The sequence below is a fragment of the Tamandua tetradactyla genome, chromosome 3 (genome assembly GCF_023851605.1).
Source record: "Tamandua tetradactyla isolate mTamTet1 chromosome 3, mTamTet1.pri, whole genome shotgun sequence".
Classification (NCBI taxonomy): Eukaryota; Metazoa; Chordata; class Mammalia; order Pilosa; family Myrmecophagidae; genus Tamandua; species Tamandua tetradactyla.
The window spans coordinates 160201660-160305364 of record NC_135329.1 but is presented as its reverse complement, the minus strand read 5'-3'; the positions used below and the strand labels follow the sequence as shown (position 1 = coordinate 160305364).

Below are 103705 nucleotides of genomic sequence, written 5' to 3'. Positions count from 1 at the left end.
GAAGGAAAGAAAATTTGTAAACCTAGTGCCAAAAATCATCAGTGAGCATGAGGGAGTGTTCAGAAGGGATTCAGATGGAGGGTATAAAAAAAAGAGGCATAAGGAAATGGTATGACCCTGAGGCCAATGGTAAATCCCTCAGGGAAACTTAGAAAGCCCCAAGCTGTGATCTGAAAATGCCAGCAGAGAGTAAGGAGAAAACTGACCCTACCCCCAGTCCTCAGACAAGGACAGCATGAGAAAATAAAGTCTGACAGGGCTGCATGGAGGTGAGTCCGTAAGAGAGATGAAGCTTAATAAAAAGTGTAGGGAGATATGAAATATTTTATGTAAAGGTAAAGGATGTAGAAAGCTCATGGTAGTAGAATCAGAAGTCCAGAGAAAAATGTAGTGTTTAGGTTGAAAGAAGAGCATGGTAGGCAAGAGGAAAAGGAAATATGAAGCAGTATAGATAAGAATGGGAGAGGAAAGATAACTGGGATTTAGGAAGTGACCGTGAAATAAGAACTTGAGGCAGAGAGAACAGGCAATTTCAAACACTAAGATTTTTAGCCCCTGGTCAGTTGTGGCCAGGTCAAAAGACCCAACAAATTGATGTGAGACCTAGCATTTTTATCCTCCTCACCCTTGCGTTATCAGTGGCAAATTTGTGGGATCCCCATGTCTGTCTAGTGTCCCGGCGTGGAAATGTGTTTAATGAGGCTGCAGGAGCCTGGTTCACAGGAGGGTGGTGGCCAGTGGGGCTAAGTAATGGTGGGGAGAGTGAACGAGAGCCAAAGAGGAGGCATGGAGGGTGGACTGGAGGTCAGCAGATGGAAAAAACCCTTTTGCTTTTCTCTTAATTTTCCTCATCTCCTCATCAAAAGTTGCACAATCTAAGAGCCAAAGAAGTTTTGGAGATCATCCTATGGGTTTAGTGTCTCATCAAGATAACACAGCAATTGAGGAGCCAAAACTGAAAAGAAAACCCAAATATATTTCTTTCCAGTCTACCTAATGTTCTCTCCCCATCCTGCCCCCTCTTCATCTTCCTCTCCCTTCCTCCAGGGAGTATATTATCCCAAACTTCTTCTGGTGATTAGAGCTAGAGAATTTTCTCTGGAGTCCAAGAAGGCAAAACATTGTTCCTAACAATTGCGTGTATTTAATTTATAAAGCCAGCATTATTCTAGGCAAATTCCTTCATGAGTATTATCATGATTAATTACCATATATATAATGTATATTGCTTGCATATGTGGTATTAAATATTTTATTTAAAGAAGACATCATAATATTCAGAGGTGCATGTTTGCAGGAACATTTCTAAAAGCGATTAGAGGATTAAAACTATGGAATTGCTTTTTCAATAAGTAGTAACAACAGTGAAACAAGTTCTACATTGAATGGGTTCTTCGAAGAGGATGATCAATTGTATTAAAGTAAAAATGTTATTATTATTGGATGAGTGACAGATCTTTCTGGGGTGGAGGGAGCACTCCAAGCTAAGAATAAGGAGCAATGGTTCATGTAAAAAGAGATAATTCGGCATATCACAGAGGTTTTAAATCACTGGAGAGGCCTGAGTGTTTGAAAGTTTAGTTTGTTTGTAAATGAACTGTTTGGTGGCCATCTGTTTCATAACTGAAACACATTTCCCAGATGTATGCTTGTCGAACATTTGAAACCCTGAGAGTAAGAAGTAGAAAAATGTAAAATTGAAATTCAAATTGCGTCTCAGATATGCAACTTTAATTTGGTGGATATATGCTAGTATATTATTCTTATAGTGCAAAGGAAAAAGGTAGCAAGAAAATTTAAGCATTTTAAGTAGCTACTTTTATGTCAAATTGTCAAAAATAGACTAGAAGGATTATGCCACAGTGCCATTTCAATAATATATAAACAAGACCACCATGGTAAAATTATAAAAATTCTTCCATTGCAAAAAATACCATATGGGTTATGACTTTCAGAAAACATATGCAATCTAAAAGAATAAAATTAGTTCCTCTTACACTTTATAAACCAATAAAATAAAATAACTTCTCAATGTTTCATACAGTCAAGTCACTGATTCATCACAATAAAATAATTTTCTCCTTATGGATAATTAAATTAGTTATTATAAGCTAATATTCTAGATGTTCTCTTATAGAAGAATAAAATAGAATACGACTCTAATGGTCATGGTTGTAAAATGCAATGTTCATAAAATCAGCTGTTTTGAAGAAAAATGCAAATTTTTAAATACTTTCATCCTGATTATGTCAATGTATTTTTAGGACTAACTATGTAGTTACTTTAAAATAAAAAAATGAAACCATTATAAATGTGATATGGATTTTGAAGATAAATTATGGCACCAGCACTGATTTACAGTCTTCTATTTATAAAAAATATGAACAATGTAATACTTTCAAGCTGTCAGCTGATTATTTTGAAGACAGGGGAGGTTTTAAGATATATTATTTTATATTGTAACCAGTATAAGATTTGCTTAAATTTTCTCTGGATAAATAGCATTTTATCTGAGCTGAAAAGTGTTTAAAAATTAAATCTGAATGAAAATTACATGCTTACACGTATCTCTAGCTTTCCAATGCCTTCGATATTTTGCAGGATGATATAAAAATGAGTTCCTGTTTTACTAGGATCCAGAGAGTTCTAGACTTTAATGCAAGAGTATTTTATAATTTAATAGAAAAGAATGTTGTTTATAGCAAAAAAAAAAAAAGATCAAAGGATTATGGAAATACATCTTTAATTAACTGAATGCGATTTTTTTTTTTACATGGGCAGTCACCGGGAATCACACCTGGGTCTTTTATGCTGGGCATCAGAAGTACATGGTTAGTGGAGGCGGCATAAGATAGTAAACATCCTAAGCCAGAAGTTATTCTATGGAGAATTCTCCCAATTTTGAGACACGTATAAGTAGATGAATCTGTTCTAAACAATGCCTATCAAAAGGGAAGTTGTCTTCTGTCAAAAATATTTGCAAAAATACAGCACATATATTTATGAAGATACCACTTATCTTTTTTGGGAGGGTGAGATTGGCAGGGGGGTGGGAATCATGTTAAATAGAATCTATGAGAATGCCTGTGTTTATATGATATAAACTTGTAAAAGTACTACATGTGACAATGTCTATGTCTGAAGTCATGTTTTGTGAATCTTGATTACCTGTAATAAACAAGTTTTGTACAGCCATGCTAGAAGAAAAATTTATCACCCTATTCTCTCTATAAAACATTACAAATTCATCGTATGATGATGGAGCACAGAGTATGCAGCCAAATATTTCCCAATAGGAGGAAAAATATTGCATAGTGTATGGGATCAGGAATTTAATATTACTTTATTTGTGGTATGTGTTAAATTATAAAATTTGTGATAAATTGTGATTTCTCATCCTAGTATATATTTTCTTGCCTAAATTTGCAACATAGCATTGTTTCTTTAAAGAAAGCCCCCCAAACTGTATAAGGTAGTTCTCTGCAGGACAAAATCTGCATCTTCCCTTCCTCCCCATTCCCCAAATCCATTCTTCACTTTACTTGCTGAGCAATCTAAGAAGCACATTTCATCACACCACTTTTCTCTTAAAACCTTTCAGTGGTTTGCCCTTGGACAAAATCCATTATCGTTCATTTTAATCCATAACTCCATTACTCCATATTTATTGATATCAAGGTTGGGAATAAAAAGGATTATAAAGCATCTTCTGTCTATAAAAATCTTATGATCTGATGAGACAAACAAAAGCAAGTCAAGTAATAGTTCAATAAACAATTCAGTACTTGCCATAAGTACCTGTATAATTATCAAACAGACCTTTTCTCTTTAGAAGTTATTTGGGAAGTCCATTTGGGGGAAGATGGAATTTAAGAGTTGCTTTACTAAGTTTAATATTGATGGTACCAAATTTCACCTTCACTTCTAAAAGAAGCTGGAAGTAATAATGACTCAAATTAAATAGAACAGGTACTATTCTCTTGTAACTGATTCATTACAGCTAGTTCTTATGTCTGATCCTAGAAAAAGAAAATGATAAACTTGTAACAAGTATTAATTTTTGAAAACCAGGGTTTTAGGAAACAGATGTGTGGGTGTAAAATTGTTAGCATAACATGTAATTTGGCAGACTTTTTTTTTTGCCATTTTATTCACACACCAATAAAAAATAATTCCTGGTTGGAGAAATAATTATGTCTTTTTGTTTCTTCCATTGATGTTATTTATTTATTTGGCATGGGCAGGCTCTGGGAATCGAACTCGGTCTCTGGCATGATAGGCGAGAACTCTGCCCTTCTTCCTTTTATTTTTTAAATACAAATACCCTCTAGAAAAGATTGATAAACTCCTCTATTCTAAAGCCTTATCTACTTGCCATCAACATCCTCATAAATGATCCATATTCAAATTAATAATATTCTTTGTTAAATCATCCATGAAACGATGAAAAGTAACTCAAGCTAGAAAAAAAAATGAGTAATAAAAACGAAATGGAAAAAAATGAGTAACAATGAAAAAAGTAAAAGTGCATGTTAATAATTAAACTTCCCTATTTAATGAACACATCATTCAGAAGCTAAATTAGAAATCAGGGTTTCAGAATGGTACTTATTAGAGAATGCTGGCTCCTAGAAATACATGTAAGCTGAATAAATTTGATTAATTTTAAGGATTTTTAATGTAAAACAAAACATTTCCTGGAATGAATTATTAGGATACATAACATAAAAATTGGTTTGAGGTATCTGTTCTATGCTGCTTAAGAGCCTTTAAATTATGTTTTCCAGTATTGTACTTACAAAAGGTTTTTAACTAAACTGTTCAAGTGTAGGAAGAACAGAGGCTCCTGGGGATGTAATTATCTGGTCAGTTTTGAGTCAGACTGTCTGCAGTTAGTCTAGGGTTTTAATAAGGTCTACAAGGATTAGACGCAGTCAACATATGAATTACGAAACCCCTATCAACCCCAGGAAGAACAAAAGAAAAAAAAAAAAGACCAACTCAGCTGGGAAACTGGGGGTATCCCTAAAGGACCATCAAACACTATTCACCACAAAGCAGTGGCAATTTTGAAAGTCAGAAAATACAGAGTCCAACCAAGGAAGGTTTTGTCACCTAACAGAAAAAAAAATAACACGTACTTCTTAATATGTGAACTTTCTTGACAGAAATAGGAAGGCATTCATCTATGGTAGCTAACTAATAATGCAGAGAGAAATGTTTCAGCAATGTTTTGACAAACACCACAGGTAGTCAAAAATGTGATTTTTATGCCTAGCTATTTTAGAAATAAAATGGTTATGGTGTTGTTTTTTTTCCTATGAAAGTTTCCATATATATATTTGATGACTTTTTCTACCATTTGTAATTATTTTTTTGGTATTTAACATTATAAATTGTGATTGGTTTCTACACTGTTTTTACCTAGATAAACCCTGAGGATGTTTTTAAAATATATCTTAATTCAAAGGACTTAAGTCTATAGTCTCTATGTAAGCTGAGGATCAAAATAAAGGGAAAAGATAAGAAAGAAGACAAGTCAAGAAATGAATATTTATTCTTAGGGAGTCAACAAATGCAAATCTAGGACAACAGAGCAGTTTTCTCAGAAGAAATCAACCCTACAAATTGATTTTTACTTACTGATAGAAATAAGCTGTTTCACTATGTATCATGATGAAGGAATCCAACTGTGAAAGGAGATCAAAAGGTAGGTTTATGGAGTCTAGATAAAGGAATACTATGGTATAGTTTGTTGATTGATTTTTCCAGCATGTGATTCAAGGGGGAATTCTGGATTAGCTACCAGAATTATCAAATACTGATAAGTGAATCTTTTTTTTTTTTTTTTGTATGCTGTATGGCGGGGGTCACATTTCATTCTTTTTCCATGTGAGCATTCCATTATCGCAGCACCCTTTGTTGAATTTTTGTTTGTTTTCTTTCATTTGCTTGTTTGTTTTTGAAAAGTGCATGGGCCAGGAATCGAACCTGGGTCTCCCTCATGGCAGGGGAGAATCCCACTACTGAATTACCCTTGCACCCCGTAAGTGAATCACTTTTGGTAAACTGACTAAAGTATCTCAACCCCATCCAACTGTCTTCCCTACACTTCTTTTTGTTTTGTTTTAATGTTTCATTAACTTTTTGTTTGTTTTTTCCTCTCTACTTCTTAAATATCAGACTTCCTGTGAGTGATGACTGACTCATGAACACCATCTCTTTGGCAGCTCTGTTTCTCACTGTGCTTTAAGTTATTTTCTGTTAAATATCAGACACACATTAGTTTGAGTGCCATGACCCTTTTCGAGGAGGGACATTCCTGATAAAACTGCAGACTCTAGAAGGAGACCAAGCCCTGAAACAAAGGTGGCCACTGCTGGGCTCCACTTGGCAGGTCCCCAGGTGGAAGCATCTATGCCGTTGCCACAGCATTCATGAAAGTGGATTCAGACCCCAATTGTCCTTAGTGCTAACAAAAGTCATTTCAAGTGTTAGTTGCATAAGTTATATAGGAAATGTCTACAAATATGACAGCCTGGACGATTCTGAAAAGTTTTCTAAAGTCCCAAACTACAAATTGCCTGAACTTAGATATTGTTCAACTGGCTGACCAAAAGGGTTCTCAGAGGAGTTCTAACACTCTTAGAGTAACCAGTCTTCGTGTGGTTTAGTTTAGGTCTATATAAGTCTGTTATGGATTGAATTGTGTCCCCCAAAAGGATATGTTCAAGTCCTAACCCCCTGTGAACTTGACCTTATTTGGAAGTAGAGTCTTAGGAGATAGTATTCATTAAGGCCAAACTGGATTAGGGCATGACTGGTATACTTGTAAGGAAGAAAGTCTGGGCGAAGTGAGTAAAACAGAGAGAGACAGCCATCTGACAGAAGCAGAGACTGAACGGTGACAATCCAAAGACGACCACAGATCGCCCATGGGCCATCACCAGAACCCTACAGGCTTCAGAGGGAACATGGTGTAAGGGAAAGATACATTTGTAGAGTCTTGTTCTGTTCACCTGTTGATGTTGCCATTGCATGACCTTAGTAAGAAACAGTTGAACTGTGCAGGCTAGCTGGGAGGACTGGCTATCCTCCCGGAAGGAGGTGTACTTTGATAAAGATATCTAGGTCCCAGGAAACTCCTCTCGGTCCCTAGCCAGTTCCCAGAAGCCCAAACTGGGCTTGGTCATGTAAGCTAATTGGAATTCGGCCACTATTGTGTAACGATGTCATAAAAACTGCATACAAACAGAGAAAGAGACAGAATCTTATGAGAAAGAGGGAGCATCTCATCAGAATCTTATCTGGGAAAAGAACGCCTTGTTGTGGATTTTTACTAATGAGACTTGGAATGCTGCTTCTGAGACTCTCCAGTACTTCTCTTCAGGTGTTGGGGCCATCTTATCTGGTAATGTAACTATGCCTTATTTTTTAAAACTCTTTTAATTACTATCTTTTACTTATTTTCTTTGACTACTTTCCTAATAAAATCTGTTTTTATATCACTGAAGTCTGTGTTGTCTGCAAACCCGAACCTACAAATTAAGTGGCCACAAATATCACGTTGCCTTTTGTGAGACACACGGCCCTGCCAAAACCTTGATTCGGACTTCTAGTCTCCAGAACTGTGAACCAATAAATTTCTGAATTTCTGCTGTTTTCACCCACCAGTTTGTGGTTGTCATGGCAGCCCTAGAAAACTATGACAATGTCCAAAGACTAGAAAGGGTGGGGGATCTTGTATCATTTTCCTACTTAGGTGTTTTGGGAATTATAATTTATCATTCATTCTCTGAGTGTATTTGAACAAGTTAATCTTCTTATTGGATGGAAATAAATTTGTCTATATGAAGTTATTCAGTTTTAATAGTAAAAGGTGAATTTTGGAGAACTTGAAATATAAAGAGAAATAAAAGTCATTATATAAACAAAGAGTTATCAAAGACATAATACTAGTTTTACTATAGGGAGTATATTAAGGAAAAGTTACAGTAAGTGAATATTTACTAGATTAAAATGACAATTTAGGGAGGAATGTTTTGTAGTTTACCCAAAATTAAACAATGCATCAAGTACATTTTTAAGATTTATTTTTATTATCTTTAATGAACTATTTTTACCATTTTACAAATCTTCAGATTGTTACAGTTTTCAACAGTAAATATAGTAGTAACTATAATAAATACACTGAAAGGAGAGATTCCTCTGATGAAAGAGTACAAAAGATAGAAACACTTGGAAACAAGAGGGCAAATATCAACTATAGGTCTGGGGTGGAAATTAATACAAAGTCCTTTACAATGTTGGTATATGGGGAACAAAACTCATACCTTAAAAATTAGCATGTAATTTTGAGCTTCACCTTTCTGGGAAGATTTGCAGGACATTATTTGAACCACAAATCTCTAAAATCCTATAACACATATTGATACCAGAGGGCTCAAGCATACAGAGTGACCTAAAAATGATTGCCAAAGCAAAGAAGTGCTTTTATTCCTTGACAGTTGTGATTTTCATGGTATACTATATATTATAAAAGGGCTTAATCCCTATACAACTGCATAAATATCATAAAAATGGATTTTATAAAGTCTCAAGATCTTAATATGTATTCAAAAATACATATAGCTGTGCTTTAGTAAACAAATCCATCAGTTAATTGGGCAGTAATTTGCCTTAAAGATATACCCAAAGTATATACAAAGGATATTCAAATGTCAACAATTTGTGACCAAAATTATCTAGGTTTACATTTGCAAGAACTGCACTGGTTTTCAATTTAAAAATTTAAGAAAGTTGTGAACATTGTCGGTTTATTATCACCTAGGTTAAGAAAATGTGGATAGCTTCAGCTTTTTTATCAGGAAATTTGTGAACTACTCACAAATGAGAAGTTAAACACTTTAGATCATTAGAAAAGATAAATCGTCTATAATTCCCAATTGAGGACAGAATGTGCAGTATATAAAAAATAAGGTTTTATTCCAAAACCAAACAATTATTTCTAGAAAAGCACTTGGAATACATATGCTTATTTCTTTTATGTAAGCATGAATAAAAGAAGTGGCATACTTGAATGGTGTATCCTTATATCAATATGTATATTCCTTTACCAAACTGAGAGATGAAGCATTTTTATTTAAATGTGGGGGGGGGGAAACACTTAAAAATTGAAGAGATGCAAATTCTACTGTATAATTTCTAACTTCATGTTAACAGAAATAATTTATCAATATATATTGGATTCAAAAAAAGTATTAACACACAAAAGAAATCATTGTTACATGCAAAATTCATTGTTCCAACATGAAACACTACTTCTATATTTTTTAAATTAAAAACTGCACATCTGTTGAATTTGGCTAGTGAAGAAAATGCACACTTAAGAAAGATGTCTTTATATCCTTCTAATAAAGCAAGTCTATATCAAAGGCACTTCAGCAGAGCACTAACTTCTTAATTTTTCTAAATCATTTTCATTTCACTTATGCCCCTTTTACACATCTTTCTGTATAAAACCAATAAAAATCCTCTCCTAATTGTGGACCTTATTACTACTCAAAACAAGAAAAAAAATTGTAAGCTTGATATTGCCCAAAACATTTATCTCTGCTATAGATTGGGGAAAAATTACAGCAAATTTTTGCCTAGCTTTTTAAGTTCTTTGGGTTAATACAGTAAGTAGGAAAGTTATCTGAAAGAGGAGATGTTTTCAGAAGTGGTTACAGAGAAAAATCAGCTGAAGTCTTCTAACTTGAAAAAAAGCCATTGTTTTTTCATTTTAAATCTATCTACAATTTTACTAAAGCTAATGTGGTTATTTTGGTTCTTTTACCTGATTTTTATGGCTTGGGTATTTATATTGCTCCCAGGTTGAAAAGTAAGGGATGAAAATGAAGCCATTTAGTTTAATTTCTCCCCTGAGGGAAAGGGGAAGCTACTCAGACATTTCGCTTTCATGGAAATTTTAAGAAAAATGGAATCAATTGATTTTTTTTAAAAGATCTTTTATTTTGGGACATATGAATGACAATCAGAGTTGAAGACACTTGTGATTAAAACCAGAAACACCTGTTGAATATGTGCACACTAAATTCCTTGCAATGATGAAAGGAATATGAATATCTTACTGAAAAAGAAAATGAAAAACTGAAAAAGAAAATGTTGTAAAGGCTGTAAGTGATTTAAGGGAAAAATTCCATTTTCCCGATGAAATAGAAACATCTTTTATGAATGTCAATAGAAAAAAGTAACATCTGAATATACACCTTATATTCTGAACGTATTTTTGAACCTCAGGGAAATGGCATTTCTTTTTCTGCTCATCAATATTTCAGAAAAAAAAAAGAAATGTTATTTCCTTTATCTCCAAGTATTTTTTAAATTTTTTGGTGTTTAAAACAAATTTTTACCTCACTGATTTTTAAATAAAGTTTGATGGACTTTGTATAACTGACATTTGGGATTTTTTAAAATATAATAATCTTGAAACTGAATTTTATCATATACAGTGTCAGTCTTAAAGTCTTTTTTTTTTTTTTTTTTCCTTCTAGGTTGGTAAAAAGTTTTCCTTCACAGCTAAACTCATTTCAGTTTCCAGGGAAAAGATAATTTAAAACAAAAATTCAGTACCAGGGCATTCATTTCTCAGATTTCTAAATAGAAAATTAACACTTCACTATTTATTATGTGAAGTTACATGCAAAAAACTACCAAAGAGCTGGTGTTTCCCTCTTTAATCACCAAGTAGCTTCTTACCCATCTTATATGAACTGAATTGGGATTTACTTTTTGGGTGACAAAATATACATGCTGTTTATCACATAAAAGAAAATGTTGTCTGGCCTTTAAACTCTAGAATAACATCAGTCCAGAACATTTATCAAGTCACATTTCAGCATAAGCAGAGAACAATATAATAGTGACATTTCACAAAGCAAAGGCCACATTTTGGAAGCAATCTCAGAAGACATTTTATTATGTTATTCTTAAAGGAGTGAGGGCCAAATTGACTGAGCAACATTTTCAGGTGACTATCTTCTTGAGATTACATTTTGAAAACTTGGATACTTCAAATTCATCACCCAAAAACAAATAAAAAGAATAGGCCAGAAAAAAAGCGTTCTTCGGTATCTTTCTTCCTCATTACTGAATTATCATTTATCTATTTACTCTGCTTGAGATATGTCCAAGGGCCCATGAGATTGCCCAATCTCAACTTCTCCAGAAGTTTCTACGGCAGTTTACAACAAGAAGCAAGAACAGCACAAGACATCAGGGCACAACAACCCATGTGTGTTAATTTATGGGAATTAGTGGGCGTTCTTCTCGCTTCTTCCAGATGTTAGTCTTGCTATCTCTTTTGGCCAGGGCTGGCCGTCCCCGCTTTTTAGTGGGAGATGTATTGGCTTCAAAATCTTCAACAGTGCTTTTTCTTCCTGGGGACTCTTCCACGGGGTGCTCTATGATGGCTCCACTCCCTCCATCTAGTATGTGCCTTAAAGCTGGGTCCTCAGGGGAACAGACAGTGGTTCCACTCTCGCTACTGCTCAGGTCTAAATCTTCTAAGTAAAGGATCTTAGGTTGATGCATGCTTTTGATGAACGTTTTCTCCCTCTCTAGCTTTCTACTCAAGTGATGCTCATTCATGTCCACTCCAGAATCCAGGCTGGTGTCATTGCTCTGGGCTCTCTTGCCCTTTTTCAGGTCTATAAAGGAATGCCTCACTTGTGCTACCGGCTTTCCATCTAGAGACACAAACCAGGCTCTGGGATGGGGGGAGGGTTTTCCTTTGGACAACTCCAGGAGGGTCTGCTCTGAAATTCCTTGAAGCTCCGAGGAAAATGGAGTCATTACAACAGCTTCATTTAACGTTCCAGGAACAGAGACAGATTCTAGTAAGCTGTTTGAATACCGGCTCCAATCTGAAGTTTGGGATGGCAGGCTCTGCTGACCTTCAAGTACAATATTCTCTTCCCTGGTGTCTGGGGGCTGTGCATGAGAATGTATTGGCATTTTGGGCAATGTCTGTGTAAAGTTCTCTCTGTTTACTGGTTCCATCAATTGGCCATAGACTAATTGCCCCTTTCTTGGCAAAGTAGCTGATTTAGCAGTATGCAACTGCTCTGGAGTGGAGAAAAGATCAGATGTTTGGAGGATGGCAATGGGTTGGCTGTAGATATGCATGAGCTGCTCAGGAATGTGAGAACGCCCAAATACCTCTTCATTACCTGTGAGATACCTATTTTCTTCTTTAGCATCACCTAGAGATGGAGATAAACTGTTGCTGATATGTTTAGGCTGTTTGGATACAACATTAGGCTCTAAAGACTGTGTCAGGTTTCTTCCGTAATTATTTTGATGGCTTGACAGAAATGAGACGTCTTCATTGTAGATTTTAAAATTATCCCGAGTTTTCACCATGGAAACTCTTTCTTCTGCTTCTGCCTTTGGCGGTTCCCTCTTTTGAGGGCTGTATGCGGAGTTTGTGGAGTTGAACAACTGTGACTTGTCCTCAGCTTTTAATGCAACTTTGACTGAACTAATATGATTTATGTGTGTTGTTGAAGTTGTCTGGTCTCTCTTGAGGACCTCAAGTTTAGTGGTATTCCTTTCTCTTTTCTGTGGAGCACCACACTTATCCCTAGAATAAAAGAAATGGGGAAAAAACATTTAACATTTATGATCTAGGAGCTTCATTTTTCAAAAAATCACACAAAATGTACACCATATATATAATGCTAATGTTAGAATATATCCATTTTTAGTGTTAATCTACATATTTTAAAGTTCAAAACATTGATTTCCACAAATAAACTTTGTAAGGCACAGAACATACTGAACTGCCATAATTCAATAGTTTTTTGTGTTTATAAACATTGATTAATATTATTCTTACCTGCAATAACAAAGAAGTATAGCAAAAAATCCAATGACAATGACTATTGTTCCCCCTAATATGGCTGTAAGAAACACTGTGTGGTAGGCAGTTATGTTCCTGGAATCTTCTCTTATACCTGAACATACATGGTTTAATATAAACAAACAGAAAAAGAAAAAATATATTATTTTAAATCAAATTTTCAATTATGTCATATCATGGATAAGGTAGACTGACTATTTAAACACAGTTTTACTTATTTGCTCCCCTTGCAAGGCATGCTACCCGATTGGCAAGAATTTTTCCCTATCTCAATGACTTTGGGCTTAATCATTTGACTTGCTTTGCCCAATAAAATGTGAGACTTTAAATGAACTTACATCGTTTGGCTCTGCCTTTTAGCTCTGGACATCTAAATATATGAATAGCATATCCCAAAAAGTCATTATTTCTTTCTACCTGGGTTCAAAAATAAGAAAGCATGTTGAGCTTAGCCAAACCAAGCCTAGCGCAGCAGCCAAGCCAAGACACTAACGAAATGTATGCAACAAATAAATGTTTACTGTTGTAACCCACTGATAGAATGGGGTTGTTACTGTAGCAATAGCTAACACAGACATCTGTATGGATGCTGAGATGCTGCTATAACAAAAATCTAAAGTATGTGATATCGGTTTCCAAGTCAAGCAGTAGGCAGTGAGGAAGAGGAAGGTAAAAAATGGTGAACCAAGTTATATAGCACCAAAATATTTGGTAAAATAAACTAGGAGAAATGTTTCAAATTACTTTCAGCTTTGTGTGAAGATGCTTTGAAACAGAAGTACTAAGTGTTGACTGTTAATAGCTACATTTAATTGGAAAACATTTTAAAGATAAATTCAGAAAAGAATTTGTCAAAAGCAAGCAGGAGTGAAAGAAATAGAGAGAACACATCATTCACAGACTTGAAAGAATAAAAGTTGCAACTTCTTTAGCCTGGGCTCCAGAATAAGATGCCTTGATCCCAGATAACATAGGGCCAGCAGAGGCACCAGTCAACCCATTATTCTCATGTTATGAGAGCACACATATGAAAATGCTGCTATTTTATGCTTTGTTTCAGTAAAGGCTAGCTAAAACACTAGGATGATGAGTGTAGGCTATTAAGATTCAACATGAAAATTAATGCTGCTTGGCACTAATCTTGAGGTAATCTGCTTCAACATCACCAAGACTTAATTCTTGCTCAATAAGGCACAGAAAAGAGTATCAACTAGTTTTAAATACATATCAAGGATGATAGCATGATGAGAGGACATGGGACAGCTAATTAACTGATAATCTCAAACTTGAGAGGCTCCCAATGCACTGTAGACATTGGAAGAGACTGAGTATTCACAAGGTCTTTAGGTGGATCCATTAAATTTCCCATCATCTAGTTTAATGAAAATAGAGTAATACTAATAGTAATAATAGTTTTGGATAAGCAACATCATGACTTTTCATATAGACTTCGGAGCCAGAATATCTAAATTGGAATCCTGGGCAGAATATTTTATTTTACATGATCTGGATCTCTTGTGCTTTATTTCTTTGTGCCTGACTTCTCTCATCTGTAAAGCAGAAAAATTAATAATAGTTTTACTTAACCCATATGGGTTGTTGAGAGGATTAAATGAGTTAATACTGATAATTACTTGGAACAGAGCCTGGCACATCATAAGCACTCAATAAGCACAGTTACACTATACTGCTGTTGTTAAATGAAAATTCAAATTTATATAAAAACAGATAATTCAGGATTGACCATAGTTTCATATATGGTAACTGGAAATAAAATTTATATCCCATACAATAGATAACCAAGTACAGCACAGCACAACATGAAATTTCTTCCAACGAAGTTTAAAAAAGAAAGTGGAGGACTTCTGGGAAGATGGAGGAGTAGGGTAGGGTGGAGTCACCTCCTGCTTGGTATAATAGGATAGGAGAAGGGGAAAAAATGACCCGGACTTCAGTCCTGGGGTTGAGTGATCAAAGAGCTCAACCAATCTTTCACAGGGAGGAGAGAGGCAGGGAGATTGGGACAGGAAGAGCAGGGTGGGTTTGATCAGCCATAACTCCCACTGGGGGTGGGCGGCAGCACACAGGGGTGTGTGGATCTGAAGGAACTGACCATCCCTTCACTCCAGCCTGCCCCAGCAGCTAGCTGGAGAAGCCCCCAACTCCCACCCCCAACTCTGCAGCCAGCAGTGCCTGTGGGGAGCCCAGAGGCATGCTTAGCTATCAGCCATGGAAAGCCATGCCCCTGAGCAATGGGAGAAGGTACCACAAATAGCCATCCCATCAAGCGCAGTGAATGGCAGATCTGCCAGGTGCTGCAATCACCACTTTCCCCAGGCACCACAGATCAGCTCTCCCATCCCACACACCAACACTGGCTATCCTGTTGCTGCATACTGCAAGCAGCCTCCCCACTGTGCATATCATCTTCCACCCAGCCACCACATTTCAGGAAGGGGTGAGCCTGAGGGGAGGAGGTGCCTCAGAAGTGCCAACTCCTGGGAAGAAGTGGTAACTGTAGTCTGAAAAACTTCCTATCTGCCTAGGATTTTTTGAAAAATGTATTTTTCTATATTTTAAAATTATTTTTTATTTTTATTTATGCACATTTTAATATATTTATATTTTTATTTATCTTTTATTTTTAATTTATTACCTTTTATTTTTTATTATAATTTTTAAAATTTTCTCTCCCTTCTGGGGGCACTAGCAGTCTGAGTTCATTCTCAATATATCTTGGGGTGTCTCCTTCTGACTTCAGGGCCTACAGTTGCCGAGGTGTGTTTTTTGTTTTGTTTTTTTCTTTATATTTGTTATTTTAATTTATTATTATATTGTTTTTGAGTGCATGGGCTGAGAATCAAGCCCAGGTCTCCCACGTGGTGTATGGGCATTCTGCGCTCAACTCCCCAAGCACCCCTGCCTAACTTTTAACAGAGCCTAAAGTAGAACTGCACCCCCTACATGACATCCAGGCTTTGGTTTGATGGGGAATTACTGGCAAACCAAGTGTAAAAGGGAACCTTCAATGCAAAAACAAGTAAATACAAAACTTCAGAATACTGAAGGAAACCAACTTGCAAAATAACCTTATGAAGACCCCAAACACAATAGAAAATCACAAAGCACCTGAAGATCCAGGAAGAAACGGCTCAGCCAAACAAACAAATCAAAACACCAGAGGGGACAAAGAACATGAATGACTACCAAAGGATATTTATAAAGAAATAAAAGATATCAGGAAAGCACAAGAAGAATTCAAAAGATTAAATAGAAAAATGTAAGATCTCACAGAGATGAAAGATACAGTAGACCAAATTAGAAATATACTAGCGACACACAATAGCAGATTGGAAGAAGCAGAAGGAAGAATAAGTGAGCTAAAAGACAGAACAATTGAACCAGAGTGCACAAAAGAACAAATGGCAAGAAAGATGGTAAAAATGGAACTAAATCTTAGGGAAATGATGGACAACAAAAGGTGTACAAATATAAGACTCATCGGTACCCCAGAAGGAGAACAGAAGAGTAATAATCAGGGAAAACTTTAGAACCTTTATAAAAGGCATAAATATGCAAATCAAAGAAAGAGGCCAAACAAACTCTACATAGAAAAAATCCAAATAGGCCTACTTTAAGACAAAAACTAATCAAACTGTCAAATGTTGAAGAGAAGCAGACAGTCCTGAAATCAGCACAAGAAAAGCGATATACTACATACAAGCGAAAACACATAAGACTGGGTTCAGACTACTCAACAGGCACCATGGAGGCAAGGAGACAGTGGTATGATATATTTAAGATCCTGGACAAGAAAGGCTTCCAGCCAAGAATTCTTTAGCCAGGGACTGATTAAAATCTTCAAAGACAAAGACTGATAGAACTAGTCAACAAGAAGACCTGCCTTACAAGAAATACTAAAGGAAACCTCTACAGCTGGAAAAAAAAAAACAAAAAAAACAGGAGGTCTGGAGGAGGGTACACAATTGAAGACTGCCACTAAGGGTAATTTAAAATATAAAAAGAGAGCAAGGGAAAGAATATATAGACTTGAAAATAAAAACTAGATGATAAGATGGTGGATTCAAGAACTGCTTTTACAGTAGTATCTTTCAATGTTAATGGACTAAACTAACCAATTAAAAGGTACAGATTGGCAGAATGAATTAAAAATATAATCCATAGATATGCTGTTTATAAGAGACACATCTTAGACACAAGGACACAAATAAGTTGAAATTGTTAGGATGGAAAAAGATGTTCCATATAGGCTATAACCAAATAAAACCATGAGTAGCTACACTATCAGATATAATAGACTTTAAATGTAAAGATTATTTAATTAATAAAAGGACACTATATATTAATAAAAGGGACAATTCATCAAGAGGAAATAACAATCATATGTGTTCATATTCCCAATCAAGGAGATACATAAGGCAAACATTTGAAGAACTGAAGATAGCTCTAGAAGTTTCAACAGTAGTTGGAGACTTCAAGACACCACTCTCCACCACAGATAGAACAACCCAACAGAGGATCAACAACGAAATAGAACCTAAACAATATGATAAACAAGTTAGACCTAATAGACACATATAGATCATTACACCCCCAAACACCAGGTTATCATATGATAGATCATACTTTGGGACAAAATAAGTCTTTATAAATTTAATACGATTGAAATTATCCAAAGTACTTTCTCTGACCACAATGGAAGGAAGCTGGAAATTAATAATCACCAAAGAATCAGAGCTTTCACAAACATATGGAGTAAACAACACACTCTTAAATAATCAGTGGGTCAAAGAAGAAATTACTAGAGAAATTGGTAAATATTTGGAGATGAATAATAATGAGAATATAACATATCAAAACTTATGGGATGCAGCAAAGGCAGTGCTGAGAGGGAAATGTATTGCCCTAGAAGTCTATATTAAAAAGCAAGGATGAACAAAATCAAGGACTAACTGCTCACGTGGATAAACTAGAAAAAGAAAAGAAAACTAACCCCAAAGCAGATAAAAAGAAGAGAAATAACAAAGATCAAAGCAAAAATAAATGAACTGGAAAAAAAAAACAACAGAAAGAATCAACAAAACAAAAAGTTGATTGTTTGAGAAACTCAATAAAATTGACGGAACACTAGCTAGAGACAAAGAAAAAAAAGAGAGGATGCAAATAAACAAAATCAGAAATGGGGGGGTCATTATCATGATTCTGAAGAAATGGAAAAAATCATAAGAGGATACTATGAATAACTATATGCCAACAAACTAGACAACTTAGATGAAATGGACAAATTCCTAGAAACACACAAACTACATATACTCATTTGAGAAGAAAGAGAAGATCTCAACAAACCAATTACAAATTTAAAAATACAGTCAGTCATCAAAAATCTTTCCATAAAGAAAAGCCCAATCAGAGTCTTCACAGGAGAATTTTATCAAATATTCCAAAAAAGAACTAATACCAATCCTGCTCAAACTCTTGCAAAAAACTGAGGAAAAAAGATGCTACCAAACTCATTTTATGAAGCTAACATGACTTTAATACCAAAACTGGATAAAGACACTACAAGAAAACTACAGACCAATCTCCCTAATGAACACAGGTGCAAAAATTCCCAACAAAATAATAGCAAACTGAATTCATCATTAAAAGAATATACATCACGACCAAGTGGAGTTTATACAAGAAATGCAAGGGTGGTTCAACACAAGAAAATGAATCAATGTAACAACACATTAACAAATCAAAAGGGAAAAATCACATGATCATACCAATTGATGCTGAAAAAGCATTCAACAAAATTCAGCATCCTGAATTTTTTTTAAACTCTTCAAGAGGAAGGAACTGAAGGAAACTTCCCAAATATCATAAAGGGAATGTATGAAAAACCCATTGCCAGCATCATACTTAACAGGAAGAGATTGAAAGCATTCCCCCTAAGATCAGGTACGAAACAAGGAAGCCCACCTCACCACTATTATCCAACATTGCAGTAGAAGTCTTAGCTAGAGCAATTACAAAGGAGAAAGAAATAAAAGGCACCCAAATAGGAAAGGAAGAAGTAAAACTTTCAACATTTGCAGGTGACATGATCTTAAACTTGGAAAACTCTGAGAAATCTACAACAAAGCTACTTGAGCTAATAAACAAATTTAGCAAAATGGCAGAATAAAAGATTAATGTAGAAAAATCAGTAATGTTTCTATACACAAGTTATGACCTAAGTGAGGAGACAATTAAGGAAAAAATTCCATTCAAAATAGTAGCCAAAGTATCAGGTATCTAGGAATAAGCTTAATCAGGGATGTCAAGGATTTGTACACAGAAAATTATAAAATATTGCTAAAAAGAAATTTAAAATGACCTAAATAGATGGAAAGACATTCCATACTCCTGGATGGGAAGGTTGAATGTCATTAGATGTCAATTTTTCCAAAATTTTTTTCTACAGATTCAATGTAAACCAATCAAAATTCCAACACCCTTCTTTGAAAATTTGGAAAAGCTAGTTATCAAATTTATTTGGAAGGGAAAGAGATCCGAATAGCTAAAGATAACCTAAAAAAAAGAAGAGTTATGTGGGAGGACTAACACTTCCTGACTTTAAAGCTTACTATAGACCACAGTGGTCAAAACAGCATGGTACTGGAACAAAGACAGAAGTACTGACCAGTGGAATTGAATCCTGAGTGCAGAGATAGATCACCAAATCTAGGGACAACTGATCTTTGATAAGGCCCTCAAATCTACTGAACTGGGACAGAATAGTCTTTTTAATAAATGAGCATGGGATAATTGGATATCAATAGCCAAAGAATGAAAGAGAACCCCTACCTTATACCCTACATAAAAATTAATTCAAAATGGATTAAAGACCTAAATATAATATTCCATTTTTTATATTCTATTAAATTCTATTAGATTTCTAGAAGAAAATTTAGGCAAACATCTTCAAGATTCAGTAAGCATAAGCAGTGAAAGAAAAAATATAAATGGGAACTCCTTAAGATTAAGAGCTTCTGTGCCTCAAAAAACTTTGTTAAAAAGGTAAAGAGGGGTGCACGGATGGTTCAGTGGTAGAATGTTCACCATCCATGCGGGAGATCTGGGTTTGATTCCTAGATCATGCACACCCCAAAAAGAAAAAGAAAAAGAAAAAAAAGGTAAAGAGGTAGACAATTCAATGGGAGAAAATATTTAGAAACCATGTACTGAATGAAGACTTGATATCCTGTGTATATAAAGAAATTATACAGCTCAACAACAAAAGAATAACCCAATTATAAAATGGACAGAGGTGATGAATAGACACTTTTCCTATGATCAGATTCAAATGGCTAAAAAGCACATAAAGAGATTGTTCTAGTTTGCTAGCTGCTGGAATGCAATATACCAGAAACAGAATGGCTTTTAAAAAGGGGAATTTAATGAGTTGCTAGTTTAAAGTTCTAAGGCCGAGAAAATGTCCCAATTAAAACAAGTCTAAAGAAATGTCCAATCAAAGGCATCTAGGGAAAGATACCTTGGTTCAAGAAGGCCGATGAAGTTTAGGGTTACTCTCTCAAGTGAGAAGGCACATGGTGATCACAGCCAGGGCTTCTCTCTAGCTGGAAGGGCATATGGTGAACACGGCATCATCTGCTAGCTTTCTCTCCTGGCTTCCTATTTCATGAAGCTCCCCGGGAGGCATCTTCCTTCTTCATCTTCAAAGGTAGCTGACTGGTGGACTCTCTGCTTTGTAGTTTTGCTCTCTCTGAATCTCCCTGAATCTCTCTCTCCAAAATGTTTCCTCTTTTATAGGACTTCAGAAACTAATCAAGACCCACTCAAATGGGTGGAGACATGTCATCCCCTAATCCAGTTTAACAACCATTCTTAACTAAATCACATCAACCAGGGAGATGATCTCATTACAGTTTCAAATATACAGGATTGAATAGGGATTATTCTACCTTTAAGAAATGAGATTTATATTAAAACATGGCTTTTCTTAGGGGGCATACTTCCTTTCAAGCCAGCACAGAGATGCTCATTTTAATTAGCTATGAGGGAGATGGAAAATCAAGATGACAATGAGATATTGCCTCACACCTATAAGAATGGCTGCTATTAAACAGGAAACTACAAATGTTGGAGAGGATGTGGAGAAATTGGAACAGTATTCAGTGCTGGTAGGAATGTATAGTGGTACAGCCACTGTGGAAAACAGTGTGGCAATTTCTCAGAAAACTAAATATTGAGTTGCCCTACAGCAATAACAATACTCGATATATACCCTGGAGAGCTGAAAGCAGTGACACAAATAGACATTTGTACACTGATGTTCGTGTCAGCATTATTCACAATTGCCAAAAGGTGGAAACAATCCAAATGTCCATGATTAGATGAGTGGATAGACAAAATGTGGTATGTACACATGATGGAATATTATGTGCAATTAATATAATTAATATATTAATTAATCAATATTATATATTATAGAATTATTATATAATTAAAATACAATATTATTATTATTATATTAAGATGAAACAAGGTCCCAAAGCATATAACAATGTGGATAAATCTTGAGGACATAATGCTGAGTGAAGTAAGTGGGGCACAAAAGGACAGATACTGTATGATTTTGCTATTATGACTCTGGTAAAGGTAAACTCAGAGGTTACACTGTAGAATATGGCAGACCTATAGGTAAGCAGAAGTTAGAGAACGGTGAAAGGCTACCCAGTGAAGCTGAACATAAATGCAAAGGAATGGATAGAAGTGATAGTAACTGATTAGTGGGGTTAAAAGTAACATTTCCATATTAAAGGTGAATATGATTGAAAGGGGGATGTATAGTGCCATGTATCTCACTGATTAAATCTACAATCATAAATAAGTTCTCACATTAATTATTTTAAAACTTTGATATAGGACAAGGAGTCAATGGTAGAAGGGCATTGTGGCGGAAACTAAAATTTGATATAGGACAAACAGTCAATGGTAGAAGGGCATTGTGGCGGAAACTAAAATTGCATATTATGGCCAACATAGTACCACAGCACTTCCAGGGGCAACTAATTGCATGGGGAAGGCCAAGTGATAAGGGGTAATTTTGACTTGATATTTGGTGAGGCTGTGTTTGTCAGTCTTTTGTCTTTATGGGCTAATGAAAACTGTCTAAAATTGAGAGTACTACTGATTCTACAACCAAGTTAGGATACTGTAAAATATGGTTTGTTTTGGACATTATCTATGATACCCAAAAGATGGAAGGAGCCAAAGGGTACAATGACCAAGAAGCAGAAGAGCAAACTGTAATACATTAATATGATGGAATATATTTAAAAAAGGAAGGATGTCAGGAGGCACACAATGAACTGAATAAGCCTTGGAGACAGTGTGTTGTGCAAAATTAGCCAGAAACAAAAGAACTAAAGTCTCTTTCAGAAAATACTTATAAGAAACTGGAACCTAGATTGCAAACCCTTATAGCAGCCACACTTAGTCTGAAGTTGTAAATGTATTTCTAGATTCTGAGATACTGAGCTATATGTGTATCGGCTGGTATTTCCCTGGAAATCTGAGTAACTCTGTGACACTTAAGATCCAGAAATGGAGTGCTACAGCCCTGGAAGTTAACATAGATATAAACAATAAGAGTTAAAGCAACCAAAAAAAAAGAGATCAGGTCTCAATTAGAGATAAAAATGAAGCCAATCTGGCTAGGACTAAGGTAAATCAGAATATAGGGTAAAAGATGATAGTATATACACTCTAGACCTTCATCTACTGTATGAGACCAATGGCAGAGAGGTTTATTATGTCTAGAACCTAAATTTTCTGTAACACACTGTGCTGGTTTGAAAGATGTATGCATCCTTGAAAAGCCATGTTTTAATCAAAATCCCATTTCATAAAGGCAGAATAATCCCCATTCTATACTGTATGTAATTAGAGCATCTCCCTGGAGGTATAACCCAATGAGTGGTTGTTAAGATGGATTAGGGGAAATGTGTCTCCAGCCATTTGGGTGGGTCTTGCATGGTTTACTGGAGTCCTATAAAAGAGGAAATATTTTGGAGAATGAGAGACTTGGAGAGAGGAGAGAATGCTGTAGCACCACAAAGCAGAGTCCACCAGCCAGCAATCTTTGGAAATGAAGAAGGAAAATGCCTCCCGGGGAGCTTCGTGAAACAGGAAGCCAGGAGAGGAAGCTAGCAGATGATGCCATGTTTGCCACATGCCTTTCCAGCTGACAGAGACATCCTGACCATGTTCAGCATGAGCCTTTCCAGATGAGAGAGAAACTCTGTGTTCACTATGTGCCCTTCCACTTGAGAGAGAAACCCTGAACTTCACTGGACTTCTTGAACCAAGGTATCTCTCCCTGGATGCCTTAGATTGGACACTTCTATAGACTTGTTTTAATTGGGACATTTTCTCGGCTTTAGAACTGTAAACTATCAACTCACTAAATTTCCCTTTTTAAAAGTCATTCTATTTCTGGTATATTGCATTCCAGCAGCTAGCAAACTAGAACACACACAATTTAAATCAACCTGTGTGGATAGCTCATTTAAATAATCCAAACTCCTAGAGTTCAGAATGGGAATGAGGCCTTGTAATTTTGTATAGCTTAATATAATACCTGGATACATCTCAGACTATGGTGGGCTGATAATTAAACAGTATTGGTAAAGTCCCTTGAGGATATGGAACTATTAAATTTTCCCATCTGGGAAACCCCAGGTACCCTCTCAACCTCTCTCTCTCTCTCTTAACCCAACTCTGTAAGGAAAATCATTACCCTCCCCACTATGTGAGAAAGGACATCCAGGGGTGGAAAGCCTCCCTGACAACATGGTGCATAACTCCTAGGGATGAGTCTGACCCTGGTACTGTGGGATCAACAATGCTTTCCCTACCAAAAGGGGTAAAGAAGTGTCATAAAATAAGGCATCATTGGCTAAGAGAGATCAAATAGAGTCAAGAGGCATTCTGGAGGTTACTCTTATGCAAGCTTCAGTTAGTTAGTGCTAATTGCCATGGTGTGCTAAACCTCAACCAACATCATTCCTGTTAACTCTTAAGAACACCTACGGCTCAAACTGAGACTCTATAAAAGTTTCATGCACTAAGTTTGCTTTCCTGGAAAGTAAAATTTCCAGACCACATAAATCCTGAAACCTAGAGGAACCAACCTCTCTAAGATTATCAACTAATTATATAATTACATCCCCCTATCTTTTAGTGTTGATACCCCTTCTCAACATGAAAATGTCAAACTGGGCTTTGCCTAAAGATCCTTATAGATTGGGAGAAAGATCAAAGGAGAAGGAGGAGTTATAACAGAGAAAACAGGACATAACAAATGAGTATGATGACTTCATCACTACATTGCTATTTCATCAAGCTCCAGTGTTTTGGAGCAGCTAAAAGGAAAAATCTGAAACAGTGGAATGTAACCCATAACAAACTCTGAAATCTGTTCCATAACTACTTGTTGAAGTATACTTTGAAAATTATTGGTTTTTTCCTTTTCTTTGTTATATGTTATATTTCACAGTTTAAAAAGCATTTTTTTTAAAAAAATTGGAGTAACTTAATTCTATCTACAAAGTTTTATTCAGGACACATAGCCATAACAGAGAAAAGTTATAACTGGGTGAAATGCAACTTCTACTTCTAAGAATAGATGTTTTTTCAATAGAGTAATGGTGACAACTTTCACTCTACAGATCCAATGGAAATTGCTTTTGGAACTGGGAGGCTGAAATGTTGATAATGCCCCAAATCCTGTAAATATATATGGCAGTAGCAAAAAAGTATTAGTGTGTGTACAGATGCCTAAAAGGAGTTTGGTAGGTAGGTAGAAAATTACAATATATTTTCATTCAAGTAGATTTAAAAATCATGTTTAAAAACATGTATTAATAAGCACTTGTTTATTAAATTCTATACACAGTCTCCTACTTTCCTAGAGTGAAACCTGTGAAAAACTACTTGAGATTTTAATTTCTTGCACTTAAATTTTTTCTCAAGAAATTCTGGAATGGAATTCTGTTCAAATGTAATTTTAAAACAGGCTCACAAGATGGCAGCTTAGCAAGGTGTGGGATTTAGTTTGTCTTCCAGAGCAGCTAGTAAATAGCTAGGAACAGTAGAGAACAACTGCTGGGGCCACATCAGTGACCAGATACACAGGGTATCCCTATCTGGACATGCTGGACCAGCTGCGAGCCCACCCAGAACCATGACTTCCCCAAACTGCAGTGGCTGGTGCCCCTCCCCCACAGGCTGCTTCCCAGAGGGGATGGGAAAGGGACTTTACCAGCAGCAGGGGCTGAGCACAACCAAGCCCCAATTGTGGAGTTAATTAACAAACTCTGACTACTAAAAACAGGCCCCCAGCTCAGCTGAACCCTGAGTAAAAGAGGTTGATGGTTTGTGCCCCAGCACAGAGGGGCAGGAATGACAAAAAAAGAAAAAAGAAAAAAAAAAAAAAAAGATTTTTTTTTTTTTGAATGCCATAGTACATAATATTTTAAAGGGTCGGGGCCATGAAGGAAAGAAAGGGGCACACAGGACCTGGAGATACAAAAAGCAATGCACCAATTTAAGCTCTTGATTGGCAAACCCAAGGAATGGGGGTCTAGCTCTGAAAAGGATTTTTCTTTTTCTTTTTTTGTGGTTGTGTTTCTATGGCTTGACCACTCTTTGAATACAGCTGCAAGGCTTCTCAGGCTCCAACTGCCCCAGGCATAGGTAGAATTAAGCATCTTTGAGTGTTTGTCTGGAGACTGTGCCTTCCCTGAGAGGGGGGTGGGGCCCAGCTCAGATGGAATCTCTCCCTCAAGGAATTAAGACCCCAGGGTCTGGAAAACTGAAGCAATTAAAGCCAATCTCTTCTCTATCTCAACTACGCCCCCAGTAGGGAGAGTCTGCTGAAGTTAAAAGAACCACATCACCTTATGCTGGTGAGACCCACAGGCAGAAAAGCAACACATACTAGGCAGGAAAGGAAAAATGCAGAATCCAGAGGCTTCATAGGAAAGCCTTTCAATCTGCTGGGTCTCATCCTCAGGGAAAACTGATGCAGGTGACACTCTCCTCCTGAGAGGAGCCAGTTTGGTCTAGGAAAATCCGGTTGGGGTCTATAATATCTAAGTAGACCCTCCTAAGGGGGGAATAAAAAGACACCATACAGGCAGTGCAAGAAAGAAGAAAACAAGAACTGAAAAATTCTGATCTGTTAAACAAAACCTAAGCTAGAGGTCCAGAATAAGCTGAACTGAATGTCAAAGAACAGAGACAATAAAGTCATCCAGCAAGAAAATCCTAGCTAAAAGAAGTGAAAACGATTCCCAGAATAAACTAATTAAGGAAATTAAATACCTAGACACCAGCAAAAAATAACGAATCATACTAGGAAAATTGAAGGTATGGCATAGTCAAAGGAACAAACTAACAATTCAAGTGATATACAGGAGTTGAAACAATTAATTCAGAATGTTTGGATAGGGAAAACTCATCAAAAATCAAATTAATGAATGGAGGGAGGACATATAGAAGGCAAGGAATGAACAAAAAGAAGAAATTGAAAGTCTGACAGAACAAATTATAGAACTTATGGGAATGAAAGGCACAGTAGAAGAGATTGAAAAAAAAGAAAACCTACAATGTTAGATTTCAAGAGGCAGAAGACAGGATTACTGAACTGGAGGATGGGACATTTGAAATCTGACAAGCAAAAGAAAATATAGGAAAATGAATGGGAAAATATGAGCAGGAACTCAGAGAATTGAATGACAACATGAAGTGCATGAATATATGTGTTGTGGGTGTTCCAGAAGGAGAAGAGAAGGGAAAAGGAGGAGAAAAACTAATGGAGGAAATTATTATTGAAAATACCCAACTCTTATGAAAGACTTAAAATTACAAATCCAAGAAGTGCAGTTTACCTCAAACAGAATAGATCCAAATAGACATACTCCAAGACATTTACTAATCAGAATGTCAAATGTCAAAGAGAAAGAGAGAATCTTGAAAGCAGCAAGAGAAAAGCAATCCATCATATACAAGGGGAGCCCAATAAGATTATGTGTAGATTTCTCATCAGAAACCGTGGAAGTGAGAAGACAGCAGGATGATATATTTAAGTTATTAAAAGAGAAAAATTGCCAACCAAGAATTCTATATCCAGCAAAACTGTACTTCAAACATGCGTGAGAAATTAAAACATTATCAGACAAAAAAATCACTGAGAGAATTTGTGACCAAGAGACTGGTGCTGCAAGAAATATTAAAGGGAGCACTAGCGACAGATAGGAAAAGACAGGAGAGAGAGGTGTGGAGAACAGTGTAGAAATGAAGGCTATCAGTAAAGGTAAAAAGAAAAATTAGATAGGACATATAAAATCCAAAAGGCAAAATGGTAGGAAAAGGCACTACCCATATAGTAATAACACTAAATATTAATGAATTAAACTCCACAATCAAAAGACATAGACTGGCAGAATGGATTAAAAAACAGGACCCATCTACAGGAAATGCATCTTAGACCTAAGGATAAACATAGGTTGAAAGTGAAAGGTTGGGAAAAGATATTTCATGCAAATAACAATCAGAAAAGAGCAGGAATAGCTATACTAATATCCAACAAATTAGACTTCAAATGTAAAACAGTTAAAAGAGACAAAGAAGGACACTATGTATTAATAAAAGGAACAATTCAACAAGAAGACATAACAATCATAAATATTTATGCACTGAGCCAGAGCGCTCCAAATACATGAGGCAAACACTGAAAACACTGTAAAGAGAAATAGACATATTTACCACATTAGATGGAGACTTCAATTCCCCACTTTAATCAATGAACACAACATCTAGACAGAGGATCAATAAAGAAACAGAGATGTGAATAATACAATAAATGAGCTAGACTTAACAGACATTTATAAAACATTACACCCCACAAACAGCAGGATACACTTTTTTCTCAAGTGCTCAAGGATACACCACATGCTGGGTCACAAAGCAAGTCTTACTAAATTTAAAAAGATTGAAATCATACAAAACACTTTCTCAGATCATAAAGGAATGAAGTTAGAAATCAATAATAGGCAGAGGGCCAGAAAATTTACAAATATATGGAGGCTCAACAACATACTCTTAAACAACAGTGGGTCAAGGAAGAAATTACAAGAGAAATCAGTAAATATCTTGAGGAAAATGAAAATGAAAACACACATACCAAATTTATGGGATGCAGCAAAGACAGTGCTAAGAGGGAAATTTATTGTCCTAAATGCTTATATCAAAAATGAAGAAAGAGCAAAAATTGAGGAATTAACTGTCCACTTGGAAGAACTAGAGAAAGAACAGCAAACTAATCCCAAAGCAAGACAAGGAAAGAACTAATGAAGATTAGAGCAGAAATAAATGAAATTGAGAATATGAAAACAATTGAGAAAATCAACAAAACTGGAAGTTGGTTCTATGAGAAAATCAGTAAGATCGATGGACCCTTAATGAGGTTGACAAAAAGAAGAGAGAGGATGCAAATAAATAAAAACAGAAATGGAAAAGGAGACATAACCAATTACCCTGCAGAAATAAAGGAAATAATGAGAGGATACTATGAACAACTTTATGCCAATAAACTCGACAATGTAGATGAAATGGACAACTTCCTAGAAAGGTATGAACAACCAACATTGACTCGAGAAGAAATAGATTACCTCAACAAACCAATCACAAGTAAAGAAACTGAATCAATCATTAAGAAGCTCCCCCAAAAGAAAAGTCCAGGACCAGATGGCTTCACATGTGAATTCTACCAAGCATTCAAGAAAGAATTAGTACCAATCCTGCTCAAACTCTTCAAAAAAATCAAAGAGGAGGGAAAGCTGCCTAACTCATTCTACAAAGCCAACATCACCCTCATACCAAAGCCAGACAAAGATATTACAATAAAAGAAAACTACAGACTAATCTCTCCAATGAGTATAGATGCAAAAATCCTCAGCAAAATTCTTGCAAATCAAATCCAGCAACACATTGAAAGAACTATACACCATGACCAAGTAGGATTCAGCCCAGGTATGCAAGGATGGTTCAACATAAGAAAATCAATTAACATAATACACCATATCAACAAATCAAGGCAGAAAAACAGATAATCATCTCAATTGGTGCAGAAAAGGCATTTGACAAATTCAACATCCTTTCTTGTTGAAAACACTTCAAAAGATGGGAATAGAAGGGAACTTCCTCAATATGATAAAGGGAATATATGGAAAACCCATAGCTAGCATCATCCTCAATGGGGAAAATTTGAAACTCTCCCCCTAAGATCAGGAACAAGACAAGGATGTCCACTGTCACCATTGTATTCAATAGTGTTCTGGAAGTTCTAGCCAGAACAATTAGACAAGAAAAAGAAATACAAGGCATTAAAATTGGAAAGGAAGAAGTAAAGTTCTCACTGTTTGCAGATGATATGATACTATATGTTGAAATTCCCAAAAAATCCACAGCAAAACTACTAGAGCTAATAAATGAGTACAGCAAAGTGGCAGGTTACAAGATCAACACTCAAAAATCTGTAGTGTTTCTATACACTAGTAATGAACAATCTGAGGGGGAAATCAAGAAAAAAATTCCATTTACAATGGCAACCAATAGAATAAAATATTTAGGAATAAATTTAACTAAAGAGACAAAAGACCTATATGAAGAAAACTACAAGAAAGTGTTAAAAGAAATCACAGAAGACCTAAATAACTGGAAGGGCATACTGTGTTCATGGATTGGACGACTAAATATAGTTAGAATGCCAATTCTACCTAAATTGATTTACAGATTCAATGTAATACCAATTAAAATCCCAAAAACTTACTTTTCAGAAATACAAAAACCAGTAACCAAATTTCTCTGGAAGAGAAGGATGCTCCAAATAGCTAAAAGTATCCTGAGAAAGAAAAATGAAGTCAGATGTCTCATGCTACCTGACTTTAACACGTTATTATGAAGCTGTAATGGTCAAAACAGCATGGTACTGAAATAAAGATAGATATACTGACCAATGGAGTCAAATAAAGTGTTCAGATATAGACCCTTTCATCTATGGACAACTGATCTTTGATAAGGCAGTCAAGCCAACTCACCTGGGACAGAACAGTTTCTTCAATAAATGGTGAGTAGAGAACTGGATAGCCACATGCAAAAGAATGAAAGAGAATCCCTATCTCACACCCTATATAAAAATTAACTCAAAATGGATCAAAGACCTAAACATTACATCTAAGACCATAAAAATTTTAGAAGAAAATGTAGGGAAATGTCTTATAAATCTTATAATAGGAGGCGTTTCCTAGACCTTTTACCCAAAGCATGAGCATTGAAGAAAGAAAGAAGTAAATGGGAACTCCTCAAAATTAAACACTTTTGTGCACAAAAGAACAAGAAAGTAAAAAAACAGCCTACACAATGGGAGACAATATTTGGAAACGATATATCAGATAAAAGTCTAGTATCCAGAATATATAAAGAGATTGTTCAATTCAACAACAAAAAGACAACCCAATTAAAAAATGGACAAAAGGCATGAACAGACACTTCTCAGAAGAGGAAATACAAATGGCCAAAGGCATATGAAAAGATGCTCAACTTCCCTGGCTATTAGGGAAATGCAAATCAAAACCACAATAAGATATCATCTCACACCCACCATAATGTCCATTATCAATAAAACAGAAAACGACAAGTGCTGGAGAGGATGTGGAGAAAGAGGAACACTTATTCACCATTGGTGGGAATGTCAAATGGTACAACCACTGTGGAAGGCAGTTTGGCAGTTCCTCGGGAAGCTAAGTATAGAATTGCCATATGACCCAGCAATCCCATTGCTAGATATCTACTCAGAGGACATGAGGGCAAGGACACAAACAGACATTTGCAAACCAACGTTTATAGCACATTATTTACAATTGCCAAGAGATGGAAACAGCCCAAATGTCCATCAACAGATGAGTGGCTAAACAAGCTGTAGTATATATATACATACGATGGAATATTATGCAGCTGTAAGACAGAATAAAGTTATGAAGTATATAACAACATGGATGGACCTTAAGGACATTATGCTGAGTGAGACTAGCCAGAAACAAAAGGACAAATACTGTATGGTCTCACTGATATGAACTGACATTAGTGAATGAACTTGGAAAACTTCAGTTGGCAACAGAGACCATCAGGAAATAGAAATAGGATAGATATTGGGTAATTAGAGCTGAAAGGATACAGATTGTGCAACAGGACTGATTGTAAAAATTCAGAAATGGACAGCACAATACTACCTAACTGTAATACAATAATGTTAGAACACTGAATGAAGCTGAATGTGAGAATGATAGAGGGAGGAGGCCTGGGGGGACAAATGAAATCAGAAGGAAAGAGAGACAATGAAGACTGAGATGGTATAATCCAGGAATGTCTAGAATGCATAATGAGAGAGACTAAATGTACATGCTTTTTGCATGAGGAAGAACAAAGGAATGTCAATACTGCAGGGTGTTGAAAATAGATGGTAATTAATATTTAAAAATTTTAATTATGTGTGAGACTAAAGCAAAAAAAATGTTCATTTGGTACAAAATTTATATTTTGACTAGTGCATTTCCTAATATAACTTATGTGGACAGCTTAATTGAACACCATAGTACATGGAACCTTGAGTAGGGCATGAGATTTTGTAGGTTTGTCCAGAGTGATGCCCTGATAAATCCCAAAGTGATTTGAACAGTAAATAAAAAAGCATCTGCAAAGGGGGAATGGTGACAAAGGAGGAAAATTCAACTTCCCCAAGTGGAGAATTCTTGATATTTCCACAAGCAGTAGGGACAACCAGGACAATGGGCTGAGCCCCCAGTTTTGGGGTTTTTTCATATGAAACTTAACCCCCCAAAGGACAGCCTAACCCTACTTGAAATTGGGCCTAAGAGTCACCCCCAAAAGAACCTCTTTTGTTGCTCAAATGTGGCCTCTCTCTCTCAGCCAACACAACAAGCAAACTCACTGCCCTTCCCCTCTCTATGTGGGACATGACTCCCAGGGGTGTGGACCTTTCTGGCAATTTGAAAGAATCCTAGAATGAGCTGGGACTCAGCATCAAGGGACTGAGAAAACCTTCTCGACCAAAAGGGGGAAGAGCAAAATGAGACAAAATAAAGTGTCAATGGCTGAGAGATCCCAAACAGAGTCAAGAGATTATTCCTGAGGTTATTATTATGCATAATATAGATATCACCTTTTTAGTTAAGGTGTAATGGAGAGGCTAGAGGGAACTGCCTGAAAATGTAGAGCTATGTTCCAGTAGCCATGTTTCTTGAAGATGATGACACAGCTTTCACAATGTGACTGTGTGATTATGAAAACCTTGTGTCTGATGCTCCTTTTATCTACCTTATTGACAGATGAGTAAAATATATGGATTAAAAATAAATAAATATTAAACCCACAAAAGATAGGTAAAGTCTACTTAAAATTTAGGCCTAAGAGTCACCCTCAAGAGAGCCTCTTTTGTTGCTCAGATATGGCCTCTCTCTCCAGCCAATATGATGAGCATTCTCACCACCCTCCCCCTCTCTGCATGGGACATGACTCCCAGGGGTGTGGACGTTCCTGGCAATGTGGGACAAAGATCCTGGAATGAGCTGAGACTCAGCATCAAAGGACTGAGAAAACCCTAGAATGAGCTGAGAATTAACATCAAGAGACTGAGAGAACCTTCTCAACCAAAAGGGGGAAGAGTAAAATGAGGCAAAGTGTCAATGGCTGAGAGATTCCAAACAGAGTCGAGAGGTTATCCTGGAGGTTATTCTTATGCATTAAGTAGATATCACCTTGTAGTTCAAGATGTAGTGGAGAGGCTGGAGGGAATTGCCTGAAAATGTAGTGCTGTGTTCCAGTAGCCATGTTTCCTGATGATGACTGAACAATGATATAGCTTTCACAATGAGACTCTGTGAATGTGAAAACCTTATGTTTGATGCTCCTTTTAGCTACTATATCAACAGAAGAGTAGAACATATGGAATAAAAATAAATAACAGGGGGAACAGATGTTAAAATAAATTCAGTTTGAAATAGTGGTAGGTGAAGGCGAGGGGAAAGGGGTATGGTACGTATAGTTTTTTTTTTCTCTCTATTATCGTTTTATTTCTTTTTCTGTTGTCTTTTGACTTCTTTTTCTAAATCGATGCAAATGTACTAAGAAATGATGAATATGCAACTATGTGATGATATTAAGAATTACTGTTTGTATATGTAGAATGGAATGATTTCTAATTGTTTTGTTAGTTAATTTTTTTAATTAATAAATAAATAAATAATAGGGGGAACAAATGTTAAAATAAATTTAGTAGATTGAAATGCTAGTGATTGATGAAAGGGAGGGGTAAGGTGTATGATATGTATGAATTTTTTTCTGTTTTCCTTTTATTTCTTTTTCTGAATTGATGCAAATGTGCTAAGAAATGATCATGATGATGAATATACAACTACATGATGATATTGTGGGTTATTGATTTTATATCAAAAATGGAATGATCATATGGTAAGAATGTTTGTGTTTGTTTGTTGTCACGTTTAATAAATAAAATTAAAAAAAAACAGGTTCAGTATATTATTAACCAAATTATAACTAAAGCACTCCAGCACATCAGATACTAACTAGCTCATCATAGGACCAATTTTTACTTCCCAGTAACACTTTCTTAATATGATTTCTGAATATTTTCCAGTAGTACTTTATATCCAAAAATGTTTAGGGATGTTAAGAACAATAATATTTAACTCTCCTAATTTAGAAACAAAGATACTAAGCCTCTAATGGATCATACCTATTTCAAGGTCACCCAATTAGTTATTGAGAATGCCAGACCTTCAGTTGAGTTATCTATACCTCTAGTCAAATGTTCCTTTGACTAGGATATACTTGCAGAATATATGTTTCAAAAGCATCACTAGAAGGTATCTAATGCAAGCCAAGTAGGAATCCCATGCTTTTATTTTAGGACTCAGATTCACATGAAATCTTTTCCAACAGATAAGTGAAACAGACTTTTCACATATTTTAAAAATGACTTCAGTTTTTATAATTCATACAGTCATTTATACAAATTGGTTGTTTTAGTTATCTCTTAGTGGAAGATACACTTCTCTACAAAATTCAAATGCTCCTTGGGTTATTTTTATTAAAAATGAAATAAAAATCTGGATTCAGTTAAGTTGAAGTGTTAAATATTAATTGCTCTTTTTTTCATCAATATTTCATTATAGTTGCAAATCTAGAATGGCATAAGGCCACACAGCTGGTAAGACTACATGACATTTTGCATTCATGAATAAGAAAAATAACTTCCCTCTTGTTTTCTGAAACAATAAACTCTTAAGCACTAGGTTCAAATAGGAGCAGAGAGAATATCCCTCTTGATCATATATGGTAAATAGTTCATATTTCTTCTACTGGAATTCCAAATTTTGACTTCACTAAAAAAATTTTTTTACCTTGCAAGGTTTAAAATCAAATATTGTCAACCATAAAATGATGACAAAAATCAAACTCAATATTTTTAAAGACCTTTTTTCAGAAACAAACTTCGAGAACCTTCAATGTAATAAACAGTCATGATAGAGTTGTACAAAAGAAAGTTGCAGAGGGCAGGCCACAGTGGCTCAGCAGGCAGACTTCTTGCCTGACATGCTGGAGACCCAGGTTCGATTCCTGGTGCCTGCCCATGCCAAAAAAAAAAAAAAAGAATGCCACAGAGAAACACAGTCTTGGATTAGAGTGAGCACTGGGCCTGACCAGCATGAAACTGTCAGGAATCATCTCTGACATATGATTAAAGATGGAGGAATTAATGATATGCATTTAACCTTCACTTTTCCCTAAAACCTCTCTCAAGTGACACTAAGAAGTCTTCCATTGTTTTCTTTCTATAATCACACAAACCCATAAGGACAAGGGAAAATGAAATAAAAGACAACAAAGTGATGAATGCTGTAAAGTTGACTTTGCAAAATAGGCAGTGGGAAAATTAAGGAACATCTGGATTTTTACCAGAATACCCAAAAGGGCCAGGAAGTGATAGCAGTAGGTTCCTCAGGAGATGGTAGTGAAAGTGGGGCACAAAACAGATTCCAAAAACCCTCTGCATGGATGTATATCCAGCATATTCCCCTTCCTAAACTTGGCAGATGCTTTTTGGTTTACTCTCTGGAGAAGATTTTAAAAAAGAGACAGAGAATGAGAGAGACAGAGAGTGAAAGACAGAGAAAGAGAGAGAGAGAACAGGAACGTGAGAACAACCAGACATAGTTGGCAGTTTTCCATACTGAAAGTTTGGCTACTGATCCCCAGCCTTCTGGCTGGCACTGGACAGAGCCTCCTCCAGCAAATCTGACCAATGCATTAGAAAAGACCCAAAGATACCAAAATCAAAATTCCCCACAAAAGAAGCACAGCCAGATCATTCTGTATTGCCATAGTCTATAACTCCATCCATACACAGAGTTTATAATTGAGTATTTAATGCTGTGCCCTTCAATATGATCTGCCAGCCAAGGATCATCAGACATTTATCTAAAGCATCTAATATGAAAGGCAGGTTTTGGGAATTAAATGATATACCTCACAAAAGACATGCTCAAATCTTAATCCACAGTCCTGTGAGTGTGAACTCATATTTAAACAGGATCTCTGAAGATAATATGTAAGTTAAGATAAAGACTCATTTGCAAAAAAGATCTTCAAAGATCCTACTTGGGTATAGCCAAACTGAATCAGGGTGGGCTTTAATCCCTATGACTAGAGGCCTGATAAAGGGTTGAAATTCATCAGCAGAAGAGCAGACACAAGGAATGAGAGAGAATACCCCGTGATGGAGGGCTGCTGTCACCAGAATACTTCCAACTCGGAAGAAAGCATGGCCATGCCAACAACTTGATTCTGGACTTCTAGCCTTCAAAACTGAGACATAAACACTTGGTGTTTAAACTAACCCTGTGTGTGGTATGTGTCTTGGAAGATCTAGCAAATTAAGACATAGTTCAAAGCAAAATAATTTGGAAGGAACAAGCAATGCAAGGTGGAAGAAAAGGTTTTAAATATATTATTAACATCTTCAAAGAGAGAAGATATTATAATCACGAAATAAGAATAAAAACTACAAAAGGAACATTCAAAGAAAACAAAAGAATGCTTGAAAATGAAAAACGTGATAGAAATACACAAGTATAGGAAAAACATTCTCAGACACCAAAGCTTGCAAAACACTTATCTCCGGTGCACCCCTTCTCAGAAGCTACTCATAAGGCTACATCTAGAGCTACGTTTACTATACAGTAAATGAAAATGAAAAATATGAGAGCCACAAAATAATGACCAATCACAAGGGGGTACAAGGGTAGTTCAGTGGTAGAATTCTCCCCTGCCATGCAGGAGACCCAGGTTCAATTCCTGGTCCGTGCACTTCCCCCAACACACACACACACACACACAAAAACAAACAAAAAAATTCAATAAATGGTGCTGCAATAATGGGATATTCACATGGGAAAATAATGACATGTGATCCCACCATACAGCATACAAAAAAGAAAGAAAAAAAAAAAAGGCCAGTCACTAAAGGATATAAAAAATAAATCACTCAGATGAGAATTAAAAGGAGCCCCTGGATCAGAGCTCTGCAGCCGGTGTGCAGTGAGGTCAGTCTGCACTGACCGTCCATCAAATCAGGAGCGTCTTCGTCCAGGCTGTCACCTGTGCTCCCTTGGAAAGAGTGTGGGGAAACTATCACTCAAACACTCTTTCCTCTTACCCTCGCCAATAGGTACGCTCAAGGTTGGACCAGCCAGGGTCTTCCTCCCTAGAAGGATCATGAACAAAAGAAAAAGCCTGCAAAGGATGGGAGCCATCTGTCACAGGGATGCCACCTGGAGGAGATGGCTGAGCAAGTCTGCTAACTGGACCCTCTGGTACTTGCTTCTCCTACCTTTTAGGATCAGATTCTTCAGCATTCCCTGGATCCTGTCAACTCCCTTTATCCTTCTAATACATTTTTTTAAGGTATCCAAATCTTTTTCTATTGTTTGTAACCAAAAAGTTCTAATTGATCTGAGTTGAATTTATTCATGAATGGTACCTTAAAAACAAAAAGAAAATGCCTGATTTAAACTATCCTCATATTTCACATACTCATCAGACCTGATAGCTACATGGGACCACGGAGTTCATGTAGCTTAATCTTTTCTTATACACATGAAATGAAATAAGACATTAAATGATTTTTCTAGTGTCATAAGCAGGTAAGTGGCAATGCGTGGAATAAAATCCAGATCTGCTGATATCAATTCCAGCATGACAATCAGGATTGTTTTTTAAAAATTACCTTTTTTGTTTCATTTTTACAATACCTTTAGTTCCTGGACGTGGAGCTGCTAACCAGTAGCCCAAATGTGGGGCATCGTATGTCCAAATTAAATGGTTGTTATATTCTTTGACTGTTCCCTGGCCATGGTTTACCCAAGCACCTAAAAAGGAAGGCAAGTAAAAGTAACCAATTAATTACAGCTTATATACCTTTAACACTGAAAGGAGCTTGCTGAGAGTCCTGTCTAAAATACTTTATAGGACTTTTTCAATGATTATAAAAACTGTGGCAATATATTAGCATGAGATTAAATATATAGTATATGATATAATATATCATGAAATAATATTTGAATAGAATAGAATAATTTGAATGATTTGCTATGTCTGAAGGAAATAAAATCATTACAAACTAAGGATCCAAGTGTATAGATAGGGATATCATGACAATTCCAAAAAAAGTGTGTAATTGTGCATACTGAGATATGCTGTGAGGATAAAAGTAGTGAAATCCCAAAGTATGCTTCAAAATGATCAGAAGAAAATAAAAAAGGAAGGGATTTTTTGACATAATTTATTGGCATCATTTTCCTCATAGCAGGACCAATTTTAGCCATAGACAAATACTTAAAATTATTATATTATTGGAAATTGGTGCTACACTAAGTTCTAAGATAGAAGATTCAAATACTCAAAAGAAATATATTCAGAATATTTTCACCCAGCTCACGTACCTGTAGTCATATCAAATGTCCAGGCAGGTATGTGATCCCCCACACTTATTCCATCTGTATGAAGAATGGGGAGAGAAACTTGAACAGAGCCATCCACCTTTAACTCTTTTCTTCCAGAATAAATTTTCACACATATTGCAGCAAGAGGAGTCAACTCAATGCTTTCAAAATCTAAAAAAAGAAGACATTTCATTAAAATCATATAAAAATATAGATTACAGTTACATAATAATGACAAACTGCTATGTGTCTAAAATATCTGGTTCTTTCATTACACTCAGGGTTATCATTTTAATATCAAATAAGTCCTGGACCCTCATTAAGGATTTTAAAAATATAATATAAATACTGGATATATTCATGTAACATTGACAATCAGGAAAAGTCTAAGATATCTAATTCTGTCAGAATCTTCTGATTTTTGAGGGCACTGGAATCCAAGTCAATGTTTCTGAAAACCTAAAAACTAACCACCAAAAAATCAAATCTCACTAATATCGTACCCAAAGGTTCTACCAAACAACATCATCGAGGCAGTTGTGGATCTACAATATCTGGTTCTTCTCCCAAGACCATCTGTTTCAGAGAGAGCGAGAACTAACAGTTTCAGCTTCAGTCACTAAAGTTGTCTTATGTAAAAAGCATTCTGATTCAAAATGCAATCTTTAATGGGTAGATTTGACAATGAAACATAAAATCACTAGGCAATATCATTATCTGATAAAACTAAATACGCCTTGGAGTCTCAGCAGGCAGAGTTCTCACCTGCCATGCCAGAGATCCGGGTTCGATTCCCAGTGCCTGCCCATGAAAAAAAAAAAACCAAAAAACTAAATATGCCTTAAAATATGCTTGCTTGTTAAGAGTATACTTGAAAAAATTGATATTATAATGTTACTGAAATGTCAAAGTTTGAGACAGAGAGAAAACAGACATATTAGTGATAATGCTTTGCCTAAGATTACAAAGATTTTATTTTATATTTTTAATATGCGTTCTAAAATATCAAGAACTACCTATCAATTTATGTTACTCATTTTAAAAGTAGAAAGTGCATTTCTTTTTTTGTTTTTGAAATGTTAGCAATGCCAAATAAGTTAAAAATATATACAATATTTCCAGTGAATAAAATAATATAGTTATAGATAAGATTAAAATAACAGCATACATTTTTCTACAGATAGCTTAAAAATTTTAGATTTTCTAAGTAATTTCCTGACACAATAGAAATAGTTGGATAAAAATACACTTATTACATATTATTTGTTTCTTGGGGCTAAATTTTAAGTCTTTAGCTGAAGAGCTAGTTTTGTTCACTCACTTAATACTGGCACCATGCACTCATATAAGCAACAAAGACACAATAAATACATGTTCTCTTACATTGCCTGCAGTAATTTTTCAAAAACTTCATTGTCTACCTACCATTCTTGTTTATGTCAGTTTCCCCCACCAGAATGTAAGCTCTTGGTGCTATGAAGAATATCTAGGAAGGCAATGTAATTAGGTAGTGAGGGAAGGCTCTTGAAGAAGGGAACATCTAAACTGCAACCAAAAAACAAGAAGGGGCTACCATGCAAAGACCTAAAGAACTTTCCAGGTGAAAGAAATAAGTGCAAAGCTCCCAAATTAGGAGTGACTGGGGCATAACTGAGAAAAAAAAAAGACCAACGGTCTAGAGAAAGAGCAAAGAGTAGAAGAGGAGAGAATAGCATAGAGCCTTGGAGTTGTGCAGCCCAAAAAGATATGTTACTCATCTTAATCCACATCCTTGTGCATGTGAACCCATTTGTAAACAGGACGAACTGAAGATATTATTAGTTAAGGTGTCACCAGATTGAATCAGGGAGGACCTTAATCTGTATGACTGGAGACCTTATAAAGAGAGGAAATCCAGACACCATCATAGAAGCTAGAGTTAGCAGAAGCAAGAGGAATGGACACAAAGAGAAGCAGATCTCCATGTGATGACGGCAGAGATGCAAGCCAAGGAACCCGAAGGATATGGAAAGCCAGCACCAGAATACTACAGACTCTGGGAGAGAGCATGACCTGCTGAGACCATGATTTTGGACTCCTAGCCTTAAAAACTGTGAGACAATAAATTGTTGTTTAAGTGAACCCACTGTGTGGAATTTGTCAGAGCAGCCCTGTTGAACAGAGGCCATGTGAAGGAGTTCTCAGTATCATTTCTATGATCACCTGGCATGTCTTCAGCTATCATACAGGGCAACAACTGGCTTATAAGAAACATTTCACTTGTGACATAGGACAATTCGCTCTAGTACACTGACTACAACAGTAATCATAAGATGATCAAAATAATGCCATAAATATTTTGTAGACTAACACATTGCAAGCAAAAATAATTATTTGAAGTAATTTATAATATTTATATTATAATAAATATTAGATTATACATAATATTTATATCAAATTGTAAAGCCAGCGGCTGACTTTCTGAAGTGTCAGATCTCACAACCCCATCCCAAACTCACCCCTCCACAGCTCTATGTACTTAGTGGCTTCACATACTAAATGTAGCTGAAACTGCTGACATCGCCAGCCCACCCTGTGAGATAAAGTCAACCCAGAAAGGAAGAATAAAAGAATGGTGGGGGATGGAGAGGAGAGACTGAAGATAAGAAAAGAAAAAGAAAATTTTTATGAGACCATTTTTATAATAAATCACAGGATGCTAGAATAGTGCAGTCCAATACAGTAGCCACATGTAGCTATTTAAATTTAAATTTAAAAGTAGAAATTTAGCTCCTCAGTCATATTTCAAGAGCCAGGCAGATGCATGTGGTTAGTGGCTGCCACACTGGGCTAAGCAGAAGTATATTCCCTTTTGACAGCACTGCTCCTTAACTTTTTAAATGTTCGCAGCATTCTCAGGGTACCTGAAACATTTAATGGTTTCAAAAGCAGGTGGTAATAATGGGGGGCAGAACACATTATGACCCTTCTCTCCTGAATCCAATGAGTTTTGTCCATGAATACCCTCCAGTACATGCTTCATTTGTGATAGTGTGTATTGATGCCATTCTTACAAACTTTTTTATTTTAAGCATTCTTTAATTTCAACATGGAAATTGTGGCAGGTGTCTGTGATGGATAGGTTCCTGTGTCAACGTGGCTACATGATGGTGCCCAGTTGTCTGGCTAAGCTGGCACTGGCCTAACCTTTACTGTGAGGACATTTAGTGGACTGAAATCATCAGTAAGTTGTCTGTATCTATGACTGACGGCATGTACAATCAACTAAGGAGAGTGTCTTCAGCAATGAGAGACATTTAATGCAATCAGTTGGAGGCGTTAAAAGGAGAAGTGATGACTTCAGCCATAAGAAGAAGAATCTTCATCTCTGCTTCCACCAGCCAGCCTCTCCTGGGGAATTCATCAAAAACCTTCATTGGAGTTGCCAGCTTGCAGCCTGCCCTATGGAATATGGGCTCAGGCAATCCCCCAGTTGCATGAGACACTTATAAAATCTCATATTTACAGTCATCTCCTATTGGCTCTGTTTCCCTACAGAACCCGAACTAATACAGTCTTTCAGACTGGCTTCCCAAAAGACAGCCTCTGAGATAACAATTTGAGTGCAAATCTTTTCTTTGGGAGATAACCCCAGGTGGTGCTTACCACTAAGGAAGTGAGAAATAAAATCAAAGAAGGAAGGACGCCAACCCAGAATGTGTTAACGAGCCGGTTATTTAGGGGGCAACTCCAACTCTGTCCCACTAGGGACAGAACCTAGTTCAGAATTGTCCTATTTGAGATGATGAACCTAGGGTATTTATGCACCAAGTCTTAGCCAGCATTTGCTGAGGAATTACCCCATGTGAAGGGCAAACCTGCTTCACGCACCAAACAGCACCCACAGGCACTCACAGTTACATGCACTAGGAAACATACACCTGTCACAGAACGGGGGAAAACCACCTGACTGGGGCGCTGGCAGCACTGGCTTGAGCAGGTAAAAAAGTACCCATCTTACAAAACACCTAATTGCCCTTAGCTCTGTGATTTCTGGCGGTTGCCCAAATTAAATGAAACTAAAAAAGTAAAACAATTTGAAACTATCAAAATTACAGATTGTCTGAAGGTGATTTTAAAATGTTGAGTTATGTTGCAACAAGTGGTAGAAATGATGGAACAAGTGTGCATGTACAGATAGAGTACAGCATGTTTTTTAAGGTGATTATTCATGGGTGTGTTGTTAAATAAAATGTTTAAAATCTCATCATTCACTTAATTTTTAGATCATGACAGCCTTAACTATATGAGTGTGCTAACTCTGGCACAGAAACAGTTTAAGTATGTATTTATATTTTACTCACAGAGAATAGTAAATGTATGTGAAAAGAAAGTTTTACAATAATTTTCTCCAATATCTAAACTTTTATACCTCAACAATAATTGCAACTTCTGACCAGTTGATAAGAATGAATTGCACAAATTGTGAAAAGATATGTATAAACCGCTTTGAATCAAATTTTCTTTTTTAAATGTATCTTTAAATTTGCAAAGTTATATGATAATCCTAACTCTTTTATACCTTACTTACCCCTCCTTTGGCTCAAAAACACACTGTAAATTAAATTTCCATTAATATATGCAGAGACAGGTACAATCTTTCTTTCATTAGATCAAAGGGAATTGCTTATAAATATTTTAATAGCTAGATTTGTGTTTCAAAGGGGATATTTATCCTCTGAAGCTTAGCTGAATATCAAATGTCTCAGTAATTTAAATAGTATTTGATGAATGATTTATGTACCAGTGTTTATGATAAATGATTATAGCCTGCAAAAATTAATACCTGATTTATTGAAAATAAGTCCAGTTGTATACAGAAAATTGTCCACTTTCAAAAACTGTTGTAGGACTGTAAGATAACCTGTAACGTTGCTAACATGATGGTTGCTGGGTAGTTTAATCAAGGCTTTTGAAAACTGAACACTTGGTTGAGATTTGGCATCTGAAAAAAGAAAACCTTGATTAACAAATAGACAAAATAAATACATATTAACAACAGCATCATTAGTCAAGATATTTCATTTAGAGGAAGCACTTGTAATTATCTCTAAACATCACTAACATCTCATCATATAATTATTATTTTAAATTCAGAACTATTTAAGAGATGTCTCTTTCTTTAGATCCCACAGATTGCCTTTATATGATAGAATGCTTGACTCTGCTGCCCGGTATATCATCACACATTTTTGGGTAACAGTACCTGATTTTTCTTTAGAGGGAAATGTAGAGAAAAGCCATTCACCACAGTAGCACTTGGGGTTCAGCACTGTAACAGGTGCATGGCAGGATGGGCTGAAGCCAATCAGAGGCATCTCATTTTCCCTCAACCACAGTGATTTGTTCAATGGTGGGCCCTTGTCCCAATCATAGTTAGTGAGATGCAATGTAACTTGTCATAGACTTCTGGAGGAAAAGACCTGCTTTTTCCCCACTGGATTGTAGATGAGCAGGTAGATGTTTGGGCTACAGCCACTTTATGATAAAAAAGGGAGAGCCTGTTTGAGAACGGACTTCACAGTCAAGGAGTGGAGAGTTGAGAAATGGAGGGAGAAAAAGTCATTCTCAATGATCTCAACTGAGGCCCTGATCAAGCCATGTTTAAAGCTGGTTTATTGATTAGTTTGATAAATAAGTAAATAAATAAATAAATACCTCCTTTCTTCTTAAGCTAGTTTAGAACTGGGTTTTTTTAGTAACTTGCAACAAGAGTCTATGGTGTTATTCAGATATATACTTCAGTGGGTAGGTTTCTCCATCAGAAACCCACATTTAAAACCTCTGCATTAAAATTCTTCTAGAGGCCAGATAAATATTATCTCATTTTAATAATTATGAACTGACTATCTTCTATCATAAATTATGATATGAGAACTCAGTGACAATGCTGATATTTCTGTATCAATATATTTCATTTAACAATCCAAGGGTGAGTCAGTTCTTACATCATTAAAACTAAAAATTATCAGAAGCATCAGCTTATGCTTTGGACTTACTTAAGTACACCAATAAAGACAGAAGGCATTGGTCAAATTATTAGAATGACAAAGAAACATCAGTTTTTAAAGAGTTACATGACAGTTGATAAAATAATGCAAGATAATTCTCAAAATCAATTTATAGTAAATTTTTTATGAGTGAAACTAGGAAAATAATCTAGAAAACAATTAAAGGATATGTAAAAAATAATAATAATAAAACAAACACAATTAGAATATATATTCTCCTTTGGTTGAGTTGTTTGAAGACCCAATCTCATACCTCCTGATCACCTATAGGTACTATTTACAACTTACTCTTTCAAAATATGTGCCCAATTACGTTGAAAATCCAAATTTCTTTCTAATGAAAAAAAAGGTACGCCAAGGGCAATATCTAGCTGAGCTTCTCTAAGATTTTATACATCCCTGAAGTTTCCAATTTCTCCTGCTCCTTTTGCCCACAAATCCATTCACATCAGGCCTAACACATTTTTTTCTTGTATACACTGAGCACCTTCCTAATCCAACCTCACAAGGAAAAATACAAAAGTCTTTTGGAGGCTAAGAGGTGTGGATATGTTTTTTTTTAATGAAAAAATTTATAATCATCAGAATATCCATCCTTTCCTGTTGGCCATATCAATGGAACAACTCTTTGGGAAGAGGCAGTAAAAAGAAGTGACCTGAGAATTTAAGAGAGCTTGCATTGTTCTCACAGAGACACACCAAGGCAAGGCCAGTACAAATGCACACTCACCATTGTTAGGCACAGTGATCTAGCTCATGTATGCCAGTAGAAACTATCATTTGCAACAGGGTTTCAAGAAGCCAGTAAGGAGTAAGAACGTACCAAAACAAAACCAAAATAAATAAAACACTGAAGAGGGACTTTGGAAGACCTAATTTTAATAAAATCAAAAGAGCATAAAATATGGCCTCTCTTCGCATGCACGTGGTTCCCATTTACTTTTTTTTTTTTTTTTTTTTTTTTTTTTTTTTTTTTAACGGAAAGAAAAAAAGAAATTAACACAACATTTAGAAATCATACCATTCTACATATGCACTCAGTAATTCTTAACATCATCACATAGATGCATGATCATTGTTTCTTAGTACATTTGCATCAGTTTAGAGGAACTAGCAACACAACAGAAAAAGATATAAAATGTCAATATAAAGAAAAGAAATAAAAGTAGTAGTAATAGTAAAAAACAACAACAACAAACAAACCAACAAGCAAACAAAAACAAAAAAAAACCCTATAGCTCAGATGCAGCTTCATTCAGTATTTTAACATGATTACTTTACAATTAGGTATTATTGTGCTGTCCATTTTTGAGTTTTTGTATCTAGTCCTGTTGCACAATCTGTATCCCTTCAGCTTCAATTACCCATTGTCTTACCCTGTTTCTAACTCCTGCTGAACTCTGTTACCAATGACATATTTCAAGTTTATTCTCGAATGTCCGTTCACAACAGTGGGACCATACAGTATTTGTCCTTTAGTTTTTGGCTGGATTCACTCAGCATAATATTCTCTAGGTCCATCCATGTTATTACATGGTTCACAAGTTTATCTTGTCTTAAAGCTGCATAATATTCCATCGTATGTATATACCACAGTTTGTTTAGCCACTCTTCTGTTGATGGAGATTTTGGCTGTTTCCATCTCTTTGCAATTGTAAATAACGCTGCTATAAACATTGGTGTGCAAATGTCCGTTTGTGTCTTTGCCCTTAAGTCCTTTGAGTAGATACCTAGCAATGGTATTGCTGGGTCGTATGGCAATTCTATATTCAGCTTTTTGAGGAACCGCCAAACTGCCTTCCACAGTGGTTGCACCCTTTGACATTCCCACCAACAGTGAATAAGTGTGCCTCTTTCTCCGCATCCTCTCCAGCACTTGTCATTTTCTGTTTTGTTGATAATGGCCATTCTGGTGGGTGTGAGATGATATCTCATTGTGGTTTTGATTTGCATTTCTCTAATGGCCAGGGACATTGAGCATCTCTTCATGTGCCTCTTGGCCATCCGTATTTCTTCTTCTGGTAGGTGTCTGTTTAAGTCTTTTTCCCATTTTGTAATTGGGTTGGCTGTCTTTTTGTTGTTGAGTTGAATAATCTCTTTATAAATTCTGGATACTAGACCCTTATCTGATATGTCATTTCCAAATATTGTCTCCCATTGTGTAGGCTGTCTTTCTACTTTCTTGATGAAGTTCTCTGATGCACAAAAGTGTTTAATTTTGAGAAGCTCCCATTTATTTATTTCCTTCTTCAGTGTTCTTGCTTTAGGTTTAAGGTCCATAAAACCACCTCCAGTTGTAAGATCCATAAGATATCTCCCAACATTTTCCTCTAACTGTTTTATGGTCTTAGACCTAATGTTTAGATCTTTGATCCATTTTGAGTTAACTTTTGTATAGGGTGTGAGAGATGGGTCTTCTTTCATTCTTTTGCATATGGATATCCAGTTCTCTAGGCACCATTTATTGAAGAGACTGTTCTGTCCCAGGTGAGTTGGCTTGGCTGCCTTATCAAAGATCAAATGTCCATAGATGAGAGGGTCTATATCTGAGCACTCTATTCGATTCCATTGGTCGATATATCTATCTTTATGCCAATACCATGCTGTTTTGACCACTGTGGCTTCATAATATGCCTTAAAGTCAGGCAGCGCGAGACCTCCAGCTTCGTTTTTTTTCCTCAAGATGTTTTTAGCAATTCGGGGTACCCTGCCCTTCCAGATAAATTTGCTTATTGGTTTTTCTATTTCTGAAAAATATGTTGTTGGGATTTTGATTGGTATTGCATTGAATCTGTAAATCAATTTAGGTAGGATTGACATCTTAACTATATTTAGTCTTCCAATCCATGAACACGGTACGCCCTTCCATCTATTTAGGTCTTCTGTGATTTCTTTTAACAGTTTTTTGTAGTTTTCTTTATATAGGTTTTTTGTCTCTTTGGTTAAATTTATTCCTAGGTATTTTATTCTTTTAGTTGCGATTGTAAATGGGATTCGTTTCTTGATTTCTACCTCAGCTTGTTCATTACTAGTGTATAGAAAAGCTACAGATTTTTGAATGTTGATCTTGTAGCCTGCTACTTTGCTGTACTCATTTATTAGCTCTAGTAATTTTGTTGTGGATTTTTCTGGGTTTTCTACATATAGTATCATATCGTCTGCAAACAGTGATAGTTTTACTTCTTCCTTTCCAATTTTGATGCCTTGTATTTCTTTTTCTTGCCTAATTGCTCTGGCTAGAACTTCCAACACAATGTTGAATAATAGTGGTGATAGTGGACATCCTTGTCTTGTTCCTGATCTTAGGGGGAAAGTTTTCAATTTTTCCCCATTGAGGATGATATTAGCTGTGGGTTTTTCATATATTCCCTCTATCATTTTAAGGAAGTTCCCTTGTATTCCTATCTTTTGAAGTGTTTTCAACAGGAAAGGATGTTGAATCTTGTCAAATGCCTTCTCTGCATCAATTGAGATGATCATGTGATTTTTCTGCTTTGATTTGTTGATATGGTGTATTACATTAATTGATTTTCTTATGTTGAACCATCCTTGCATACCTGGGATGAATCCTACTTGGTCATGATGTATAATTCTTTTAATGTGTTGCTGGATACGATTTGCTAGAATTTTATTGAGGATTTTTGCATCTGTATTCATTAGAGAGATTGGTCTGTAGTTTTCTTTTTTTGTAATATCTTTGCCTGGTTTTGGTATGAGGGTGATGTTGGCTTCATAGAATGAATTAGGTAGTTTTCCCTCCACTTCGATTATGTTGAAGAGTTTGAGGAGAGTAGGTACTAATTCTTTCTGGAATGTTTGATAGAATTCACATGTGAAGCCGTCTGGTCCTGGACTTTTCTTTTTAGGGAGGTTTTGAATAACTAATTCAATCTCTTTACTTGTGATTGGTTTGTTGAGGTCGTCTATTTCTTCTTGAGTCAAAGTTGGTTGTTCATGTCTTTCCAGGAACCTGTCCATTTCTTCTAAATTGTTGTATTTATTAGCGTAAAGTTGTTCATAGTATCCTGTTATTACCTCCTTTATTTCTGTGAGGTCAGTAGTTATGTCTCCTCTTTCATTTCTAATCTTATTTATTTGCATCCTCTCTCTTCTTCTTTTTGTCAATCTTGCTAAGGGCCCATCAATCTTGTTGATTTTCTCATAGAACCAACTTCTGGTCTTATTGATTTTCTCTATTGTTTTCATGTTTTCAATTTCATTTATTTCTGCTCTAATCTTTGTTATTTCTTTCCTTTTGCTTGCTTTGGGATTAGTTTGCTGTTCTTTCTCCAGTTCTTCCAAGTGGACAGTTAATTCCTGCATTTTTGCCTTTTCTTCTTTTCTGATAAAGGCATTTAGGGCAATAAATTTCCCTCTTAGCACTGCCTTTGCTGCGTCCCATAAGTTTTGATATGTTGTGTCTTCATTTTCATTTGCCTCTAGGTATTTACTAATTTCTCTTGCAATTTCTTCTTTGACCCACTTGTTGTTTAAGAGTGTGTTGTTGAGCCTCCATGTATTTATGAATTTTCTGGCACTCCGCCTATTATTGATTTCCAACTTCATTCCTTTATGATCCGAGAAAGTGTTGTGTATGATTTCAATCTTTTTAAATTTGTTAAGACTTGCTTTGTGACCCAGCATATGGTCTATCTTTGAGAATGATCCATGAGCACTTGAAAAAAAGGTGTATCCTGCTGTTGTGGGATGTAATGTCCTATAAATGTCTGTTAAGTCAAGTTCATTTATAGTAATATTCAGGTTCTCTATTTCTTTATTGATCCTCTGTGTAGATGTTCTGTCCATTGATGAGAGTGGTGAATTGAAGTCTCCAACTATTATGGTATATGTGTCTATTTCCCTTTTCAGTGTTTGTAGTGTATTCCTCACGTATTTTGGGGCATTCTGGTTCGGTGCGTAAATATTTATGATTGTTATGTCTTCTTGTTTAATTGTTCCTTTTATTAGTATATAGTGTCCTTCTTTGTCTCTTTTAACTGTTTTACATTTGAAGTCTAATTTGTTGGATATTAGTATAGCCACTCCTGCTCTTTTCTGGTTGTTGTTTGCATGAAATATCTTTTCCCAACCTTTCACTTTCAACCTATATTTATCTTTGGGTCTAAGATGTGTTTCCTGTAGACAGCATATAGAAGGATCCTGTTTTTTAATCCATTCTGCCAGTCTATGTCTTTTAATTGGGGAATTCAGTCCATTGACATTTAGAGTTATTACTGTTTGGATAATATTTTCCTCTACCATTTTGCCTTTTGTATTATATATATCATATCTGTCTTTCCTTCTTTCTACACTTTTCTCCATGTCTCTCTCTTCTGTCTTTTTGTATCTGACTCTAGTGCTTCCTTTAGTATTTCTTGCAAAGCTGGTCTCTTGGTCACAAATTCTCTTAGTGACTTTTTGTCTGAGAATGTTTTAAATTCTCCCTCATTTTTGAAGGACAATTTTGCTGGATATAGGAGTCTTGGCTGGCAGTTTTTCTCTTTTAGTAACTTAAATATATCATCCCACTGTCTTCTAGCTTCCATGGTTTCTGCTGAGAAATCTACACATAGTCTTATTGGGTTTCCCTTGTATGTGACGGATTGTTTTTCTCTCGCTGCCTTCAAGATCCTCTCTTTCTCTTTGACCTCTGACATTCTAACTAGTAAGTGTCTTGGGGAACGCCTATTTGTGTCTAATCTCTTTGGGGTGCGCTGCACTTCTTGGATCTGTAATTTTAGGTCTTTCATAAGAGTTGGGAAATTTTCAGTGATAATTTCTTCCATTAGTTTTTCTCCTCCTTTTCCCTTCTCTTCTCCTTCTGGGATACCCACTACACGTATATTTGTACGGTTCACATTGTCCTTGAGTTCCCTGATACCTTGTTCAAATTTTTCCATTCTTTTCCGGATAGTTTCTGTTTCTTTTTGGAGTTCAGATGTTTCATCCTCCAAATCACTAATTCTATCTTCTGTTTCTTTAAATCTGTCATTGTAGGTATCCATTGTTTTTTCCATCTTTTCTACTTTATCTTTCACTTCCATAAGTTCTGTGATTTGTTTTTTCAGTTTTTCTATTTCTTCTTTATGTTCAGCCCATGTCTTCTTCATGTCCTCCCTCAATTTATCGATTTCGTTTTTGAAGAGGTTTTCCATTTCTGTTCGTATATTCAGCATTAGTTGTTTCAGCTCCTGTATCTCATTTGAACTATTGGTTTCTTCGTTTGACTGGGCCATATGTTCAATTTTCTGAGCGTGATCCGTTATCTTCTGTTGGCGTCTGGGCATTTAGTCAGATTTCCCCGGGTGTTCGACCCCACCCGAACGTTGAAAGATTTTTCTGCGCAGTCTCTGGGTTCTGTTCTTCCTATCCTGCCCAGTAGGTGGCACACGTGGCACACGCCTGTCTGTGGGTTCCACCAGCGAAAGTTGCTGTGGGTCCCTCAACTCTGGAAAACTCTCGCCGTAGGGGAGGTTCGGCAACCGAAGCGTCTTGGAAGAATGTCAGCCGGCCCGGGGTTCCAAACGCGGGGAGGGTCGCCGGCTGTCGCAGCACAGGAGAGCGTCCGGCCAAATTAGCTAGTCGGCCCGGGGCACCAAGCGTGGCGGGAGGGCGCCAGCTGTCGCAGCCCGGGAGAGTGCACTGCTCCCAGCCGACGGGGGAGTCACGTGTTTGGAAGGGATCCCCCGGTCACTGTTCTCCGCAGTCTGGGGTTTCCGACCCAACTATCTCAGTTTTTCCGGGGGGCCTCGTGTGGTGGGGGCACCAGCCGCCGCGGCCTAAGGGGACCGCCTGTCCAATTCTACCAGCTGGCCTGGGAAGGTGGAAGGGAGGGACTCCGGTCGCTTGCTGTCCCACCCAGGAAAGCCCGTGCCCCTTGGTGATCTCACCGGAGCTGGTTCTCCCAGATAGTCAGCCGTTCCAGGATGGGGTACGCTGTCCCTTTGATTTCCCTCGTGGCTCCGGGAGCTGCTCTGTATTATCTCCACTCCCCCAGTAGTTGTTCTGGAGGAGGAAAGGTGAGGGCGGCAAGGCTGTCGAGGCTGGTGGCGGAGGAGCACGGTGAAGGCGGGGGAAGAGGGCACCGTGTTGGTTGGAGAGCAGCCGGAGCAGGAGGGGGAGGAGGGGGGTAGGGAGGTCGGGCGGCTCGGCTGCTGCGGGGCGCGTGCGCCGCGCGGCGGTCCGGCGGAGAGAGAGAGGGGGTAGGGAGGTCGGGCGGCTCGGCTGCTGCGGGGCGCGTGCGCCGCGCGGCGGTCCGGCGGAGAGAGAGAGGGGGTAGGGAGGTCGGGCGGCTCGGCTGCTGCGGGGCGCGTGCGCCGCGCGGCGGTCCGGCGGAGAGAGAGAGGGGGTAGGGAGGTCGGGCGGCTCGGCTGCTGCGGGGCGCGTGCGCCGCGCGGCGGTCCGGCGGAGAGAGAGAGGGGGTAGGGAGGGCTGCGGGGCGCGTGCCCCCATTTACTTTTTAATCCTTCTACACACAATCCCACATCAACCCATTCTGCCATGCACCAGCAAACTCCATGTCCCAAAATTCCGCCAAAAGCCCTGGCATTTAGAGTAAGAGACTCTGCAACCTCACTCAGTAAATTACTCCAAGACTAATCAAGCCCTACTTTAATTTTTTTTCTCCAAATAACAATATTAGGAATAAATAAAAGGTTACTTCTGAAAATGAAAAGAATTTTCACAAACAAATCTTTTAACATGACTTTTTTACTGGACCCTATTTTGATGAATTTCTGCCTTTACCAGTCTTTCTTATTGATGGTTTAGTTCTAAATGTAATTCCCCAATTTAAAACAAAGAACGGCAAACAAAAACAGTCACTTATGGAGGTTTTATATGATATGTAATAAGACCTCCTGCCCGAGGTAGGAAAGAAAGTGACCTACAAATGAGAAAGCCTCGAAGGTGTCAGCGACACATGTGCAGCCCTTTTCCCAATTCCACTAACCACTAAAGCCCTGAAGGGAGGAAGAAGAGATGTGACTTGGAAAGGACAGAATTGTTTTCCAATTATTTCCAAACGTCAAACATTCCTATTTCAGTGGCTAAAATAGTAAAGGAGAGAATGATTCCTCCTACAAAAGAAAAACAAAACGCCATGCCAAAATTTTCTTGTGAAATAAAAATCAGCTTAGATCAACTTATAGTCACTACTAAACATCCCTGATCAACTCAGATTTTTCCCAAGCTATAATAAAAATGGATTCATTAGTGAAGAAGTACAGTTAAATTATAATCACTAAGTGCTTATAACCAGCTAAGAAGTGTACTTACCAGCTAATTTTCCAGTAATTAAAACAGTGTCTTCAAATAGCCATATATTTGCTTGGCTTTGCGGGAACAGTGAAAGTGTAACTGATGAATATACTGTGAAACATAGCACAATTAGAACATTTTATTAAATGTGGCAATAAAAAAACTAGGACAAATACAGTTCTGTTCCAACAGGTCCTTAAAAGTGGCAAAAAAAAAACAAAGTATGTGATGGGAGAAGCAATTCAAAATAAATAAAGAATGACTGTAAAATATGATGGACGAAAAAGGACAATCTCAATAACGTGAGAAGAAAACACTAGGTATCGCTATTTTATTTTGCTAATCTTTTCCATTTCATACAGTAGTTTGTCCTAAGGCCTTCAATCGCAGAACATAACTAACCACAGATATATATGGTCAAGTTAAAAGGTTGAATAGCCCTCTGCTATCTTCTCTATATAATAGTTGTTCGTTATTTACTTATGATTTTAAAATTGTTTTTTCCTGGCTACATGCTTTCAAGTTTTTCTAAGATAAAAACTGTGCCCAGTTTTCATTTTTACCTTTCCATATAAGAGTGCACGGCTCTTCTTCACGTGCTGTGGTTTGCCAAACAGACTCTGAGTTGGTAGAGGAAATGCTTTAACATACAAAGTGATGCACGGGCAACGCTTTAGCACAGAGAGAATGGGGCTGAGCCTGCTTACCAGGGAAGGCACCCAAGTTAACTAGTGGAATGAGTAAGTGCGGATCATCTGAAGGATGGACTAAATTATGTCAAGACTGAGAGCAAGAAGCTAAGACTAGCAAATATCATTTTATTGGAAGAACAGATCAAATAAACTTATCAACCATGCAAAAGAAAAATAAGTTTTGAGCATGATTTCTCACCTGATATCTCTCCACTATGCTATGCAAGTACTTAAAATTAATAGAAATAGCATATCTCCAACTCTCTTAGAAGATAAGGCATATTCGCATGGAAATACTTTTGATATTTTCAGTTACTTCAAATAATTGTAAAGAAAATATGGAGGAACTAGGGTAAAACTCAAAATGCACAATGATGTGGGTATAGAAGTACAATGAAAAACACTTGTTTCCCTACCACAGGAAAAGAGAACTCTCAAATGAAAGTATAATTTCAATTTCAGAATACATTAAAATTTAGACTGATTAATGTGGTGTGGTAGTAGCTTGGACCATGAGATGACTATAAGTAGAACATCGCGCCATATTTGGATACTTTCCCAGTCACAGCTTAAAGATGCAGCGCTGACTGTTTTCTTAAGGCAATTTAAGTTCTGAGCCTCATTAAAACTCACTTTCCGATTTCATGTCACACAAAACAAAAAGGAATATATTTGCTCTGTAAATGTGGAGGAATACAGAAAAAAATAAAATAAAATGATGATCATCACAATTCCACCATAGAGACAACCAAAATTAATAACTTAGCATAGCTCTTCCTAGATTTTCCTGTGATTTTTTTAAATAGGAAATATGATAATATATTCAAAATATTTTCACTTAATATCTAAGCATTTCTCACTCAAAAACTTTTCATAACAAGGATTTTAACATTTCATATCTCATTTCACTAATACTGCATATTTAGATTGTTCCCATTTTCACTATTATTACAAAAACAATATTTGAATCAATATCCTTGTGCATGAATATCTGCCCACTTATTTATATTTTGGTCTCTAGAACAGATTTCTCATAGTGGAATACTAACTCAAAAGTTAGGAACATTTTGAAGACTTTTTACATATATATTTCAAAATTGTCATTCAGATAATGTTGGGATTGAATTTTCTCCCCACAGAAGGTATGTTCAGATCCCAATCCCTGGTGCTGTGGATGGAAACCCATTTGTATACATGACCATTCGAAGATGTGATTAGTTAAGTATGCCCAAACAGAGTGAGGGTGGGCCTTAACCCAATATGGGTGACGTCCTGATAAGCAAAGGAAACTGGACAGGTAAAGAGAAGCCACAGGAAGAGGCAGAAGTGAGAAACCAATGGAACCCAAAAGAGAAAGGAGAAGACACTGTCATGTGCATTGTCATCTGACAGAAAAGCCAAGGACCAAGGATCACCAGCAACCAGCCCCAGAATATCACCATCTTTGGGAAAAAGCAATGCCATGCTAACACCCCCATCTTGGACTTCTAGCCTCAAAACTGTGACCCAGCAAATTCCAGTTGTTTACGCCAATCCATTAAATGGTATTTGTTTTAGCAGCTAGGAAATTTATACAGATGAATTTGCCAATTTATACTCCCACCAACAGTGTGTGAGAATGTTGATGTCATTTTGTTTTGTCAATATTGAGTGTAATCATTTATAAGAAATTTTCTAAAGTGAAAAATGTAAGAAATACACATTTCTTTAGTGTACAGATCTTCAGATTACCAGGAGAAAAACCATTCTGGCAATGTTTACTAATCACTTGTATTTCCTGTTTTGAAAACTGCTAGGCCATGATTTTGTCCATTTACTTTAAATAGGGGGTTGCTGTTTTCTTACTGATTTCTATGAATTCTTTGCATATTAAGAATATCAACCCTTATTATTTTTCCTATCTTGTAGTTGGCTTTTGTTTTTAATGTGCAAAGAGTGTTTTCTAAAAAATATATTCAAATCTGTCTTCTATGGTATTTTTCATTGTCATACAGTTTCAATTTTGTAGCTATATAATATTTTAATTGTCCAGAATGACAAATTGTCCTTGGTAAATCTTTTTTAAAAAAATATTTTTAAAAAAAGATTCTCAGGTATTTCTACATATTTTTTTTTCTTCAAGGGTCATTTTGGCAAATTAAAAACATTACATTAAATCTATAAATTAATTTAGTTAGAATTGAAATCTTTACAATATTCAGGTTTCCTAAGAAGAAATATGCTTTTCCATTATTGAGGGGTTTTGTTTGTTTTCTTAGGGCTGTGAGGAACTTTGAATAGTTTTATTTTCTCCTTGGATATAGTTGTCTCATTATTTTTTGTAGGTTTCCTGTATATTTTGTTGTTATGAGAGGGACTCCTTTTCATTCTTTTCTTAACTGGTTATTATTGCTGCATCTAAGAACATGTGCTGATTTGTTCTAATGCTGATTTTGTAGTCAATAACTTTTGAAATTCATTTAATTTTATGAGTTTTATGATTGAATCTTTGTAGTTTTCCAGGGATATGATTATATTGCAATATAATAATGGTTTTGATTCTTTCCTTTCTTTTTTGTCCATTAATATCATTTTCTGTTAACTCTACCACATTGAAAAATAATAATGGGCATCTGTGTTTAGTTTCTTATTTTAATAGGATCACCTATGATATTTTATGGTTAAGTATGATCTTGAGATACTTTCCTTATTCAAGGAAATACCTTAGTGGTCCTAGTTGTTAAGGAGGTATTTCTTTTTTTTTTTAAATTGGCATGGATGGTGAATTTTGCATTTTGGACAACTATTAATATTACCATGTGATGTGGTAATAATTCTAATTTGTTCTACTAATATGATATACATAAGTATCAGACTTTGATGGATAGTAAAACACCTTTACAATTCTGCAAAGAAGAAAAAGTCTACTTGATCTTGACAGAATGCTATATTTAAATAATGATGAAATTCTTTTCACTCTTCAGTTTAGGATTTTTGCAATTAGGGTTATAGGTAACATTGATCTATAGAGAAACATGATTGTGAGCACTTGTGTGTGTATGTGTAGGAAAGAGAAAACATACAAGGACATTATTTTTCCATTACTTCTGATAAATCTTGGAATCAAGGCTATGCTAGATTCAGAAAATGATTTCGGAACTTTTAAAAATAACTTTTGAGTCAGGTTATTTATACCTAAAACATTTTATCCATGGTTATAGGTCTACTTCATCTGAAATCAATATGGTCGTGTAGCATGAGAAAATTGTTCATTTCATTAGAATTTTCAAGATTATTGCCATCCTAGAGCATTTTAATTTTTAAAAGCCTTGTACATTTTTCTTTTTCTTATATTCTTTTATTTATCTCATTTTTATTGTTTAGATTAGCCAATGTACATCGTTTACTTTTTATTTCAAAAAATTAGCCTTTTTGTCAACTGACTCTTCATTATATTTTCTAATTTATACCAATCTACTCCAATCTTTATTATTTCCTTTTCCCTATTTTACGTGTTCTTTTCATAGTTCTAATTTTTGATGAATGTATAATTGTGTTTAATTTCTCTTTCTTTTAAAAAATTAAAGCATTTAAGATCATGATTTCATCTGAAACATATCCATATTAATAGATTTTCTATTTAGGATTTTATTAAAGTTTTGTTCACACGAATCTTATTTCATTTTTTACTTTCTTACTCATTCCAAATTTAAATAATGTTTCAATAACTCATATGTTGCCAATATAAAACCAAATAAAAATATCTAAATTCTAAGAACAAAAAGCAACCACAATAAAAAAAAAGATGACTTAAGACATTATCCTCCTAATCAGTCACACTTGCATTCTGGTCTCTTACATGGTCTACCTCCCCAATATCCAATTAGTCACACTAAGTGTGACCAATTCTTTCTTCAGAATGTCTTTTATACCCTTTTTTATCTTTTCAGTTCCTCTTTTTATCAGGCTCTTATTACTATACGCTGGGAGCACTGTTAGCAGCTTCCTAGCTGGAATTCCTGAATCCACTTGGGCCCTACTTTTGGTCTATTCATCATATACTGCTGAGTAAATCCCATTCCCAAACAACTTACCCACAATATACTTAAGAAACTACAGTAACTGCCTTATTGTTTAGCTCATGAATCCAAACTCTGTATTATCTTTTAAGAATGTCATCATCTGGCCCCACTTCACCCAACTTTACTCTGCAGCTTACTTGTCTTTTGAGTCTACCAATTCCCTCACTGCCACCTGGAGACAAGCTTTACACAACACCAGAGCTCTTACTCAGGATTCCTTCAATCCTCATTAGAAGGAAAAATGCCTTCATGGTTTTCTTCAAACTGGCACTCCCTTCTGATCTCCTTAAATTGACTTCACACTGGCATTCTCATGTTCAGTCTACCAGAATAGGAGATTTCCAAAACAGAGGAAAAACTCATTTTTATTTAGTGAAGGGAAAACATCAAGTGCTTACTGGGCATTCTTCCAGTCTTCCAAGGCAGTGGCGTCAACACGTAGCCATCTTTGTAAGCAATAACGGTTAAGCTGAGCCCTAGTTTATAGGGTACATTTATGAACACTACTCCATTATTTTTAGTTACTGTGGAATTTGTCTTCTTGTAGTTGACAAACACTTCTACAACAGCTTGACTCAGGTACTGATGACTGATGATGTCGTTCACCTGGACTTTCAGCATAAATACAGATACTGGAAGAAAAAGAAAATCACAAATTTCAGCATGTAAGATCTTAGAATACATATGCCACTATATTTTAAAAGACATGAGAAATACTGTATGGTCTCATTTAGATAATACTTATAAGAAAATTGGGACCTAGACTTTAAGTGCCTACAGCGGTCACATTTAGTCTGGAGCAGTAAGAGTTATTCCTAGATTTTGAGAGGCTGTACTATATATGTATAACCTGGTATCTCCCTGGAACTTTGGGTAACTATGTGCAGAGTAGGAGTTCTGCAGTTCTAAAGGTCAGTATTGCCATATACAACAACTGCTAAAGAAACTGCAAAAGTGATCAGGCTTCAATTAGAGGTAAGAACAGAGCCAATCAGGTTGGGACCAAAGTAAATCAGAACAGAGGGGTAAGGAAGACATTATCTGTATTTTAGAACTTCACCTACTCTATGAGACCAAATGAAGAGAACTTTATTTTGTCCAGAACTAAATTTTCTGTAGTACATAAACTAACCCAACCTGTTTGGACTGATCATTTAAACAACCCAGCCACAGGGAGCCCAGAATGGGAATGAGGGCTTATAATTCTGTATTGCTTAATGAAATGCCCGGATACATACCAGAGTATGTTGAGCAGATTATTAAAAAGTATTGGCAAAATTCCTTGAGGGATGGGAGGAAAAAATATGGAACCATTAAGCTTTACCATTGGAGAAACCCGATACTGTGTTTAACATTAGGGAGTCCAAGTCAAAAGGCTAAGCCCTTGATCTTGAGGCTTGCTCTTAAGACGCTTATTTATGTAGCGAAGAAGCTAAATCTGCCTAGAGTTATGTCTAAGAGTTACTTCCAGAGAACCTCTTCTGTTGCTCAGATGTAGCCTCTCTCTCTCTCTAAGCTCAACTCTGCATGTGAAATCATTACCCTCCCCACTACATGGGACACGACATCAAGGGCTTCAAGTCTCCCTGACAACGTTGGATATGACTCCCGGGGAGAGCCTGGCCCCAGCACCACGGGATCAACAATGCCTTCGGGACCAAAAGAGGGGAAAGAGTTGTAACAAATAAGGTATCAGTGGCTGAGAACGTTCAAATTGAGTCAAAGACTACCCTGGAGGCTACTCTCATGCAAGTTTCAACTAGACATTGCCAACTACCATAACTTGTCAAACCCCAACCAAAACCATTCCTGACAACCCTAAAAAACACATAGGGCTTTATCTGGGATTCTACAAAGGTTCCATGCCTACGATTACTTTCCAGAAACCTACAACCTCCAGATGGGTTCCTAGGTCAGTTAAGTCCTGAAACCCAGAGGGGCCAGCTTCTCCAGAACATCAACTAGTTTCATCCCCCATCCCATATTATTGAAAGCCCTTTCTAACATAAAAATACTAGCATGGGCATAGCCCAAATACCCCTAAAGATTGAGAGAAAGTGCAAAGGAGAAGGTGGAGTTATAACAGAGAAGATAGGATTTAACAAATGAGCATGATTGCTGGATCATTATATTGATATTTCTTTTAGTCCCCAGTATTTTGGAACAGCTAGAAATAAAAATCTAAAATTGTGGAATTGTACCCCATATCAAACCCTGAAATCTGTTCTATAACTAACTGTTGCAGTGTGCTTTGAAATTTATTGCTTTTCTGTACGTATGTTATTTTTCACAATAAAAAAAATGAAAAATAAAGACATGACAAAACATCTGAAAACAGTACAAAATTGTAGATAAATTTAGGAAATACATATGTACAGATGATGGAACAAAAGAAGTATAAATATATATCGATAAATTCATTATTCTTCAAACAGAATAAATTTGAATATTTACTGTTAATAAAACATGATATTATTACTCTACTTTTTCCTACCAATTAAAAGAAGAAATGATGGCAGTGAATAATTGAAAGACAGAGGTTTTTCCTCAGGAAAAAAGTATTTTTATGTCTTCTCACTAATTCTAATGTTATTAAGTTATACAGATTTAATACAAATTCCAAGGTAGTCAAATTTCTTAAAATAAAATGTCATCTAAAATAAACCCATTTGTGCATAACTAGATACTTTTTTTCTGTTGTCTAGAAAGCAGGGGGTATTTTTTAGCTCCAGCTGCACAAAATATCAAGCAAAATTCTTTTGCTAAAACATCAAAGAACATTATTCATTAAATATATTTTTAAAAATACCAACATAATAGATTGAGGAAAATGAGGAGCAAAGGTTGCTTCTACTTAAATCTCCACTTTACTCCTTGAGTGTAGATTTTAACGATATGTTCATGGATACTGAGCACCAGTATAGATTTTAATTTTGCACTATTCCCCCAAAATAACATTTACTAATGATAATTACTAGCTGCAACTTATACCACCATAAAAATGTCATTGTAAAGCATGTATCACAACCTCTTTGCCAAAAATGCTTTTTCTTCCACTATGAACAGATTTTGGAATCAAAGTTCATCTTTGCCCTTTCTTAGTGTGTGTCCTTGGGTAAGTTACTCTCCTTTTTTGCTCATCTGTAAAATCAGAAGAATAGTAACTACTTTGAAATAACACAGATAATTTCCTTGTTGCAGTGTCTGCCTGTCACCTTATACATATGAGGTGATTGTTAATAATAATAACAATTATTATTAATTGTTGATTTTTGCTTGGTTAACTAGGTTTAGATAATTTCATCTAACTCAACGAGGAAAACCCACATGGGAGACCACTTCACAAGCATCAGAGTAAGCAGATAAGAAATACCTCCAAAGAAATGATTATGTTGCTATGCAGATGCATAAACAAACCCATTTTTATTCAAAATAAGAACTTTTATCAAGAACAGCACATTGAATTAGAGTGGCTAGAGGGAAGTACCTGAAACTGTAAAGCTTTGTTCCAGCAGCCATATTTCTTAAAGATGATTATATAACGATATAGCTTTTGCAGTGTGACTGTGAGATTGTGAAAACCTTGTGACTGATGCTCCCTTTATCTACAGTATGGACAGATGAGTAAAAAATATGGATAAGAAATATACAAATAACAGGGGGACAAAGGTTAAAATAAACTGAGCAGACTGAAATACTAGTGGTCAATGAGAGGGAGGGGTAAGAATTATGGCATGTCTTTTCTTTATTTTGCTGGAGAGATGCAAATGTTCAAAAAAAACATCATGGTAATGAATACACAATATGTGATGATATTGTGAGCCATTGATTGTAACCATGTAAAGAATGTTTGAATGTCTGTTTGTTGTTTACAATAAAAATATTACAAAAAAAAAAAAAAGAACAGCACACCAAATATTGCTACCAAATTTTTGCCTTGTCTTTTCTAACTTAAAGGAAGCTGGACTTTAAATTGTTTCTGGACCACAGCAAAGACTTTTTCAATACAAAGAACCATAGTAATAATCGCCCAGTCCTTGGAAGCTATGATTCAGCAAATAAGAAAAGAGCTCTGATCCCTCATCAGTCTAAAAATGAAGTTATATGTTATCCAAACACTATCCAACCAGTATTCCTTATATAGTCATCTCTATATATTCAGACAAAAATTTTTATATAGTTCTTCTTGCATATAATAATAATTAAATATAGCAAGTGCTGAGGGTTAATGAGCCAGGCACTGTGCATCAAGAGGGAAACTATTGTTTTCTTTATTTTACATATTGGTAACAGAGCGCAGTTTGTAAATTAGCTACTGTCAACCCACATTAGATGGAGGAACAGGACACAAACTTGGGACTGTCTCTTCTCCATGCCTGTGCCCTTAAACCATTGCATTACAACTGCTTAATTATACTCTAAAAGCAACTCTATTCCCAGTTCACAGTGTGGAAAGAGAAAGAACTGATTAAGAAAAGGAGAGAAAAGGTATGATTATATCCTGGGCAACTAATGTATAGCGCGTACAAGGGTAGTTCAGTGGTAGAATTCTCATCTGCCCTGACGGACACCTGGGTCTAAGTCCCAGTCCATGCACATTCCAAAAAATAAACAAACAAAAATTCAACAAATGGTGCTGCACAGGGATTCTCACATGGAAAAATACTGAAATGTGACCCTGCCATACAGCATACAAAAAAAGTAAATGTATAAATGAGATTCCCAAACAAAATATAGATAATTAAATTTTATCCATACTTCTGCATTTTTAACGATAAGTAACCTTGTGGGAAGTCAAATAATTTATTAGTCACTACTATCGTTACTTTTAAAAGACATATTTAGGAGGCTCAGGCACTAAAAGGTCAATCAATTCTTGGGTCTTGACTTCAACTACTCCTCTAACTATTTAACTATTTTTCAGTAATATAAATTCAGCCCATTACTATTATTTCATTCTAAAATAAATAAAATCATGTTTGTAATAATTTAAAATGAAAATACGAAGAAAGGCTGAGAAAAAAATATATGTTCCTGGAACCAAACCTTGTACACAGATTATCACAAAAATCTCAATATAACTTTGTAAAATTTGTAATAAGAATTTGATTTTTCCAATGAGGAAATAAGGATTCAGGTTATACAAATTGCTCAAAGTCACATCGATTTTAAGAAGCCATACCAGCCTTCAGGTCTACCCATGAATGACTCTAAAGCCTCTTTGTTCCATGTAACAACGAGTTATGAGGGTTAGACTACAAAAATTTATTCATGGAATATATAATTGCAATCATTACAATAACCTAAATTCTTAAAAATGTTTCCCCTGGCCACACACACACACACACAAACAAACACACACACACACACACACACACACACACACACTCATGCCAAACCATGGCCTCAAATTCAAATGGAAAATATAACTCTTGGGTTATTGCAATGTATACTATATAAGGGGTTCATGAATTGGTCCATCCAGTGCAAAAACTAACCAAACAAAACTTTATAAATATGCAAGTCGCTGCTGCCCAATTCAAAATAAATCCCCCAGCTGCCCAGTCCCTAACCTTTTCATAATTTATTGAGCCATTGGCATAAAACAGTTTATTAATGGCCAGACAGATTCTGTCAAGGCCTTGAAAGATGAATGACAATACCTAGAAGCTAAACAGTACTGGAGCCAAATAATTTTTTTTTTAAAGTCTACTGGTTCCTACTCACTGTGTTTCCCAAAACTTCCCTGGTCCTTCACCTTCCAGAAGTTCAGTTGTGTAGCCCTTCCTGCTAATCTGTGAGCTATGTCATAATCCTTTCTATTAATTCCCTTTATAGCTTGTAGCCAGAGTCAGTTTTTTTTTTAGCCAGTCCAAAAAAAAAAAAAAATTATTGCTTACTTCCAAAAATCCTTAAATTATATAGAGTGCAACTTCAGATATGATATCTTATTTAATAGGCTACTGTAGCTTTCATTAGAGAAGGTGAAGGAAAGAAGGATAACGTTACATACAAAAATATGATAATCCATATATGTAAGAAACTAGACATAATTAAAAGTAATTTTCTATTAAAATTTGAAAATGAATCTTTTTTCAAACCAAGTATATATATCTACAATGGCTCCTTCAACATCATATTCAGGAATGTGGCTCAATATTTTTATTGATTCAATTGTCACAGAGCTTAATTTCAGAAATTCTGATTCTTTGGATTTACTGACAAATTCTACTATATAATAAGACCCTAAATTAAATTCATAAAGAACTCTGCATTTAAAGTCCCCTTGGGGGAATGGCGAGAAAGGGAGGAAATTCAACTTCCCCAAGTGGAGAATTCTTGATATTTCCACAAGCAATGGGGACAATCAAAGCAATAGGCTGAGCCCCCAATCTTGGGGTCTGTTCATATGAAACTTAACCCCGCAAAGGATAGGTCAAGTCTACTTAAAACTAGGCCTAAGTGTCACTCCCAAGAGAACCTCTTCCTTTGCTCAGATGTGGCCTCTCTCTCTCAGCCAATAAGACAAGCAAACTCACTGCCCTCCCCCTATCTACCTGGGACATGACTCCCAGGGGTGTGGACCTTGCTGGCAACGTGGGACAGAAATCCTAGAATGAGCTGGAACTCAGCACCAAGGGATTGGAATAACCTTCTCGACTGAAAGGGGAAGAGAGAAATGAGAAAAAATAAAGTGTCAATGGCTGAGAGATTCCAAACAGAGTCGAGAGGTTATCCTGGAGGTTATTCTTATGCATTACATAGATATAACCTTTTCAGTTAAGGTGTAATGGAGAGGCTGGAGGGAACTGCCTGAAAATGTAGAGCTGTATTCCAGTTGCCATGTTTATGTTTCTTGAAGATGACTGTATAATGATATAGCTTTCACAATGTGACTGCGTGACTGTGAAGATCTTGTGTCTGATGCTCCTTTTATCTATCTTATAGACAGATGAGTAAAACATATGGATTAAAAATAAATAAAAGGGGGAACAAATGTTAAAATAAATTTAGTAGATTGAAATGTTAGTGATCAATGAAAGAGAGGGATAAGGGGTATGGTATGTATGAATTTTTTTCTGTTTTCTTTTTATTTCTTTTTTTGAATTGATGCAAATGTTCTAAGAAATTATTAGGATGATGAATATATAACTATGTGATGAAGAAAAAGAATGTTCATATTGTATGTTGATTGGTTTTATTAAAAAAATTAAAAAGATAAAAAAAACTCTGCATTTCCCATCTGTTTCATTCCTGTAACATTCAGTTGCCAAAATAAGACACTCTAAAACCTTCTGACATTCTTGAGCTGGGTTTGATTCACAAGATGTTTTCTAAAATGTTTTCTAATCCAGAACGGATGTTTTTTCTCTTTTCAAGAATAATAATGACATTAATAAATTTGATGAGAAAATAAACATCAACTTTAGAAAAAAAAAGACTTGCAAAGGTCAGATCTTCAGCTATCAAAATCACAGTATCGTTCTCTGGCAGGATCCCCTAAATCTATACATGAGATTGCTTAATACAGTTAAAACATAATGTAGGACTGAGCAGCCGAATCCTCTTCAGCTCAACTTGGAGAAAACTAACTCTTGCCTTGCAATTGTCCATCTCCCAATCCTCAATTTAGTGACTGCTGTCATCATAAAACATGGGTTTTATAATGAATGTGTTCTTTCATATGTTTATATGCACATACACATATACACAAATTGCTTACGCACATATATGCTTATTTGTGTGACAGACACACACACACACACACACACACACCAGGCTCAAAACTAGAAACTTTACACAAGTTATCTACTTTCATCTTAATTTAAACCTACAAGATATTTCCCAGTTTTTAAGGGAAGGAAATTGAAGCTAAAATTACACAACTGATAAGGGTATAAGCCAGTATTCACACACAGGCTTCTCTTTCCTTTACTCCCACTATCTCCAGTTGAAAAGTCCCAGGGATTTGGTTTTCATTATATTTTCCTGTTTACCTATTTCCTGCTAACTAATGCTGAAAAGGAAATGCTCATTCCCTGAGCCTTTAAATCTCCCTTCCCCCATCCCCAGGTCTGCTGTGTCTGGTCCTAGCATAAGCAGCACCAAAAGGAGTATTACAAAAACAAGGTTGCAAGAGAAGTCAAAGCAACTAAAGAGGCATGAGCAACTCTTTCCTAAAAATAAAAGAAATGTAGAGAATTACCTAGACATGACTTAAACAGGATGCTTCTACTGTGGTGTCATCAGTTTGATCATGAAAACAAGGCTGGCAGACAAAAGCAATATAGACGCATAACAGATCCCTTAATAGTTCTCTCTCCTTCAACAAAAATACTTTGACATTTAGACCAGGCAAAAATAGTGATTAAATATATGATTTTCAACCAAAGGTGCTTTTGTCTCCATAATCTGCCTCCTCTTCTTCGTTATATTTTCCAGCTTTCCCCAAGAACATTATTTTCTCTGTCACTTAATTATTATCATTACAACTTGCCTACATAATCTTCTTTTCAATATGTCACCACTGGTTTAAAAATGGTTTAATATCAAATGATTTCAACTGTACCCCTAGATAACATATAATCTAAATGTTGAGAGAAACAAGTAAAACTAAAATGTGCATTATTAACAAAGCTTTGAGTTGCTGGGAACAATTTAACTACCACATGATTAGAAGCATTGTTAAGTAGTGAGGAACACTAACATTCAAGAGAATAATAAATAGGTATAAACTAATGTTTTTGAGCAAGCATATTAGAATTGGCACTATACTATGGTTTTGGCTTTGGACACAGATACAAAAATCAAAGTCCAGAAAAGGTTAAAAAAAAGTACTGCTAAATATTTATTTTGATGACATCTAGAGCTTGAGGTGAGCTGGAATGATAAAATTACTACCCTATTTCTTTTCAAGAAAACTTGATATCCTCCTTATAAAGGATAACATGCCACCTCATTTTCAGATTTCTCCAGCAAAAAACCTAGTCCACTACTTTTCAAGCATCAAGCAATAATTTCATTTAATATATTACAATTTTTTTTCTTTATAGGAAAATCAAGCTAAATGATTATAAGAAGGTTTTATGAACATGTCACAGGTCAAATTTTAAAAATTAGTTATTTTAACAATTAAAAATTCAAAAAACGTCATTGAGATTTACGCATTCTGACAAGCACTATAAAACAAAAAATGAAGAGCACAAAAACATATTTTAATAAAATAGTTGGTGGGAAACAATTAGAAATGTTCACCTATATTCAATCTTTCACCAAATGTTTATTGAGTACCTATTTCAGGTCAGATCTGCATTAGAAAGATATTAGGTATACAAATGTTAATAAGATGCAGTCTTGCCTTAAAGTTTACTTTAAGCGGAGATCATGGGGAAAAAATACCACAGAATTACCACTATAAAGAAAAAAAAAACAATATTGCCCTTACTAACATAAAGAAAAAAGCAACACAGGCAACAGAACTTTGTATAGTACCTAATACAGTCTTCTAAGCGATTATGTAGAAATTAACTTAGAATCAGTATAAATAACAATTACTACAATGACTATCCAAAAATATGGATTTATCATTTACTTTAGAATTCAGATGCCCAAAGGGCCATGTATAGTCTCCCAATTTCCACGATCTGACTTCTTGGGTCATTCCAGTGGAGACATCGTGATGACAATCCCCAAAATGCCAAACTTGTGGTTAGTACCCAAATCAAGCTTTTCTGGGGGCATTTGAAGGTCCAGTTCATTTCCACTCGCCATTTTCACACAAAATATTCAGTCACTGAAAATCTTCATTTATAGTTGGGTCTGACTGTACAAATATATTAAAATAGTCACAGAAAACATTTGGTTCCAAATTTAAAGACTTACATATTTAAAACCTGTAATAGAGCCATAACAATAATGGTTTTACAAGAGAGAATATTAATTGATTTCCACACTCAAAATCTTCTAAAATTTTACCAGCTCCCACTTCCCTTTCCAGCCTTATTACCCAATAATCATACTCCTCTATCAGAAACTGGCAAACTACAGTCTGCAGGCCACCTCCAGCCAACCAACTGTTTCTATAAAATAAAGTTTTATTGGTTCACAACATGTTCATTCATTTATGTATTGCCTATGGCTGCTTTTGCTACAATGACAGAGTTAATAGGTCGGAGACCATACAGCCCAAGATTAAACCTATTTACCATGAAGCACTTTACAGAAAAAAGTTTGCCAACCACTGTCTATACTGTCATATAAATAGACCTCTGGCCAATATGCAAGCCTAATCTACTTTCCTGCTATAACATCACTATTCATTTCTTTCTTTTATCTTAAATGTTCTCTTTTCATTTCTATCTTTCAAAATCCTGATCTATTTTTCAATGTTTAGATAAAATGACCTCTCTCCAAATAAATCTGCCCTTATTCCAATAAGATGGGATCTCCTTTCCTATACTGACGGGGCTAATGGCACATAATACATTCTGACATATGTTTTACTGTTCTGTGTATTTGCCTTCCCTGACTGAAAGAGAAGGCTTCTTGACAGCCAATACTGTTTCAAATGGAGCTTAGTAAAATGTTCAGAGTGTATGGATGGATACTTGCCAAATGGGAGACGGGTAAAGAAGAAAGGAAAAAACAGAAGAATAGGAAAGCAGGAATGAAGGAATGAAGGCGGAAGGGTAGAGAGAGAGGATAGACAAGATCAGAAGCAGTCAAGCATCTGGGTGAGGAAAGATAATTGGAGCATTTCCCATTTCCACACAGGGGCCTCCTGCATTATAATCAGGGACCCCAGTATTTGGTGTAAAACTTTGACCTTAATCCTACCATTGCCCATGAGAAATATTTTGCATTAATATAGTAGTTAGAATAATAAATACTAAGTTTTCTTTTCCTCTTGAAATTCATGCAACTTTCTGTACTATTTCCTAAGAATATTTAATCTGGAAATTTTGACCAGAGAATATATACATAGCAAAACTTCCTAAATAAATATAATGTAAGTATATCACAACAAAGATTAAATGAAAAATTTATTTTTACTATTACAAAATGACACTAACTAGTTTCACAATTCTTTTTTCCCATGGTAGCACAATTTCCCTATTTTATTGGAACAAGGGCTGAAAGGCTAGTTAAGAGCCAAGAAAACCAAAGGAGCTTATATAAAGAAAAGACCATATAATTATACATTCTGTAAGGCAGAGTAAAAAAAGGGGGCTTAAACCATTTGATCTTCACAGCATTTCAAATACAGATACACAAGTCTCCTTCTCCAACAGGAACAAAAGTGGCTGAATTAAAAAAAAAGAAAGAAAGAAAGAAAGAAAGAAAGAAACCTCAGTAAAATAGGAAAGGCTCCTTTTTCATTGCTTAAGTCCCAGATCGGATCCAAAATTCCTATTGGAGAGGGTTTAATGGTAAAAGAAATCTATGCATGTTGGAAGCAAAAACAGATTTATTTGCATCAGCTAATATTCATTACAGAGAAAATGTCAAATCGAAGAAGAAATTAAATAGCTTAAGGACAGGATCTCCAAAGGTGAAAAATGTTCTGAAGCCTTTACTCCATTAGGACTGAAGACTTAATTGAGTGACTCACCAAAGCTAATGAAATGGATAACATGAAAAGAGTCCTTGCAACTTAAGAACTAGCACATAGAAGATGACTCAATAGGGAACAAATAAGAGAAGTGAGCCATTAGTATCTGGACTCAATTCCCTCTTGCCAACCTAAAAGGTTCTTTTCCTCAATAGAAATAAATCAATGTGACTCAAGCTCCTGAAATATACTGTCCAAGTTCACTCCGCAGACATTTATTGTCTTAACTTTTATCTTTTCTTCCCCATTTTTAAACCTGCCTTAGAATAACTTTCAAACACTTTCACTCACTCACAAATTCACTTAACATACATTTATTAAGTATGCTATATGTGAAGGTACTAGGTATGGAGCATTAGCCAAATCTACAGTAGAGTGAGAAAAACTTAAGGATCACTTTTTTATGTGTTTAAACGTTTGAAAGAAGCATTGGATGGAGGCAAGCGTGGCTGTCATGGAAATACTGATTAGAGAAAGGGCCCCTAACTCAGACGAAGGGGTCCAAGAGGCGCCTTTGTAGAGGCAAAACCAGTAATGAGTTTTGAAGAAGGGATATGGGGAAGAGGTGAACAGCGTTGCGCCCAAAACATGGGAATTCAATCACCACTACTTGCCCATAAGATTCAGCTCAGGCATCACTTCTACACTTAAGCCTTTTCCAGGTCACTGTGCCCAGTTCTGGTGAGGGGACTGGTTTTCCTCTTCCTTTATACTGATTTATATGTCATTAGCTCAACTCAAACTGAGTTACAACCTGTGATCAGGGCCATGCTTAGCATCATCATGAAAGGAGACTGAGAGAGAGGGAGCTTTTTTCTGTGGTACTTTGGCAAGGATTTAAAAAGTTTGACAAGAACAAGGTTAAGCAGAATACATTAAACTCTGCTTAAAACAGAAATACATCAAATGAGAAAACTCAAGAGCAGCCTATTCCCCCACAGAGGAAAGATGGGAATTCAGGAGTTCCTTCAGCAAGCATGTACTGACTGACATCATCATCCTTTAACCTAAAGAATGTGCTGGCCCCATGATGTGCTTCACTGCATCCCTGAGCTCAGTCCCCAGCTCTAGCCTCACTCATCCCAATTCTCAGGCCTCCCTGCACTTCCCTGAGCATGCAGGCATGTGCTCACTTCTGGGTCTTTGAACAGACACTTGCTTCTGCCTAGCATTTGCTTCCCCAGATATTTAAAGGACTCACTTCCACATCTCCTTAAAAACTCTGCCCAAAAGACACCTCATTATTCCTGTGCTCCCAATTCCCTTTGCCCTATATTTCAGGGATCTCAAAATCACCTTCAGATTTGGTGATTTGCCAGAACCTGAACTGTTGTGAGGCAGGTTATACTCACAGCAAAAGTTCATTACAGTGAAAGATGAAGTGTAAAAATAACAAGAGAAAGCTATTGTGGTAGTTAGTTTCAAGGATCAACTTGGCCAGGTGAAGGTGCCTAGTTCTTCTGCTGCGAACATAAGCCGATGACATGTGAACCTCATCTATTGCTGATTACATCTGCAGTCGGCTAGGAGGCGTTCCTGCTGCAATGAATGATGTTCGATTTAATTGGCTGGAAGCTTAAATGAGAGCGCTCAATGTAACACAGCCCAAGCAGCTCAGCATACCTCATCTCAGCAGTTGCTTAGCCCAGGCCTTTGGAGATGCAGAAAGTTGTTAGAATCCAGACACCTGGGAAGAGTGCCAGCAGAGATAGCCCTATGCCTTCCCATGCAAGAAAGAACCTCAGTTGAAAGTCAGCTGCAAAACTGAAGAACTACACATTTTTAACTAAATAAATCCACTTTTATTAAAAGCCAATCCATCTCTGGTGTGTTGCATTCTGGCAGCTAGCAAACTAGAACAGATATGCATTAGCAAAGTCCAAAGAGTTCAAGCACCGGCATCCAAGTCCTTCTCGAAGTGCACAGGATCAACATTTTTCTCTCTAGTAGTGAACTGCAGGGAGAGAACAAAGTGTCTGCGCAAGGAAGGGTGACTGAGTCATGGGGTACAAGGCTATTACTGGGGCACTGGTCACATGGGCACATTCCTGCTATGTGACCAATCATGGTAGGCAAAGCATAGGACCCAGCATAGACACCAGGTGTACATCATGATCTTGCTAAACAATCCTAAGAAGTCCTGACCATCTAGTTCAGCATGCCCTATTTTTCCAGGCATATAAAATACCACTAATCAGGAATATAAAGGATATTCCCAGGACTACATTCCCCGGGGTTGGCCAAGAGGCAATTATGGATTCAGGTACTCCTAAAGACACACAAGTATTAAGCAAGCAAATCAGCTACATTATGTTCTTCTTACACATTGATCTACTTTTTTCCATAATATTTCCATACTACCTTCTAAAAACACTATGTAATTAACTCATTATCTGTCCCGCCTACTAAAATATGAGTTCTATGAGGTCATGTATTTTTTTTCCATTTTATTCACTGATGGATCCTCAAATATCATACTTGTTTTTGAAGGAATGAATCACTGAATGAATGAATAAACTCTTTACTAGGATATCATTTGGTGGAACCACTGGCTCAGAACCACTTAATAATTGCAAGAAAGGACACAAATGTGTGAAATGAGGTGGATAAGCCTCATAGTGGAGGATAGGTCAAGGAGAAGGCATGTAAGTAACCATTTCTGAGCATGGAACATTTGTAAGTTATGTGCTTTAGAGAAAGAACAAATTTTTTATTCTTTACCATTTTCTCCTTGGCAACTTCTGCAATAGACATGCAACAATATGAATATACTAATCCTTTTAATGCTGATAAAGGACTTCAAAAAACAAGATTAAGACCACTAATGTCCTTTAAAAAGCAAATATCTGAAGAGTAATGTTACCAATTATTTAAAAATTGGAAAAATAACGTGTAGCATCATGGAACCAAAGTTGAAGGTGGCTATAAATAATGGGAATAAGTAATATGGACAAAAACAATAAAGGTTGCTATGAAGAAAGATGTTCTATTTAATGGAAAAATTGGGGATAAATAATTAAAGAAAAGCTTTTGACCAAAAAGTGGTTATAAAATCTATTTCACAAGACTTGGGTTCCTTAATAAATTGTTATTTAGGAAGAGTCATTCACTCTTGTGTAATATGTGCTTTCCCCCCCCAAGGTTTTCTAAATATGTTGATGATGGTACATGGTGAGGACAAGAAAATCTTTTGGCAACAGAGTATTCCCTCTGATGAATGCAACAATGGAAATTCCGTTAGAAGACTTAGCTATGGTACAATACCCTCTTTGGATGAATTAATTAAGTGTGAATTTCTTGAATTAGATTCATATTATTCTAGCCTCCTTTGCACTCAAGGACTCAATGTTCTTAAATCTATCCCATTTGGTGTAAAATGAAGGATGACCTTTGGAGAGGACAATATCTCCTGGACAAAAGGAGAAAATACTGCTTCTTATATAATTAATATCCTAAAAAGGAATTAACATCCGAAACTGAAAATGTCCCGAAAAAAAAGTATTCCCAAAACATTTATCCTTCAAAATTTCTGACAAGGACCTAATACCCCTGTTTCAGTTTGCTAAAGCTGCCAGAGTGCAATATACCAGAATGCTGTTGGCATTTTCAATGGAAATATATTAGTTTAGAAATTTATAGTTCTAAGGCCGTGAAAATGTCCAAATCAAGGTTATCAAGAGGAAGATACCTCTTTGAGGAAAGGCTGCTGGCATCCAGGGTTCCTCTGTCACACAGGAAGGCACATGGTGACCTCTGCTGGTCCTTCTCTCCTGTGTTCTTGTTTCAATGGCTTTCTCTCTTAGCTCCTGTGGGTCCTTGCATGTTTCTCCTGGGGCATTTCTCTCTAAATTCTCTGGGCTTTTACTGTCTTTTACCCTCCTCAAAAAGGACTCTAAAAAAGGATTAAGACCCACCTTGAATGGGCTCGGTCATATCTCAATTGAAATAACCTCACCAAAATGTCCCACCCACAATAGTTCTGTACCCACAAGAATGAATTAAAATAACATGGTCTTTTCTGGGGTACATTACAGATTCAAACAAGCACAACCTCCAAACAGCAAATAATTGTAAAGGGTGATTAATGCTTTCAGTACAACTAAGCCAGGGGACAGAAAGAGTCAGTAAGAGAGTTCATTATTGCTGGAGTTAATGTTTGTTTGTTTCTTTGGCTGCTCACACAAATACCATGCAATGGTTCTGCATAAACAATGAGAATTTATTGGCTCATGGTTTTGAGGTTAGGAAAAAAATCCAGGGGCGGGCCGCGGTGGCTCAGCGGGCAAGAGTGCTTGCCTGCCGTGCCGGAGGACCCCGGTTCGATTCCCGGCCCCAGCCCATGTAAAAAACAAAACAAACAAACAAAATATAATAAAACAAGAAAATGTTTCCCTCCCTTCCTTCCTTCCTTCCTTCCATCCTTCCTTCCTTCTCTGTCTTTCCTTCCTTTAAAAAAAAAAAAAAAAAAAAAAAATCCAAATCACGGTATCCAGGCGATGCCTTCTCCCAAAGACTGTGACATTCTGGAGCTGTTGTCAATCCTTGGTCCATGTTTCGTCAAATGGCAGAGGACATAGCAGCATCTCCTGGTCTCTCCCTTCTATTCCAGGTTCTGTTCACATTCAGCTTCTTACTTTCTACTCCGTCTGAATTTCATTCTGCCTGTAAAGGGCTGCAGTAACAGGATTACAGCCCATCCTAACCAAAGTGGGCTACACCTTAACAGAAGAACCTCACCAAAAGGTCCTACTTAAAATGGGTTCACACCTATAGGCATGGATTAAGTTTAAGAACTTTTTTCTGGGGTACATTTCTCCAAATCACCACAATGTTAAAGCATTTCAACAGAATGGGCTTTAAGGTGGAGTTTCTGTCTGCACCAGTTGGGACTGCCAGTGGCTTTAGCTTCCTGCCAAGAGATCTACCCAATACGGCCAAAGGCCTTCATCCCTAGGCCCCATGCAATGGAACAGGCTTCTTATCCTGCAGAGATGTTTCTCTACCAGTGGTTGCAAGATGCATTCAAATTTCAGAAACATCAGGGTGTGAAAAAAAAATGGTGGTCTCAGACTCAAAGTTCCTATCAAGGTGTCACAATGCCTTAAAACTAGTAAGTACCTATATTTTAGTAGACTCCCAAGTTAAAGCTGAAAAAGATACAGTATGACCAATCTTCTCTCTTAGAATGTATGCATAGGTTTAGCAATTGAATATTGAGTACTGAATATTTGGTGTTTAAAGACACCTGTATGTGACACACAGGGGTTTCAGAAGATATTTTAAATTTTCAAGGTAAGCACCATGATCTATCTGTTGGACAACACACACTGAGAGAGTTCAGTTTTAGCATCAGACAGCACTATACTCTATTTGAGTGTTATGTATTTATGAAGTTGAGTTCTCAGTGATTGCTCATATAAAAAGCAAACAAATAGCATGTGGAAATCAATGTTGAACAGGAGATGAGGGTGGCATCTTTTTGTATTAACAAAAATCCATAGGAAGTATGCCAATTTTTGCAAAAATTAATACATCGATTAAATTTTATAGAAAATACTCACTGAATAATGACAAGGCATAAGGTGAAGTACCAAATCTAATGGACCATACATTAGATTAGCTTTATTTATGCAATGCCCTCTTTGTGTTAGAAAGTTAAATTTTTATATGTAAAATTGCCAAATTTCAAGCCTGCAGCAGTTCATAATCTAACAGTGGAGGCCTTCAAAAATAATCTGAAAAAGTATTACGAGTATACAGAAAAGGAAAATATGAATATGAATTCTAACTGAGGGAATCTGGGACATTTCAAATAGGAATTAATTAAAGGGTAGATAAATTTTACCAGTGGTGAAAATCTCCCTGGCAACATGGGCTATGACTCCCAGGGATGAGCCTGGCCCTGCGACTGTGGGATCGACAATGTTTTTCCTGACCAAAAAAGGGAAATGATTTGTAACAAATAAGGTATCACTGACTGAGAGAGTTCAAATATAGGCGAGAGGCTACTCTGATGGCTACTCTTATACAAGCTTCAGCTAGATACTGCTATTTACCACGGTTTGTCAACCACCAACCAAAACCATTCCTGCCAACCCTAAAGAACACCTAGGGCTGTATCTGAGATTCTACGAACGTCCCATGCCTATCATTACTTTCCAGAAACCTACAACCTCCAGACGAGTTCCTAGGAAGATAAGTTCTAAAACCCAGAGGGTCAGCTTCTCCAGTACATCAACTAGTTCCAACCCCCATCCCATATTATCGACAGCAGTTTCCAACATGAAAAAGTTAGAATGGGCATAGCCTGAGTACCCCTAAAGACTGGGAGAGCATCAAAGGAGAAGGTGGAGTTTTAAAAGAGAAGATAAGATTTAACAAATGGGTATGACTGCTGAATCATTATATTGAAATTTCTTTTAGTCTCCAGTATCTTGGAACAGCTAAAAGGAAAAACCTAAAATTGTGGAACTGTAACCCACACCAAAGTCTGAAATCTGTTCTATAACTGATTGTTGCAGTGTGCTATGAAAGTTATTACTTTTTTGTACATATGTATATTCACAATAAAAAAGAGAAATATACTTTAAAATACAGAGTTGAGGCATGGGCACTTCAGGAAGAAGGAATAGCATAAGGAAGGGCAGCAAGATTTTTTTAAAATAGGAAAATAAAGGCAATCTTAAGAAAATGATAGTCAAGTACAGCAAGGAAGAAAACTGCCTTTGTAATAAAGGGTTGGGCAGTGTTGTGAAATGACCTTTTTGGTATAAAAAGGTCTCTCTAGGAGCAATCTATAAAATGGATTGAGACAGTGAGAAATTGGGGGTAGCTAATGGAAGAGCAGAGGATGAAGTTAAAAAAAAAAAAAAAGCTAAAATCAGAGCAGAGACAGCATCAAAGAATCAAAAGCAAAGATATTTAGGATTCAGCAACTGACCCAATATTGGAAATTGAAGGAGATCAAAAATAATGATGAAATTTCGGGGGCAATTAGGAGAATAGAAATAATATTCATTTAACAACTATGTATTGAGTACCTAATAACTGTCAATCAAGGTGAAACCGGTCGATGGACTGGGAAGCCACAGACAAATCTATATAGGCCCTTTCAACCGAATGTGAAGAGTGCTTCCATAAGTCAGGATTATGGAAACACAAGGCAGGAGGGACACCAAGCCAGATCAGAAGAGCATCCAGCACAGTTCCTGACAGAAGTGAAAGCTAAACTGACATCAAAAAGTCACTTCTCTCCTTAACAGGCAGAAACTACCCTGACAGGAGAGAATTCTAGCCTGACTAGAGCATGGAATTGAAGGGAGGAGACTAGAGGTAAGAATGTTCTTCTGGAAAGAAACATAAATTAAATGAGCTCTCAAAGTTTTGGCGATCCCTATGATTCTAAAATTCCACTTAAAAGATCTTTCATCTTTCTACCAGAGCAGATATTCTTTAATCATTCACCCTGTTCTAGTTTGCTAGCTACTGGAATGCAGTATACCAGAAACGGAATGGCTTTTAAAAAGGGGAATTTAATAAGTTGCTAGTTTACAGTTCTAAGGCCGAGAAAATGTTCCAATTAAAATGAGTCTATAGAAATGTCCAATCTAAGGCATCCAGGGAAAGATACCTTGGTTCAAGAAGGCCAGTGAAGTTCAGGGTTTCTCTCTCAAGTGGAAGGGCACATGGTAAACACAGATAGAGTTTCTTTCTCATCCAGAAAGGCACATGGCGAACACAGCATCATCTGATATCTTCTGCTCCTGGCTTCTGGTTTCATGAAGCTCCCCAGGAGGCGTTTTTCTTCTTCATCTCCAAAGGTCACTGGCTCATGGACTCTCTGCTTCGCGGTGCTGCAGCATTCTCTGCTCTCTCCAAATCTCTTTCATTCTCCAAAATGTCTCCTCTTTTATAGGACTCCAGAAACTTATCAAGACCCACCCAAATGGGTGGAGACATGTTGTCACCTAACGCAGTTTAACAATCACTCTTGAATAAATCATATCCCCAGGGAGATGATCTGATTACAGTTTCAAACATACAGTATTGAATAGGGATTATTCTGCCTTTATGAAATGAGATTTTGATTAAAACATAGCTTTTCTAGGGTCCATACATTCTTTCAAACCAGCACACACCCCTTTGAGAATTTGATTAATCTACAGATCTCTCTTGAGGCCCACACCCTTACCAAATACACACACACAACTTTGCATGCAATTTCACCAGGCTCAAAGATTCCCATTAAGGGTTTCTAAATACTGTTAAGGACATCAGTGTGCTCCCTGCTTCACATTTTTTTAAAACAAGAATTATTTTTTAACTATCAATGCTAATTTCTAAAAACATTATTTTAACTTTATGGTTATGAGATGGACCATTTTCCCAGAGAGTTTGTACAATCTATTTTAAGAGCCAGGGTTCCAATTCCAGCTCCATCTCTTACGACCAATGTGATATGATCTTGGTAAGTTACATAGCCTGCCTGTGCCTGAATTTCTTCTATAAACTGAGGACAATAGCAGCAATATCAATTAATACGACTACCCCATAGGGTTACTGGAGATTAAATGAAATAGTATAAGCAAAATGCTTAGAATAGCACCTATATGCCTAAGCAAATATCAGTGTTTGGCATTATTATTCCATACTTCAAATATTTCTTTAGTTTCTTAGCATAAATCTCCTCTAATACTTCCTTTTTTCATGCAATTTTATTGAGATATATTCACATACCATATAATCATCCAAAGTTTGCAATCACTGGCTCACAGTAACATCATATATAGCTGTACATTCATCACCACAATCAAATTTAGAACACTTTCATTACTCTAAGAAAATTAAAATAAAAAATATCCAAAACATCCCATGCTCCTTATCCCCTCCTATTATTTATTTATTTATTTATTGTCCTTACTTTCTTACTCATTTTCCCATACACTGGATAAAGGGAGTGTCATTTGCAAGGTTTTCACAATTACACAGTCACACCACAAAAGCTACATATTTATATTATCATCTTCAAGAATCAAGGCTACTGGATTACAGCTCAACAGTTTCAGGTATTTCCTTCCAGTTATTCTAATATACTAGAAACCAAAAACGAATATATATATAATGCATTAGAATAACCTCTCTATCTGAATCTCTTAGCCACTGACACTTTTTGTTTCATTTCTTTTCCCCCTTTTCATCAAGAAAGCCTCCTCAATACCACGATGCCAGAGCCAGATCACTCCTGGGAGTCATGTCCCACATTGTCAGGGAGATTTACACCCCTGGGAGTCACATCCCACATAAGTTTATTTGCAGAGTTGGCTTAGAGAGAGAGAGGCCACATCTGAGCAACAAAAGAGATTCTCTGGGGATAACTCTTAGGCATAATACAAGTAGGCCTAGCTTCTCCCCTACAGGAATAAGTTTCATAAGGGCAAGCCCCAAGATCAAGGGCTTGGATTATTAAATTGGCAGTCCCTAATGTTTGTGAGAACATTAGGAATTCCCAGGTGGGGAAGTTTAATATTTACACATTTCCCCCTGGTCCCTCAAGGGACTTTGCAAACACTTTTTTATTCTCTGCCCAAATTACTCTAGGATGTATCAGGTTATTACCTTAACCTGTACAAAACAAGAAGATCTCATTCCCTATTCAAGTTTCATTTAATTATGTTGTTTGAATGAACTGACCACACAGGTTAAATCAGATAGTGTGCTACAGAAAATATAACTTTTGTATCAAATAACCATCTCTTCCTTTGCTCTCACACTAAAGTTGAAGTTTTAAAATACAGTCAATATCATCTATTATGCTGTATTCTGATTTACCTTAGTCTTAACCAGATCAGCTTCATCCATATCTCTAAATGAAGTCTGATATCTTTTTCAGCCTCTTTAACAGTTGCTCTATGGGGTAATGCTGACTTTCAGAGCCACAGAATTCTAACTCTAAGTTTCAGGTGTCACACAGATACCCAAAGTTCCAGGGAACAACCAGGTTATACACAAAGAGCTCAGCATTTCAGAATTTAGAAATAACAGTTAAAACTCCGAAATAGATGTGACTGCTGTAAAAGCTTACAATCTAGGAGTCTTTATAACAAATCTTACTGAACATTTGTATTCTTTGATTATCACAGATTATCACAGATAATCTCTGCTGATAACCTATGTTCTTGAATTCAATTCTCACAGTTTTACACATAATTAGTCCATATTAGTGACACCATATGATATTTGTCTTTTGTTTCTAGCTTATTTCTCTCAACATAATGTCCTCAAGGTCACAATTTCACTCCTTCTTGCAGCAGCTGAATATTCCACTCTATGTATACACCATAGTTTCTCCTTCAGCCTATCAGCTGATGTCTCCTTAAGCCACCTCCATCCATTGCAAATTGTGAATACTGCCACCATCAACACCAGTGTGAAATGTCCATTTGTGTTCCTGCTTTCAGTTCTTCCAAGTAGGTACCTAATAATAGGGTTGCAGGATCATGTGGCAACCCTATACTTAGCATCCTGTGGAGCCACCACACTGCTCTCTAGAGAGGCTGCACCATTCTACTTCTCTACCAACAGTGAATAGGTACATCTCTCTCTCCACATTCTCTAGCATTTGCATCTTTCTGTTTATTTTTTAAACAGTTTTATTAACACACCACACAATCCATCCTAAGTAAACAATTATGGCTCCTGTTACAATCATACAGTTATGCATTTACCACCATAATCTTTATGAGGACATTTCTATTTCTTCCACAAAGAGGGAAAAATGAAGAAAAAATTAAATTAAAAGGAGAAACAACATCACTACCAACAACAATCCGACACCCCTCCCTTATATCCCTCTCTTACTGACATTTAGCTTTGGTGTATTGTCTTTGTTAAAACAACGAAAGCATATTACAATTACAAGCATAATTACAATTATAATTACTGTTAAGTATAGACCCTAGTTTGAATTGACTGTATTTTTTCCATTTAATATCCCCTTTTCAACACTCTGAAATGGTGACATTTATGTGTCCTCCCACATGTAGAAGCTTTCTTGTATTTGTAAATTTAACAACCATCATTGTCAACTATAGGTGTTGCTAAGTTACACAGTTCAATTTATATCCTTTATCTGTTTGGTGTCATACATGCCTGTAGGCTTTCTGTTTCAACCATCGCATAGTAGTGTGCTATCCATTTCTGCACCTTCACAATCAATCCTGTCGAACATTCTGTACTCCTTCAGCATCAAATGCCTAATCTCTACCCTCTTTCCATTTCTTGATTGCTATGTTCTCAACTTTAACTCTCAAAGTTTGCTCATGATTTTTAGTTCATACTACTGAGCCCATACAGTATTTGTCTTTTTGTTTCTGGCTAATTTCATTCAACATAATGTTCTCAGGGTTCATCTACATTGCTGCATGTGTCATGACTTTATTATGTCTTACCACTGTATATGTGTATATCATATACCATGATATATACACACATATGACATACACATACACAGCTCATATGTATATATCATGGTTTGTTAATCCACTGATCTGCTGATGGACATTTGGGCTGTTTCCATCTCTTGGCAATCACGAATAATGCCACTATAAACATTGTGTGCAATCGTCCATTCATGATCCCTGCTTTCAGTTCCTCCTAATATGTACCTAGATATGGGATTGCTGGATCATATGACAATTCTAAACTTAGCTTCCTGAGGAACCACCAAACTCCCTTCCAGAGCAGTTGCACCATTACACATTCCACCAACAGTGAATAAGTGTACCTATTTCTCCACCTCTAATACCTTCAAAGGGACACTCTAACTTCACCAAAACCTCCCACAGGAAAATTAACACATATTTCAAGGTGTATCATTTGGCCCTTCTGGAAATTTTTCTTTCATTTTAATAAGTCTGTATGAAGGCTATTCATTCTACAAAATTAAACAACCTCTGTATAAAAGACTATTTATATAATTTAATGGGTTAGGATCATTAGTATTTACTAAAAGTCTTACAACAAATTTTTATAAATGATCCACATTGGGAAATTTCCAATTAGAGAAAAAACATTTTATTTGTTTGTATAACTTCTGTTAGGCAGAAATGTTAATCATATTTTTAGATTCATTGCACTAATCTGAAATGAACTGAAGAGAAAAGGAACTCTAGTTCAAATAAGAAATTTCATGCATTCAGCATACATTTACTGACCAAGAAATATTAACACTGGGGTGGATAAGAACATTTTCGCCTACTGAGTCAGTGTTCTAACTTCTAACTCATTTCAAGTCTCACAAACCCACTTTAGGTACATCCTTTCCCAATATACTTTAAGTATATCTCTTCCCAATTTAAAAATGAGGAAACAGGATTCTTCAGATTCAAGGCCAACCCAGCACTATCCCTGAAAGTCCTCCAGCCTCAGAACTCAGCATCTGCCAAAATTCCAATATGAGGTCACTGGTCCAGTGAGGGAGAAAGGTGCCTGACCAGCACAGCTCTCCCTATCACATCAGCAATAAATTCAACTTTTTTTTTTCAGATATTGAGTGGTGGTCTCATCTTTGACACATGTCAGGACTTAACAGAAAGCTGAACACAGTATTTTTCACTTTAATAAACAGTTATACTAACATCCTTCAGGTTTTGCATCCTTCACACCAATACCAGCTATGATGTAACGTCATTTTCCTCATGGATCACTTTCACTTTGAATGCTTTGGAAGCAACACTACTTCATAAATAAAATAATTTAAGGGAAAAGAATATTTAAATAAAAATAACTTAGCACCAAATACAAATAAACGTAAATAGTGAAGAATAAAATGTATAGGTGGTTTTTAAATTTCCTAATTAAAAGAAAAATCTAATAAGATTTCAATTGTTTCATCTAAGTCTCTATATCACACCTTACATAAAAATAAATTTGAGATAGATTAAAGGCTTACATATGAACAGAAAAACTTTAAGATTTAAATACAGAATCTGTTTTTATTATTATACCATACTAGGAAAAGAACCCTTAAAGAAGTTATATAAGGGATTCTTAAACCAGACGCAAAAAGGCGGTAATTAATAAATTTAGCTACATTAAAATACAAAAAGCTTTTGCTACAAAAGAGTCTAAACAGAAAAATCTTAAAAGACAAGCCATACACTGGAAAAAAAGGAATATGCAAAACATATAACCTACAAAGGATTAATATTCAGAAGATATAAAGAACTATAAAATCAGTAAGAAAAATAAAACCCACCCAGTAGTGATATAGGCAATAGATAACTCACAACCAAATAAAGTTTCAGTGGTTGAGAGATTTCAAATAGAATCAAGAGATTATTCTGACGGTTATTCTTATGTATTATATAGTTATCCCTTTTCAGTTTTTAGTATATTAGAATAGCTAGAAGGAAATACCTGAAACAGTAACTTTGATTCTTCAAGATAACTGTCTCACTCTATAGCTTTTACAATTGACCATGTGATTGTGAAAACATTGTGGTTGACACTCCCTTTATCCAGGGTATGGACAGACAATGAAAAAAATAAGGACAAAAATAAATAAATAATGGGGAAAAAAAAGGATAAAAGATAAAGGATAAAGGGTAAAAAAAAAAAATTAGGTAGACTGAAATAACTAGCAGTCAATGAGAGGCAGGGGTGAGGGGTGTGGATGTATGGGGTTTTTCTTTTTTCTTTTTATTTCTTTTTCTGGAGTGATGCAGATATTCTAAAAACAACTGGCATGATGAATATACAACCATGTGACGATATTGGGAGCTGATGATATCGGGAGCCACTGATACTGAGAGCCACTGATCGTATACTTTGGATGGATTATATGGTGTGTGACAATATCTCAATAAAAATATTTTTAAAAGACAACTTACAGAAAAAAAATGGATGAGAAAAAATATAGAAAAATGCTCACACTTAACTATAGCCAGGAAAATGGATATTTAAACAGCAATCAAGTGATCTTTCACCCCATCAGATGGGAAAATGTTTTTAATATTTTAGAATATCAACAATTTGCAAAGATCCTGTGGGGAAAGAAATCCACAGACTGCAAGTTGGGAAGACATAAAAATGCTAAAATTTACATAACACATAATTCAGCAATTCCAATTCTTTGTTTGAAACCTGGACACTTTCTTTACACATCTAAAAGGAGCAAGTAAATGTACACCTGCATTGCTAAATCGAATTTGAGGATTATATTATATGCCTATCTCTCTATTTGACTGTTTCAATAATTTTTTATCCTAAAATTTCAGTATATCATATCTAATTTTTAATTATTGGCCTTCATAGACCATAAGAAATTACTTCCTCTAAAATAAATTTTTCCAATTTACATTCTCTTTTTACAAAACTTAAGAGAATAACATAAGCTGCTTTAGGTTAAGAACAGAGTGATAGAGGTCAAATCTTACATTTAGCCAGCCATCAATTTACAGCCAGCTGCCTTATGAGCTTTTTCCACAGCTGTCAATCAATTCCACTAGCTGATCAAGAACCAAACATTTACTCATCAATCCAACTATCCAAGAAGCTATTGCTGTCAACTTAATATAAGCCTAGTGCTGATACTGCTTTCTGTCATTTCTCTGGGTCTGGAAGTATAGAGCAAAAAAGAGAAGTGTGACATCACTACATTCTTTGTTTTCAGTTACATTCAGAGTGGATGTAATCCCTAAATAACTTGCTCTGATTTATTTTTGTCCCACTAACTTTCTAAACCTTCATCTGACTTATTACTTCAATTTGGACACAACCCTTGTTCTGACTAGAAATTTTAGTAACATCCTGGTGAATCCTAATTGGTCTTTATAATTCATGACTTCATTCCCATTTCCTACTCATAGAAAGAAGTATGGAAAATATTTCATGAACACCTCTCTCTTAATGTATGGTTTCTAATTCTCTTCCATTCTTACATCTTATCTTTTAACTGAAACTTCTTAAAATGTTGTTTTACTTGTGAATATTAGTAATATCAGAAAATTTTAAACTGTTTGATGCAACTACCAAACCAATTTGGGAATTCTAATTGCCTTGAATTTCACAGAAGACAATCTTATAGATCTAATCAATATAGTAATCAATCAGCTGCCTCCATTAGGATGTTAAATCCTTTCTCTGTTGTGGAGTAGCAACTGCAGCAATAGAGAGAAACGTAATTTACTACTCCTTTGGGGAAATAGTCAAAAAATAAGATTTCATCTGCTTTGCAGCAGAATTCTTTTCCAAAGAGACTGTTTCAAGATGCACCATTTTAGTTAAGGAATAATACTACCCAGCGCAAGGCCTTGGCTAGCAAAGAAAAAGGTGAGCTGCAAAACACACTCTTGTTTTCCCCATAAAGAAGAAACATTATCTTTTAAACAAAAAGTGTTTCAAAGGACCACAATATTAGTTGGCTTATTTGCTGTGCTGAGAATACTCTCGTTCATGTTGAGATTTTCTGGACAGAAAAAAATAATAAAGACTACTGTTTAAATTCAGCCCTACTTAAGAGTCAATTTATCTTCTCAGCAAAACAAAAGGAATCAATATAATAAGTGAAAACTGGAAGCTGACATATGAGTACCTCACTTCGACTTCGGGCTATCAAATATATTTTTCTTGCTTGCTTGCTTGCTTAAAGTAATGTCCCAAAGACAGTATTTTTCCTAAGTTGTTTTATAAGAAAAAAAGTAATTTTATTTCATAATATGCTTTAGCATTTCTTACTACAGAAATACATATGGACATTTAGATTCAATTTTCAGCAAGACCAATTTAACAGTGAAAACCATACAGACTCACTCACTAGAATAAAACTGGCCTGTTACTATGTGTTCAACTTTTACCAACATAATATCATAGAATATAAATCAGTGAGACATAATATACATACTTCTGAAATATTTCATTTAATAAAAGCACTCTCTAATAAAAGTGATTAACATTGGTTAAATTCTAGGTATTTTACACGAAGCTATATCTTAAACTTTTAATCACTCTGCAGGGTAAGTGTCATCATCTTCAAGAAAATTTAAGTAATTCTCCCAAAAGGACACCCAAGAAGGGATAGAGGGGTTTTTGAATCCCCACCACACAAACCCCAAGTCCATGTTCTATCACCAAACCATGCAACCCTAGAACAAACCCTCTGCTGGGAAAGATTTACAATCCCATCCTATAGCCCGATCCCACAAACCTCTTGCCTCATTCTCTCCAGGCAGCCACGCTGGCTTTCTTATGTGTCTCAAATGCACCATGGCCTTTCCTGTCTCACCTTTACACTCATGAACTAATAGGTAGCTCAACATCCAATTTTTTTAAGCACCAAGAAAATAACTTGACTGCCTTAATTTATTGTGCCTTTTGTGGCAAGAAAACTTTGAGTTCTGATTAACTAAGGAGTAATTAAATGTGTTTGTTTGCAATATAGACTTGGAAATTTGTTTTTTATAAGTCAGAGGCCTTTGAACAGTATTTTGGGGGGAAAAAAGATTCTCGTTTGGAAGACAGACTCTTAAGAACATCTAAATTAGTACTGTGAAGTGAGGGAAAAAATGGAGGTGAGAAATAGAGCAGGAGTGAGAATGCATGAGGTTATCATCATAGACAAAAAAAGTAACAAAGTAAGTGCTAACAAGAAACAAAAAAAAAAAAGGAAGAAATGGAATGAAACAGAAATATAGACAGGGGCAAGAAATGCAAAACCTAAAAAATGCCCCAGGATTGAGAATTATACTTTGTATATGAAAATGACTAACAGGTCTCAGCCTCAAAACATCTCACAGTATCATACAATTCACTGTCTTCAAGTTCATTTAGTACCATCAGCATTTGCCCCAAACCTAGAAATCTGGAAACTAACAAATGTTTTTAAAGTAAGAATTTTGGCGTACCTATTGTGTATCTGCGCACTGTGATACGCATGAGGACACATCAGAGGTCCCACTCATACAATTCATTGAATTTACTCTAAAGGAAGACAGATGACTAGCAATTAATCCAACTTAAAAATATTGTGCGACATGCAATGGGTATAGAGAAAAGGGTGTGATGAGAAATTATATCTCATCCTGATGTGTTTAGATAATTAAAGACTATATTTTAAAACTACAGCAAAATTAATGAAATAAGGGACTTAGTAATGTGAAGTAAAATACAGTTTAAGTTACCCTAAACATTTTGATGGTAATACATAAGAGAGACAAGATCAGCACACCAGAAACAACTAGAGACTAATTTAAAATAACATATTATCAAGCCTCTGACTTATAAAAACAAATTTCCAAGTCTACTTTGCAAACAAGCACACTTAATCAGTCCCCAAGTAATCAGAACTCAAATAAAAGTTTTCTTGCCACAAAAAACAGGATAAATTAAGGTAAAGATTATATGTGATTTAATGAGATCCTAGAGAGAAAAATAATTACAGGCTAGAAACGCTGTAAAGTAGGAGAAAGTAGAGCTAAATTTACACTCTGTTCAAATTAGGGATTTAAAAAAGGGTTGGGGTAGTATCAATTGGGAAAGAAAAGTGTCAACTGATTTAAAATTTGCTTTGGGTTAGGACTTGGTGTAAGAACTTATACTGAAATAGTTGGGACTTCTTTGGTTCAAAGTCATAGAAATCCAACCAAAATTTGCTGAGGCAAAAAGAGGAATTGATCTACTCATGGAATACAAGGAAAGGTTGTGCAATCAAACCAAGAGAATAACAGTTCTACAGCCAGATCCTGGGAATGAATAGAATCAGGAATTCTATCTCCGTGTATCGGCGTCATCTTTTCCATTCACAGGCTGGCTTTCTCCACATGGTGGGGTGTGTGGCCAATAATAACTCAAAGGTTTTACACCTTATCATTCCCACTTAAAACTTATTCTCATTCTAACTTTCAGAAAATTTCAGGATGTGTCTGGTTTGTAAGTCCTAACTTCTCTGTGCCAAGGACACAGGATTATCTATGCAAGCCCATAGTAGCTTCCAAAGCAGCCATATGGGTGGACAAATGTGGGTGTGAGCAGAAGAAAGGGATCAGACAGACAATTCTATATACTTCCACCACAAAAATTACACATAAAAAGCAGGGTTGACAATTTGGAAACAGAACATAAAATAAATTAAAAGCCTGGCGGAATACCTTCCATTTTGCAGAGTAATATAGCCGAAATGTTTATCTTTATACAAAATTCAGTTTTACCACAACTTGATGGGCATGTAATATAATATTTGCACAAATACAACAAACCAAACTTAAACCTTCTTAAGAATATACTGCATACAGGGCTGGTTTATTAGATTCACTTATCCATTAATCACTTGAACTTCACTGATTTTTTATATAGTCAGTGAAAAGTTTTTAATAATTGTTTCACCATTTCAAAAAATATATAGTACTTGCCCACTGAAAGTTACCTCAAACTTAAAAGACACATGCTGAAGCTTTTTTGGGATGAAAAGTCATGATGCATATAACTAAGTCTCAATTCGTTCTGAATAACCAATATAGGTGTGTATGTGTGTGTAGATACAAAGACAGATACTTAGATAGTTAATTTCATGTATCACCTTGGCTAGGTTATGGTGGCCAGCTGTTTGGTCAAGCAAGCATCGGCCTGACAGTTACTGTGGAAGTAGTTCATTAATGGATTTGCAGTTATAGTTAGTTCATTGCATCTACGGCTGATTGGCTCTACAATCAACAAAGGATGAGGTAAGTCTCCTCATCCGATCAGCTGGAGGTCTTAAAAGCCAGAACTGAAGACTTGGGAAGTCAGAAAGAAGAATTTCTGCCTCTAATTCAGCCAGCCTGATTCTCCTGGGAAATTCAACTTCACCTTCACTGGAGCTTCCGAATTGCAGCAGCCCTCTGGAGTTCAGACATGCCAATGTCACAGTTGCATAAGCCAGGATAAATATATCCTGTCAGTTCTGTTTCTCTGAAGAACCCTAACTAATGTAGATACCAACAGATACAAAGCATTTATGATAAAATTTTAACAATTGGTGTTTCTTTATGGAAGCATATGGGTATTCTTTGTATTTTAAAAAGTAAACAAGGAAAACATGATATTCACTGTATCTAAAGACAAAAGCCTGGAACAGTATTGCTGATGAAAATAGCACATTCAATCACCAATTTAAATCAGTATAGGTTGAAATTGCTTTTGTGTAACCTCAAAACTGTTTAGAGACCAAAGATTAATTACTCGTTAGGAGCAGGTGAGAGGAGGGAGGAAGGGTGGTCATAGGTTTTTATAAATGCCTTATTAGGGAACTAATCAAACCAGGACAGACCTTCATCCGCTAAATCTGATTGAGGTTAGTAATCAGACCTGGAGGGATTAGATGACTCACAAAGTCATCAGGGCCCTTATTAAGGTTATTAACTTAATCTCAGTGATTCCATCCTTCAGTGGAATAGCCAAGAGCCACAATGCAGAGTTTCTGGGTTGAATGGCAAAGATCCTGAACAGAGGGGTTTTTTCATGTAAAAGTTATCACACTAGTCTATTATACAAGTGAAACTTGGAAATAAAACAATTCAAGGTCACGTGACTTGTCAAAAGATATTGATTGCAAATTAGGAGCCATTCTACAAACTGACAAGAAAAGCCGAAAGCTGAAAGAATTGACCAAGATATATGCATCTTAAGCAACCAATTCTTTTAAGGATTAAAGCTTTCTGGCAGGATTGGCTAGACTGCTGTCATGCTTACTGATGTTACTCATCACAGCTGCACACAACGGCAGACAAATACCACATTAGGAAAACACAAAAATGTCATTTGAGTGGAAATGTTATTTGATTCTGAATGCTACCTTTTCTTCCCTTCTTATTGAGTCCACTTACAAGGGTTTAATTAACCACGGCAGATTTTCTTACCCTTTGGGGATCAAAGATTCTTTGAAAATCTTATAGACTCTCTAGGTACAAGATAAATGCACACTGTACAATTAATTTCGGAGTATTTGTGAAGCCCCACATCCTTCCACTGGCTCCTTAGAAGTTCTCACGATAAAGGTGTAAGGGATGGCGAGGAAAAAACATTGAGGAAAAAAAAACAAAGATTTACCACTTTTAAGTATTTTTCTACTCCATGTACTACTTACTAACTTAAGTCACTCTTATACTTGTCAAAATACAGTATATTACCTTCTTCTTCACTTCCTACATATTTACGCACTACATTTGCCAAACCTTCCTGATTCATAAAGCTTCTTCCCTACTTGAAATACTATGATACAGAAGCAATTTAAAAATACACAGTCTTCACAAGCTTGAATCAGGTGGCAGTGAAAGTTTAGATTATGAACAAGCACACTCTTATCTTAGTCATATCTGCTATAAAGGAAAGCATCAAGTTATCTTAAACTATGAGTTTTATAACTGCCAGGTGGTCCCACAACTTCTTTTAGGATGTGGAGGTGTTCTAGCGTATGCCAGACACTTTCCAAACATTACCAGAGCTCTCAGGAGAAGGATGCTTCTTCCTCAATCTATTTCCAAGTGCTTATGACTCTAAGAAGGTTTATTATGAAGAATGGAGCCTAGAAATATTTGAGAAGTGAACACATTTCTTTTGAAAAATTTATTACATATTTTAGCTAATATTAGGTGTTGCTTCATTGTAAATAGCATTAGAAGGTTAGATTAGTTGGTTCATATATTCCTACAAAAATATTCTTCTTGCATATGATTATAAATGTGAGTTAAACTCTGATTAATATGACACTGAAATTTGAGAAAATATTAAATCATAACTTTTCTACTAAAATTTAAGAATATACTAACACACATATTATAAAATATACTTTGGGAAGTACTTACTTTATAAAGAGATTTGTCTTGAAATGCAAATGTAAGGAATATACAAGCTCCTTTCAATATAGATTATTATATATGGTTTTTTTAACAAATTGAAGTAATCACAATCCCCGTTTCACAGCACACTTATCATTGATCTATGCATGGTTCATTGTACCTAAATAGTCAGATAAATTCAATATCCATTATTCTTGGTGACATTTCCCCCTCACACAAAATGTGCGTCCTCCCTCCCTCTATTTCATTTTTACAGTAAATGGATATTCTTTTAGTAATCCTATCTCCCCTGACTTGGACTCAAGTCATCCAGACATGTATAAACTTTACTCATGCAAATGTGAAAGAACATCAGCCCGATGTTTAAAGTTTGAGGAAACATAATTCCTTTAAATATACAGAGCCATATTTTGACAGCTTAATTTTCACCCTTTCCAAAAACATAAAGAAGCAAGCAAGGGTGGAATGGGAAACTCAGGAAGTCATACAATCCAAGTCTGGTTATAGTTAACCCCTTAGGGGAAAAAGATCATCTATCTACTCACTTCTATTAAAAAAAACGCAGAGGAGTACGTAGATAGGAATAAAACCAGGGAGACTGGTTTTATTTTATTTTAGAAAGTCCAAAGGAGATGGAATTCTACAATGTCCCTGGAACACTTACCCCAGAGATAAACCAGACACCTCACAACAGAAGCACTGGGTTGATGCAGGACATTTCTACGAGCTACCAACCCATTGGCTAGTCACCTGAAGCCCTGCTAGCATTTGGGTCCACAGATATGAACTGCTATGAGCATAACTATACGGGTGCTCTAAATTTCAGCAGAACTAAAAAATGAATTTAAAAATAGTGTTTATAAATAATATATATTTCCTGCGCAGGAATTAGACTAAGTGCAATAACTAACAATACTGGCATATGCTTTTCTTAATTTTAAATCATTTCCTAAATGTTATGATATAGAAACCTAACTTGAGGCAAAAAGCACATTCAATAGAAACTGAAATCTCACTCACATATAAATGAAATTAATTTTAAGTCTCAATTTCTGGGAAAGACATAGAACCTTAATATGGAGAGCTTGACGTACATTATCGATGACCAACTCAAGGTTTCTCAGAGGTAGAATATATTTCTGAGGCATTTTACAGTGTTGGTTCACCAGATCAGTGAGGTGAGTTTGACAGGGTAGTAATGATGGAAAGCAATTACCATTTCACTGACACCCTCTGCTCATATGAAATGACCTTCCGAATCAGGCGCTCATTTCAGGCCCATGTTAACTGTCCTTTACACTGACAGACATCGTCAACAAGTATTTTGGAATGCTTCTTAATCTTTATGGCATTGGCACAATCATAAAAGAAAAGAATTTTAAAAACAGAGAACCTGATATATCTTGGACATGCTTTGGACTTTTCACAAAGGGCCAATTAAAGAGGCATCTCCAAACAGAATCTTGAAAGTAAACAGAAGCTGTTTTGTTCAGCTTATGATATATTTCACTACAACACAGTTTTCACAGGTTTAGAATTTTCCAGGTAAATATTCCAAAGCACACTTTTTAACCAATAACAGATGGAAAATATTGTCTCTATTTCCTAGCCAAGGAAATATGGACAAAAGGAAATTAAGAAACACTATACTAAGCCAAGCGAATGGATGACAACCATGCTGCAGCTAACCCAGGCGGAACACTGAAAGAGAATCAAGCACAATATTTATATACTTAGAGGGAAGAGTCTTGTTTCAGAAAAATATTTGGTACAGTTTCTGTTCAGTCACATTAAGAACACTGCAAAACCACAATTAAAACAAACTGGATTCATATTCAACACAACGGCATGTGTTTTTCAACCTGTAATCAATACCAAGAAATAGCTCCTTTTGGTTATTAAAATCCTGGAAAGAAGTCATAATTACTCCATCTGGGAATATGGCCTGTAAAGCATGAATACTTGAAACGAAAGGTCAATTTCTAATTCCAAGCCTCCGAATGATTTTCAAATTCCTTGAACAGAAAAAAGTAAATAAATAATTGTTTTCATGGCTGGGAGATCCCAATCAAGTTTGTTTAAATCAAGTCATTTGAGCCTAAGAAAAATACATAGTAATTTCATATATATATATATCATTTGGACCAGCAATTCTACTCCTAGGCATTTACTCAAGAGATACGAAAACACATTTACACAAAGATTTATACAAGAATGCTCATGTTTGATTCATTCACAATAGCCCAAACTGGAACAATCCAGATATCCAAGAACATGAGAAGGAACAAACCAAATTGTGGCAATTCATACAACCCAATATTATTCAGCAATAAAAAAGAATAAATTACTGAGCATGCAACTGCTTAGATGAAATCTATGGAAATCATACTAAGCTAAAGAAGCTGGACATAAAAGAATCCATGCTGTATGATTCCATTTTATGACGTTATAAAAATGTAAAAAGAATCTATGATGAAAAAATCAGAAGTAGTTGTCTCTGGCTGAGGGACAGGGATTACTTGGGAGGGGGACACAAGAGGACTTTCTGGGTGATATGAATGTTCTATAACTTGATAGGCTGTCAAAATAGTACAGTTGTACACATTTCAAAGTATCTACATTTTACCTCACAAGGAAAAAATAAAGAATAACCCTATATAGTGAGAGTAGATAGAGGTATAGACAAAACAGCAATGGCAAAATCTTGATCATTATTGAAGCTAGGTGATGGATAGAGGCATTTGTTATACTATTCTTTACTTTGCACATATTTGGCATTTTTCAAAATAAAAAGTTTTAAAATATACATCACTGAACCATACAATCAAATTTTTCATGACATGAAAATATAACTTTCAGCAAGCTTTCTCTGTAAGCAAAGGGCATTTCTTAAAAACCCATGGAGATACCCTGTGTCTGTTCTTCTCATAGAGAATTTGAAATAGAGCTCTTTATTTTTTTCAGCTCTCCTCACCCCTACCCCCAGCACATCTCCCATTGAATCGGATATCAGAGTGAATATGAAATGACTGTCTTAGCTACCACCAGATCCCAAATTAATTCTCTGGTCCCTCAAATATTTATTTCTAACAAATAATGGTGCAGATGGAGAAAACAACTGATTTGGCAGATTCCCACTTCAGTCTTTATTTTCTTCTCTGAAGACAGTGTTTTATAAATTAATGAGAAAATAGAAATTCAATTTTGAAAAAAAATCCTGATTTTTAGTCTATAATTCTTTCCAGCAAATCAAATTGGATTTATTTGATGATTTCATACTGAATGTTTTTTACCTCACTTTCTAAATAATGGCATAAAGTTTCAGAATAATAAAATCCATAGGCTACTAACCAAGGTCAATGGACTATGGACAGATAAGGCACAGTCATGTGCCAGTCACTGAACTTGTCTTATTAGTTTTCTAAATTTTGCCTGAGAAAAGTTCTATAATTTTCACAAGATATGCCCAAAGAATCAGAAGCACCATAGAGGGAATGAACTCAGGCTCAAACACAGCCATTTAAAGGTATAAAATCTTAATACCCTCCTAGGTCATAAGAGGATTATAATTGCACTTGGGTAATGAATCCTTCTCGACAGAACCTAACAAGAAGACTCAATTATTGCTATCAATCGGTTCTCTATGGCCAGCATAAGAGAAAACACTGAAATTAGCTAAAATTAAAAGTCCAAAATTACATGCTTTATACTCTCTCCTTACAAATATTTCTACCTATAATTTCCTTATTTTTCTATATCAAAGGAGAACTTCACAAGACATTAAATAGCAAACTTCCAAAAATGATCCTAAATGCCAGTATATTCATTCATTCATAAAACAGCTGAGGGTCTGCTGTGTAGCAGGCAGGTACTCTTCCATACAATAGAAATAGAACACTGAACAAAACAAAGTTCATGCCCTCCTGGAGCTTATGTTCTAGTAAGGGATGACAGGCTTACAAAAATGGTAGAGGATAATAAATGTCATAGAAGAGGATAAATCAGGGCAAAAAGGTATGCAGATTATTACTTAATATCAGCTGGCCAGGAAAGACCTCTCTGCTCAGAGTCTGACAATTAAGCCAAGCTAAAGAAAGTGAAGTTTCAGGATTCCAGGCAGAGCAACTAGCAAGTGGGCCAAAGACAAACTGCAAATTCAAGAAACATGGAGGCGGCCAGGCCAATGAAGAAGAAGTAGAATTAGGCTAAGTAGAAAAAGATGGAGGTGGGAGAGGGGGCAGAGGGGAAGGAGAAGGAGAAGAACACAAATTATCCAGGCTTTTGTAGAGCTACTAATGTGAAAGAGATGGGAAATCACCAGAGCACCATGAGCAGGAATGATCCTATCTAATGATTTTTAAGAGAACCACTCTAGCTGTGTGTGGAGAAACTATGGTAGGCAAACAAAGGTTGAAGCAGAAATACCAGTTCAATTTAGAGAGATCACGTTTTCAGAGGAATATTTTAACTTTGTTCATAGGCCGTGCTTTGTTATACTCAATAATTCCAATAATCAAAAGAGCAGTCAATCAAATTGCTCTCTTATTTGCCACTGCCTTTGGTGTTAGAGTTTTTAAAGGAGAAGCAAGAATCTTTGTATGTTACTTTTCAGGCTCTAATTGAACCTACTGGATAGTGGCTTCCCTTATCTGAATTGACCTAATAGATTAATAAAACAAAATTGTTAGCTTCCCAATCATCCTTTTCAAAAATATTCCCTTACAAAATATCACAAAACAAATAGTTTAACTTGCATGGTGAGATACAACAGGTTTCAGATTATTGCAGTTACCATAAGCCTCTTAACAACGTATGTACATTTTAGTGGTGAAACTCTTTTTAAAAATATACCTGAAAGAAGATAAATAAAAATATATTGCAAACCATAAAACCCATCAACACTCTCCTAGACTTCTGTTTCGCAGTTAATTTTTGAAATCCCTTTTGTAATGAAAATAGGCTCTCAATAACTCTCCTATATCTAATTTCCTTAAGTTTAGTGAATAATATGTCTACATAGCCTCACCCAAACCATATTATCACTTTCAGTTATAAAATCTCAGAAGGAAACCACCAAACATTGCATACATTTCAGGACTTTTATTGACACTGAATGTTATTAATTGATTCACAAAGGTGTCAGAACCACTCTCGTCCCTGCACACTTTCATGATTTCATCCTGTGAGTAGAGCACTCTGATAAATTAAATCATCCTGATGTATCATGAATCACAGCTGGCATCCCTGAGTATTGCTCTTGGATGATGAGCAAGCAGTACAAAATAAGATGCTGATTCCACTCTAAAACCTCATTTTCAGCATCTTGCATAATGTTATGAAGGAGGGTTTTTAAACAAAAGCAAATGCTATAATATAATTTGCTTTGGTTGTATAGAAGCCTAATGCCACTTCTCAGAAAACTGAGGGTTTTTTCCTTTCCTAAATAACAGGCAACATCTACAGTAGTGAAGGGAAATGGCATGGGGGATGAGGAGCATTTATTAAAATAGATAATACAGCCTTCTGCTTGCCAGTGGAGCTTAAACCGGGGGAAAGAGGTAGGAAGTGGGGGTCTTTTTCAGCCTCATATACCAAAGCTACATCTCCTCGCCCTCAGTATTATAGTGTGAAAAATCTCTCTCGTTTAAGTTCTACTAACAAATAAAGAAATTTCCCTCTCTGGGAATAGGCATTTGCTGTACTAACATCAGTCCGGTCCTTATCTGTACCCCTTTCATTTTCCCCTTCCTTCAATTACAACCTCCTATTTCATTTTGTTTTGTTTCATCTTAGGGTACTGAAGGCATTTCTTGCAAACTGCCTTAAGTCCTTCCTGGGATACGGAAAGAGAGAAATAAATAATAATAAAAAAAAAAAAGATTTTTTTTCCCTCCAGGTCTAAATTTAAACATAGCAGACGGGGAGAGGGGAGAGATGGTGAAACGGTGTGTGGGTGTCTATTGCAAGAATTCTCGGTCTCTCAGGAAGAAAAAGATAGGGAATAAAACGCTAAAGGGATTTGAAAAGTGTGTGCGTCCAGTCTCTCCCGGGGCGAAAGAAGAGTCAAGGCAGAACCGAGGGAGAAGAAAAAGATCAATCGAAGCAGTGTTCTCCGCACCTCCTCCCTTCCTACATGCGCACACACACACACACACACACACACACACACACACTCTTCCCGACCCTTCCCCACCCTACTGCAGTGATGTGCGCTTCCCAGAAAGCTCATCAACCAACCGGCAGATTCCCGACACCAGAACAGAAGACCCGGTCCTGGGCAGGCTGTGCTGGGAGATCGCAGAGATCGGGAGGAGTAGGGAACAGGCGACCGCAAGCGACTGGCGAGGGATGGAGCGAGGAAGCCAGCGAGGCCAGAAAGGATAGCAAGCCGAGCTGGGAAGGCTGCCGGGCCCTACCTGGAACAGTCGAGGTGGAGGACGCCACCGGCAGCTCTGGCCTCTCCTCCTCAGCTTCCTCCCGCTGCTGCTGCTGCTGCTGCTGCTGCTGCTGTTGCTGGATGAGGCTGAGGTCGGAGCGGCTGAGCTCGGCTCTGGCGGCCGCGGGGACCAGCCGCGCCTTCAGCAGCACGGCGGCCAGGCCGAGGAGCAGGGTGCAGGGGACGCGTCGGCAGAGCCTCGCCATGGCCAAGAGCCAGCGGGCCGCGGCGGCATATTGCGGGGCTCCGGGCGGCAGCGGGCGCCAGGACTGCGGGCTCACGGCCGCGCCCGCTCGCTCGCTCTCCCTCACCGGCCCTGCGCCGCACACCCTCCGAGAGTAGGCGGAGGAAAAGGGGGGAATTTGCATCCTCGTGCACGTGACGCGCGGGGAGGGGCGAGACGGGCGCCTGGGCCCCGCGTCCCGCAGCCACCCGCCGGCTAGCTGCTCTGGGGGGGCGTGTACCGCGCTGTGCCGGGGCTCCCTGCAGGATGGAGGCTTCGGACGAAGGGTAGACCCGACAGGAGAGCTTTTCCGAGGACTACAGACTTCAGGTCCTCCAGCCCCTTCCCAAGCACCAGGAATGTTCACAGCACCAACTAATCAGGATTTGATTGATGGTTTTAAGCATGCGGTAGCCAATCAAAACATACTCAACACTTTAAAGTGCACAGGTTTTTATTTCTTTATTTTAGAAGAAACCGAGAGGGCAATTCATAGTCTATAATCTTGCAATAAAGAAAGCACAACATGAAAACTACTTTGCTTTTCGCCCTAGACCGAATCCATTTTGCCCCCACAGAGAAATATTGAAATTAGGGGACAAGCGCGTCTAGCCCCAGAAAGTGGCGTCTTTTTTTCTGGATGCGTATGAAAAATGGGGGGCATAATCACTTACTTTCCCCTTCTCTTCTGCCATACTCTTCTGTGAGTCTTTCGCCCTTCGGCCCCACCTTACCTCTTTTGGGCTGCTACCCTAACCTTCATTCCTGTAGGGGCTGGGATTTTCAGTCCTGTCAGTAAAGGTTTGTGTGTAAAATGTATGATTTACTCTCAGTATTTGCAACTACTGTTATGCCCATGTTATGGGTAGAAATCTGAGACAGAGAGAGGTAAGTAACTGACTGATGATGATCCAGCAGGTGATGGCGAGTTGAGAATGATCCCAGTTTAATTCCAAAACCCGGGGTCTCTTAACCGTATAGACTTTGCTGTATCACTGGTTCGCTAGAGACTAAACTGCATCACTCCAGATTTTTTATTAAACTTGCCTTTTTTGCACAAGTGGGGATTTCTTCATATTTCATAAAATAGTCTTAATTATATTTTATCTAAATTGCAGATCCTACTTGTATTTGTTCAAAAAATGTTTCACTAAATGTGAACTAGGTGCATACCATGTGTCAGCATTTAATTAGATGCTTGGAAAAAGTAAGATACAACCCCTGCCTTGTAAGGGCTCACCAGAGGAAACATAAATTATTATCCAGTGTGGGGTTCAACCGGAGAAGCATTCAACAGTACAGAGGTTACACAGAACTGGAAGAAATTAAATATCAGGTGTATGGACCGTGGTGGCTGGAAACCCTGGGGAGGTGGGGTTTAAAGGAGACTAAAGACTTCCCCAAGCACATAAGAGCGACCGGGTTGTCTAAATAGTAGAGCAGTGTGTGTGGGTGTACAAAGCCCAGATGTGTGTAATAACCCAAAAACCTTGGAAAACCAGGGTCAATGATTGTGACAGCAGGGTGTAGCAGTGTTTTGTAAGGAAGAGAATGGGACCAGATCATTAAAATAATAACAATAGCAAGCACCTCTATAGCACTTACTGTGTACCAGGCACTGTTAAAACACTTGATATATGTCAACTCCTGTAATAACCTTGGATGCTATATAAGGAAATTGAAACTCACACTGCACACAGATATGAACTACTGAAAGAAATGAAGCAGGGAAGAGACTCCCTACCAACAACAAAGGATCACTTTTCTAGCAGTATGGAGGGTAGATTAGAGGGGAATGGATTTCAGTTTAGAGCTGTTTGCAAACCCCATGAGATTTTGAGGCCTGTGGAAACAGAAAGGAGAGGAAAGGAACCAGGACATTCACTATTTATCTAGGATCAATAGAGATGGTTAATTGGTTGGGAGGTTGATCAGGGGAGAGGTGGGTGTGTCTAGTACAACACCAACATTTCCATATTGAAATCTTGCGTGGCTGCTTATAACATAATCAAGACTGGCTGTGATACAGACTGTAATAGACCTGGAATGATGGGACATGCCTTGTTGAGCTGTAGTCTCTTTGCATTTGAAGTGCCTTTGGGGCATCTCAGAATACAGTTGATACAGGGGATTTGGCTGATTGTTGATGTTCGTATTTATCTTTATGTGTGTCATTCACATTTCCAACTTGCTAGAAAAGAATAAACTTCTCAGAAGTACAAAGTTATTATTTGGTCAAGGGTATGTAAATAGTGTCTATAAAGCCCATGAAGTAAAATAACATTATTATTAATAATAATAATGAGGCATGTCACATTATCATATTATAGATTGAAAAGGAGACCCTACAAAGTAGTTATCATTATCCTATTTAACAAACAGCAATACAAGTTCAGAAAGGCTTCTTATCCTGCCCAAGGCTACTCTAATGGTAACTGATTTACAATGATTTACTTTATCTGTTTGAAATTTTCACCCTGAGCTTATAGTACTCTTGTAGTGATTTTTAAACAAAAATAAACCATGCAGAATGCTAGTGATCAATGAAAGGGAGGGGTAAAGGGTATGGTATGTATGAATTTTCTTTTTATTTCTTTTTCTGAATTAATGCAAATGTTCTAAGAAATGACTATGATGATAAATATACAACTGTGTGTTGAAATTGTGTTACTGATTATATATGTAGAATGGAATGATCATATGGTAAGAATGTTTGTGTTTGTATGTTCATATGTTTAATAAATAAAATAAAAAGAAAAACATAAAAAATAAACTATGCAGGCCAAATAATTATTCAGAATACAAATGCCAAAATGAAGCCCCTCACATTGAACACCTTTGTTCCAGCACAGCTTTGCCTGTCCTGTGTGATCAGGAGCTATGGGGAGGGGGGAGCTGAATGTATCCAGCCTTCATTTGGCCCCTCAAGCTGTTTTTACTACATTTTCTTCCAAGTTACCTCTGCTCCTGGAGAGAAGAAGGAGAAAATGGAAATGACTCCAAAAACCTGACTGGCAGATCAGAGAATAGGAACTCTGCCAGGATTTCAGTCATCCAGCCTTGTGGTGGCAAAACCATCTTTAATATATTAGAAGCTGACTCGAGGCAATGGCACTGATTCACAGGCCCCAATAGTGAGTGAACATCAAATCCTTCAGTAGTAAGTCTGGTTAAAGAGATAATATGTTTCATCAATAAAGAGCATTTAGATAGGTTTTAAATGTTCCATTATCCATATTTAAAGTTTTTGCTTAATTTCTGTGCAATATACAGAAGCCATATTATCTGATACAATCAAAACTAGTAATTAATGAATCACAAATGTTGGTTTTAAAGTTGAGAGATAAAAATCAATATATCTTAAATATATCTTAAGCCATTTATTTTATCTCAAAATGAGTACATGTATATTCATTCACCCATCTTTCAATCACATCTCCAGGGAGATGATCTAATTACAGTTTCAAACATACAATGCTGAATAAAAGGATTAGAAGAAACGGCTGCCTTTACAACATGGGATTAGGATTAAAACATGGCTTTTCTAGGGGACATCCTCTCAAACCAGCACATCCTGCTTGCATTCTCTCCCTCTCTCTCTCTCTCTCATTCTGTTTGCCTCGCTAAAGATCTTTTTAGCTAAAAGTCTTTCTGGAGTCTTTCCCTAGAATTTAACTTAGTTTTAATAGGAAAATACACTTCTTTTGAATTCATATTTCATCCATTTCTTATAACATGAAGAACTGGCAAAATCAAGTTCGTGAACAAACATAACTGACTTTTGGCCCACACTCAAATCAGGTGATGGGGGCAAAAACAAATGAGCACATAAAATGAGGTACCTGCATGTGCCTTAGATGTCCTGTCAGGATGTTTTACAAAGGAATGGAAAATACCAATTAATCCAGGAAATTATTTTCACGACCATGATCCATGATAACGTTTCAAGCATAATATGTGATCTTTAATGTTAGAAATTCTTCATTTTTACAAAATTCTTTGAGCCATCAGAAAACAAAAGTATAATACTATACATATAGTATGTAACAATTCTTCCCTACTTGAGAGGGAAGGTGTCTCCCCATCACTCTTAGCATAAAGTACAAAATCCGTAACATGAGTTTCAAAGCCCTTTATCATCTGTCTCCTGATTATTCAGGCTCATCTTTTAATATTTCCTACACTCACATATAAAGAAGGAAGGATTTCTTTTATATCCTCCAACCAGACTTAACTAGGTTGTCTCTAGGCTTTACATTTGTTATTCCTCTGCCTGGAACTCTACTCATTCACCTCTTTAACTGATAAACTCCCAGGGAGCCTTGAAGGCTCAGCTTAAATATCTCTTCCCCCAGTATACATTTCCTGACACCTTTAACTTTGATTAGGTGCCCCTACCAGAAGTTTGCATGCCACCCCATATTTTTCTTTATGACACTATCACTTATATTGTCTAGTGTAGGTTTCACAAAGGCAGGGACCATCATGTTTACTGTTATCTCTCCAATTGCTGTCTTATGCCTGATACTGATTATTCGACTGATTAGCTGGTTGCTTAAATCAATAAATCATCTTTAAGAGACAGAACTATCGATGAGGAGTGGACGACCCTGGAATTAGACTGCTCTGGTGTCTACCACCCACAACCTATGTGACTTACATAAGACTCTAGGCCTCAGTTTCATCATCTGTGTAGTGGGAGGAATAATAGAACCTAAGGTAGGTAAGAAAATGAGATAACATGTAAAAAAAAAAAACAGCAGAGTTTCTGGCATAGAAACTACTCAGTAAATGTTGACTTTCATTTCTCTTGTTGATGTTATATATGATCATGTATGGTTATTCTAAGAAGAAGGCATTCTTTCTGTAAGTAAACCAGATCTCCAGTTCTGTCATTGAATAATCGCCTAACCATAACTGCTTTAGGCTTCCCTTAAGAGGCAAGGGTGGTCCAGTGGGAAGAAAGTGAAATTAGTTACTGCTAGGTCATCTCTATTACTTAGGAATCACTACCTGTGGGACAATTGAGCAATTACCGTTTAGGTTTGATTTTTTACTAGTAATTTTGTATCACATGGTGGTGAAATGCTTGGCTCTGGTTTACTAGTAGAGATTTAAGTGAGAATTGGTATTATTAAAAAGTAAGAGATTTACTTAAAAAAAATTTTTTTTCCCCTTCATTTTCTCACTAAGGTCTACTGAAGAATTCAACATCTTGACTTATCTGACAACTAGGTAATATATCCATGATTTTTTCCTTAAATTTGAATTATAAAATAATTTCAAACTTACAGGACAGTTACAAAAATGCAAAAATAATACAAAACTCATCCAGAGAACGCCAACAATTTTAACATTTTGACACATTTGCCGAAACAGTCCTTTCTCCTTCCTTCCTTCCATCTGTCTCTCCCTCATTCTCTATCATCTATTTTCTAAACATTTGAATAGTAATGCTTCCATGTACATTCCATAAGAACAATAATATTCACTTATGCAACCAGCTTAAGTGCAGTTATCAAGAAATTTAACATTGATATAAAGCTAATGTTCTATATTACACTTTTTTCATAGATCTTCTGAGGTTTCAATGTTAAAAACTGGGGTGTTTCTAATATTCATATATATATTTCACATGTAGATTGCCTTATTTTGAAGAAATGATTGAAGTAATTTCACTGCCCAAGAGTAGAATCATGGAACACTTAGAAATGTAAAGATTTCCCAAGTCCTATAATGGTAGAGTAGCTAGTATCAGATAACAATGATAAACTTTGAATGACACAGAAAAATGAAAAATTCTGAAGGCAGTGGACAGTTACCAAAGGCAAGCTAGAAATTGGAGGAAATTCAACTCTTAAAGAAAGGAACCTCACTTTTCCACTGAGGAGTCTTCCTATAGTGTGGATTGAATGCAAACAGAAAGATGCACACTCATTTCCTGGAATGATGGGACTTCCACAGTCCATAGTCAAAAAGCCTTGTAACTAATTAAGACCCAAACTCCAATCTTTTGTTTCTCTTGCAGTGAGCAGAAGCCGGACTACCTGCTTAGCTCTTTGAGCCTCCCAGCTGTTGTTTTCCTCCTGGGTTACTTAGTAGTCTCACTTGTACATGTACAGTTCAGGGGTCAGTCAAGGATTTGAGAGGAAATTTTGTCCCCCTCCACTCCTGTTCTGTGGCTACTTCCATTCCTGGATTTCCCCCTCCCTCAATTTCTAGCCGCTATGGAAGTCCCATCATTCCACTCTGCCATTATAGGACTTGGGAAATCTTTACATTTTTAAGTGTTCTATGATTCTACTCTTGGGCAGTGAAATTACTTACAATCATTTCTTCCAAATAAGGCAATCTATATATGAATATTAGAAAAGCCATTCCCATCCAATTCCTGTGATTATGTTTCTCTTCAGACTGGATAAAGACAGACCATTTTGAATATAACCTAACCAAAGAATGTTTGGTAATTCTGGTCCATTCAAGGCTTGAGTAGGCTTTTCATTAGAAACAAACTCAAATAAAGTAAATAAGTAATAAGGTCCTAATCTAGTATAAAAAACAGAAGTCTTTGTGGGGATCAGGGTAACCTACAAATTATTTGACCATCTTTGAACAGCTGTTAGTCAGCTCCACTGTTGTCTCTGGGCAAGAATGCAGGGCCCAATCCCCCAGAATGTCCCAGCTTTCAAGAGAACTTAGAATTCCTGTCTTTTATGTGAACTTTTCCAAATCATTAATGTTGACAACCAGATTGTATATTCTGAAAAACACTTTGCAGTCGAAACAAAACACATCTGGCCGTGGGCCACCAATTTGTGGCAGTGCCCCTGATCCTTGTCCACTGGAATTGTTTGTTCTAACTGCTGTCATGATGCCAAGTCTGCTATCTTGATGCCAAACTTGCCTTTCCCTCTTTCCCCTAATATTGTCCTAGGTCTGACTACCTCAGTTTTTATTTGTCTTTCCTTATCTACAGTATGTACTTTTTTCTTTCTTCTTCGCATCTTTGCTCAACAGGTGAAACTGTTCAAGTCTTTTCCATCTAAAAACAAACACTTCCCTAATTTTGCTTCCACCCCAAACTGCAGCCCTGGTTTTTCCCCTCGAAGCCAAGTCATGACATTCACTTTACTTTCCTTCCACCTCTCAACCCACTGCTATCTGGCTTCTGTGGTGCGTTTGCACAACTGAAGCTGCTCTCCTTAAAGTCACTAACAACCTCCAGCTCAAGCATCCTACTTGGTTTCTTTATGATACTTATGTCACCTTTTCCTTTTACCTCTAGCCAGTTCTCCTCCCGAGGCTCCTTGTCATCCTTTTGCCCTGTGCTCCTTTTAGTGTTACAATTTAGTGTGCTGCCTTCTTGTCTCCTTACTTTACCCATCTCCCCATGGATGAACAATCTCATTCGTAGCTTTCACTATCACCTATATTACAAATCTGAA

At 36.5% G+C, this 103705-nt stretch overlaps 1 protein-coding gene across 1 annotated transcript; it reads right to left on the bottom strand.

Moving 5' to 3' along the window:
• Positions 1-8112: 8112 nt before the first annotated feature.
• Positions 8113-96317, bottom strand: FAM171B (family with sequence similarity 171 member B). The gene is made up of 8 exons (XM_077154384.1): positions 96018-96317; positions 57561-57794; positions 52428-52520; positions 42926-43084; positions 38101-38271; positions 37411-37527; positions 12902-13019; positions 8113-12646 (listed from the first exon to the last, which is right to left on the bottom strand). Exons 1-8 carry the CDS (start codon positions 96241-96243, stop codon positions 11302-11304), a joined length of 2463 nt encoding a protein of 820 aa, XP_077010499.1. The 5' UTR covers positions 96244-96317; the 3' UTR covers positions 8113-11301.
• Between the last annotated feature and the right edge of the window lie 7388 nt (positions 96318-103705).

Coding starts and splice junctions, on each gene's coding strand:
- FAM171B (XM_077154384.1), bottom strand. CDS start 96,243: ATGGCGAGGCTCTGCCGACGCGTCCCCTGCACCCTGCTCCTCGGCCTG. Junction 52,521..57,560: donor GAAGACTGGAAGAATGCCCA/GTAAGCACTTGA, acceptor TATGTTTCACAG/TATATTCATCAGTTACACTT. Junction 12,647..12,901: donor ATACTTCTTTGTTATTGCAG/GTAAGAATAATA, acceptor CTTTTATTCTAG/GGATAAGTGTGGTGCTCCAC.